Genomic DNA, 144179 nt, shown 5'->3' with positions numbered 1-144179 from the left:
TTGGCTGATGGAATGGAAGGTAACAACCACAGCACTGTGTTCTGCATCCTGGGCGCCGATTGGCTCAGTGACGTTTGCGCTCCCACACTGTGCCCATACGTTCAGCATCTCTCTTTGTTCACTTCACATTGATGTCTGATCTCAGTGTGTAGTGTAACTCTGTGGTTTTGTGTTTTTGTGAAATTTTTGTGTTTAGGGGCATACAGTATGAAGTGTTTATAAGAGTGTGGGAAATGTTAATAAGAGAGCGGGAAAGGTTTTTAAAGCCTTAAAAAATATATAAATAATAAAATAAATATAATACTGCTACTTAGTGGATTTTCACCTATCGTGGGGGTCTTTGGAACGTAATCCCCGTGATAGGTGAGGGATCACTGTAAACCCCAAACTGTCTGATACTTTGAAGAATTTTTTAAGAATTGGATTTTATCTGACTTACACATAAGACGGATTTTTTTACAAGTTGGATGAAATTCCATTTTAACTGTATTTTTAATGATGTGATGTGCATTTACATGGTCTTCACTGTTATGTTGACAGTTGTTATGAAAACACCACAATTGAGCACAGTTTTTGTCATAGAAATATTGAGCATGGGAAACAATAAAATGTTAAATGAGAATAACAAGTTTATCTATGCAAAATCTTTTATCTACTTTTCAGAAGATGTTTTTGTTGTTGTTTTTTAAGGAATACAGGAACATATGAAGGGTTCAGATGCAAAACCCTCTAAACCCTCTAAGCAAAGGAGATTGGAGCCCCGCAGGGCCCAGGGAGTACACTCGGCAGCCAGGAACGATCCTTCTGCAGGTTCATGACGAAAAACTTGTTACAACTTTTCCGTCCTTTAGTTAGCCAAGTTTGATTACCGAACATTTTTTTGACACAGAACAAGGCTAGAGCCACCTTCAGCTGTGTTTACAGTCTGATCACCACCAACAAAAGCCGGCTCCTCAGTGCAGCGCAGTGCTGAAAATCCTTGAAGTCACATGGTTTAATTTTTCATTCTGATTGGTTCTAGGTATATGGAGGGGGCAATGGGAAGTGGCATTTTGAGATTTTTGATAACTCAGACTAGTCCGAGATGGGTATTTAATGGATTATGATGCAACATGATTGATTGGCATATAGTATGTATGGAAAAGATTCTGTGAATGTCATTATCTTATTTTTGATTTTTAGCGGCTTTTGCATCTGAACTCTTCATATTTTTCCTCCTCACTAGGCTAGTCTTGAATTTAGTAATATTCTGGTGGGTCAGATTGAAATCTCTGGTGGGCTGGATGTGGCCTGTGGGTCGCCAGTTAACAGTTAACTACTGATAATAATAATGAGAAGAGAAAGAAAGAGAAAAAATTATAAAGGTACATAAAAAATATATATCATATGTAATATAATCAGGTAAGATAATATGAAAACTGTGGCACTGTGGGAACTGGGAAAACTACAATGCTCGACATGGGATGGCACAGGGTGATCCTCATTAGAAGTAGCATGGTGTTTTAGAGATGGGAGGTGTTGTAATTGGCCAGGTCAGAGGTGTTCTTTATTCAATAAATTATTCTTTTCTCTTTTATGATGTTGTATATGATGTACAAGTTATTCTTATATAGACCATTTAGAGTTGCTTCGGATTACCCCCAGAGCCTAAGGAGGAATCAAATCCAATGTGTGTCTCTCCTAAGTGAAAACAGCCCCCAGACCCTAAGGAGGGAGTCTGTTTATTAGGGGAGGAAGGCAATATTGGTCTAGTGGATTGTTTTTGAGTATCTATAAGTGACCTGGCCAACCTTTGCACAACACCTGCTCCCAAGGCCCCCACAGTTACTTAGGTCTAACCCTCCCAGCAACTAAGAAATCAGAGAGAGACAGAGAAAAAATATGTGTTATTCATTAAAATTAATTAAACAAATAGATAAATAAGACGGTAATCACATTACTAAAAAAGAGGTGAAAAGTGAAGAAAAAATGGAGGGTGGTATTTACACATATATAACAGTAGTATAATAGATATATAATTTAAGTTTATAAATATTATTTATGTAATATGTATTAATGTATTTTATATATTATTCTGTGTATACAGCAAATACAAATTATATTGTATGTTAAAGTATAAATGCTGAAAAAAGATGTAAATACTGATACTACCACTGATTTTTAATATCAGCAGTGACAATAACAACAATAATATAGTTATATTAATAATAATACTGATAGAACAACAGCATTTCTAATACTATTACTACTACTAATAATAATATTTATAGGAGAAAGGACAATCAATGGCAAAAAACAGCATCCAATTATGTATTTTTTATGTGTTTGTGGAGAAGTGAGTGGCGTCTCACCCAGATGAGAGGTGAAACATCTTCAAGAAACTTTAAGAAGCCCACTTTTTTTTTTTCAAAGCTCCAAAGACTACCATGACCTGGATGACAGAACCTACACAGACAAGGACGCTGGCTAAACTGCAAGTAGGAAGTATGAATAGGAAGCCAGAAAAAAGACTAAGTATGAGGATAGTCTTTGTATTTGAACTTTTGAGATGCTTCATATGTTCAGTAAGAACATTTCAGGATCTTTTATAATATGTGTTTATTAAAACATTCCCTATCCAAAATTCTCTAAAACATCCTCTTAATTTATGTGATGTCATTCTCAACTTTAAATTGTTCGGATGGTATTAACATTTTGGGGAAGATGGGAGACAAACTGGTTTCTGGTTTCCAGTTAGGTTTAGAACTTTGACCTGGTTTATAATAAACGTATATATTCGGCAAGTAAAAAGAAACATAAATATGGATAAATATGCAATGTACAGTTAGAAATCACAGAAAAAGAAAGGTATAAAGCTTGCTTGAGAATCATCACATTTTAAATTTTACTTTTCTGTATATGATCATGTTTTTTTGGCTGCCCCCTTTAAGGCTTGCCATAGGGGATTACCTGCGTCCACCCTGTCCATGTCATTGTCCTCTGTCATGCCAACTCTCTGCATGTCCTCCTTCATGACATCAATTAATCTTCTCTGTGGTCTCCCTCTTTTCATCCTGTCTGCCAGACACATATTGAACATCCTTTGTCCAACATATCCACTATCCCTATCACTATATTCAAACCATCTAAGCCTTGCCTCTCTAATTTTGTCTCCAAACCGCTCCACCTGAGCAGTCCCTCTGATGTACTAATTTCTAATCTTGTCTATCTATGTCCCTCCCAATGAGGCTACATCCACACATACATGGGTATTTTTTTAAATGGGTTTTTTCTGAGTTTGTTTTGAAAAATAAAAATCTTTTGAAAAATCTCCATCCACATTGAAATGCAAAAAAACAAAAAAGGAAAACAAAATAAAACCACTGATCTAAAGCACTGTCAAAAACATTCCAAAGCAACAAATGGCGATATACCCCGATATAACATCTCCACCTCTCTTTGGGGTGGCTGTAGCTCATGAGGTAGAGCAGGTTGTCTAGTAATCGGAAAGTTGGTGGTTTGATCCTTGGCTGCTCCAGTCTTACCAATTGATTCAACAGAGTGTGGAGGGGCAGTCATCTGCCGCGACCGGTTGGGGCTGAGGGGAGAGAGAGACGGGACAAAGGACACACTGTGGAAGAGAACCAGACATTACTAAGAACTAGTGATTAAGTGCAGAGTGGGGCAGGGGCGGTTCTAGGGGCGGGGCCAAAGGGGCATTGGCCCCATCTGAAATCTGATTGGCCCCCTGAAGTGCCCCTGTCCTGTCACTCATCTGTCCTTTGTCCGAGAACGAGGATCAAATTATAGGTGGATGCAATTCCATCCCGAAACACCAGTAGCGCTAATGAGCCAAATAGGAATGTGAATAAAGCTTAGAGAAGAAGAAGAAGATTTGAATGATTTCGCGGAGAAAGTTTTTTTAACTGACAACCAATGCCAGTCTACATTTTGAGGAGTTTGTTGGTAATGATAAGTTATAAATCCCTTTTTACTCACAGCTGTCGCATAGCGTAAGTCTGATAAACATTAAATTAAGAAGCAAAGTTAGTTAAGAGTAATGTTAACTGACGCCCTACTTGTGTTTGGACATGGATGTTAGCATTTCACTAATTCATGTAACCCGAATTCATGTACTTCTTTGTAATTTGCATTTGTGTGTTAACATTAACTATAATGTTTGGCAGTGACAGAGAAGAATATGAAAAGAAAGGATCAGTCTCAGGCGTTTTTGAGCAAAAGAGTGAGTCTGCCAGCTGAAAATGAGCAGGGTGAGAGGAGGGAGAGAGCAGCAGAACACAGCAGACCAGAGGCTGGTCAAGAGCAGGGCACCTCCAGTCCCTTTTCATCAGGTCAGAAATCATTTAGGGAGAGCAACAACAGTTAATGCTGTAATGTATGAAATGTCTGATATTGTTACTTAGTGAAATGGCACATAAGTTCACTGAAATCTTACACCTCATGGTGATATGATTTACCATAACTTTAATGTAATTGCTTTAACTTTTATTGGTCCGTACATCACCACATCTATCACAAATACTTGGCCCCTCTATGAATACTGTGGACCCTTGATGGCCCCTTACTCAGAAAAATCCTAGATCCACCACTGGAGTGGGGCATAAACAGAGTAAAAGTGTGAATGTTAGATAGAAAAGCACTTAGGCAAAGAAAAAATGTGCATGTATGGATGGGTGAATGAGGCATGTTGTATAAGGTTTTTTGAGCACTTGAGCAAAAAACTGCTATATAAGAACCAGTCCATTTATGGTACATTTATTTGGGTGGTGACCCCAGGTATTTAAACACATCTACCTACATTACCTCAGCTCCTTGCAGCTTTACTGTTACACTTGTCTCCCTCTCATTCACACATGTATTCTGTCTTGCTTCTGACATTTATTTTTCTTCTCTCCCATGCATACCTCCATCTCTCTTCTTTCTACTCCCTACTCTCACTACAGATCACAATGTTGTTTCCAAAAGTCAGAGTCCAGGGAGACTCCTGTTTGGTCTCATCTGTCAATCTGTCCATCACCACTGCAAACAAGAAAAGGGCTCAGAGCAATTCAATTCAATTTTATTTATATAGCACCAAATCACAACAAAAAGTCACCTCGAGGTGCTTTGTATTGTAAGGCAGAGACCCTAAAATAATTACAGAGAAAACCCAACAGTCAAAGCGACCCCCTATGAGCAGCACTTGGCAACAGTGGGAAGGAAAAACTCCCTTTTAACAGGAAGAAACCTCCAGCAGAACCAGGCTCAGGGAGGGGCAGTCATCTGCCATGACAGGTTGGGGCTGACGGGAGAGCGACAGGACAAAAGACATGCTGTGGAAGAGAGCCAGAGAATAATAATAACTAATGATTAAATGCAGAGTGGGGTATAAACAGAGGTGAATGAAAAGAAACATTCAGTACATCACGGAACCCCCCCCTGCAGCCTAGGCCTATTGCAGCATAACTAAAGGATGGTTAAGTGTCACTTGATCCAGCCCTAACTATAAGATTTATCAAGAAGGAAAGTTTTAAGCCTAATCTTAAAAATAGAGAAGTTGTCTGTCTCCCAAATCAAAATTGGGAGCTGGTTCCACAGAAGAGGGTTTGAACGCTGAAGGCTCTGCCTCCCATTCTACTCTTAAGTATCCTAGGAACCACAATTAAGCCAGCAGTCTGAGAGTGGGTAATATGGTATTATGAGGTCTTTAAGTTAATTATTCAAGAACTTGTATGTGAGAATAAGAATTTTAAATTCAATTCTGGATTTAACAGAAAGCCAACAAGAAACAAGATGTTTCTAATTTTCATTTCATTTTCATTTTTATTTCATTCAATCAACATATAAATAATTTTTGTAACCAAAGAGAAAAAAATCATGAATGAAAAGGAGCAGAAAGAAGTATAAACTTATATCTGCCCCTCATTCACACAAACACACAGACACCAAAAAAAAAAACAAAAAAAAAAAACAAATAAAAATAAGTTTTAGCTATTCAGCTTGGAAGACAAATATACAGTTACAGTATACACAACAAAAAATACAAAACATCAACTTATTCAGTACCATATCGCTTCATCATAATAATTTTCAATTTTCTTTTAAATATAGAAAGAGACTGAGATTGCTTTATCTCACTGTCAAGATTGTTCCATAAATTGACACCTTTAACTGAAATACATCTTTCCATAGTCATTGTTCGAAATCTTGGTTTTTTTTAAATTTCGGTTCCTTTTAGATTATATTTACTTTCTCTTTTAACAAATCTATGTTGAATATTGATTGGTAATATTTGTTTATGAACTTTGTACATTATTTGTAAAATATTGTATTCTATCAAATTATTAAATTTCAATAAATTTAGTTGTATAAATATTGGATTTGTATGGTCTCTATATCCACTTCCATTTATAATTCTAACAGCTCTCTTCTGTAGAAGAAGAATCGAATCTGTATGAGTTTTACAGGTGCTACCCCACACTTCCACACAATATGTCAGATATGGAACAATCAGTGAGTTATACAAAACATACAAAGCTTTTTTATTTAATAATTCCTTTACCTTATTTAAGACAGCAATAGTTTTGGATATTTTAACTTTAATATAGTTTATATAAGCTTTCCATGACAAATGTTCATCTATAAAAAGACCCAAAAATTTAATTTCTTTTGTTTTTTGTATTTCTACTCCTTCAACATATAAATCGAACATCAGTACTTTTTTTACTACTACAAAATATCATAAACTTTGTTTTATCAATATTTAAAGATAATTTATTACTATCAAACCAGCTTTTAATTTTTATAAATTCCTTTCCAACCACATCCAACACTTGTTTAATATTTTCTCCTAAATAAAATAAAGTCGTATCGTCCGCAAATAAAATACACTTCAGTGATTTTGAAACCGTAGTAATATCATTAATATACATAAGGAAAAGTATGGGTCCCAGGACCGATCCCTGTGGTACTCCACAACTTATATTGCAAATAGCAGATTTTCTATTATTAACTTCTACAAACTGTTTTCTGTCCTTCAAGTAACTTCTAACCCATTCATGTGCCACTCCTCTGATTCCATATATGTACAATTTATCTAATAATATTGTATGATCGAGTGTGTCAAAGGCTTTTTGAAGATCTACAAATATACTTGCTAAATATTGCTTTTTATCTATTGCAGTTGAAATTTCTTCTACTAATTCAGTTATGGCTGTTGCAGTTGAATGATTGGGTCGAAATCCATATTGACAGTTGCTTAAAATACTATATCTTTGGACAAATTGATTTAATCTAGTAGCGAACAATTTCTCTAAAATCTTTGAAAACTGTGGAAGCAGTGATATTGGTCTATAGTTGCAATATTCATGCTTATTTCCACCTTTATAAAGTGGTATTACCTTGGCGATTTTCATATGGTCTGGAAAAACCCCTTTTCTAAATGATAAATTGCATATATATGTGAATGGTTCGATAACTAAATCTATAATACTTTTAATAAATACCATATTCATATCAACATAATCATTAGAGGTCTTATTTGGACACTGTTGTACAATTTGCATTATTTCACTCATCTCCACTTTCTCAAGGAAAATACTATCAACATTATCAACAATTACTTTTCTGATATTATAACCATTTTTGACTTTAGGTATTTGTTGAGCCAATTTAGGACCAATATTTACAAAAAATGCATTCAAATCATTTGCTATATCACTTTGATCATAGACATCTCTATTATCTAGAACAAAATGATTTGGAATTTTAAGTTGCATTTTCTCCTTTTTTACAACTCTATTGATTATTCCCCATATTTCTTTTGTACTATCTTTATTCTTGTCCACTAATGTACTATAGTATTCCTTTTTCTGTCTTCTTATGATCCACGTCAATTTATTTTTGTATGTTTTATACCTCTCTTCTGATTCCTTTGTTCTTAACTTTAAAAACTTTCTATATAGGTAATTCTTTTTTTTACAAGCATTTTTAACCCATTTGTCAACCAAGGTTTATTAATATTATTTTTCTTCTTATTACCTACTATTCTGATTAACTTACAATTCTTATTATATAAACCAGTTAACAAATTCAAAAATGAATCATAAGCAATATTCACATCATCTTTATAGACTTCATCCCATCTCTGTTTCTTGAGTTCTTCTCTCAAGGCATTTTAGAAATATTGCACAAATGCAAAAAAGCGGTCCTACATATTTGTTTAATATGTGCATTGAAGGACATATCCTGGTCAAAAAGGACTTCAAGATTTCTCACAGTGTTACTGGAGGCAAAGGTAATGCCATTCAGAGTATGGTTAGACACCATATTTCTAGGATTTGTGAGACCAAGTACAATAATTTCAGTTTTATCTGAATTTAGAAGCAGGAAATAAAACATCCCTGCAGTTTAACTAACTGATGTGTCATTTGGCTTTGTGGATAGATAAAGCTGAGTATCATCTGCATAACAATGGAAATTTATGCTTTCTAATAAAACTGCCTAAGAGAAGCATGTATAGTGTAAATAAAATTGGTCCTAGCACAGAACCCTGTGGAACTCCATAATTAACCTTAGTGTGTGAAGAAGACCATTTACATGAACAAACTGGAGTCTATTAGATAAATATGATTCAAACCACTGCAGTGCAGTACCTTTAATACCTATAGTATGCTCTAATCTCTGTAATAAAATGATATGGTATTAAATGTTATGGTCAACAGTATCAAAGCTGCACTGAGGTCCAACAGGACAAGAACAGAGATGAGTCCACTGTCAGAGGCTGTAAGAAGATCATTTGTAACCTTCACTAATGCTGTTTCTGTACTGTGATGAATTCTGAAACCTGACTCTTCAAATAAACCGTTCCTCTGCAGATGATCAGTTAGCTGTTTTACAACTACTCTTTCAAGAATCTTTGAGAGAAAAGGAAGGTTGGAGATTGGCCTAAGACAGCTGGGTCAAGTGATGGCTTTTTAAGTCATGGTTTAATTACCGCCACCTTAAAAGCCTGTGGTACATAACCAACTAATAAAGACAGATTTATCTAAGATTGAAGCATCAATTAATGGAAGGACTTCTTTGAGCAGTCTAGTAGGAATGGGATCTAATAAACATGTTGATCGTTTGGAGTACCACAGTTCCTCCTTGGCACCCTATCATATAGTTTCTCTAGCTCTACAAAGCCATAGTGTAACTCCTTCTGACCTTCTCTATACTGTTAACTATCTTTCACTTAACACTGGGAAAACTGAAGTTCTTGTTTGCGCCCCTGATAGCTTTGTTCCCATTGTAATTGATAATCTTGGGTTTTTAATCATCAATGCAAAACTTAGGTGTTACATTTCACCGAGCTCTTAGCTTTGAAAAACATGTTAATAGCCTTGTGCAATCCTGCTTTTTTCATTTACAAAATATTGCCCACCTCAGTCAAATGGCTTCTTAATAGATCCCCTAATTGCTCTCATGTGACACCTATTTTGTCATCTCTACACTGGCTCCCCATGAAGTTCAGATTCCAGTTTAAGACCTTGGTGATCACTTTCAGAGCTCTGCGTGGTCAAATGCCTGTGTAGATTAGCAAGCTCTTACAGCCATATATAACGCACAGACCACTGAGGTCTTCTGACCAAAATTTGTTGGTGGTTCCTCGCTCTAGAAAAAAAAATACTAAAGGAGACTGTGCATTTGAGGTTGCAGCTCCTAAATTTCGGTATGCACTACCATCTCATCTGAGTTCTGTAGACTCAACTGAATCTTTTTAAGAACAGCTCAAGACTCGTTTGTACAGGCTTGCTTTTAACTAGTGATTTGTGTGTTTACTGTGTATAACTGTTTTCCTTTGATTTTTTGTGAAGCATTTCATATATGAATACATTTAACTTACTTACTTCTCCATCAACAGTCTCAAGTTCTTTGTATATCTGATTATTTACAAGGAGGAGCTGTTCAAAGCTAATTCTGTATACTTTTAATGTCAGTTTACTCATATACACTCCAAAATGGATTAAAGTCATTCACTAGGGCAGATCTTACTAAAATGACAACACCTTTTCTAAAAACATAGATCCAAATTTAAATAGGAGCTGTTTTGGTTTAAGTATAATTCCTTGCATGAAATTTGAGACACTCAAGAATTATGAGCTCTGTTTGTTTATTGATCACATCAGCCATACACTCTTCTCCTCCAGCAATGTTTGCTAAGGGAACAATGTAGTGTACAGGGATACCTTTCTCCCGACATTTTACTGTTGTATGTTTCTCACATGCCACCACCACCACCATGTCCCACCGGCACTAATTTTCATTCATAATGATCTTCATGGGCGGCATTAAAGGATGAGGGTTTTAGCAGCTTTTGTCTTGGCGCTGTCCCAGCACTTTGAGGCCTGATGTGCAGTCATAATTATGCTGTCCATGCTAAATGACTATTGTGTAAAAATGCAGTGCAGCTGCCAACAAAAGCAGAAAATTGAGGGATTTTTCCATCACCAAGCAGTAAATAATTGCATACACTATGGGTTGTGCTAAAAATATGTCCCAATAGAAGGAATAATACTGGGAGAGATGTATGGAACAAGACAATAACACAGGAAGTCATGTACTGGCAACTGTAAACAGTCATGCATAGATTAGGAAGGGGTATTAAGAGGATTGGGGTTTCTTGGAGAATAGCTGCTACTTCGGTTCAGGGACTTATTCCATATGGCTGAAAATTTAGAATATAAGATTGCGCTAAACCAGTGATTAAATCATTACCATGGAACAGTCCATGTATTCATGTATTAATTTCATCAAGGTATCAACAAGAGGGGAGAAATAATGAACTGAAATACACAAGAAGTGATTCTACCTGTACAACACAAAATAAAGTCTTAGGAAAGCAGTTCAGCACTTACTGTTACATGCATGACAGAGCACTGTATGATCAGAGTAACATCTAGGCCCATTGCAGGAAGCATGTTCAACAGACTGAGTTTAAAAATAAACTCTGAGATCAACAACTCTGAGTTTCCCGTTTCAGAACAGCTGATCAGAATCAGTTCAATCAACTCTGAGCATGTTCACCCTGAGTTAAGCGCGTACGTGAATAAGGAAAGAAAGCCATCATCACGATAACAGAATTCGCCATGGCAATGGGTAAATAAAGAGCAGTGCCTCCATTTTAATCCAAAGGAATGAGGAATATGAACATGTGTCAGTGCTGACAATGATATTTATCTTAAAAAACAGGCGGGAAGAAAAGAGTCATTTTAATCAGCTTGGTCTACTCTGTAATCATCATAGACAGAATAAAAGTTTGATATAAAATACATAATTTCTTTTATGTCTGCTGTCATTGTTTACCCAACCTGAATTTTCATTAGATGAAGCTGAATACTAATTTTGCATTTGATTTTTTTCAAATCAGTTATTTAGCTGCAACTTGACAGGACAAATGTAGGAGACAGAAACTGACGATAAAAATGTGGAGAAACAGGTCAGATACAGTTTGGTGATGGACCTATAATATTAGTGGCCCAGACAGCAACACACCCCGGGGCAGAACTACCCTCAGGTCAGTTTTTTTTATTAAGGCATCATTCTCAATTATCAGCATTTTCAAAAGTGTACAAAGCGTACTCTTTTTCAGACCCCCCTCCTCCTTCCCACAAGTGTACAAAGAAAATGTTGATCTTTTTTCATGACATTAATTTCACCTGGTTCTTTGATATTTTAATGTAATAGGAAGTATGAAACACACATCCTGGTGTTGAAAAAATCTGTAAATCTTGGCATCAAATATACTCTTTTCTATCTATTAAAACATTGTATTGATGCACTAATATAAATCCATCTATCCAGTCTCTTCCGCTTTCCCGTTCAGGGTCGCGGGAGTGCTGGATCCTATCTCAGCTGTCGTAGGGAGACAGGGTACACCCTGTAATGAACAGATATTCCTATATATTAAAATTTATAGGGTGCAATAAACAGATTGAAATGTTAATGTGAATGTGTACTGCACTGCATGTACACAAAATATACATGCCACCACACTGTACACAGTGGCAGTGGATCAATATGTCATCTGAATAGCCGGTCTTGTGCCAAAAGTGATTTCTGGCCCCCAGTGTTGCCAAGTTATTGACTTTGTCACTAGGACTTTTCAGACCCCCCTAGCGACTTTTTTTTTTTTTTAGCAACAAATTTATCAACTTTTTCCGATGACATCAACAACTTTTGGAGAATTTTGAAGATATTCAGTGTTGTGCCAAAAGTGATTTCTGGTATTGGGAGAGTTTCAGTCAGGTTTCAGAACTCATCACAGTACAGAAACAGCATTAGTGAAGGTTACAAATGATCTTCTTACAGCCTCTGACACTGGACTCATCTCTGTGCTTGTCCTGTTAGACCTCAGTGCAGCTTTTGATACTGTTGACCATAACATTTAAAACAGATATTAGACCATGCCATAGATACTGCGCTGCAGTGGTTTGAATCATATTTATCTAATCCACTCCAGTTTGTTCATGTAAATGGGGAATCTGTGTACTGAACCTGATTCTGTTGGGGCCTCTTGGCCAGGTCATGCTTGTAAATGAGAACTGGTTCTCAAGAATTTTACCAGGTAAAAGAAAAGTTTAAAATAAATAAATAGATAAATTAAAAAGTCCTCTTCACACACTAAGGTTTGGCTGCGAAAGCTGCAGAAATTGCAACAAATATAACACTAAAGTTAAAGAAAGAGTAGCCAAAAAGGACTGGATTGAATATAATGTAGATACAATAATGCAGATTCACAAATATATTTGGAGCAAGTCATTTCTTCTTTTTATATATAAGATCTTCATAAATCCTGTGCACCACAGTCTATTTACTGATATAAGCAAAGATAATACATTTTTAAAAAATTGGAAATCACTTTTTTAAACAACACCAGAAACCTGAAAAGTCCCCTTTTTCGCTGTGTTACAGTGCTCATACTGCATCCCTTCGTATGCTATGGCATTGCCCAGACCTCGCTTTGGCACCCCCGCCGGGACCTTGATTGGTTCTTTAGCAACTTCTAGTGACTTTTGAGACAGCGAGTTTTCTTACACAAAAGTTGGCAACAGTGCTGGCCACCAATCACCAGATTACCCACAAATATACAGGCCAGCACAGATGAAAACATGGCAGAAACATGTAGAATTAATGTACATGCCTTCTGAATAAAATCCATCATTGTTTTCTTTGGTTTACTGCGTATGGTTTCCATTTTTGATTCGGGATTTTGGAACAATGCTTCCACTTCCTTGATGCATTTATATCTGGCAGCTTTGGCTAATATCCACACCTGCTGTGCCGCATTCACAGCTTGTTCCTGCCTAATATCGTCAGTAGAGTCTTTTTGTGAATCAGTGATAGCCTATGAACTGATCTGCCAGACTGGAGGCCATATCACTGCAGACTACAGAATGATACAGTACTGTACAACAGTGGTGGTGGCCAGGTGGCAGTGCTTAATTTACATAGTTCCAACCAACATTTTCTAAATATTGGAAAAGCGTACGTTGGCTGCTAATCCCCTCCCCCCATCATACAGTTTGTAATTGTGAATGATTCCTAAATAAAAATTGTTTTCCCTACAGTTTATGACCATATCATTATTTGAATAATTATTTAGTAAAAATTTAATTGATGTAGTAAACTCCCTTAATAATTTAATTATTTCTGACTGAGTTACTGTAAAGGTCAGAGTTCAGGAATGGTTTCACATTTAACTGAAAAAATGTAGATCAGGTTTCCAAGTCTGTAATGAATGCAAATTTTTATCAATAAAGGCAAACATGTTTCATGAAATGTCTCAGCTTTTATAGATTTTAAATATTTCAGTACAGTTTTGGGAGGATTAGCCATTTTAAATAAAGAACGCAGATTGTGTCTGGAAAAATGAGGCCATTAAGAACAGATCCGGATGGGATGAGCTGAGGAATTGTCATGGCCGGGGAGGAAACGGGCGAGGAAGGGCAAACACGAAGGACTCCCGAGAACAGCATAACTTGAACGGGTATTTATTTGGGTAGGGGAAGAAAACAAATACAAAACCCTTGGAAGGCAGATGAGGGGAGACGAAGGGGAGACACAGGGAGCACAGGAACATTCAGGCACACAACGTCAACGACGCGACAAAGAACACATGGAAACTGAGGGCTAAAATACACAATGGGTAATCGGGGGAAGAGGAAAAAGCAGGGCACAGCAGGTGAGGCAAATAATACTAATAACACAGAGGAAGCAAAACTAAACACAAAGCACAGGGGAACCAGACTGTCAAAATAAACAGGAAGTGACTAACCAAGGAACATGCAGACTTAACACGGGGAACAGACACACAGACTTGAGACAGAGATGCAGACTAGTCACAACACTAGGAGACACGAGGAACCAGAAATAGCTGAGGGCAAAAATACAAAAGACAACAAAACATGACTTGAGACACAGAAACAATACCAAGAAAACATAAAACACTGGGCCACCGGCCCAGGATATGACAGGAATGACTGGAGCCAACTGGATCTGGGCCTTATCTGGTCTGAATCCATGAACCTGATCTGTTTGGATCCCTGCTGTGCAAATGGATTAAGAGACAGTTTGCTGATCAGTTATGGATCCTATCATCCCTTCAGGTGGCTCCGGTTCTGGGTTGGCCCACTGTAACTGATTTACATGATTTTCAGTGGGAAAATATGTCAAGATTCATACTGTCAAGAGTCATGCTGTCAAGATTCATACTCTGAATGTCACACAGCATAACTTTCAAAAAACTGACAGCATGAAGTGACTGAATCTCAATTTGTAAACAAATTTCAGCAAAATGTTCAGAACACAGCTAACTGCAGCTGCAACTGAAAGTCATGTTAAATACCTTTAGTTTGGTTTTAGAGCTGTAAAATCATTTCAGCCTCATCTTCACTCAAATATTCACATCATTTCCAAGATCCAGACATTTTTCCAACAGTGTGACCCTCTTCTGTGGAACTAGCTCCCAATTTGGATTCAGGAGACAGACACCCTCTGTTTTTATTAAGATTAGGCTTAAAACTTCCCATGAGTGTTTCTTTTCATTCACCTCTTTTTACTCTGTTTATACCCCATGCTGCACTTAATCACTAGTTATTATTAATGTCTGGTTCTCTTCCACAGTGTGCCTTTTGTCCTGTCTCTCTCCCCTTAGCCCCAACCAGTCGCGGCCGATGACTGCCCCTCCACACTCTGATGAACAAATTGGAAATGACTGGAGCAGCCAAGGATCAAACCACCAACCTTTCAATTAGTAGATGACCTGCTCTACCTCATGAGCTGCAGCCACCCCAAAGAGAGGTGGAGATGGTGGAGATAAGGGTAATTTGTGACAGAAGGATAGCAGCAAAAATAAAGGGGAAGCTTTACAAGATGTTAGTGAGACTTGCTATGATGCATGATTTGGAGACATGGGACTGGATGTTAAGATTTTTAGGCTACATCCACATGTAGCAGAGATTTTGCCTCACAACATAAAAGCTGTGCGCTTTAATCTCCTTATCTTCTTTTTAAACCGTGTTATTGTGGGCTTCTGACTGGCCAACATTTCTTTACAGTGAGGGTTATATCGCCATATGTTGCTTTGGAATGCTTTTGACAGTGCTTGAGATCAGTTGTTTTATTTTATTTTGGGTTTTTTGGGGGTTTTTTTTGCATTTCCATGTGGATGGAGATTTTTCAAAAGATTTTTATTTTTCAAAACAAACTCAGAAAAAAAAACATTTAAAAAAAATACCTGTGTGTGTGGAAGTAGCCTCATTGTTATGTTTTTTGATAATGTGAAACGTCCTGCAAAACAAACTGAGGTACAGTAAACATTGCCTAAGTCGAAGTTGCACAAATCGGATTTTCACTCTAGTCAGATGGCTTCTGCAGGTTCCCACTGTTCTTAACATTAATTTCAGTAAAAATCATCAAGTTGGATCATCCAAGTTGGATTTTCGCCTACCTCGGATGAAAACTCTGTATCTTTGTAATACATTTCCAATTAAATGTGATCGCAAAAGTCAGATGAGTTTAGCACTAAAGCCCTCCTCATCTCTTGTCATGGCCACTTCCAATATGTATTATCTACTCAAACTCCATGCATCAGCTCGTTCATGTACAACTACACACAGTAACAATGCCTGGAGAGTGCTTAAATCTGTCTAAACAATCACGTGTCATCTGGATTGGCTGCACTGGGTGAATCAGTTCATTTCACAAGAGGCAATCATGGCAAGTGCAGTAGTCAAGCATAAGCTAAAAACTCGCACTTACGAGCAGAAATACGAGATCATAAAATTTGCAGAAGCAAATCCAGGGATGAAGCAGAAAGCCATTTGAAGAATCAGATTTTATCTGACTTACACATAAGACATTTTTTTACAAGTCAGATGAAATTCCATGTGCCATTTCAGTCCGGCTTAGGCAATGTTTACTGTATATTAACTTTGTGCTATTCAAAGATTGCATCAAAATACTGCAGTCTAGTGCAGGATAAATGACTGCTTGTCATACAGCAGTGAATTTATACAGCAGCTGTGAATAGAATAGAAGAAGAATAGAATGCCTTTATTGTCATTATACAGGATGTACAATGAGATTGGAGGGCCACTCCTGTTCAGTGCCATGTAACAGAAAATCAAACTCTCTAAAATGAAAATAGAAATATTATAAAAATATTATAATCTAGTATAATCAATGTGATCAAGAGATATACAGAAAATAAACAATGTGTAAAATATACAAAAAATAGGATGTATAAAATATATACATACATACCTACATTGGTGCATCTGTACATTGTAGGAAAGTAAATGCGTGTATACATATAATAATGAAGATGATGAATATTGCACTTGGTGAATGAATATTGCACTAGTGAATGAATACTGGATATTACACAATATAGGAGTGATAGATATTGTTCAGTATGAATAATATAATATTGCACAGAGATGTGGGTGTTGCAGTTACAGTGGGTGAGTGTGTGAGTTCAGGGTGGTGATTGCTCTGGCGAAGAAACTGTTCTTGAGTCTGTTTGTTCTGGCTTTGATGCACCTGTAGCACCTGCCAGAGGGCAGCAGGTCAAACAGGTCAAAGCCAGGGTGTGAGCTGTACTTGATGATGTTCCTGGCTCTGCTGATGCAGCGGGAGGTGTAGATGTCCATCAGGGAGGGGAGAGGGCAGCCAACGATTCTTTGTGCTGTCTTGACTACCCTCTGAAGCCTGACCCTGTCTGCCTCAGTGCAGCTGCCGTACCATACTGTGATACAGTACGTCAGCAGGCTCTCAATGGATGAGCGGTAGAAGGTCAGCAGCAGGTTTGAGTCCAAGTTGTTCTTCCTGAGGACCCTCAGGATTTGAAGTCGCTGCTGAGCCTTCTTGATAACAGCTGTGATGTTATCTGACCAAGAGAGATCAGCAGAGATGAGGACACCGAGAAACCTGAAGATGTGGACCCTCTCCACACGCTCGCCGTTGATGTAGAGGGGAGCTGGGTCAGTCCTGTGCTTCCTGAAGTCGATGATGATCTCTTTGGTTTTCATGGTGTTCAGTACCAGGTTGTTCTCTGAACACCAGGCTGTCAACTTCAGGACCTCCTCTCTGTAAGCTGCCTCATCTCCCTTTGAGATGAGTCCGACCACTGTGGTGTCGTCAGCAAATTTGACGATGAGGTTGTTATTGTGGGCCGGACTGCAGTCATGGGTGTAGAGGCAGTACAGGAGGGGGCTCAGCACACAGCCCTGTGGGGAGCCAGTGCTCAGTGTGCGGGTGGAGGAGAGATGGGGGCCAAGTCTCACAGTCTGGGGACGGTTGGTTAAGAAGTCCTTGATCCAGGAACATGTGAGAGGGGGGAGGCCCAGGGTGTGCAGTTTGGTGGTGAGAATGTCCGGGATGATTGTGTTGAACGCTGAGCTGTAATCCACAAAGAGCATGCGAGCGTAGCTCTGCTGCTGCTCCAAGTGGCTCAACACAGAGTGGAGAGCTACAGCGATGGCGTCCTCTGTGGATCTGTTTGCACGATATGCAAACTGATGGGTGTCGAAAGTGGGGGGCAGATGGTCTTTGATGTGCTGGAGAACCAGCCTCTCAAAGCACTTCATGATTACCGGTGTGAGGGCCACAGGGCGGTAATCATTTAGGCTGGTGACAGATGACCTTTTGGGCAAGGGGATGATTGTGGCTGTTTTTAGGCAGGGGGGGATGACTGCTTGGGCCAGGGAGAGGTTGAAAATCCTGGTGAGAATCAGGGTGAGCTGGTGGGCACACGCTCTGATCACCTTGCCAGGTACTCCGTCTGGTCCGGCAGCCTTCCTGGGGTTCACTGCCAGGAGCACGCGCCGTACCTCATGCTCCTGGACGGTGAGTGGGGTGCAGCCTGGTGGGGGGGGCAGGACTGGAGCAGATGGGTGGTCCTGAGGCATCTCAAAGCGAGCAAAGAAACAGTTAAGTTCCTCTGCTAGTGACACACTCAGGTCTCCTGCAGTCACATCACAGCCTCTGAAGTTTGTGATGTTTTGAATGCCATGCCACACCTCCCGTGTGTTATTGCTGGACAGATGGGACTCTATTCTCCTCCTGTAGTCCGTTTTGGCTTTTTTAATTCCTCTTTTCAGGTCAGCTCGAGCAGCACTGTACAGAGCTCTGTCGCCTGACCTGAAGGCAGCATCACGGGTTTTGAGGAGTGAACGGACCTGGCTGTTCATCCAGGGTTTCTGGTTAGGGAAAACCCGGATGTTTTTGCTAACAGTCACATTTCCAATACAGAACTTAATGTAGTCCAGTACCGTCCCTGTGAATGTTTCTAGGTCCTCGTGTTCGAATAAGTCCCAGTCTGTGTATGCAAAGCAGTCCTGTAGGTCAGAGAGTGCGTTTTCAGGCCAGGTTGTAATGGTTTTTGCAGTAGGCCTGGCTCTCCGTCTGAGGGGGGTGTATGCTGGGGTGAGCAGCAGGGAAAGATGGTCGGACTGGCCGAGGTGGGGGAGGGGTTTGGCTCTGTAAGCGTGCTTAATGTTGGAGTAAACATGGTCAAGAGTGTTCTCCCCTCTTGTGGAACATTTGACATGTTGGTGGAATTTCGGGAGTACAGTCTTTAAGTTGGCCTTGTTAAAGTCTCCCGCGATAATAAGAACACCGTCGGGGTGGACCCGCTGCTGTTCGTTAATGGCGTTCAGCAGGAGAGAGAGCGCCATGCTAACGTTAGCATCGGGAGCTATATACAGCTGTGACGATCACTACTGTTAGCTCTCTGGGTAGAAAAAAGGGCCGACATCTTACAGACATGTACTCGAGGTCTGGGGAACAAAGTTTGTCTATGATTGTTCCATTGTTACACCAGTCCTCATGCACGTAAATACAGAGACCCCCTCCCCTGCTCTTACCGGAGTCCTTGGTCCGATCTCCGCGTAGCAGAGTGCGGCCTGCTAGCTGCACGCTAGCATCGGGAATGTGGGGGTTTAGCCAGGTCTCGGTGATAATCATTACACAACAGTCACGAACATAGCGATTTACAGCCAGCTCTAACTCTAGGTTGTCCGTTTTATTTACCATGGACCTGGCGTTGGAGAGATACAGGCTCGGCATTGGAGGCCTGTGTGGTTGGCATTTCAGCTTCAGCATAGAGCCGGACCTGCAGCCCCGCTTCTGCTTCCTCTCCCTCCGCCAACGGCGGCACCTTCCAGACCCGATAACAATCCACGGAGCCCCCGGCGGTCTCGCTATTTCGTCTGGGATGTTATGAGTGTAGTGAAAATCACTCGATACTTATATCTCTTGCCGGTAGCCAATGTCCACAAGATCCTGGCGTGTGTAGCAGTTGTTTGCAGAGACAAATGCACCAAAACTAACAAATATGAAATACAAAAAGTACAAAAAGGAGCACCGAAAGGAAGAGCCGTGAGCCGCTGCGTCTGTGCGCGCCGCCATCTTGGTGGTGTTCATGGTCACCATAGATCATGGTTCATGTGGTGTTAGGTTACATTAAGTGTAGCAAAGATGACTTTGACTTTAAGCTGATGATACTAGATTTATTCACTAAAATCCACCTTTATGCAAACTGTATGTGGCAGGACTGTCTCTTAATGAGCCTGCCATTCTTAACCACTCAGTGGTGGGAGTGACTGTATATAAACAGCGCCTCTACCTGTCTCCTCCTTACTGTCAGCTGATTGTCATTTCTGGTCCCAGTCTCCAGCAGACTAGTAGAGCTCCATGCTCCTGACACCCGTATAGGCTGCATTAAGCAGATATCCTGCTATGGTGAGTGTTTTCTCTCTCTCTGCATAGCAAACGTGTTTCTGAGGCTAACGCTGTTGTGGTCATAGGTGAACGTCAGCTGGCTGTTTGTATTGCGTTTCCTTCAGTGGATGCGTGAATCTGTTTGGAAGTAGGTAGGTGGGTGTTAAATCGTCATCTTAAGCATATTATAGTTGGCTGCCATTTAATTGAATTTCTATTAAATGCAGTGTCCTCTGGCTGCCTTACCTGGGGCTACAACTTTCTCAGCTCCCAGCTGACAGGAGCCGCTGCTGTCCTGTGCTGTCCTGTTTTGCCTTGTCCTGTACGGCCCGGTGTCATTCTGTGCTGCCCTGTTTTTGCTGTTCCGTCAATAAGAGTTGGGCTGTTGCCGCTGTCTTCATCACCGCGTTCTGATCCTGGGTCCCACTGCCGCTTGGGTTGTGGCCACAGTGTGTCCGCTGGCAGACGGTAGCGGTATCAGCTGCGGTGCTCGGCCTTGTGCCTATAGCTTAAGCCATCTCTGAGGCTTAGTTTTAACGTGGTTTCATACCCAGTGTTTTAACAACTGTGAGGGATTCACTGTTTCATAATTTTGCTCATTTGTTTATTTTTTTGTTTAATTGTTTATCCTGTATTGATTGTTTTTATTTTATATCAGTTGCTGGAGGCCGTGGGTGGTGGCAGTACTGGTGGCTTGGGTGGTGGTTTCCCCTTACCCCTTGTCTTCGTGTTTGCTGTGGTTTCCTGGGATTGGAGTCTTCACTCACGGGTGTGGTTGTCACGTGTCTGGGTGATTTTTTTTTTTTTTTTTTTTTTTTTTTTTTTAGTTTGCTTTAAGGTTTTTTTTTATTGTTTTGGGATTCCATCCCCCCTTGCACTGGTCTGTCCCCTATAGGCCCCCAGCTATTGGTAAATTTTGTAGTTTTGTTTCATGGTTTTTGCATTTTAATAATTTCTCTTAAAATAAAATTGTATTTTGAATATTGAACCTCATCTCTTGCCTCCTTAGTGGACGGACTTGTGTGCTTTCAGTTAAATCCTCAAATTCCCTGGGTGAAATTCCCAGGGTGGCGTTGTCTGGCAATTCATTTATTAAATTCTGGTTCTGTTATTATTTATCTCCATACTACATTAACAATTACACCATACTCTCGCACCCTCCGCCGCCACTTGTATACTGTCAATATAAAAAATCAAAAGGGATATGCACATGCATGCCAATAGTCTAAAAACACCTGTGATTGACTAAATTCTTCCATTACAGGCTAGATCTAAAACCTGACAACAGAGTGAAAAGTAGCTGCAGGATTCTGGTTTCTTCTCAGAGCACTTGGATTACAATAAACTAATCTTTAATTGCTAAATAAAGTTGGGAATTTTTTTTCACACTGAAGCCAAAAAATTACAGTCTTTAACCTAGAAATATTTAAAGAATGAAAAGGTCAACACACAACATCAGGAATTTTTAAATGCAATTCAGTCTTCATTGGGTTGAATTTGTTAAAATGCTAAATCAACAGATTTTCAGCTGGCAGGCACATCTGTGATACCTTAGCAAATTGCACTAATGAAGACTGCATAATGTAACTGAAAAGTCAGGGAATACTTTGAGTGGGCCTTAGGTTGAATTTGTCGGAATTTTTTGTTGAATTTTAATGGAGTCACTCTTGCCTGCTGATAGGCACTTTGCTGTCTAAAGTCAAGTGTTCTACCATATTTATGAGGCATTAAATGACATAAATTGAAAAGAAATATGATCTATGATGTAAATGATAAATAACAGATGCAAAGACATATTTCAAGTAGGGTAAAAAAGTAATCAAGTGGTGCTGGGCACAACAAACCTTGCCCCCAGCAGATACTTTAGCTGAACATTGTCCATCTCACAAACATGTCACTCGCCAAACACTGAATCACCGAGCTAACACATAGGTCCTATTGTCCATGCCCATGATTTTCCAAGGTTTTAAAAAAGTTGAAATAAAATAACTTTCATTTTATAGTATTTTCATTTTTTATTAAAGCTTCATCTAATGGACTAATGGTGTATTAATGAGAAAATAGACCATTAGTCACGTGGGTGATGATATAGATATAGAGTGGTCAGATTGATAGAGTCAAAGGTTGTCATATTTGCATATCCAGATCATGTCCCAATCAAATGTTACATGTCAACGGACACTACTGAGATAAGGCTAAAAATATATATATATATATTTTTCCCCTTTTTTTTCCTTTCCTTTTTTTAAGCCTATCATGTCTGGCAGTTTTCGCAATTGGAATGATGATCCGAATGCACTGGTGTACCAAACACATTTGCTTTTCCAAGAACAGCTCTATAAGTTTTCTATAGGCTACTCTTGATAATGTTTGTGTTTAATTTTATTTATTTATGCCAGGCCTGACAGGTAGGAAGGAAGGGGTAAGGTCATATACTCAGATTTTACACACACATATGCCCGTCACACACTCATATACACACACACACAACTCACATGGACACCAAATGTGGGTGAGCGGGTACCAGCACAGAGCCAGCGGCCACCCAAGGAAGCAGCCACCCTGGCCCCGAACAACTAGCCAGTCCCTACCCCAGGCAGGGTGCATGAAACTGGGGTGTGGGAAGACCTGCCCACCCCCTCCTTCCACTCAATGTGTTTAGGGTGATGTGTTGGGTGTATGTGAGTGTATGTAGTGGGAAGAATGTGTATGACTGTGTGAAAGCTACAGTGCTATTAAAATTGGAGGGACAGATGTAATATGAGCACTAAGCAACAGCACCCATCCACACCACCCCCCAAGGCCCTCAATGTCTAAGATGTAAATAAAATTGAGGAGCAGGCAGCAGTGAACAGACAAGTGGGGCCACCTCAGCAGCTCCACCCACTAACCACTGTGTGACACACCTGCCCCCCAAGGCCCTATGTGTACTATGACATGTTGTGAGCTGTATGATTAAAAAGGAGGAGTGGGACATCACGCAACATAGCGAGCAGAGCCAAAGAAGTGGCCCTACTCACTGCAGCATGAGCCCCCCTCCCCCAAGACCCTACATGTGTGTGATGTAATGTTTGACTGAATGTAAGGAGGGGAAGGGTCAGGACATATATGACAAAGAGGTAGAGGACTACCCCCGGAGGGAGAGAGCCAGCTAACTACTGGCTCACTAAACACCCCAGTTCCCCATGCCCACCCCACAGGATGTGTGGGCACCCCACAATCCCAGAATGCCGGCCAGACATCTCAACGCGGGCCAAGCCACCCCACGACGTTGTGCCCAAGGGGGTGAAGATCCCTCCAGTGCAGGGAGGGGCCCAACCGGGAAACGGGTGACCCTGGGCACCAGGGCCCCAGACCCCACACCCCAAGAGCATAAGAGCATCCGTCCAAGCCCCCAACAACAACAACCACGGCCCGCACACAGAAACCACAAAACGGCAGTTACCATCTCCAGTCCAAGAGACATCAGACACCCGAATCCTCCAGCCCATCCCCAGCCATCTGTTGGGCACACCGTGATGTGCATTTTATATGGCAGGCTAGACTCTCCCATTTTGATTGACACCTATTCGGCCAGTCATGTTAAGAAATGGGTTACACGGAGCCAATAATAAGAAGAGGACATCACATAGTTTTGTCAGGTGATTTGGTGTGGCCAGTTACTGTACATGAGGTGTCAATCAAAATGGGAGGGTCTAGCCTGCCATATAAAATGAACTACAAAGTCCTGCGGACCGGACGTGGCTAGGTAACAGGTTAAAGAGTTAAATATTTTTGGACATTTGGAGATTTTTGAACCCGAATAACATTGCTTATTCATGTCACTCCCAAACATTCCAGACATACTCACATATTGACTGCTTCCTAATTTTGACATCACTTACCTCAGAAATTAAAGATTGCTATTATGACAGTATACTAATATCTGGCCATGGACCATGCTGTCTTTTATACACAGATCAAAATTTGGTCAGAGAAATACCTTGATGGACTTTAAATCAAAAATGGCAACTGGATACAGAATTTATCATATTTGTGGGGAAAGATATAGAACACAACACAAACTTTTGCAGCTATACAGTAAGGTGGGAAGCTTTTAAAGCATGTTTAACAGGATATATCATTAGTTATACCTCAACCAGGTCTAAAGAAACAAGACTGAAAAGGCAAAAATTAGAATCTTAAATACAAACTTTACAAAAACAGTTCTTTAATAATAAAATCCCCAGAATAGGAAAGGAGCTATTACTTTTAAGAGCTGAATGCAATAAGTTGATGGCAGACAGAGCAGCCTATAGTATGCTTAGACTCAAACAAACATTTTATGAACAAGGAGGGAAACTGGGCAGGCTTTTGGCCTGGCAGATTAAACAGTTGGAAACAAGACAGAGCATAACTTACATTGTTAATGATAACGCAGAAACATAACAGACCCCAGGAAAATAAATAAAGTGTTTGAAGTATATTATATAAACCTGTATAAATCTCAAATTAAATTTGATTTGTAAGCTCTGAGAACATTCTTAGGAGAGTTAACTATTCCAACCATTCCCAAGGAATTTAGCGAACAGTTAGAGGCAGATCTGACAGAAGGAGATCTAAATGCACCAGCTGACAGCATGAAGGCAGGAATAGCACCAGGGCCAGATGGCCTCCCAATTAACTTAAATAAAATATTTAAAGATAAGCTACTCAAACCATTATTGGAGGTCTTTGTGGAAGCATTACAAATGGGAAGGTTACCCAAATCTATGACAGGTGCACTGATAACATTGCTCCCAAAACCGGGAACATCCAGAGACAGATGTAGAAACATGAGACCAATAAGTTTCTTAAACACGAGGTTAAAATCCTGTGTAATGTTTTTGCCAAAAGGTTACACAAATTGATGCCCAGCATAATACATAGAGACCAAAATGGTTTTATTTTAGGTTGGCAGGGAATCCACAATGTCCGGGGGACTCTTAACATCATTCCAATAGAGTCTAATAGAACCCCCAGATGGAGCTTTCTTATCTTTGGATGCTGAGAAAGCTTTTGATAAAGTGGAATGGCCATATCTCTTTAATGTCTCTGAACAATTTCACTTTAAAAAAGGATTTATACATTGGATTCAGCTATTATATCACAACCCCAGTGCTGAAATCATAACAAACCAAAATATATCAGGCCCAATTATGATAAAAAGGGGTTGCCATCAGGGATGCCCACTGTCGCTGTTATTATTTACTTTGGCAATGGAAACGCTTGCTATAGCCGTGAGAACACACAAAGGAATTATGGGAATTAAAACTGGACAAATGGATCCAAAAAAAAATAAAAAAAATACTTTGTATGCAGATGATGTGATTTTGTACATTTCAAACCTTAAAAAATCCACCCCGGCCCTGCTAGATCTAATTAATCAGTTTAGTAAGGTCTCAGGATACACAATAAATAACTAAAAATCTTTAATTTTATTACTTAATACAGAAAACGGAGAATGCTTGTTACCATAAGAACTGCCATTTAAAGTAGTAGATCAGTTGACTTATTTGGGAATACAAATTGGGCCTAAACTCGATTCAGTAGTAGCAATCAATTACTTACCCTTAATGAAAGAAATAACATGGCTCATCAACAGATGGATGCCTCTGCCGTTATCCCTTATTCATAGAATAAATTTAATTAAAATGAGTATCCTGCCTAAAATACTGTACTTATTCCAAAATATCCTCTTATGTCCACCTGAAGATTTCTTTCATAAAATAGATAAACTGATTTATAGTTTCATTTGGGAAAATAAAAAAGGCAGAGTTAAACAATCAGTATTATATCTACCCTACAACAAGGGAGGTTTAAAGTGCTCAAATATGATTTGGTATTACTGGGCTGTGCAATTAAGAACAATAAAATTCCACTTTGAGACAGAGTTTTGTCCACATTGGCGGGAAATGGAATCTGAAGGCTTAAATTTACCTTTTCCTTTGTATTTGAACTCTGATAACCAGTCCAGATTGGTTACACAAACAAACTGTCTAACAAAGAATATGATTAAAGTATGGTTTGAGGTGAAAAAGAACATTATAGAGTCGAATAAATTAGATAACACTTCATTTGAAGGGGTGTACATAAGACTGACATGACACTGTGATAAACATGACATAAGACCTGTCACGAACATGGAGGAGTCTTCATGACTGTTGCCTTAAGTGTCATTTGGTAAATTATGACACTTTTGTCAATTTTAATGCAAATTTGACATTGTTTAAAATTCAACTTTGCATTAAAAGTGTCATAATTTACCGAATGACACTTAATGACAACAGTCATAAACAGTCATGAAGACTCCTTCATGTTCATGACAGGTGTAAGCACAACGTGTGACTGTACAGTTATTTTTTTTTACATTTTGACTTAATGTATTAACACTTTGGACCTAAAATATCAAACAACATTAAATCTGAGTAAAAATAAAGATTTTAGATTTTGTGAAAATCACAAACATGATAAGCAATTTTTGTGAATCCATCCATCCATCCATCCATCCATTCGCTTCCGCACATCCTGTTAAGGGTCGCGGGGGGGCTGGAGCCTATCCCAGCTGTCATAGGGGGCAGGTGTGCCACACAGTGGTTAGTGGGTGGAGCTGCTGAGGTTGCCCCACTCATTTCTTCACTGCTGCCTGCTCCTCAATTTTGTTTACACCTTAGACATTGAGGGCCTTTTGGGGGTGGGGGTGGATGAGCAGTGTTGATCAGTGCTCATGTGTCTGTCCCTTTAATTTTAATTTTCACACAGTCACACAGTTCTTTCCAATACATATACTCACATACACCAGCACATACACCCAGCACATCACCCAAATCACTTTCAGTGGGAGGAGAGGGTGGGTGGGTCTTCCCACATCCCTGTTTCCTGCACCCCGCCCGGGGTGGGGGCTGGCTAGTGGTTCAGGGTTGGGGCTGCTTCCTTAGCTCTGTGCTGGTACCTGCTCGACCATACTTCATGGGGGGGGGGGGGGGGGGGGGGGTGTTGATGAGGAAGAGCGTGTCTATGTATGGTCTGTGTATATGTGACTGTGTGACTGACCTATGTGTGTATCTGTGTGCATGAGTATTTGGGTATTTATGAGTATTTATGCGTGTGTGTATGTGTACAGCTGGGCCTGGGTCTGTAGCTTACTGAGCCATGGCCTGCTCATTGCCTCTGGCTACCTCGGGCTCATGCCCTTTGGCCATTGGAGCTCCATCTGGGGCATCCCTCTTTCCTCCTCTGGGGCGTGCATGCGGTTGCCATCAAAATTTGTGACCTAAGGTCTTCTGAGCTCCTGGTGAGCTGTAGAGGGCCCCAGTCCCCTTGTCCCCTGGTCCCCTGGGCCTTTCTCTATCTGCTTCTAGATCCCGGGAGGCATTGTTGCAGTTTCTCGCCCTCATTCAATATGTTTTATGACAGATACACGTGCATGCACACATACACTACAATATAGCACAGCAGGATTGTTTGTGTGTGTGTGTGTGTGTGTGTGTGTGTGTGTGTGTGTGTGCGTTATATATACAAGTACAAATAGTTCATTGCTGTACTTAAGTAGATTTTTCAGGTATCAGTATTTATTTTTCTGACTGTTTTTTACTTTTACTCCCTACATTTTTACACAAATATCTTTACTTTCTACTCCTTACATTTTCAAAATAAACTCATTACTTTAGGTTTAATGCGTCTGAGAGAAGTTTGCCTTTCCAGTCACTGCGCCATCAAACAATCCGATTTGAGCCTAAATGGAGGAACAATAACACATAAGAGACAAATTCTACTGGCGTATCCTCCATCATCAGGGTTTATCGCATACAAACAGATTAAAGAGGGGCAGTCATCTGCCACACCAGTAAGGGGAAAGAGAATAGAAGAAAGATGACAAAAAAAAATAGTGCAGGGAGACAGGACAAAGCACAGACTAAAGACTAAAGAGAAGACAAAAATATAATGACATGCTGCAGTGGTATATAAAAACATGGGGAGTGAAAAGAGGTGAGTGAAGGAGTGCTCAGGGCATTACATGAAGTCCCTCAGCAATCTGAGTCTATAACAACATAAGGTGTGGTTCTGGGATACCTGATCTAGTCCTTCTACAAGACTTATCAAAAAGAAAAGTGTTAATCCTAATTTTAAAGGTAGAAAGGGTGTCTGTCTCCTGAATCCAAACTGGGAGCTGATTCCACAACAGTGGGGTCTGATAGCTCACGGCTTTGCCTCCCATTCTACTTTTTAGAAACTCTACAAACCACAAGTAAGCCTGCAGTCTGACTGTAAAGTGCTCTGTAATGTAACAACATGGCACTGTTGTTACATTTTAAATTTAATTCTGGATTTAACAGGGAGCCAGTGAAGCGGAGCTAATATTGGATAAATAGGATCACTCTTTCTCTTCTATTTCACTTCAAGGAAAAACTAAACAAATCCAGACCACTTGGATTAATTTTAACATAATTTAAAAGTGTATTTATTTTCAAGTTCTGACTAAAAATTAAACTTTCAAAATTTTAGATTCTCAAAGGAAAAATACTTTTTATATACCTTAGTCAATGATATGTGTGTTTTTTCTGACACTCCTGGTTCTCACTTATGCAACGTTCATCCTGCTGCAAGCTGCACACTTGAGATGATAGATTCTGCAAATATCAGAATATTTTTACTTCTAATAATCATCCACTCCAATCTGCTCATTGTTAATTGGCTTGAGGAAACAAATGGCTTGTTTCAGTGTAAAACAAAGGTGGACTTACTTGCATTCAACTTTATGATAAAATGTGATTTTGGTTAAAGTTCTTCACCATAAACAGAGTAGAATAAATTCTGCTGCTCTCCTGCACATGACACTGCACATAAATATTCAATAAATTAGCTGCAGTTGTTTTATAGATTGATCAGTCATTTCTGGCACACTGACAGGCAGAGCTAGGGCTGAAATATTAATGCTGACAAATTAGATATTTCTGAGTAAATTATGTCACATTCCACAGCTTCACTCAAATTGACTCCCTGGCAAGAGGGCACAATTGCCAGCTCAGTATTACTATCACTTGCCTCCTCAGCATCTCCACTTTCCCCTTCTCCTCCCGCTCTAACTTTCATCTCCTGTCTTCCTCTCACTCCTGCCTCAGAATGACATTATTTTATCATTAAGCAAGAGACCTGTTTTTCCTGGATCCTAGGAAGAGATAAAGAATAAGAGAAAAAAAACAAATTGGCCCAAAGACCAAACCATGGCTCAGCCAGATTTTGTGGTGACAATTGGAGCTCAATGTGACCTGGGGCCCCTGTATTGAAAATGGCAGTGTTGCACAGTGAAGGCTGGAATGTGACAGACTCTGGGGAAATACAGCTATATGTATAAGGAACAGCCTGCTGGGTCTGTCAGTCTGTGCAAGGATTTTGACCAGCTTCAGTCAAATACAGATGGAATCATGCTTCAGCATTCATAGATTTGCTGGGATTAGTTGCAGCAATTATGAATAGATTAGACAGACTGCATTCATGCTCAGGTAAATGTGAAAATGTATTATTTCAGCTCTGGGAATTATTTTGACAACTGAATTAGTCCAATAAATGGTCAGAAATCAAGAGCTTTAACATTCATAGTATTTGTTAAGAATGCAGTCAAAATAGTTCAAAAATCATTCACTGATCAAGGTTATCTGTGAATTAAAAAAGGGGGAAAACTTAGCCCTTTTTTGTTAATAGACTACCTGAATGAGAATAATGGGACTGCTATGGCACAATGTGAGATCACTGACAAAAGGCTTCAATGTATTTACTTGTAAAATCATAGTCATAGATTTTTTATTTCATGAATGCTCATGAAATAAAAGAGATAACTTGAAAAATATATATTCAACATTTGGTTTAAAAAATGCTATGACAATTTCAGCAGAAAAACATGTAATATTTAATAGCATTCTTATCAATGACATGTATTCTACAGAATATCCATGCAGTTCCTACTAGTTTTAACAAATAGATTTCCCGGAATGGGGCAGCATGGTTGTGTGGTGGTTAGCACTATTGCCTCACAGTTAGAATGTCTGGGTTCAAATCTACCTTGACCTTGTGTGGACTTTGCATGATTGTGTGGGTTTTCTCTGGGTACTCCAGTTTCCTCCCATAGTCCAAAGACATGCACTTAGTGGGATTAGGTTAATTGGTGATTCTAAATCACCCATAGGTGTGAATGTCAGTGTGATTGGTTGTCTGTCTCTCTGTGTTAGCCCTGCAATAGGGTGTACTCTGCCTCTTGCCCCATGACAGCTGGAATTGGCTCCAACCCCCTGCAACTCTGAGCCTGTGGCCACTGCAAATAGTGCAAGTTTAAGATACTTCTGCTTAGGATTCCCTTTTCACCACAATATATACAATTCATGGTTGCACTTCAATGGATTGACTGATAATGTGGAAGGTGGCAGTAGCAGTTTACCCTCTTTCAGAAAATTATGTTCAGATGGTCAACACTACCATAATCCCAAGTGAATGCTCATGTTGCTCTGCATCTGATAGATATGTAAATAGTTAGCCATTTGCAAATTAAGTTTATGTTTGCTAACAAGATTATAAATAATTTTTTAGCATGTTTTTTGAGTTGTACCCCAATTGACAAAAACACCAGTACTATGAATGCAGTTGTAATCATCAATCTATATCAGTGTTTACATTAAGAAGGATTAAAAAATAATAAAAAATAAAAAATTATGCTTGATGGTATCGTTGTTGACCTTAGTGAAGAAGCGGTAGCTCAGAAAATATACCTAGTTGTCCAATGACATGCACATTGAAGGAGACTGGAATCAAATTTGGTGAGATACTAAACCCCAAGTTGCCCCAATGCATCCCTCATTGTGTGTGTGTGATAAAAAGTGCATTTAATAAAGCACCTTGAGTGTTCAGTAAGGTGACATTTATATAGCGTGTCATATAAATGGCAGTCAAATTACCATTACTTATGTTTTTTTTTAAGTGAGATTTCTTTATGTCACATACTTAATGTTTGAAGAAACAAACCTCTTCTTCCCCATTAATTGTTTGTAAAGTCCAAGAATATTAAACATTGAATCCAAAAATTTAAAAAAACTGGGTGAAAGGGTTTAGATATTAAGATAGATACTTTAGTGAATGCTGAGTGTGAAGTTGAGTGTGTACTGTTCTGATGTATTGGTATTTATTATTAAAGAATACCACAGTTGATAAATTTCATTATAAAAATTACACTTTATGTGTAGTAGTGGAATGTAACTACAAGACATTTACATAACCAGTGGTTTTATGTATTCTAGACTTTTCATCACAATATCCCATAAGGATACATCATACTTTTTGGCACCATCTTTATTTACCCTACTTTTGTTTTTTTGGGGGGGGGGGTTTGTAGTTACTGTTGCAGATTAATATTACATAAAGTAATCAAATAGATTACACTATAATATTAATATTCTATAATGAGATGCATTATTTCAGATTATTATTACAGCTATATCTACTGAGTAGGATTCTAAAAGGAGCTATTCTGGTTCATGAGATTTTGGTTTTGGGTTTGATACAAAAACTATATTTTCATCTGAGAAATTTTTATACCGTACTATTAAATCTTTTACATAACTGGAAGATTTGAGTTTAAAATGCTCTTCATTTTACTTGAATCAAGTTACTGAGTATATTTCTTGATTTCATGTTTCAAGTCCAGTACCGAATATTTATGATCACCTTTTTTTTTAAATACAGTCTGACCTCATTCACTGCCTGAATGTTGTATGTTATGTAACGCTGCTGAGTGAGACATACAGCCTACCTTCGCATTTTCTTATTCACATCTCTAATAATTTACCCTTGTGGCTTTCCAGATGACACAGAATAGCTCTGCTCAGCAATAACGCTCAGCTCATCTGCTGCAAGTCATCCTGTAATGAATGACACCTGTGTCTCCGATCAATACTATCTGTGAGGACTTGCCAGCAGGCTGGGGCAGCCACACATGAACTGTTCACCATTTTCTCTGTTTGTGCATGGATATTCATTTATGGTACAGCTCATGTATGGAATTTGTCACCACTTGGATGCAGTTTCCCAAATATTTTAGTGTGTATTTGACAGAGAGATGATTATCAGCATGTATGGCAGTATTATTATTTTAATTTTTATAGCCTAATTTTCTCCATAAACAACTAACAAAATGTTAAACATATTTCACATATATGATGACATCACTGAATATCTCATATTGCTGGAGCAATATTCTAGAACCAAAAATACTGTAATATAAAAGTTGTACAAGACAAGAAAAAGCAGTCAAGTTTGAGAAGATTAAAACAAACAACTGGACCAACTGATGGCATTTATCAATTGTGGTATTTCTTTAGAATAGTTGGCAATTACTTATTGTTTTTATGACCTAATCATTTAAGCCACATTCACTGATGAGTCTGTCTAAAAATACCAACACTAAAATGAAGCAAAACTAATTAATAACTAGAATTAATTGACTGATTATTTCTAGGTTACTAATGCAGAATTTATAGCCCTAAGTTGGTGTTTGTAGGTCTTTATCTATGCAGAGATGGATTGTGGAAATTCTACTTAGACAGTACAAAATTTCAACAGCACATAGCCCACCATTCTACCTGCACATGATTGATTGAAAAGTAGTCTTGAACAGGAATGTGAGTACCAGCAGAGTTCACCATGAACAGCAAAAATTTTTTTTTTTTAATTGCAGACAGGAAGCACAAACAGGGGCAGCACGGTGGCGCAGTAGTTAGCATTGTAGTAGTTAGCACCGCATAGCTAGAATGACATCTGTAATGTCTGGGTTCGATTCCACCTTGGCCTGGGCTTACTTTGTGTGGAGTTTGCATGTTCTCCCCATGTCTGCATGGGTTTCCTCCCATACTCTAAAGACATGCAGTTACTGGGGTTAGATTAATTGATCACTGAGTGTGAATCACTGTCTGTCTCTCTGTGTTAGCCCTGTGACAGGCTGCTGACCTGTACAGGGTGTACCCTGCCTCTTGCCCCTTGCCAGGTGGGATGGGCCCCAGCCCCCTGAACAAGATAAGAGAATGGATGGAAGCACAAACAACAGTGGCAGTGAAAACTTTCCACTGTTTACTCAGGGTTTTTAACACACAGTCCACTACAGTACCAACAGGTTATTTGTATATCATTAGCTGATTTATCAGTTGGCAAGGGTAAAGGACAAACTACACCACAGCTACAACATTTAGAACCTATGTAAACTATGCATAGCTAAGACTCCAACATTGTTAAAAGTGTGGGCTTAATTCCCACTTGTGCTACAGTTCCAGAGAATCTAAACCCTTACAATACTGTATGAATTAGAATGAAACAAGTAAATATTTTCTGTGGTATTTGTTTGTGGTGTGTTCACTGACTTGCCATTGGATTCTATAGATAACTTCTGTTTCAAAGATGTCAGGGGAAGGTAAAAAAATACATGGTAAATGGAAACTGTCTGCAGTCCATTTATCAGCCATGGCGATGAAAGGAAATGGAATACCCTCCCCTCATGCCTCAGTCCCTCCTCTCTGTTCTTAATATAATCACTGGGCCTCACAACTGTTTTTTTTTTTTTATTCTAGCCCATTTTTGTAAGCAAATTACTCTATCAGAACCCAACGTTGCCTGTCCATCACAGTGAGGGAAGAGGTGGAATGTCGGTTAGACAGCTGACTGACAAGGAGGCATGTGCAGGGAAACACGAGATGAGGTGGAAAATGGATGGAGCAAGAGAAGGAGATAGAAGTGAGGAAGGAAGAGTCGAGGATTAAAAAAAAATGGAAGGACACAAGATGCAGAGGGCAAAAGCAGGAGATATAGAAAACAGGCTAAAATGAAAGGAGGACAGAAAAAAGTGGGCCTCCTTTTTTGTGGCATGTCCCCTGGGTGTGGCAGTATCAAGTCAATCTGGGGTGCTAATTTGTGTCAGAATTTGAATGCTATCTCCTTTAGAGGTGAGCAGAAGGTTGATAAAAACTGAAGTGGAATTGAAGTCGGATGCACAAGAGGATAGGGGGCACAACAATGGTTTGGGGGAGGGGAGGATGAGCAGTTAGCTCCCCCCTCTGATACTCTCCTTATCCACTCCAAATACCTCTGACCTTGGCCAAATGTCCCTGCCATTCATACTGTAACTTCCTCATTGTTCTTTAAGAACAATTTTATTTTGGGTCCTATTCAGAGAGCTGGCCGTTTATTGTAGACAGTGCTTTTCAGATTAATCATGATAGAATTGAAGACACACAGGGCAGGAAAGAACAGCAAACATAGGGTTTCACATCCAAAAAAAAAATGTTACACCTTCAGAAGAACAATTTCATATTTTGAAGAGCAAAAAATAATATTCTGACCAATTTCATGGTTTTTTCTCTTCTGGAACCACATGGGTAATACTTTGATCAACTTTAAATTTGGAAGTTTGAAATTCTAACTTCTGAGCCAGAATATTCAACTGGAATTTGAATTTCCAACTGGGAAGGTTGGAGACGTCCCACCAAACCTGACTTCACAATCCAAAATGGTCTCAATGCACGTAAACATTAGTACAACTGTAAAACTTCTAAACTGTACTGCCTCTGTTGCATATTTGTGACTCATTAAATAAGCCATACACAGAGCAGCGACCAGTCTGTGTCCATGACTGTGCTACAGGGGTTAAAACAGGCACTGTGTTGTATTTCTAGTGCTGGATGAATGGCTGTATTTTGTTAAGGAGCAAAACAAATCCTGCTTTTCAGACCACCACTGGAACATGGTCAACAGGAGTGACATCACTTCCAATTCTGATATGCAACTTCCAAGGTATATGATATACAGCATAATCATAAGGGACTTTTGAAGATAAAACAGCCTTATCATTTATTGGCAGAACCCTCTCTTAGCTGGCTAAAATGTTATACACACTCCAGATTTAACAACAATACGGAACCAAGAGCAAGAATCTTCAACCTATGGAATGCTGAGATACCACTCATAACATTTCATTGTATTTTGTCGAGACCACTTCAAATCAGACACCCTTACAAAAGCCTCACTTGCAAAAGGCCTATTTGTAAGGTTAAAAAGGCAAAAACCTGCAAGTTACCAGCCATGATTGAAGATGCCAAGCTTTGTGTCAGCACTGATGTTGAGCAGGATCGACCCACACAAAGCTGCATCCCCCGGACGTGTGCTCAGAGCATGTGCAGGGGAGCTGGCAGGCATCCTGACGCACTTATTCAACCTGTCCTTAGCCCATGCTGTTGTGCCGACCTGCTTCATATCTACCTTCATTGTGCCAGTACCAAAACACTCCTCCCCAATGTGCCTCACTGATTACTCCCATTATCACACAGTGCTTTTAGCAGCTGGTCCTGGCACACCTCAAATCCTGTCTTTCCCCTACCCTGGACCCACACCAATTTGCCTACCACAAGAACAGGAGCACTGAGGATGACATCTCAATTGCACTGCACTCTGCCCTCTCACACCTGGAAAATAAGTATATGTATGCCTGAATGCTATTTTTAGACTTTAACTCAGCATTCAACACTGTCATCCCCTTAAAGTTAATCATCAGACTAAAGAATCTGGACATCGAAGCTTCTGTCTGCAACTGGCTACTGGACTTTCTGACCAACAGGCCCCAACATGTTAGGATAGTCCAACACTGCTCAACCACTCTTAAATTAAACACTGGTATACCACAAGGCTGTGTGATGAGTCCAATTCTCTACTCCCTCTTCACCCAGACCTGAACATGGTTCCAACAGCATTAAGTTTGCGGACGACATCATGGTGATTGGCCTCATCAGGAACAATGATGAGTCGTTCTAAAGGGAGGAAGTGGGTCACATGGTGTGACACCAACAATCTGCTCCTTACCACTCAAAAAACCAAACAGCTCATCAGACTTCAGGAGGAATGTGGACACTCACCCACCCATCCACATCAATGGCACAGCAGTGGACCATGTGTCCAGCTTCAAATTCCTGGGGATTCACATCTCACAGGACCTCACCTGGACAACCAAGTGCTCCAGCCTGGTCAAGAAGGCTCACCAGCGCCTGTTCTTCCTGAGGACTCTGAAGAAAAACCACTTCTCTTCAGACATCATGGTGAACTTCTACTGCTGCACCATCGAGAGCATCCCAACCAGCTGTGTTACAGTCTGGTATGGGAACTGCTCTGTCTCAGATCAGAAAGCATTGCAGAAAGTGGTGAAAACAATTGAGGGCATTGCTGGAGCCTCGCTTCCCATCATCCGTGACATCTACAGGAAGCATTATTTCAGGAAAGCAACTAACATCACAAAAGATTCCTCTCATCCAGCAAAAGGACTGTTAACTTCCCTGCCGTCCGGAATGCGCTACAGGAGCTTACAGACAAAAACCAACAGGTTCAGGAACAGCTTTTTCCACACCTCCACCCTTCACACACATACACAAGCACACAAGGCCCACCTACCACCCTCCATCACTTCACTCATACGTGCACTAACTAAACTCCCCAGTTTGAGTATTATTACACTACTGCAGCACTTTTACAGTACTACCCCCCCCCCCCCCCCCCCCCCCCCCCTTCCCGACTGAGTATTTATTGTATTTAATGCACTACTTATTGCACGTTCCTGCAGTTAGCTACCTTTAACTGCAGGGATGTCTTAAAGACATAAAGCTGAAGTTCTTGTACTCATACAAATCTTAGAAACATGGTGTCTAACCAGTAACTTAATCTGGATGGCATTACCTTGGCGTCCAATAACACTGTGGGAAAACTTGGAGTCATTTTTGAGCAAGATATGTTCTTCAATGCAAATATTAAACAAATATGTAGGACCGCTTTTTTGCATTTGTGCAATATTTCTAAAATTAGAAACATCCTTTCTCAGAGCGATTCTGAAAAGCTAATTCATGCATTTATTACTTCTAGGCTGGACTATTGTAATTCATTATTATCAGGCTGTCCTAAATGCTCCCTGAAATGCCTTCAGCTGATCCAAAATGCTGCAGCTAGAGTAGTGACAGGGACTAGAAAGAGAGAGCAGATTTCTCCCATACACTGTTAATTTCGTTGACAAACTATTTTCATCATAGTTTTCGTCAACGATGCTTTTTTTCATGACGAAAATGAGACGCTAACTAAATAAAATGGATAAAAATTATGACAAAATTAATTAGCCACATTGTAGGACACAAAATGTCTTGAAAACAAGACAAAAATGCCAATCAGAACTTATTTAATTTTGTGAAAGGCAGGAACAATTTAGGAAAACATCCAATCAAATGCACAGTTGCACAAATTTGATCTAAACCTGGAAAGGCCACACTAGCCTGTGAATTTTTCAGGCAGAGCAGGCCTACTCATCAATATTTTATTGTTACGCTCAATAAGCAGAGTCAGGTAAATAAAGTTGTTGTTTGATTAATATGTTTGTGTGTATTGGCCTTTCAAGCAGTAATAATATTCCATAACGTTTAATGAATGTTTAATTTTGTGTAAGTGTGTATAATGACTAATTCAAGGGACCTGAAGAAAAAGCATTTACATTTTTTTCCTTTTATATTTTAGACAACTGAATCAACTGTAGATTTAGATGACTATATTCTTACGCCAATTACTCGGCTAAAACTAGACAAAAACTAAAACTATTTAGATGACTAAATAATGACTAAAACTAAATGAAATTTTTTGTCAAAAGACTATGACTAAAACTAAATCAAAAATTTCTGTCAAAATTAACACTGCTCCCATATTGGCTTCTCTTCATTGGCTCCCTGTTAAATCCAGAATAGAATTTGAAATCCTTCCCCTTACATACAAGGTCTTGAATAATCAGGCCCCATCTTATCTCAAAGACCTCGTAGTACCGTATAACCCCAGTAGAGCACTTTGCTCTCAGACTGCTGGCTTACTGGTGGTTCCTAAGATACTTAAGAGTAGAATGGGAGGCAGAGCCTTCAGCTTTCAGGCCCCTCTTCTGTGGAACCAGCTCCCAATTTTTAAGATTAGGCTTAAAACTTTACTTTTTGATAAAGCTATAGCTTAAAGGGCTGGATTAGGTTACCCTGAACTATCCTTTAGTTATGCTGCAACAGGCCTAGGCTGCTTGGGGGTTCATAAGATGCACTGAGTGTTTCTTTGCATTCATTTCTTTTTACTCTGCTTATACGCCATTCTGCATTTAATCATTTGTTATTATTAATTTCTGGCTCCCTTTCACGGTCTGTCTTTTGTCCTGTCTCTCTCCCCTCAGCCCCAACCAGTCACGGCAGATGACCGTCCCTCCCTGAGCCTGGTTCTGTCGGAGGTTTCTTCCTGATGAAAGGGAGTTTTTTTCTTTCCCACTGTCACCAACTGCTTGCTCACAGGGGGTCCTTTTGACTGTTGGGTTTTCTTTGCAATTATTGTAGGGTCTTTATCTTACAATAGCGCCTTGAGGTGACTGTTGTGATTTAGCACTATATAATTAAAATTAAATTGAATAAAAATTGAATTGAACTACTGCACCACTTTTACTGCACTCCTGAATCCCCCGGATTAAGTATTTTATTGCACTTCTGTATATATATTATTGTACTTCTCTACTGCTCAAGTTATTATATGCTCTTTTTTTTTATCACCGCTCAAGCACTTCCAGTTAGATGCAGATATTTTAAGTGATGAGAAAGCAGTATATATATTAACAGTGATGGCGGTAACGCGTTACTTAGTAACGCGTTACTCTAATCTGACTACTTTTTCCCGGTAACGAGTAATCTAACGCGTTACTATTTTCAGTCCAGTAATCAGATTAAAGTTACTTATTCAAGTAACTGTGCGTTACTTTTTTTGTCATTTTCCTTCTTGTCTCGGTGAGTGACGTCTGGCTTATGCGACAGTTAAATCACAAACAATGGCGGAAGGAGAGAAATGCGCATTTTTTAGTTGGAGATACAGGCATTATTTTGTGTTTGTGTCAGTCAAAGACAACAATATCAAGGTTCGTTGTACACTCTGTGCTGGTGTCAAACTGCTATCCTGCTTTAAAAACACGACGTCTAATTTGAAGAAGCACTTGGAGTCACAACACGGCACAGTCAAATTTCTGGAGCAAGTACCAGCTAGTGCGATGCAGACAGCTGTGCCTACAGGAGGCCCCCCAGCTGCCAAACAACAAAGGCTGGACTTTGGTCCAAAACCAGTAAGTGGGGAAGAGCTGAAGAAATTGGTCGGCCAGTATGTAGTGGAAGAAATGCTACTCTTAAACACAGTTGACTCGCCCTCGTTTCGTGCCATAATAAACAAGATCCCTACTACCATTAGTGCCGAGCTGCCTCACAGAGCAGCTTTTTCTTCTTACCTGGAGAAGGAGTATGCAGAGATGGAGAGAAAGCTGAAGGCTGCGCTGAACGAGGTCGACTTTGTGTCAACTACCGTGGATATCTGGACTGCTAACAACAGAAGCTATATGGGAGTAACGGTCCACTGGATCAGTAGATCCACATTAGAGCGCAACAAGGCTGCATTAGCATGTAGGAGAATTCGCGGTCGACACACGTATGATGTTATTGGTGCAGAAATCGAAAACATTCACTCTTCATATGGATTACTCAACAAAGTAGTTGCAACAGTGACTGATAATGGATCCAACTTCGTGAAGGCATTTAAAGTTTATCAGCCTGCCACAGAGTACGAAGATGAGATGGAGGAGGAAGCGTCCATCCCCACAGATGATGATGTCACATTTTTAGATCTGTCAGAAATCCTCTCAGCTGAGAATGAAAGTGATGATGGTCAGCTGATTCTTCCCCAGCACCACAGGTGTGCTTCACACACCATCAACATCATTTCCACAAGTGATGTGGAGAAATATTTAACTTCCCATCCAGAGAGCAAGGCTGTGTATAGGAGCAGCATAGCAAAATGCACTGCTCTTTGGACCAAATCAAGTAGATCTGCCCTTGCATCAGAAGCAGTGGAGGAAGTCAACAAAAGAAAACTCCTGGTACCAACATCCACAAGGTGGAATTCCTTTTTTGAGGCTGTATATAGAATTGCAGAAATCCCCATGAGTGAGCTGAATACTCTGTGCACCAAGCTGGGGGTTAACTGCTTCAAAGACAGAGAGTACCAGTTCCTGCATGAGTACTGCACCATCATGAAGCCTCTGACTGTAGCACTAGACATTTTACAAGGTGAATGCCCTTATGGGACTTTACTACCCACACTTGAAGTTCTGATGCAGAAGACCCTGGCTGTGAAAGATACCCTCTCCAGGATGACTGCAGGCCTTCCACATGCCATAGTGCAGGTATGTTCCTTCTTTAAGCTAGTTAAAATTTCATGCATCACACTATTCATAAACATGGAGCAGAACATTCATTATCATTGCAAAGCAGATTAAAACAAATACAAATGTCAGTGAGTAACCTAAAACAAAATTAAATCCATAATATTGATCCCACATTAGGCATTTTTTTTGTCCAAGTAATTCAGTGACATAAATACTAGGCGTTTTAGGAATAAACATCAATTATATTTTTCAGGCCATCCAAACTCGTTTTGCCAGTGTGCTGGACCACAAAGATGCCCTTCTCGCAGCTGTCAGTTGTCCAAAATTCAAACTCCGATGGCTGAGAGACGCAGGTAGGAGGGAGCAAGTAAAAGAGCTGCTGACAGCAGAGTGCTGCACAACTGCTCCTGCAGCACAGAGCCCTGCCAGTGTGCCCACCACATCTACCACCCAAGGTGAGATGGATTTCTTCACTTTTGAGGCAGAGCCAGAGGAGACTTACTCTGCAGAAAAGGAAGTCATGGACTACCTAATGTCAGCCTATGACCTTCAGGTTTTGCATCAGTTTTCAAACATAAAAAACATTTTCTTGAAGTATAACACTCAAACCCCATCAAGTGCTCCTGTGGAGCGGCTTTTCAGTCTGGGGGGTTTGGTGCTCACGCCTAGAAGAAATAGACTTTCTGACAAGAGATTTGAGAAACTTCTCTTAATGAGATACAACAACTGGTTTAGTCACCCCACTCCACTGTTTTACTCATAATCTGCAAATACAACATAAGATTAGACCAAAGTGTCAAAAGTAGACATGATGTCAGCCTGGCATTATACACCATACACAATGTTTTGTTTTGTAAAAAACACTCCTTGTTGCTCTAATGCTGTGAACAACAGATTCAAAGTTAAGTTTTGCCATTACAGTGTTAACAGTTAAATATGTCAGGTCAAGAGAAACTGTCTTTATTTTATTTATTATTAAAATATGTATTTTTTTTTTCAGAAAATAGTTTTTAAGTTCAAGTTTAAATGTCTTGAAATACATTGTTGAAGTTACTGTTAAAAATGCACTTCCAATAAAGTGAGTACTGGAAAAACTGGTTGTCATTTTAATGCTGAGGCGGCGTGAAATGTTGTTGGCAGCTGCGGAATGTAACTAAAAAAGTAACTTGTAATCTAACTTAGTTACTTTTAAAATTAAGTAATCAGTAAAGTAACTAAGTTACTTTTTAAAGGAGTAGTCAGTAATCGGATTACTTTTTCAAGGTAACTATACCATCACTGTATATTAATATATATTATATATATTAATATATAAGGCCTTCCTAAATCATGTTGACTGCACTAATAAATAAACTAATAAACTAATAAAGTAACTTGTAATCTAACTTAGTTACTTCTAAAATTAAGTAATCAGTAAAGTAACTAACTAACTTTTTAAAGGAGTAATCAGTAATCGGATTACTTTTTCAAGGTAACTATGCTATCACTGTTAATAACTAAGAATTCAAAGTCCAAAACCACAAAACTCAGGGTTCAAAATTCAGTACCACAACACTACCTTGTGTTGTATACTTATCATGCTTTCCCCTTAAACCACTACTCTCAAAGTTGAATTGAAGTCTTGTTTGTTGTGACATTGCAGTGCATCTTAATCAGTGAGACCGTACCCGCCTTCTACTCCCAAGAATGCTATGTAATTCAGAATGCATTCTTCTATGTTAAACTTGTTAACCTGTTAAAAAACTACAACTCGAAACTGAGTAGTTAAATCAGTTGTACAGCATTAGTTCTACCTAAATTATGTATTTTACAATTTCATTACATTCTGTGATTTAAAATGCACATATTGTCATCATCAGTCAACTGAAAATCTAAGCAGGTTCCATGTACAATATGTAGCAACTGGGTCTCACAGAAATGATGAAATAACCATGATCTTTTAATGCTGCATCACAGTGTGTTAAAAAGTACTATTTAAAATTAAGAACCCTCACTTGCTGTGAAGTTGTAGCATAGAAGGCCATGAAGGTCCATTTTAAGAAGAAGAGGGCATTGTTGTGGACTGTGGTTTATTTCCCATTTTAAATCACTGTGAATAGACTTACTATTATTAATTTAGTATTTGGCTTCGTTTTTGTAATTATTATTCTTCACAGGTTTAGCACAAAGTAATTCTCATGGCTGCCCAGTCTTACCAGAAAATCAACATCGCAATACAATAGTTTATGGTGTTTACACACTTCCTGCCAAGGTAAGCACAAGTACATAAAAGAAAGATGTTATTACTCTTGAGGGGTGACTTAGTGCACTCTTTCATGTATGTTATCACAGTGATGTCTTTTCTGTATTAGCTGTCTGTCTTCCCTTCGTTCTCATATATTTTTCTCAAATTTTGATAAAAATTTCTGTAAGAGCAGGATGGAAACCTAGCCACCAAGACCTTAGAAATTAGAAGCTAAAACACAATTTCTTATTCAGCAATTGCTTTATTTTCTCTGTTTCATGATGCTTTCTTTTTTTTACTTTAGGAATGTTGTTAAAGCTACATTTTTTCTGATTATTTATTAGAGGGTGTTTTGTAGGTCTTAAAGGTGAAGCATGGTCTAAAGAAAGATTTTTTTCTGATAATATAACTTTAAAAATCCATTCTTATGGCATAATGAGAAAGTTAACTTTAAAGTAATTGACCTTTACAATCCAACTTTATTCAGCCAGGTATGGGGGTGTTGGGCTTGAACTTCTCCTGCATGCTCACTTTTTCACATTTTCACACCGCTAAACACGGTGCAGGATCAAGAATACCTTCAATGAAGGACTGCAGTAAAGTGTCTATCCCTATCATGATTCTTTGCATCAGAAATTCAAAGACAAAGAGTTCTTAAAGCGAGATCAAAGCAACACTTTTGCTTTTAGATGTACAGAATATTTTGCGTGACCTAGTTAGTTTTAAATATAAACTAAATAAAATATGGTATAAACCAATGCGAAACATTTTCTTTTCTCTGAGCTCAATGGTGCACACAGCTTATACAGTTGATTGAATTTGCCATGCCTTATTAGTTGCCAACAGTTACATGCTTCCTGAAGACCTTTAGGTGTTGACCTCCTTCCAGATCCTTTTCCACAAGTCACTTATGAGCCTCATTTATACCTGATTCTGACTCCAAAGAAATCAAGACAGGAAGGTCAGAGGAGCATTGTCCAAATAGAGTGCTGCTTTTGCCACAATTCCATATATAAATTGTGATTAAGACTGTCTTAATCCTGTGTCCAATATAAAACCCAAAATATTAAAATCCATACACATGCTATCTAACCCGAAGACCAAAGCTCAGACCAGTGCAGGTCTGGGTGTCAGTGGAGCAGTATCTCTACTGTCACAGTCCTTTTCTGGAAATTATGTAATCTTAATACCTCTGTATTATTATGCTATTTTCTGTTCCATTTACTTTGGTGCAGATGGGAATATGAAAATATCAGTCTCGTGTTTTTCTTAACAATTAGAGCAGATTAAGAGATTTGCCATCTGATGCCCAAGCCCACAACTGTCAAAACAGCAGGCAGGGGAAAACCCCCTCCCCATAAAGGGTTCCTTTTTTTCTGGAATAACCCCCACAAAGAACACACAAATACAGATCTGTGTGAGTGGGAATATTTATGAGTGATAAATGCATTTTGTTTATTGTGTGTGTGTGTGTCTTTGTATGCATTTTATTTAAATGAATTCATTGAAGTCATTGTTGCAAGACTCATGGTGATTGATGTATTTCTTTCTAGTTTGGATCCTGATTTTGTTGATTTTCAGATAGCACAGTCTGTGTCATGACATAAAGTGACCTGCAGCTTTATATTGGGGTAAACAGTTGACAACCCTTGGTTGATTTGTTAAGATTCATAAAGCTCTTGTCTTGCTATAACCTTTGAACATCTTTCTGGTACAAATACCTTCAGCTGCCAATGTCACAGCCAAGGATGGGAGTGCCAGCTTTGTCCCGGACATCATCCTCCCTCCTGCCCAGTGGCAGCACAACCATCACCCTGACCCTCTGTTTCACACCACCACCCCAACAAAGCCAGACAAATGATTTCGATTTGTCCTCTGCAGTCCAGGGAAGAAGTTATCGATACAATCAGCCAAATGATGTCAAGGATTTGTCAGCAAAGCTTATGAATGACAAAAACAGCCCACCTCTCTTCAGTCCCTTTCCTCCCCTCTCCCAGCCTAAAAACACCTCTATTGCAGGCCAAGAAGATTGAGAGCCAGGACACTTTATTGATTTCTTCCCCCTGCATCTTCACCCTCACCTTCTTAAATAGAAGCTCAGGCTACAAAGGCCAGAGCAGCTTTTGTGTCCTAAAATGTGGCTAAAAGCTTTCTGGAAGGTCGAAGGAAGGGATTGAATTGGATATTGCAACTAATGCTGCCTCCAGCAGATGGGCTTTACAGACAACTGAAGGAGAGAAGCTGTGTTTGGTAGACAAGCTAACTGCTTGCTTGTTTCAGTGGCTAGCTGACATCTCTGCGAATTTCTGCTTCTTTTAGCTTGGGTTGTTTGAGAAAAAGATCAGTTGGATGGTGGGTAAACAGACTCAACTTTCTGCTGCTGACAAAAGAGGGTGTTTGAAGGGTTGTGGGCTGAGGTGATGCTAAGAATCGGGCCCGACAGAAGGATTTGATGCAAAAGATGGTATGTCTGGCTGTAAGTTCTCTGGCTGTAAGAGGATATGCTAAATGAGGGCTGATGATAATCTGACTGGCAGACAGTGAAGAAATTCAGAACAAATAGGTAGAGGGAGGGGGAAGTGTGAAATGCAAAATATGAATGCCAAAAGTAGTGAATGACATATTTAAAGCATGATGAGCTCTTGAATGTCACAGCATGCTACACAAAAGTGGATCAAATAACAAAAAAATGAATTGATTAAATAAATTAAATTCACATTACAAAGTTATTGTCAGATAGGTTGGTAAAAGCTGCACTTCAAACCTTTGGCAGCGTTACAGAGTTGTGCTGGGACTGGGCAGGCATGCAAAGGTGTACAAAGAGGTAGTGTTTGAACTATCAAACACCAGTTCACTTACCATTTGTATCATCAAATGCCAACATCATACTTTCCAAGAGGAGACATTTCCTGGTAATATGTGCACTGCTATTGTAGTAACAAAAATAAAAATTTTCCTTAATATAAATTAGGAAGGCATTGTTTTACCTCCTCTTTTTTCCTCCTGCCATTAAGTGTTTTTTTGTCACCCCAATTTGAGGTGTGACTGTTAAATTTTTTCTTTTGTCATGGTCATATGGCATGTTGTTGGAAGTAGTCCTTCAGCTTCCTGCCATTAAAGGAGTGGCAAGAGTGCGTTGTGTTATTATTATGATTCTTTCCTTCATGATTGCCTCCAGTGTTCCCAAGCCAGCTTAGAGACATCCAGGCTGTCCTGGATCCCTGAACTACCTTAACTTGCATCTCAGCATGAAAGTATCAGAATGAGCCTCTTCTAATCATCTCTTCTCACCTTATCTTAACAGATGAACAAAGATAAACTTATAAAGTTTGTTCATACTCACCACTTGCAGAAAAGGAAAATGACCCAACAGTGCTTGGAATTCAAAAAACTTTGTCATTTTTCTCATGTAAAACATGACAGGAACGAAAATCAGATTCAGTGGTCCCTCCAGTGAAAGTTGCCAAAGAAACTATGTACAGTGTACATTTACAAATAAATAGCATAATTAATAAACAAAGATTCAGAAGACCCTTATGGAAATGTCAATAAGGGATCTGTTTACCCTGCCTGGGAAAGGGTTACCGGGGCCCACCCTGGAGCCAGGCCTGGGGAGGGCACGTGAGGTAGAGCGTCTGGTGACCGGGCATCAACCACCTGCATGAGGTGTCGTAAGGGTTGGGTGCAGTGCGTGTTGGGCAGTGGCCATGGGCAGAGGCCCTGGCGGACCAATCCCCGGCTAACTAGACTGACTGTTGGAACGTCACTCCTCTGGTGGGGAAGGAGCCTGAGTGCGTGAGGTTGAGATACTGACTAGATATAGTCGGGCTCATCTCAACGCATGGCCTGGGCTCTGGAACCAGTCTCCTGGAGAGGGGCTGGACTCTGTTCCAGTCTGGAGTTGCCCTTGGTGAGCAGGGTGGGTATTCTTGTAACCCCCGGCTTGCTGCCTGTATATTGGAGTTTTTACCAGTAGATGAGAAGGTTGTTTCCCTGTGACTTCGGGCCGGGGAACAGGTCCTGACTGTTGTTTGCACTTATGTGCTGAATAACAGTACCCACCCTTTTTGGAGTCGTTGGGCAGGGAGCTTGAGGGTGCTCCATCCAGTGACTCCATCATCCTACTGGGAGACTTCAACACTCATGTGGACAATGACAGGGAGACCTGGAGGGGCTTGATTGGGAGGAACGGCCTGCCTGATCTGAACCCGAATGGTGTCTTGTTATTAGACTTCTGTGCAAACCACAGTTTGTCCATAACGAACACCATGTTTGAACATAAGGATGTCCATAAGTGCACGTGGTACCAGGACACCCTCGATTGCAGGTTGATGATCGATTTTGTAATCGCACCATCAGATCTGTTGCCATATGTTGGGTGAAGAGAGGAGCTGATCAGTCACCTGATCACCACCTGGTGATGAGTTGGATCAGGTGGTGGGGGAGGATAATCGACAGACCCGGCGCACCTAAATGTATTGTGAGGGTGTGCTGAGAATGTCTGGCAGAAGTCCCAGTCCGCGTGATCTTCAACTCCCACCTCCACCAGAACTTCGACAGCATTCTGAGGGAGGCTGAGGACACTGAGTCTGGATGGACCATGTTCCGTGCATCCATTGATGAGGCTGCCAGTCACAGCTGTGGCTGCAAGGTGGTTGGTGCCTGTCATGGTGGCAATCCCTGAACTACATGGCGGTCACTGGAGGTGAAGAGAGCCATCAAGCTGAAGAAGGAGTCTTATTGGGCTTAGTTAGCCTGTGGGACACCAGAGGCAGCTGACGGGTACCAGCAGGCCAATCAGAATGCTGCTCGGGTGGTGGCCGAAGCAAAAACTCGGATGTGGGAGGAGGTCAGTGAGGCCATGGAAAAAGACTTTCGGATGGCCTTGAAGCGGTTCTGGCAAACCATCAGACGACTCAGGCTGGGAAAGCGGTGCTGTACTCACACAGTCTATAGTGCGGGTGGAGTGCTGCTGATTTCAACTGAGGCTATAGTCAGGCGGTGGAAGGAATACTTCAAGGACCTCCTTAATCCCACTGACACACCTTCTGTAGTGTAAACAGAGTCTAGGGATGAGGGGGATGACTCGCCCATCACTGGTGGTGAGGTCACTGAGGTGGTTAAACAACTCCTTGGTGGCAGGGCCCCTGGGGTGGACAAGATTCACCCTGAGTTCTTGAAGGGTCTGGATGGTGTAGGGCTGTCTTGGTTGACAACCTTCTGCAACATCGCATGGAGATCAGGGGCAGTGCCACTATTGGCAGATCGGGGTAATGGTTCCCATCTTTAAGAAGGGAGACCGGAGGGTGTTCTACAATTTTTGGGGGATCACACTTCTCAGCCTACCCGGTAAGGTCTATGTCAGGGTGCTGGAAAGGAGAACCTGTCCGTTAGTCAAACCTCAGTTTCAAAAGGAAGAATGCGATTTTCATTCTGGTCACGGAACACTGGACCAGCTCTTTATCCTCTTGAGGATATTTGAGTGTGCGTGGGATTTTGCCCATCCAGTCTACATGTGATTTGTGGACTTGAAGAAGGCATTCGATTGTGTGCTTCAGGGTGTCCTGTGGGAGGTCCTGTGGGAGCATGAGGTGTCTGGCCCATTGTTGCGGGCTATTCAGTACAACCGCAGCGAGAGCTTGGTCCATATAGCCAGCAATAAGTTGGACTCATTTCCTGTGGGTGTTGGACTTCACCAGGGCTGCCCTTTGACACCGATTCTGTTCATAATTTTTATGGACAGAATTTCTAGGCGTAGCAATGTGGCAGAAGCCTTCTGCCTTGGTGACCTCAGAATCTCATCTCTGCTTTTTGCGGATGACGTGGTCCTGTTGGCTTCATCAGGTGGTGGCCTCCAGCTGCAGTGGAAAGGTTCACAGTCACGTGTGAAGCGGCTGGAATGAGAATCAGCACCTCTAACTCTGAGGTCACGGCTCGCAGCCAGAAAAGTCCGGCTCAGTGTCGAGTTGCTGCCCCAGGTGGAGGAGTTCAAGTATCTCAAGGTCTTGTTCACGAGTGACAGGAGAAGGGAACGGGCGATTGACAGACCAGTCAGGGCTGCATCTGCAGTGATGTGAATGCTGCACCGGTCTGTCATGGTGAAGAGGGAGCTGAGCATAAAAGCAAACCTGTCAGTTTACTGGTCGATCTATGTCCCTACCCTCACTTATGGTCATAAGCTTTGTATAGTGAATGAAAGAATAAGATCACAAATACAAGTGGCAGAAATGTGCTTCCTCCAAAGGGTGGCTGGCCTCTCTTTGATATAGGATGAGGAGTGCAGCCATTCGTGAGGGGCTCAAAGTAGAGTCGCTGCTCCTCCACATAGAAAAGAGCCAGTTGAGGTGGCTCGGGCATCTGACTAGGATGCCTCCTGGGCGCCTTTTGGGTGAGGTGCTCCAGGCATGCCCTACTGGGAGGAGGACCCGGGGCAGACCCTGACACACTGGAGAGAATATATCTCTAAGCTGGCCTGGGAATGCCTTGGGGTCCCTCCGGATGAGCTGGTGGAGGTGGCTGGGGAGAGAAATGTCTGGGGTTCTCTGCTTAGGCTGCTGCAGCCGTGACCTGGCCCTGGATAAGCAAAAGAAAATGGATAATTTAAGAAAACGGAATATAATAAATAACTAGCTATAAAGAAAAAAGTGGTCTGGTACCTGAGCAGTTTGCACTGATATCGCACATCATATTGTCATGTATTGCACAAACAGTGGTTTATTGCACATGAATATTATCAGTGGACTGGCCTTAAAGAAGCAGAGTTTCTACTGCACAAGAATATTGTCAGTAATCTTATATTAGTGAGCTGCAGAGTTTGTTAGTCTGACAACTTTAGGATAGAAGCTGTTTGGCAGCCTGGTTGACCTCACTCTAATCTACGACCTGAGGGGAGTGAGGAGAAAAGACTGTGGGCAGGGTGGGAGGGGTTCATGATTATGCTGGAGGCCCTGCTCCTGCATTTGCTGACACAGATGTCCTCTACAGTTGCGAAGGTGCTGCCAGTGAGCTTCTGTGCAGACTTGACCACACTCTGCAGAGCCTTCCTGCTAGAAGCAGAAGAGTTCCCATACCATATGGTCATGAATTTTATTATGATGCTCAACCACACACCTGTAGAAGCAAGTGAGGATTTTGGTCAAATTCTTCAGGAAGTAGAGTCTTTGGTGGGCTTTCTTGATAAGACAGACAGAGTTTGTGTTCCAGGTGAGGACATTAGTGATGTGAGTCCCCAGATATTTAAATCTAGAGACAACCTCGACTGCTGATCCTCCGATGCACAGTGGGGCAGGACAGCAGATGATGTTCCTCCTGAAATTCATGATCATCTCCTTGGTCTTGGCCAGGTTGATGCAAAGGTTGTACTTGCACCAGGTGTTCCACCTACAATGTGTGCTCCGTCTTGTTGTTATTTGAGATGAGTCCAACCACTGCTGTGTCGTCCGCAAACTTAATGATATGGGTGCTCAGGAATGTGGATGAGCAGTCATAAGTAAGCAGCGTGTACAGCAGAGGGCTGAGGACACATCACTGAGGGGGAGCCAGTGTTGAGAGTGATGGGGAAAGAGGTGATCTTGTGGATTCAGACTGTCTGCTTCCTGTTTGTTAAAAAGTCCAGGACCCAGTTGCAGAGTGGGGAGCATGTCCAGTTTGTCAACAAGTGTCTGTGGGATGATTGTGTTAAAGGTGTAGATAAAGCCCTGGAACAGCAGCCTGACATTGGAGTCCTTGGTCTTGCGTGTGACTGCGTGAGACATTGTCCAGTCCTGTAGCCTTGTGGATATTGACCCTCTGGAATGACCTCCTGAACTTTTTATTCATGAGTCTGGGATTCACACTGGGAGCTTTGGCTCTCTTAATAACAGCATCTAGAGTTCTCCTTGCAGTTCTTAATTGCATCACCTGACCTGAATGCAGAATCCCACGCTCTCAGACGGAGTATAGCCTCTGCATTCATCCAGAGTTTCTGGTTGTGCTGAATATTCTGGTGGAGGTGATATCATCAGTGGGTGGCTGTAGCTCAGGAGGTAGAGCAGGGCACCTACTGATCGGAAGGTCAGCGGTTCGATTCCTGGCTATTCCAGGCTGCTTGCCAATGTATCCTTGGGCAAGATACTTAACCCCAAGTTGCTCTCTGACGCAACCGTTGGAGTGTGAATGTGTGTGAATGTTAGATAATAAAAAGCATTTAGCTTAGTTAATCATGGAAGTGCTTGTGTGAATGGTGTTGTACTATATAAGCGCTTTGAGTGTTCAGACAGAGTAGAAAAGTGCTATATAAGAACTAGTCCATTTACCATCAACACACTTAATGTAGCTGGTGACGGTTGATGCATTCTGTGTATGCATACTCCTCCAGGTCCACTTCACTCTTTTTTTGTTGCAGCTTCTCTGAACATGGATCACTCAGTGGATGCAAAACAGTCCTGGAGCACAGAGAGCATCAGTGGGCCACACAGTGACTGTCCTTTGTGTTGGTTTGATTGTCCTCCAGACAGGGTTGTAGGTAAAGACGAGCAGAATAGAAATATGATCTGAAAGTCCAAGGTGAGGGTGAGGAACAGCTCTGCATGCTCCATGCCGGTTTATGTAAACACAATCCAAAGTGTTGTCCCCTCTGGACACGATGGTTACGTGCTGGTGGAACCCTGGCATTGTGTCCGACAGCTCGACATGATTAAAGTCACACCCAATCACGTACAGAACCTCAGGGTGTTTGTTTTGGAGTGAGGAAATACAATCATTTGCTCCCCATTTGCCTCTTTAGCATTAGCAGGATGTAGACAGCTACGATAAACACTGCTGTGAATTCATGGGCTACCGTATTTTGCGGACCATGAGGCGCACTATCAATGAACGGGTCTATTTTCATACATAAGGCGCACCGGGTTATAAGGCGCATGATAAAACATATGTAGAACGAAACAAAAGCATCAGGTAAGTTGAACTTTATTCAGCTCATTCACAATAACTCAGAATATTGTTCAGTTGTAACAAATACAGAAAAATACACTCACATTTTAAATCATTCGTCTTCCAAAAATCCATCAAATTCTTCATCTTGTGTCTGAGTTAAACAGTTGGGCAATTTCGGCATCAAGCATGCCGGGTTCCATCTCGTCATTATCTGAGTCAGTCTCGTTGTTGTTACTGTTTTGTTTTGATTGCAGCACACAGCAACCATTTAATTGTTGCTGGCAATCTCTCACCATCTTCTTCAATGTCTTAACAGACGCTACAATATATTCTTTATTAATGAGGGTAAGAACACGTAATTTCTTCATTTATATATAAGCCCTTCACAAATCCTGTGCACCTGTTTATTTACTGATATAAGCGAAGAAAAAAAAATTTAAAAAAAAAGGAAATCCCTTTTTGACTCAACACTGGAAACCTGAAATCTCCGCTGTCACCGTGTTTTGTGTACATACAGCGCTCGTACTGCATCCCTTCATACGCTCGTACTGCATCCCTTCATACGCTGTGGCATCGCCCGGACTTCTCTTTGGCACAGAGTGGGACAGCACACACACCCCCGGACCTCGATTTGCCCTTTAGCTACTTCTAACGATTTTTGAGACAGCCAACAGAGTTTTGTTTCACAAAAGTTGGCATCAGTGCCGGCCGCGGATCGCCAAATTACACACAAATATATGGGCCAGTGTAGCAGAATGGATTCTAATTGGTTGGCTGCTATGACTGGGCGGTCATGGTATAAAAGGGTGGCGTGTAACACCATATTGTGATCTTGCCCTCGGTGACGCACACACACTTCCGGGTTCTCATTCCTGTTTCTCCTAGCTGTAGCAGAGTACGCTGGTGGTAACCTTGTTCGGAGCCCTCCCTCCATAAACTTCGGGTATGGTATGACTCCTTTCATTGCAATGTGATTTTTATCCTGTAGCTTATTTGTCTTTTAACTTGTAGTTAGTAGCTGGGGAAGCACCGTACCAGCCAATTTGGTCCCTGCAGGCATTGATTGACTGATATGTTTTATTACTTTAATACCTGTTGTTTTTATTTCGTTGATGAGTGTCTTTTATTAAAGTTGATTAAATTGCAATTTGTTTTATTTCTTTTATTTAGGAGCTGAAGGCTGCCGTGATCATATATGGGTGCCCCCTGGTGGCGGGATCTATTTTTGTGTGCCGTGACTGACTGTCTAAGACTTCGTGTGGCACAGGTTTGTGTGTGCGTGTGCTGGTGACAGGTATTAGGTATTCACGTGTGCGGTGGTGATTTTCAGCCCTTCCTCAAGCACCTCATTCGTCACGGGTAAGCCGCAGCTCCCAGTTCATTTTTATATTTTTTATGCGATCGTTGTTTTATTGTTTCTTATGAACAAAATAAATTATTTTGTTTTATATCTTACAACGTCTCTGTCGTAAGTGAAACAAACCTGAGTGTCCCTCTTGTGCTGGTGAATCGGTATCTGCTGAAGGTATATTTCCCTGGGTGGAATTCCCAGGGTGGCGTTGTCGGTTTCTTTTTGTTTTACGCAAATGACTCCAATTTTAAATGGGCAGATTTTCTGTTAGTGTCATTTGAATATTTTGTGCTATATTTGACGTGAAATACAGATAGATCCACCCTACCATCGCCACACCAGCATTGATGAAAATAGGCCAAATCCATCATAGTTTTCTGCGGTTTACTGCGTACAGTTTCCATTTTTGGAACAATGCTTCCACTTCTTGGTGAATTTATCTCTGGCTGCATTGGCTGCTTTCCACACCTGCTGTCACCTGAGTCATTTTGTGAATCGATGATGGACTATCTTAGAGAATTCAATGAGGCATTTGAACTGATTCGCCAGACCTGAGGCCATATCACTGCAGACCACGCAATGGCGCAGTGGTGTGGATGCCTTGGCCATCGGCGGTCAGACGGCAGCGCTCAAATTACACAGACCGACTGACATTTTCTAATTATTTGAAAAGCGTATGCTGTCGTATGCTTTGTATGCTCTGGAAAATGTCGATATTTGTGAAGGTCCTTTACCAAAGTCGCACTAAAACTTTTTGGAAGATTTTTGAGCGCAGTGTACCACATAAGATTTGTTCAAGGTCAGTAAGTGCAACAAGAATTCATACACGAGGCGCACCAGATTATAAGGTGCACTGCCAATTTTTGAGAAAATTTAAGGATTTTAAGTGTGCCTTATAGTCCGAAAAATACGGTAAGTAATTGATTAAGAGTTCAGCTTTCTCAGAACAGTGGCTGCTAGTGATGGAGCAGTTTGTACACCAAACTTTGTTGATGTAACCCCCCCCCCCCCCCCCCCCCCCCCCCCACCGTGAGTCTTCCCCCCACCGTGAGTCTTCCCCAACAGCTCATTCTAATCAGCTCCAAATAGCATTCTGTTAATCTGGAAAGCTGAGTCCATCATTTTGGTTTTCAGCCACATTTCAGTCAGCACGACTGCACAGCAGTTCCTCATCTCGGGGTACTCACACATCAACAGCCATAACAGATTCGTTTTATTGTCCAGGGCATGGACATTGGTGAGGAAGAGTGACAGGATGATCAGTCTAGCATTAGCCTTTAGCTTTAGCCTTTAGTTAGCAGGCCTCCACGCTTGCTTAGCTTCTGTTTAAGGCAGCACCACTTCCACTTGCTCCCCGGTCACTGTAAGGTGTAGTGCCATGCCGCTGTCCTCAATAGGCCTAGTCTACCCAGCTCTGCTTTCATGTTCAGAGGTAAGTCCACCCCTTTTTGGCTGTTAATCTCCCAGATCATGGATGCACTGTAACGTAAGAGTGATGACTGACTTGAGTTATTTACAACAGTAAACACCAACTATTATTAAAGACAAAGAAACCACTCACACTGTCGTGAGCTTGAGAAGCCGCTGCCAGTCTGAGCGCCACCATCTTGTTGATAAATCTTCTCAATTTGAGGCAAGGACTCATCTCCATCTCAGAGAAGAATGGGAAAGAAATCACAAATATGTAACAGAAATTCATATCATGGACAAACCAGGATACATACTTTAATTTTAGTTCGTAAATGTTATCCGATAGCAATACTTAAATGCTTGATCAAACAGCTCAGTTTTTAAACTATGCTTTTTTATTAAATAATCAGACTATAAATGTTATAACATCATTATAACATGCAAAATCATTGCCTGTTTTTTGCAGTTACATGTAAACCAAATCCTCAAATGGAAAGCAAAAAAGTGCTGTTCATTCATCATCTTGTTGTCCTAAAAAACACATTTTCACTTATGAGTAAACAGAGTTTAAAAGGCAGAATTAAAATTTTAACAAATAAATAATAAAATAGTAATTTTTGAGTCATTGTGCTTGACAAAAAACATTTCACCTTAAACTGAATGAAATTTAAAAAAAAAATAAAAAATTAAGTAACAGTGATATTATGTTGTAATATCATGCAAGCATGCCCCCACCCCATCTTCCCTTACTCACCCCACCCCCAGCCTTGTCCTTTCTGCTTTGCAGGAAAGCACACAAGGACTCCCATCTCCTGAGGTAAGCTCTTTTGCAAACATATTGCTGATTAAAACAAACAGGCCAGTGAGCCCCACTGCTGCTGGGGAAGACAGGGTAAACAGGACTGGAACATGAGGAGGCCTAGAGATGGTGTGAACCAGACTCCTGCGCAAAGAGTAGGGCAAAGACAAAGCTGCGTGTCAGAAATGTCTGCACTAAGACAGCTGTGTGGACTTACACAATGGCATGTCCACTTTCAAACAGATTTATAAATTTGTTATTTTCACAGGTCTCATCTTTATTCAGCTTTATGCTTTCATCTTTGTCTCAGTACAATGAATGTAAATGGAAAGTTTGTGGTGACTGGAGTTTTAAAAAATCCATAGCAATGTCCATCTGCTTTCAACAACAACATTCTTTGAGTAATTGTCCCTGTAAACATGGCAAGCTGTTAAATCAAACTGAGATACTTCTTTTGTTTACAGGTTGTGAGCAAAGCAAACAAAATTAGATTTAATTGCACTGCATTAAGTTGAAGTCACTTAAAACACCCAAAACACAGCTATTTCTAAATTAGTTTAATGTCAAGAAAAACTAAATATGTGCAAACAAAAATAAAATAGTGGGAGCACATTTTAAATGACAAGTGAAGTCTGGTAGTGCAGAAGTATAACAGTAGAGGTCTGTCTTCTAAAAATGATGCTCCAGTCTAACAAAGCAATATATCAGTTACATTTTAAGGGAAATATATTCTCGCCACGGTTATGTTTGTTTATTACATTTCAAAAAGGAATTTCTTCATTTTTTAAATTTTGATTTATTCCTTGTTTTTGTTCCATACCATTATATGGTAAATGGTAAATGGACTTATTCTTATACTTTTCTACTCAAGCACACAGTTTGGGGTGGCTGAGCTACAGCCACCTTAATGTGTGGTAGTGCAGAAGCATAACAGTAGAGGCCTCTAAGAGGACTCTAGGCAAAGGTCTCTGAGCTCCTAAACCATCTAAAAGGGTTGTGAGAGGGTCTATTTTAACCAAACCCATTTTTTTCCTAACTTAACCTAAATACATTTGGTGCCTAAACCTAATGGAATAGCAAGAAAAAAAACAAAAAAAAAACATTACTAAACAGCAAGTGAAAATGAAAGACAAAAAGAGTCTCATGTGGGAGACAAATCCTAGTCTCCTGGATCAAAGTCTTGTGGATTATACCTTCAAAATCCCAACTGCCTCTTCATGTAGACTTTCCTGGTCATCCAAATTGCAGGGTAATTTGCACAGTAATTGTAGAATAAAAAAAAGTATTGCAAAGGATTTGTTTATTTGTTGTGTTTGTTTGTTTGTTTGTTTGTTTTACCATGGACACAACTGAGAGATATCCATTTTGCAAAAGAGACTTAAGTCACTTAATACCACTTAATAGGTTCGACAATAAAGCTTCATCTTTTTTAATACATTTATAATTCTAAAGTATGCTTTTTTCAGGCAAACCACGAAATAAAGCTAAAACAACAGTGAAAGGTAAGTATGAAATGTTCCTAATTGTTAATGCTTCACTTACTAGCCCATAAAGCATTTTGAATATAATTCTAACAATGACTGAACTGACTGACAGCTGACTAAAATTCATGTACTGATGAAGATGATCTTGTTGGAAATGCTAAGAAGTTACTTTGAGTTTGTCTCATGACACTAAATAATATGAATAAAAATCACTTGGGTAATATGTCCAGGGCAGGAAGGGGTAAAAAAAAAAAATTAAAATACTTTGCAATATTTACTATTCATAAATCAAATATCTCAAAAAGATGGAGTCACCAATGAAATGTTAAAATAATTCAATTGATAACCACTTTCCTTCAAACAGCTAGATATATCTGTGTGCCAGAGGGATGAACCTGTGTTCCCTTAGTGAGAAAAAGAGATCCTCTCTTGATGGCTGTCATTTCTTAGTGTACACAATGGTTTTAATGTCAGCTTAAAACAGCCTAGAATCCTGCCAAGACTAAGTAATGGATCTCCAAGCATTTATGAAGTATTTGAAATCTCCCCCCATGTTCTCATTCTGCCCTAATTCAATTAGGCTCCTCTCCAAATGAGGTTGGGGCTGCAGATTCTTCTTTCTTTTTCTCTCGCTCACTCACTCACTCTGTCTCGCTCTCTCTCTCTCTCTTACTTTCTGTCTCTCTCTCTTTCTCTCTCCTGATGGGCAGGATCAGACAGCTGCTGGGGTTTCAGGACTAAACTTTTACCTCTTTGCTCTGGCCTCTCTATATACTCTCTGCACACTAAAACCCGATGAGCATCAGATGCTGCAATGGTCGGCCAGAATCCCATGAAATCAGCTACACAAAAAAGTCAACTGAGTAGCTCTGGAGGAAAACTACTGTTTGTCTCTTATCAGTGGTTATGATGTTATGCAGAGGGAAATTGCTGATCTATTGAGCATGGAGATCTGCAATCTAAAAACTAATACAACAAAATAAACAAATCAATTATATCTGTAGGACACAAGTAATGTGTAACTATGGTTTTCAACAACATTTATTTTTGGATTTTCTGTTTTTCTTTTAGTTTAGGTAAAGAGTATGGTCCAGTCCTTGAGTTTTCCAATCGGTAGGTTGTCCTTGGGCAAGATAATGAACCCCAAGTAGTCCCACATACCATTTAAGAAAAAAATATCACTTAATACTGAAAAACCTACAATGAAGCTTCAAGTTTTTAAAATTTAATAGCTAATATCTAATGTGTGGTCAGTAAAGTTACAATGGTACATAATGCAAAAAGTAAGGAAATTTGTGTTTGGTTGATTATTTCTTTGTTGTAAGAATGGTTCTTGGCAATAAATCTCTCTCTCATCCCCCTATAACCACTGGAAACCCAGTTTATTTGCCCATAAATGGTGCCATACGTGCAAGGAAAATGCATTTGTAGATTGAGCAGCAGAGGATGCGGGTTGTGCCACTGAAACTTTGCCACAGCTTCTCTGGCAATGCCAAACAGCTTTTTCTGCTACTGACTCTTGTTTTGAGCTTCTCATACCCCAGGTGCTGACAATCAGGCTTGTCATCAGTAGAGGCAATCTCAGTGCAGAGAGATATTGAGATGAGATTCTGCAACCAGTGGCAATCCCATATCTCTAGTCTGGGACTGAACTCTGTCAACACTCGGCCCCGCGAGTGTGGGGTTTATCAGAGATTACCTCCTGAATTTGGGAGCGGAGAGAACGGAATGGCTTGCCTGCAGTCCTGACCTCAACCCAGTTGAACAGCTTGGGTATGCTGTTCATGCCAGAGTGACCAACACAACCACAATGGCTGGCTTGTGACAAATGCTGGTTGAAGAATAGGATGCTATCCCACAGCATAGTTGAACAAGCTGGTGACCAGCATGATGAGGAGGTGCCAGGCTGTTGTGGCTGTATCCTTCCTGAGGCCCCTGTTTATTAAATTAATTAATTGGAGATATGTCTTATTTCCAATCCAATGAACAACATCAAAACAAGAGTCAACAGCAGAGTAAGCAGTTTGTCATTGGCAGAGAAAATTTTGGAAAGTTTTCCATGTGCGCAAACCACATACTCAACTCTGCTGCTCAACCCACAAATGCATTTTCCTTACAAATGTGGCACCATTTAAGGGTAAATAAACAGGGTTTTCAACAGTATAAGATTTATTTCCAAGAAACATTGTTACAATAAAGAAATAATCTCCCAAACAAAAATTTCCTTATTTTTTGTGCTTTATTATAAGTGTTATAAGTATAACCCTGTTGGTGGGAACGAGGCTACAGACTGCACATGAAACAACTGCTGTTGTAGTGTTATCAGTGTTTTTGTTGAAAAACTGGGGGTTGCATATGCTTAATGTTGTAATGCTTTGTACTCACAAGCATCTTCGTAAATATGTTTCTATTGCAGGTCTATTTTTAGGCGCTAATCAGGGATTAAAGCATAAAACTAATGGCAGCACTCGCTAGCAAACTGTGGTCATAGCGATTTGTTCTTGTATCTAACACTGAGATTCTCAGCACAACACGCACATGCATACCCGGGAGTAGTTTTCCAAATGACTTTACTATAACTTTAATGCTGCTAATGTGGAAGAAATGCTGCACTTACATGCAGACACCTGAGCACTGCAGATTTTAAACGAGTGTAAACAAATTTGTGTCGAGGAGTTTTTCTAATCAAATCATTCGAATTACTCGCGGAATCGTTGGAGCCCTAATATAGTCTTCAGGAATAGTTCTCCAGGCTCCTTGAAGCTCTGCTTTGGATGTTTGCTGTTGAATGTTGAAGTCCCAGCTTTGGGGAAGCCAATCTCTGACTTATATTGTTTCATTTTGTGTTTTTGCAGTTATGCTTTTACCAGATTGATTTCTTGCAGGTAGTTGTTTTAAGCCAGCCTCTTCTTCTTTTGTCCTCCACTTCTCCAGTTTGCTTAAAATGGTTAAGACACACAGCACACCATACCTAGTTTTCAGGTAATAACTCTTTGGGAAATCACCATGTTGGGGCAAAACACAATTTTATGCCAGCCAAACTTATCTTTGGCATCTTTCATAGATTCAGCAAAACTGGTGTTCTGTGTTTTTTTTTTTTTTTATGCTACCTTGTCTGTTATGTGTAGAAACAACACTCGTCACTTGTGTTAAGTGCCTTTTTCTAATGCTTGAATGATTCAGCATTAAGTGTCGTCACAAAAAGAAGAAGAAGAAAAAAGCAACATCAAGAAAAAAAAATTCCTGGTCAGGTACAAGGCCTGGGGTGAAAATGAGTGAAAAAACCTTAAAGGAAGTGGAGGTGGCTTGAGACATTTGCAAACACACAAAAACAGATGTCCCACATCCTCTTCATGAAATAGTTTTATATGCACAGTAGAATTCCAGCAGTTCCTTATTCTCATCTCTTGTCTATTTGTGCCTTGTCCAGTAGCCCACATCTCATCAGTATGGCAGATCCTCAATGCCTGATGCAGACCTTGTTAAACCAGTTGACATCTGGCTTCAGTTATATGTCCCTCACTCATATTCCAAGGTAGGCTTTAGGGAGCATGGGGAGCCTAGCTTGGGGAACCTTACTGGATGCATGCCTCGGTCGGGATTCGAACCTCCAACCTATTTTTCCAAAGACAGTAATGAGACTGTATGCAACACCGAAGGGAGGGGGCCCAGGACTTGCAAGTGTCACAATCACTAGAAAGATAGCCATAACTGATCATGTCCTTCAGTGAATACCTAGGGTAGCAGAAACCCAAGAAAGAACAGGAGCAAGTATAGGAACCAACATGGAAAGATAGGCCCCTGCATGACATGCCCCTGAGACAATCTGGCACATAACAGCGGGGTACAAGATGCTAGCAGGTAGGGCATACATGTAACATCATAACCAAGTGGCTGGCATAGTAAATGGACTACCTCTTATATAGCGCTTTTCTACTCTGACTGAACACTCAAAGCGTTTTGTCTGTGTAGATTCTCAGTCATCCAGGTCATAGTAGTCTCTGGAGCTTGAAAAAGGCGACTGGACTTCTTTTTGTTTCTTGAAGACGTTTCACCTCTCACTTGCCTTTCGGATGAGAGGTGAAACGTCTTCAAGAAACAAAAAGAAGTCCAGTCGCCTTTTTCAAGCTCCAGAGACTCAAAGCGTTTATACAACATGTTTACATTTACCCATTTATACAAACACTTCCATATGAAACTAAGCTAAGCTAAGTGCTTTCTATCTAATATTCACACACGTTCATAGGGCAACTTGGGGTTTAGTATCTTGCCCAGGTATAGTTCGCACACAGCCCGGAGCAGCCATGAATCAAACTGCCACCCTTCCGATTAGTAGGTGACCTGGTCTACCTCTGGAGCCACAGCCACCCATAGTATACAGGAACATCTGTGCCGAGGCCTCAATTGAGTGCCTGACTCAAAGTCTGCAGCTACAAAAGGTTCTGTTACCACTAGTGGGCAGTTATCTCAAACCCAGGGAAGATTGTCTATAGGTCAGGATACTCACTAGGGTGGCCATGGGGGACATAACAGGTTCTGTAGAAATTCGACTCAAAACCTATAACTCACGCAGGTAGCATCACACCCTCCACTGTTTCCCCTGGCAATGTGTCCAACCCATCCCCAGTCAGTCAATCAGCCCCAGAAATAACCAACTATTTAATTATAGCCACCATAGAAGAGAATTTAACAAAACAAGAGATCTACAATAATTAAATTGAACAAAAGATCTTTTAAAAGGTATGTTTCCATAGTCACGGTTGTGTCTTGTAATTTTGTTGGGTGCAGATTTTATGTGTAAAATAGTTGATTGTCCCAAAAGCCAGCCTCAATAGCCGGGGATCGGTCCACCAGGGCATCCACCGTTGGCCACCGCCCAACCCCTACGACGCTTCCTGCGGGTGGTGGGCCTACAGGAGGCCGGGCCCATGTAACCTCTTCACTCTGCACCCGGCCGGGCACCACGGGCTAATGCCCAGCCACCAGATGCTCTCCCTCGAGCTCCCTCCCCATTCCTGGCTCTAGGGTGGGGCCCCGGTAACCCTATCCCGGGCAGGGTAACCTGTTCCCTCGTTGTTGCAGACATAGGGGTCTTCTGAACCGCTCTTTGTCTCGGCCCTCACCTAGGACCAGTTTGCCATGGAAGACCCTACCAGGGGGGACAAGCCCCCGGGCAACATAGCTCCTGGGATCACTGGGACACACAAATCCCTCCACCACGACAAGGTGGCGATTCACAGAGGAGCACCTCTAAGTCTGAGGCCATGGTCCTCAGCCGGAAAAGGGTGGAGTACCCTCTTTGACTCAGTGACGAGTTCTTGCCCCAAGTGCAGGAGTTCAAGTATCTCGGGGTCTTGTTCACGAGTGACGGGAGAAGGGAGCGGGAGATCGCAGACGGATCGGGGCTGCTTCTGCAGTGATGTGGAAGCTGCACCGGTCTGTCGCGGTAAAGAAAGAGCTTAGTGTAAAAGTGAAGCTCTCGATTTACCGGCCGATCTATGTTCCTACCCTCACCTATGGTCATGAGCTTTGGGTAGTGACCGAAAGAATAAGATTGCGAATACAAGCGGCAGAAATGAGTTTCCTTCAAAGGCTGGCTGGCCTCTCCCTTACAGATAAGGTGAGGAATGCCCATCCGGGAGGGGCTTAGAGTAGAACCGCTGCTCCTCCACATCGAAAGGAGCCAAATGAGGTGGCTCGGGCATCTGATTAGGATGCCTCCTGGCCGCCTCTTGGGTGAGGTGTTCTGGGCATGCTCCATCGGGAGGAGGCCCCGTGGTAGACCCAGGACACGCTGGGGAGATTATATCTCTCGGCTGGCCTAGGAACTCCTTGGGGTCCCTCCGCATGAGCTGGAGGAGGTGGCTGGGGAGAGGGAAGCCTGGGCTTCTCTGCTTAGGCTCCTGCCCCCGCGACCCGGCCCCGGATAAGTGGAAGAGAATGGATGGATGGATGGATGGATGGATGGATGGATGGATATACTAGTTGATTGTCATTGTGTCAGGGAAAGTTGGTTTGATTTGAATACAAGTACATATACATATACATATACATATTAGAATACAAGACTGCTGGCTTACTTGTGGTTCCTAGAATGCTTAAGAGTAGAATTGAAGGCAGAGCCTTCAGCTTTCAGCCCCCTCTTCTGGAACCAACTCCCAATTTGGATTCAGGAGACATACACCCTCTTTATTTTAAGAATAAGCTTAAAATGGGTGTCCCCATTTCATTCACATCTTTTTATTCTGTTTATACACCACTCTACATTTAATCATTAGTCATTTAATATCTCTGGCTCTCTTCCACAGTAGCCTCTTTCCCACCAACAGGATTCCAGTGCCGGTTCTTTAATTTGAACTGTTAGGTGGGTTTTCCACCGCGGAAGCACTCGGTGCTCGGCTGAAAAACGGGTTCAACTCTGGCCCCGCAAACTAGCTGGTCTCGAACCAAGAACTCGTGACCAAAGCGGCAGAAGGGCATGACTCTGTCATCTCAACATCAAGTTTTCTACCATATTACATGTGTATTACATGAGAAAAGCGAAGCGATTTTCACGGCTGTGAATTAGGTTGGGCTCTAAGGCTTAACTTGCTGCTTTATATCAGTTCATATCACAGATAAAAGGACACAAAGTACGTACTTGTCATCTTGCTCTAATCGCTGTCTGTGTTTACCTCTGTGCTGCACACAGATGCTGCAGTAGTTTGTTTGGACCGTAAAACGTATTTGCAGCACAAAAAAGGGGAGCGTGTTCTCCCACATTTGTGCGCTTCGGCTTCCGTGTCCAGACGAGGATCCGCCCACACTCAGATGTAAAGGGGAACAGCACGAGCACTGGCACATGAACCGGCTCCTCGCAGGTGGGAAAGTAGCAAGCGTGTCTTTTCTCCTGTCTCCCCACCCCCAACTGGTCACAGCAGATGACTGCCCCTCTCTGAGCCTGGTTCTGCCAGACGTTTCTTCCTGTTAAAAGGGAGTTTTTCCTTCCCACTGTCACTAAGTGCTTGCTCATAGGGGGTCATTTTGACTGTTAGGTTTTCTCTGTAATTATTGTAGGGTCTTTACCTTAGAATTTAATGCACCTTGGGACAACTGTTTCTTGTGATTTGGGACTATATAAATAAAATACAACTGAGTTGAATAAAACTGAAAGTAAACAAAAAGACAAAGTAATGAAATGGCTCCAATCATAACTCCCAACCTGTTGCTAATATAACCATTAATGTTTCATCCAAATCTCCCTGGAAAAACACAGTGAGTTAGAAATGGACATTAGAGGAAGAAACGGATAAAGTGTTGTATTCAGCAGAAAGAATGAATAAATTAAGTGTGTTATATGTTCAAAATTTAGACCAAATTGGGCCACATTTCCATTAAAATTTAAGTACTGACCCTAAAGGCCTGCAGTGCAGTGCATGATTTAACTTTTTAGCTAGGGAAGAATCAGAACTTCATTGGACTATCTTTTCCCACTGATACCTGTCACCACCCCTTCACTAGAACTACAAGTACAGCTGCCTGGCCACAAGCAATATGCCTGCTAAAATGTGTAAGGCATTTGTCTCAGGAGAGTGGAAGCACTCCATATGTGACAATTGGTAACACAATGGTGGGCAGTAAGCTGTGCTCTGTTGACCCTGTGTGATTGCTGCTGCATTCCCTGCATCAAAAGATTGGACACTGCAGTACCTGTGGACTGACCCTTGTGGACCGACTGTTGGTGAAAGTGACAGTGAGGATGGTGGAAAAGCATGTCCACAAAGAGTCATGCCTGGAACCTGCAGCTATTAACCAAGGATTATGGTTTTTATAAAAAGGAGGGAAATGTTAGGAAAATGTAATGTATGAGTTATAATAATCATAATTATCTGAATTACTTGTATGAATTGCATTAGTTAGAATAGAGTGATGCCTACATGAGGAGGAATAAACTTTATATGACTTTTTAAGAGTTGTTTTGTATGATACAATATACCTTGCTGACCTTAGCCCTTTCATGCATAGTGGTCAGTACAGTGGACGGCTGTTCAAAGCTGTTCTCTTGTATATGCCTGTGTTTTGTTGTTATAGTTGCATATCAGTCAACACAGTGGATGCTTGTGCATCATGCCATACACTGCTACCGATTGGCCAGTCATGGGGAGTTGCTTTATTATTTTTATTTGTTATTTGAATGTAATTAACAGAATCAGGATTAGTGAATATTAGCAGTAGTGACAGTCAATCTGAGGATGCAATATCATTTTCTGTTATTGGTGTGTTAAATACACATTTCTCTGGCCTGTAAAATGTTTCTGGCTATAAACAGATAAAATTCCTGGGATTTTTCCCAACAGATAGCAACATCAGGAAGGAACACAAGAAGCTTGAGAAATACCACGGGCTGAGAGATGAGCTAGAGATGTGGAAGGTGAAGGAAACAGTGGTCCCTGTGGTAATCTGAACACTCTGGGCAGTGACCCCCAAACTGGGAGAGTGGCTCCAGGAGATTCCAGGAACAACATACGAGATCTCTGTCCATACCTGTCAAGTCTCCCATTTTGGCTGGTTAAACTCCCGTATTTTACCGCTCTGTTCCCGTATTTTAATATAACGATGTTTAAAAAGCATTCCTGTGCTGCTCCAAACTGAATTCTTTCACTAGCCTTGCGAGAACTGTCACCTGCAGTAGCCTGGGTGGCAGTTCTCGCGAAGTTACTGCCTAGAGCCGAAACAAACCTGGAAAAAAAACTGGACCTCAGTTGGGCTCAGTATTGCCAGCTTAGTGTTTTTTTTCCAAAAAAGGAACTAGCAACAGTGAAATCCTCTGCTGTTGCTGTGTTTTTTTTTTGTACATAAAGCCTTCTTACTGTGTCCCTTGGTACGTTTTGGCATCACCCAGACCTCACTTCGACTCCACCCTCCAACCCCCGAACCTCACTTAAACACCGAGCCTGCCTACCCGCCCCCATCCCCGGACCTCACTTCAGCCTTTATTAACCTTTGAGACAGCCGACAGCGAGTTTTCATACACAAGTTGGCAACAGCGGCTCACATAAAGGAGGAGGGTTGAACATAGCTAGCAGTCACACCCCACAGTGTTTTTGTTAAATTTGATATGGGACAAAATTGATCTGTAATGTGGGTCTAGGCAAAGCATTAAAGTTATTAAGTTATTTCATAAAGTTCATTTGTAGTTCTAAACATATCTAGGGTGTTTTTTTCTTCACTTTATCTCTCCAAAAATGTTTTTCCTCTCTCCCACAGCCTCAATTGCAACTACATGCAAATTAACAATTATGCAAATTAGGCAACGACATCATTTAGCGACTTCTATTTTCAGCAGTGGAAAATTTCCCGTATTTTTAAATACAAAACCTGACAGGTATGTCTCTGTCAAGAAGAGTACAGTCAGGGGAACAACTAACCCAGATAGCAAAAAAGTCTGGGGCAGTCCCGCTTTAACATCAGCAGATCCGTCCCACCCTGTTACTCATTTCTGGTCAGGATCCAGCCCACCTACAGACAGAGGATCATCAAACAGTGGAGCTGCTGAGCAAACACACCTATGCCAATCGTGTGCCCAACCCAAGAGGAGGAGGAGGAAGACCCCAGCAGGGTGCCCCACGGCAGCAATGACCAGGAATGCTGTCTCTTGTTCAAGAGTGGCTTAACACAAGGACTGCGACAGCTGAAACCCATGTCTGCATACGTCTGTGCGTGGTGGTTCTGGAAGCACTGACTCCAGCTGCAGTCCACTCTTTGTGAATCTCCCCCACATTTTTGAATGGCTTTTGTTTCACAATCCTCTCCAGTGTGCAGTTATCCCTATTGCTTGTTCACTTTTTTCTACCACATCTTTTCCTTCCCTTAGCCTCTCTATTAATGTGCTTGTTGGACACAGAGCTCTGTGAACAGCCAGCCTCTTTAGCAATGACCTTTTGTGTCTTGCCCTCCTTGTGCGAGGTGTCAAAGGTCGTCTTCTGGACAACTGTCAGGTCAGCAGTCTTCCCCATAATTGTGTAGCCTACAGAACTAGACTGAGAGACCATTTAAAGGCCTTTGCAGGTGTTTTGAGTTAATTAGCTGATTGACGTGTGGCACCAGGTGTCATCAATATTGGACCATTTCAAAATATTCTAATTTTCTGAGATACTGAATTTGGGGTGGTCATTAGTTGTCAGTTATAATCATTAAAAGTAAAAGAAACAAACATTTTAAATATATAAGTCTGTGTGTAATAAACGAATATAATAGACAAGTTTCACTTTTTGAATGGAATTACTGAAATAAATCAACTTTTTCATGATATTCTAATTTTATGACCAGCACCTATATATGCTCCCTTTGGGCTCAATTTTTATAAAAACATGGCATCCCATTTCATTGCTATGCAGATGACTTGCAGATCTACCTGCAACTGAAACATAATTCTATGAGTTCTCTGAAGGTCTTATTCGACTGTTTAGAAAATATTAATGAATGGATGGCTCTAGGTTTTCTTAACTTGAATGAGCAGAAAACAGAGGTCATTGTGTTTGGTACTCCTGACTTCTATGATCTTGGCCCTTTAAAGATTTATAATGGACCCTTTGCGAGGAACCTGGGAGTGATCTTTGACAGTAATCTGACCTTTGACAAACACATTATTGCAGTCATTAAATCTAATTTCTTCCATATTCAGCTTCACTTGCAGGTGAAGCTGTTCCTCTGTTTCAGAGACTTTGAGAGTGCTGTCCGTGCCTTCATTTCATCTCGACTTGACTATTGCAATAGTCTTTATTCAGGTGTCAGTCTGTCGCTACACCGCCGACTTCAGCTGATCCAAAATGCTGCAGCACGGTTACTCGTAAGCCAGACTGCATATCCCCATATTAGCATCCCTACCCTGGTTGCCAGTTAGTTTTAGAATTGACTTTAAGGTTTTACTATTTGTTTTTAAGGCATTGCATGGGATAGCACCTTCTTACCTCTCTGATCTTTTAAGTTTGCACATTCCCACTAGATCACTGAGGTCTGCTGAGCAACCTCCTAACTCCTAATTGTCCTGAGGTCCAGATTAAAGCACAGAGGAGATCGGGCCTTTGGAACTGTTGCTCCAAAACTGGGGAACAAACTGCCCCTTCATATCATGACCTCTACAACAGTTAACACTTTTAAAACCCATTTGAAAAAATATTTTTATTCTCTGGCTTTTAAATCAGACTGAGTCCTGGTTACATTATTGGTCTTTTTTTTACTTAGGTTTTTTATTTGATGTTTCCTGTCTCATTTTATCTTGTGTTTTATGTAATTTTATTTATTTTAAATGTGCAGCACTTTGGCCAACTGCTGTTTTTTTAAATGTGCTATAAAAAATAAACATGCTATAGAAATAAACTTGACTTGACTAAAACAGTATTATAGTATATTAAAGAATTATAAAGGGATATCAGTGGTTACTGGCATCTTGTACGACCTCAAACACACAGATTTCTTTGTAGCAAATTATTAAGTATTTTTATATTTATGCATAGGTGGAAGGTTTCAGGCATTTTTCTACCTATTCTTATATATCAGACATCCTTTATGCTTAAAAGCTGCTGCTGGCACTAACACTATAAAATGATCTGTTCAGTGGAGAATAGTTGAAGTGTTGCTGCTTGTGTGATTACAGATGCAGAGTCATGTTTCCCAGACTGCCACTGATCACATCCTAAAGCCTTCAACCTGCACCAGATAGAGGATGCTCAAAAAGGTGTGCTGCTGTCCCTGTCCAAGAAGAGGATCCTACTCCTGCTTTACAGAAACAAATAAATTTAGATGGAGGATTTAATAGTGCCAGAGCTTTTGTTTAGACATGTGAAAACTCTGACATTTCCTAAAAAGCAGTGATTTATGTCTAGAGATGGCAAACACAAGCTGAAGCAGTTTCTTGCTCGGTGAGTCAAACACAGTTCTCAGTGGTTCCCACACATTTACACTCTTTCTGTGGGGTGGGTGGGATGTATGTGGATGCTATATAACTCCAAAACATGAATTTAAGACATTCTGACTGGTTTCCTAAGTTTGGTTCATGTGAGTTGCAAATAATAATTTTGATGTCTGAATGTCTTGAACTATGTTGTTGAAATTAAAATATTTAAGATGAATAAAAAGAGTTTTTGCCACAGTTTATGACTATTTAATTTTTTAAGTCATTGTTCAGTAAACATCACATTGATGGGCTGCAACAACCTCACTTTTTTATTGATTATTTCATTATTTCTGCTTTATTGGATAAAAAATGCTTTGTGAGGTTTCCAGGCAAAAACAAAAACTTTGCTTTAATGCTCCCAGTGTAACCATTTATAATCTGATCTAATATCAGCCTTCACTGATAGATGATGGCTCTCTGATGGCCATAGCAGAGTTACTATTAATAAAAACTCATTTTTATTCTTTAACATTTAACTAAAAACAGCCAACCGCTGCTTCTGTTGCTGTTTGTGTGTAAAAACATTTTTGCACACACTATATTTTAACATATTTAAATATCAACATTTAGCAATACATCTGAAAAAAAAGTGCTTCTGCTTAGTGAGTGCATTTGTCAGGCCACTGTGATTTAAAAAAAAAAAAAAAAGACAGCAAAGAACAAAAAATCAAAATCAAAAACATTTTTCCTGTTGAGATCTGTTGTGTTTTCAGTGTTCCTTTAAATTTTTTAGCAGTGTAGCCAGATAGATAGTAATGCATATTTTTAATACATATGAAACTGCTTTGTGTGATAATATAAAGAAAATGATGTTAATGTAAAGAAAATAAATTTCTTGCGTTGCGTTACATAATATTTGAAGTGTACATTTAAATTTATGAAGTTAACTTGGTCATTGGTTTAATATAATTAGTTTTACCTCAAAAATGTGTACAATGATCGCATAATTTATGATCTTCAACTGCTGCATTTAATGATCAGTGGATGTAGAACAGATACTGTACTCGTTGTATTAACACTGTGCTAGTTCAGCTCTTATTTGCACATACTGTTTTAAACATTTCAAAGTTCCTTTTAATTAAGTGTAGAGATGTCTGAGAGATATTTTGAAAAAAAAAATTATTAGGAAAGATCATTGAAATATGTAAAATGCCAATGCTGTGCTCCTTATTGCTGTAATACATAAGGTAAAATGAAATGAACATAAATCTACATCAACTTGAAACAAAATTCTACAAAAAACAAAAAAAAAAAGATTTTAAGAAAATATCTGCAATCTTGCTAAAAGTGAGTTTAAATTATGGTCGGAGTCTGATGCTCACCGTCTGAGAGATTTGATGATACGAAGGCTATTAGGCTGAAACTGTCTTTGTCAAATCAAAGACTGTGGTCCTTTTGATAGTCGGTCTCACTAAGGAAGACAAACAGAGGAATAGCTATAAAAAACTAGAAGTCTCACTGACTTTGCTGACACCTTCTATTGACCTTAGTTTGACTTTAGAGTGAAGTCCCCAAGCTTTCCAACTGAAGCCCAGCTCCATAACACACATTCTTATTATCCATTCCTGTCTTACATCTCACTCTTCTTTCCCCCATTAAATAGCCTTCCCCGTCATATTTACAGAGGCTTACAGAACGGGCCAAGGCATATGGCTGCTGCTCCTTGGATACCCAGTCTGTCTGCCACTTTTCTAAGGGATTACTGAGGTGAGGGCCAGCTACCGCAGATTAGAGACAAAGGCCAAATTAAAACACGGTCTATCAACAAACACCAGGACAAGATGACAGGGAGGTGATCCAATTATACTGATAACCCACCGATCCCTTGAGGTGCTGGTTCAAAAAGAGGTAAACAGATATAGTCATACACAGTGGCACATGTCGATACAAACCAATGCAGCCTCCCTGAACGTGCTCCAGTACCAGTGGCAGACATTCAGGAGAGAGTCTCACACGTGAGGAATTGGACAGCACAAGGCCCTAACACGATACACACCTACTGGCTAAAGAAGCTAACTGCACTCCATGAGCATCTGGCAGCACAAATAAACCAGCTTCTAAAGGCTAAGTCACACTCAAAATGGCAGACTGAAGGTCAGTCCTGATCCCCAAGGATCCTCAGAAGGGACCAGTTCCATCCAACTACCGGCCCATAACCTGCCTCAGCACAACATGGAAACTCCTGTCAGGCATCATGGTAGCCAAGATTTGATTTGATTTGACTCATTTTGATTCAATTCAAACTATACAGTATTTACAGAGAAAACCTAACAGTCAAAACAATACCCCATGAGCAAGCACTTGGCATCAGTGGGAAGGAAAAACTCCCTTTAAACAGGAAGAAACCTCCAGCAGAACCAGGCTCAGGGAGGGGCAGTCATCTGCCGTGATCGGTTGGGGGTGAGGGGAGGGAGACAGAACAAAGATGAGCAAGCACATGGCTAAATACATGAGCGGGGTCCAGAAAGGAATTGTCAGAGATACCACAGGAGCAAAACACCAGCTACTGGGAGATAGAGCAATCACTTGAGACTATAAGACCGGCCTGACCAACCTGCACACCACCTGGATTGAGTACAGTGGTCCAAAAAAAAAAAAAAAAAAAAAAAAAAACTTCTTGTCAGCTACCTGAGGAAAAACAACTGATTTTTACTAATTTGGGTATACTGATTCTAAAGCACGTCAGGATCTTGAGTTATGTAACTATTCAAATAAATGCCAACTCCCAAACTCAATGTCAATGATTTTATTAGAAAAGTACACCATGAACATACAACTGAATAAAAAAAGACACAGATGGGGTGCCAGGATAGCTCAGGGCGTGAGCAGGCGACCATGTATGCCACTTGGCTGTGCGGCTGGCACAGATTCAAGTCCTGGCCTGTCGACATTTGCCCCTTGCCACATGCCTTCCCTTGCTTCTCTTCCTCACCTTCCTGTCTGTCTCCACTGGAAAACTATCAAATAAAGTCAAAAATGCCCCAAAAAAAAAAAAAAAGACAGATACCAAAATCAGTCATATGAGGAATCTCAAACTAGTACAGATTAGACTGCCTAAACAGTTCAAAAGTGTGACAAACACTTGCTTTTGCATTTGTGCTTCACAGAAGTTTGACGCTGTAGAAACCAGCAGTAGTTGCCCATCATGTTTGCGTCATAGCGCCCCGGTACCTGGTCTCCATTTCAGAGATATCTTGATGGAACCTTTCACCATGCTCATCGCTCACATCACCCAAATTGGGTGGAAAGATGTCAAGATAAGAGTGAAGGCAGTGAATCTTAAATGACATTCTGCAACCCATGTGTTTGAATGATATGAGCATGATGTCAACAAGTTCTTTATAGTTTGTGGCTTTCTGTACCACCTGAACAAGTGATTCCCGTGCTCTTAGTTCAAGGGGTCTGAGCTTAGATGGAAACTCTTTGTCTCTAATAAGCTCACAGACTTGGAGTCCATCAAAGATCCCAGCTTCAAGCTTGGCATCACTTTGGACGGCCCCAGAAACACTATTCATCACTTGATGTAGCACTAAAACTTTGATTTTATCTATTGACAGATCAAAGCAGTCACTATAAGAAATTGCAAATTTCTGACATTGTTGATCCTCAATATTGGCAGTTAAACTTTGAATTGAATTTTAATGACCATATTTGGATTCAGCCCCCCAGAATCACCTAAATTATTGCTAAATTCTTTTCATTTTCAAAATTAGAAAATCTTAGCACACTCTGCGTTTTCCTGAGAAATGCCAGTACATCAATACATTAGCTAAATATTGACATGTGCATAACTCAAGAACCTGACGTGCTAGAGAAATTCTGATTATAGATTTGGAATCAGAAAACCTGAAATACCATATATCAGGTATTTTTCTCCGGGTAATCATTGTTGACCAGTGTTACAAGATAGCCTACTCGATGTCTCGAACATGGATCCTGGAATGCCTACAACAGTACAAGATTAGCAGAACCATAAGAGCCTTCATGAGGAACTCAGTGGGGATGTGGAGAACAACACTAGAAGCCAACATGAAGCCAACTGCACAAGTCACCATCAAGTGCAGGATTTACCAAGGAGATGCTCTGCATAGGACTGAACCCCGTATATATATATATATATATATATATATATATATATATATATATATATATATATATATATATATATAAAATTCCCCAAATGTTTACAGAAACATCCTCTTACGTGTAGAGTGAACACTTGAATATCACACAGACACACACAAAGGCTTTTGTTTTTGCTCTGCTTTGCACTGCTTTTTTATAGCTACCAACAACAAAACAACAACAACACTTCAAGGATCTTTTATTTGTCTGTAGAATTTATTGGCTTAGGAATGTTGTTGGTTGTGATACAGCTCTTACTTGAAGACTTTTTTCCCATAATGAGTGGGAGCCCTGAGCCCCTGAAATAACCACTGAAATAACATCCTCAGGAAATCAAACAGAGGTTCTGCTTTGATGGAATTTCACCATTTCAGCACACAATTGCATGACTCTAGAAGATTCACTTTCAGTTACTGAAGGTATGTTAACAACATTTTGAAAAAGTGACACAAAAAGCTATGTCAGGACAAAGAAAGGGTTCAAGGAAGCTAAAAAACAAATGAGATAACGACAAGATCATTAATGATGACAAATTGGAAACTAAAAATAGTGTAAGGTGAGATAATAGGTTAGCAGTGTCACATAAGCAAATTACAGTAATTTATAACAAGGAACTTCTTAAAAATGAAAAATAAATTTGCTTTTTTTAGTGCACTGTAATGACAGTGTTATATATTTGACACCAGGTCTAATGGAAAAGCTATGATCCAGGAGCTTGCAAGTGAGTGACAAGAAAGTATGAGCTCACTGTGGCCCTAACACTGCCCTCAGCGCCTGCAGCAGACAGCCGCTAACCTTCGTCTCTCCTTTCGTCCAATCACACACAAGCTCATTACTGCTGCAGCCCCATTGTGTTAATTGAAGCCACGCTAACTACAGCATTCCTCCCGCTCTATAAAAGCAGAAGACTCGTCACCCTCTTTGGCCGCTTCTCCCTCCAGCTACACAGGTAATTGAATTTCAGCAGGTCTCTCAGTAAGCTGGCTTGTTTTAATAACTTCACTAGATTATGTTTAATAAGTGTGCCTTAAACGCTCTTTTTGTCAGGCCAGGGAGGATGAGGAGGGTCAAATGTGATAATAGAAATGAGGAAAAGGACCATTTTACTGGCCCTGCTCTAGGGATAGATGTAATCACTGTCTATCGCCTTGTCTGAGCAGTGTTAAGTTCAATTGTGGGCCATGGTGCTGAAATTAAGGGAGATATGCTCCAATTCACAGATGATGTTATAGAAAGAAAGAAAATCATACTAACTCCTTGTCTGCACATACCTTTGTCATGTCTGCAGTCTGCATGATAAATAACCTGCTCTGAGTATGTATATATATATATATATATATATATATATATATATGCTAGGGGACATAAGCTAGGGAACAGTATAGGGAGGCTCTAAAATTTGAAGTAGATAATGGCGTGTGTACAACTTTCCAACTGAGTTTCATGACATTTGTTCTTATAATCTTCTTGACAGACAGACAAATGGTACCTATTTAATACCTCCTTTTCAGCATCCACCTTTATAGAGGAATTGGATTTTTAAAATATCACTTTTTTTCTTTCAAGTGCCTAATTTACTATTAAATTCAGAGAAAAATTAATGTAATTTCAAAATCTACAGTACATTTTAGGAACACTTATCTGCAGATCTTTTCAGGTTTCATTTAGACCCAGTGATTATGGTAGAAATTAGGAGAAGAAGAACAACAACAACAAAATCAATACTTTTATTCTGATGGAGACACCAATCTATCCATTTATTTATGGTATATTTAAATCTGAACCAAAGTGTTCATAATGGTAGTTTTAAAGCTATTTAAGCTCAGACCAAAGTAATGAACTGACTTGAGTGTGCTACATTTTTTCTCTCCCTGTTCTGTGAGTGCACCTCGTCACCCACATGTTGGATACATGTGGAGTGGAGACAGGTGTAGTAAAATAATATTAATCAAGTTATGTGTTGCTGTAACTGTAAAAAAAGAAAAGAAGAAATTCTCCTCAAAATTCTCACTCATTTTATCCTTAATCTACTAGGGGCTACCCTGGCTATGACTGTTTTGAGTAGCTTTGTGCATTTTAAGATCATCTGAGAGTTCGGGGGATTAAAGGTCAGACTGGGGTCAAGTCTTATCATTCTTGGTAGATGGTTTGGTTTCACTGCCAGCCATGTGTCAGATTCAGTAACTTGATGAAACTAAGCTGCAGTGAAAGGCATGGCAAAGAGAGACAGCACAAATGGGTCAAAGGTCACACTGCTGAACAAACAGAAGATAAGGGAGCAAAAACATAAAGGTGTCCTGTGGCAAGCTGGTTTGAACTACGGTGTCAAAAATGAGAGACAGATCAAAAATTGAATTTTTTTTTTTTTTTTTTTTTTTTTAAAGAGACAGCAGTAGAGAGTAACAGATGGGCACAAATAAAGAGACCATTCAGAATGCGGGAGACAAATTTATATTTGGTGGAGCTAGGTGCTGATGAAGAGGGTGAGACAGGCTCGAGACAGAAATCCAGACATAGGAGAGATGCTATGCATCCAGACTGGAAAGGGAGCTGATCAGCAGTTAGAAAGGCCATTCAAGCCACACCAGCAGCAACACCACGGTCACACACAAGTATATTTGCATAATATTGTCTGATGTCAGTGGAATGATGGCTAGTACAGGTAGCCGTCTGTAGAGCAGGATGTACATGTTATCCTGATTGAATGTGTGTGTGTGTGTGTGTGTGTGTGTGTGTGTGTGTGTGTGTGTGTGTGTGTATGTGTGTGTGTGTGTGTGTGTGTGTGTGTGTGTGTGTGTGTGTGTATCTATTCTGGCCATCTCCCGTCACCTTACTGGACAGGTGACATCCCCTAGCCCTGTGATTAACATGTCAATGTCTTCACATGTTGATGGGAATGCTGCTGCGGGCATCTACATTCATATATAAATGTAAATTCAAAACCCTCCCCCCTGCTGCCACCTTCAGACACCTGCACTGTTTTGACTCTGACAGTTCAGGATTAATTTGGCTGCCTCCCATCTGTGAAGATGGTGGGAGAACAGGCACCGGGATTGCCTTGGACACCGCCAAACAATCACGACATGCTTCAAATCATCTACTGGGATGGTGGAGCCAGGGGAGGAAATGACAGCCACAGAACATCCCAATCATGAAAACTTTGTATGAAAGCCATCTAGGAAACTTTTGACCCCCTTATTTCTTCTTTCATATTCTAATGATGTGTTTCTGCAGATGAGTCCTCATCAGAGCGCAGACAAAATGACAGGCTTCATCAGTTTCTAGGAGTGTCCATGCTGTCAATCCACAGACGGTGATTTAGAATTGGGTTTGTAAACACATTTGATACTGAAAAAAAAGTCACTTTTTTGTCCTGCTGAGACTTATGCCCCTCAACTGAGGTCTACAGCTTTAAATTAGTTTTGCCTCTTCAAACCCTTCAAATCAATCTAGGAGACACCATATGGAAACAAGAGGAATAACATGATAGAGAATACATACATATATATATATATATATATATATATATATATATCCATCCATCCATCCATTCGCTTCCGCTTATCCTGTTAAGGGTCGCGGGGGGGCTGGAGCCTATCCCAGCTGTCATAGGGTGAGAGGCAGGGTACACCCTGAACAGGTCGCCAGCCTGTCACAGGGCCAACACAGAAAGACGAACAACCTTTCACACTCACATTCATGCTCTCATTCACACCTATGGGCAATTTAGAGTAGCCGATTAACCTAACCCCAGTAAGTGCATGTCTTTGGAATGTGGGAGGAAACCGGAGTACCCGGAGGAAACCCACGCAAGCACAGGGAGAACATGCAAACTCCACACAGAGAGAGGGAGAGGCCTGGGCCAAGGTGGAATCGAACCCAGGCCTTCCAGATGGTATTCTACCTGTGAGGCAGCAGTGCTAACCACTGCGCCACCGTGCTGCCCTATATATATATATATATGTATATATATATGCACTTTGATTATGGTTGGAATACCTTTTGTTGCATATTTTACTTAAGAAATTTTGTTCATTTATTAAATCAACTGTCCACAGTGCTCAGAATACACACCCTCTGTCATCTAGCAATTTTGCACAAAGTGAAACATTGAAAAGGTAAAAAGTGAAAAGGTATCAGTTATATAAGATGAGATGAGATGAGATGAGATGAGATGAGATGAGATGAGATGAGATAAGATGAGATAAAACTTTAATGATCCCACGACGGGGAAATTTGTGCATTACAGCAGCTCAGTACAGAAAAAAATGAAAGAATGAGTAAAAACAAATGAACTAAAATAGAATAGAATAAAAAAACTATACACATATACATAAGCACTATATACATAAAATACAGTGACGTGCAGTCAGGGGACGCAGGTGAAGCACAGCCTCACCTGTCATCAGGGAAATATAAAATTAAAAAATAAATTAAATGGTTATATTTATTCAGTGATTTGTATTTTAAAGTTATTTTCCATTTAACTACACCATTTTTAGATTAGTTTTTTTCAAAATCGCTGAATTTTCACATTTACCGTTCAAATACTAAGAAGAGATGAGCGGTGAGGCACCAGCCCGGGGTGCGGCTCGGCATAGTCGTTGCCAGTGACTATGCTAACTGTGTTGGCATGCTATGCAGTGAGACCGTATTACTGTCCCTTTGCATGTGGCTATTAAAATGTTCTAACACTTTTACTATATGAACTAAATTTCTATATTTTAGCTGGTGTATATAATGCACAGTTTTGTTTTGTTTTTTCATTAACAGCTGTATGTGTGTAACGTATTCTTGTGCTGAGCGATCATAGAACTGCTGCGAAGAGACAGTAGGTGAGGCATGCAGTTCTTGTGCCTCATGGCAGAGGGGGCGCTGGTGATCCCAGGGATTCTACAACTCCTCTGTGGCAAACTACCGTAAACAGTTAGCAAGGCCAGTTAGTTTTTCCTGTTGCTTGGCCTTATGTTCAACATGGAAGATCACATATCTCAACTGAAAGAATTTTCCAAACTGGACTTTCAATCGAAGCAGAAGATAATAATTAAAGGAAGACCAACACCGGAGCTAAAAGGTTTGCTTCAGACTATGGGACAGATGACCTGCTCTTTTCAGACAGACTGGTACACACGAAAAGGCTGGCTGTGTGGATATGCAGCAAGAAACCGCCTTTTTCTGCTTTTCCTGCCTTCTTTTCTCAACTTGTCACAATGTGTGGACTCAGATGGGATATTGTGACCTGAAGAATTTACAAAGAAGCCTCATCAAACATGAGCGGTCCACCACGCACATTCAGAGTCAAATCACACTAAAAACGTCCGGGATGTCCAGGATAGACTTGGCTTTGGACAAACAGCGAAGACTTAACATCAGCATCCACAATGCAAAGGTAAAGGAGAATCAAGAGATTTTAAAAGATTTCATCAATGCCACCTGCTTCCTTGGCAAACAACAGCTGGCATTTCGAGGAAATGATTAAAGTACAGGCCCTGCTAATCGTGGCAACTATGTTGAACTATTACATGCTTTTGCTGAGAAAGATGACAGGTTAGCTAGACATTTGGAGACATCCACTGTATTTTCTGGCTTGTCAAATAGAATACAAAATGATTTAATCGAAGCAGTCAGTGATGTCATTAGAAATGACATTAAAAAGGAGATCGGTACAGCCCCATTCATTGCTGTAAAAGTAGATGAGACCACAGCTATTACAAACCAAGCTCAGATTTCAAGGAAGCGTTTTTGGGCTTTGATGATGTGAGTGAGGACATACGCGGTCCTGCCATTGCCGAGTACTTCTTGGGAGTGTTGGAGAAGTACGACTGTGCTGACAAGCTTCTAGCTCAGACCTATGATGCGGCCGCTGTAATGGCTTCAGAGCTCAATGGCGTGCAAGCTAAAATTAAAGAAAAAGTGCCTGAAGCCATGTTCACACACTGTTACGCACACAAGCTGAACTTGGTGCTCTTGCATTCAGCAAAGTGCATGCCGGAATGTCGCACGTTTTTTAAAACAGCTGAGGGACTAGCGTCATTTTTCAGCAAGTCCACCAAGCGCACTCACTTGCTGGATGACGTTGTCAAGCGCCAGAGCAGCACCTACAAGATGGAACTCTAACTCTAGGCTGCTGCAGACAGTAAGCATGCACCTAAATTATGGGGCTATTATTGTAGCAAAAGTTCTGTGTGTCCGTAAATGAATCCACGTGTGTGTATCGCGATCTGTCCGTAACTGGATCCACGTGTATAGAGATTTGTGTGTGCGTAAGTGGATCTGTGACCTCTGTCAGTATGTGAGTGGCCTCTAAACTCCTCAAACTCAAACTCAAACTCAGCTGCCATCAGTGCAGTTCAGTGTTCGACATCCTTGGTAAAGACTGTGGACAGTAATGCTATTTTTACAAGGTGAGTCATTATTATTAGCTTTTAGAAATTCTTTATTAATCCATTGTTAAAGAAAGTTGGTCAGTTTAGAAAAGTCACTCTTACATTATTATAAAATCACCCCAGCAGGGAAATAAAAAAAATTCTTATAATGTTGGAAAACCTGGAATGATTAAAATACTCTAAGTTTTGTAGCAGATATTTTTTGATTTAACAAAGTGGGAAAATTACTTTGTTTACTTAGTCATTATTTTACAATAAAGGCACTGCTGCTGTTTCTGCTGTGGTGATGTGATGCAGACATTATTGAACAGCAGTGAACACATGGAGTCAAAATGACATAAAATACAACTGTTGTTAACTTAAAAAACTATATGATGATTTGGTGACATCATAGATCAACTTTGCATAAACTGTAAACAGACTGCAGTGTAAGAGTAAACTTAATAAATAAATAAAAACTGGGATATATATTTTATTTTTCTTAAAACATCTCAGGCTGTAAATCTTTTTGTAAATGGGTCGCTCATTAAATAAGGACATCAATGTTTTCTGTTATAGATCATGTCCATTATTATGCAGTGGTTTTTACTGAGTTGGTCCATTTTAAACTGGACAGCATCCAGCCCATTAACTAAATGACTTTGACACCTCTGTGTACATCAGAACTTAGAGATAATGTGCAAAATATAGTGCAGGTTTCCATGAGACTGTATGTGAGTGGATCATGCTGACCAGTGCACCTCCTTTTGGAGGCACAGCAGCACGAGCAGGGAGGAGATCAAACTGCAGCTGGAGGATCTGCTGACAGAGATGGTGGGTCTTCAAACCTTCTTTTCACCAAGAAAGACCTTGAAGAGATTTGGAACAGATAATTACAGGTTAGGTCAACAAATGCAAAAATAAGGCTCATATTTTTACTTCATATTCAATCATTGTTGTAACTTTAAAGGATGCTCCAATCCAATTCTACATTGTGTGTTTTAAAGGAATTTACAATAATAAAATGCTTTTTTTTCTGATGACACTGATGTTTGCATAGTGGGAGCTGCTTGGTTTGAAGATGGCATTTGCTCTGTAAATGCTTAAAGTACTAATAAAGTTTAAATTTGTGTAACTTTGCTGATAATGCTGCATTCTTTAGTAGTTTCTGAAAGCCACACTCTTACTTGTAATGGAGTATTATCTAAGTGTATAATTAATAATTTTCCATAAATGAATGGAGCAGTCAGTACTGACAGAGGTCACAGACTCCTGCAGAGAAGCATCCCTCTTCTGTATTTACTGTGACTGGGCTTTGGACACAGAGGCATTCATACACAGTTATTCTGCGTGTGCTCGTTTCATAATTCCTTCAGTGTGATAAAGCTTTGAGTACTTTGACCATTCTTACATCAGTCATATCCTAGTCTGCCTCTACCAGAGGTGGGAAGTAACGAAGTACAAGTACTTCGTTACTTCCCACCTCTGGAGCAGAGCCACTACAGCTGAAGTAACGAAGTACAAGTACTTCGTTACTGTACTTAAGTAGATTTTTCGGGTATCTGTACTTTACTTGAGTATTTATTTTTCTGAGTACTTTTTACTTTTACTCCCTACATTTTTACACAAGTATCTGTACTTTCTACTTCTTACATTTTCAAAACAGACTCGTTACTTTTTAACACGTTAGAGAGAAGTTTGCGTTTCCGGTCAGTGCGCCGTCAAATATCAAACGATCTGAGCCTAAACAACGGAGGAATAATAACAGATAAGAGACAATCATACTGGCGTATCCTCCATCACCGGGGCTTATCGGGTACAAAGGGATTAAATATGCAAACCCATATAATTAATGTATCATCTATAGCGCTATAATCAGGGGTCACAGCGGGCCGGACCGAGTCCGTAAGCTGAGCTCGCAGCACATAAACAGCTTAGCTAGCGCTACTGAAGAGGAGCGAGCATGAAGGGAGTAACGTGTGTCAGGTAAATGCAACATTTCTAAATGCTCAACAAATAATAGCAAACACACAAAGTGTGTGCAGTTTGTCACACAGTGTGTCTGCTAGCTAAAAGAAGAGCTGCTGTATTTCAGGGAGAGCAAAGAAAGAGAGAGAAGTTCACTCAGAGATGGAGACAGAGGACAGGAGAGGAAGAAGAAAGGTTAGATTTAAAGGTAAGGACTGCAAAACAATCTGAAGTATGCTGACTTTGTGTAATTCAAAGACTGGATGAAAATACTGCAGTTTAGTACGTAATAAACAGGTCAGCTTGTACTGTATTTACAGTAAAGCTCTGTGTTGGACTGGAGCACAGTGTTTGTGTTCATGGTCAGAGTTACAGGTTACATCAGTGCAGCAGAGATGAGTTTGAATCAAAGCTGCTGATGCTGCAATTCATTCACTGAATCCAGCATGTATTCAGCCTGTATGCCAGGGATACTCAACTTGATCTAGCCGAGGGCCACATTTGGAAAATGAGAAGTGGCCGAGGGCCAGCCATTAAACTACATTCATATAAAATGAGCAAAGTTTAAAAAAGACTGATAGCTTGTGCTCATATTTTGATGCATTTTATTAGCTCCACTGCAATTCAGCAAGATATATTTTGAACCATCTTGAACAGCATAGCTGGAACGTTTCCTATTATGCAGGCAAATATTGGACAAATTCAAAAATGAAAATGATTATTAACAGTTCTTAGGCATAGAATGAACATATTTCAGCTCTTTTGGTGTGAAAGCTGTTTATAAAATATATTAAACAAATAACTGCACAGTGCAAGCCACCAAATGTTGGAATAGTTCAGAAATACAATTTAAAAAAAAAAAAAACTGCTTTACTATATTTCAGTTATTTTAAAGTTTGGAACAGACAGCACAGGTATGTAATCAGATGTTTATGTTTTAACCTCTTCATGCATCACATACTATTAGTTACTGACTACATGCTTAATGTGAGGTAACACATCTCATTTCCTTTGAGAGCTTACTGAAGTTTGGTTTCTGAGAGGTCAAGGCAATATGCAAGCACTGGTTGAGATGTGAGTCGGTGAGTCTATTGCGCTTTTTGTCCTTAATTAGATTCATCACTGAAAACCCCGACTCGCATATATATGTAAGTGGATCCGAACATTGTCAAAATGTATATAGCGAGTCTTTTAGAGTTCGGATACTGATGAACAGAGTGTGCCCAAAATTCACACAGTCTCTCCTCTCTGAACTTGGCTTTTAGGACATCATTAGCCTGCATCTGGACCAGTTCCAGCTGGCACACACAAGATGGCGGCGCGCATAGTCGCAGCGGCTCAGTGCTCTCCTTTTCGGTGCTCTGTGAAATTGTGTATGCTGTTATGTGTGCTTCAACTGTGGCTCAACACATCACCATTATGTCGGGTGGACATTATAACATACAGACGGCACGAACTCCTACATATAGGAGCACAAAGTGAGCAGGCGGTTATGGCTGACTTCCTCCACTCTCACAACATCCCGGTGGACATCGCCAGACCACCTGGCTCTTTGTGGTTCATCATCCCTGTGAGGGGGGGTTGCAGACGGAGACGGCGCAGAGAAAGGAGGCAGAAAAGAGGCGGCAGAGCTGGCGTTTTGGAGAGGCTACGTAAACGGCCTCATAGACCTCCGTTACCCAGTGTTTTCCTCGCCAATGTAAGATCACTCCTGAATAAAATGGATGAGTTGAGACTGCTGGTGGCTACAAACAGGACCGTGAAGGACTGCTGCGTTTTGCTCTTCACTGAGACCTGGCTTCATTCATCCATTCCTGATGCAGCCATCGAGCTAGCCGGCAGGACAATGCACCGGCATGACAGAATGCGGACCTCCGGTAAGAGCAGAGGAGGGGGTGTGTGCTTGTATGTAAACAACAGCTGGTGTACAGACAGTATGACTGTGAACAGCCACTGCTCTCCGGACCTGGAGTACATGACTGTTAAATGCAGGCCCATCTATCTACCCCGTGAGTTTACAGTTGTTTTGATCACTGTTGTTTATCTTCCCCCTGATGCTAATGCTAACTCGGCTGTTAGTCTCTTACATGACACGGTTTGCAGTCAACAGAGCAGATATCCTGAGGCTGTACACATCATTGCAGGAGACTTTAACCATGTCGATTTAAAGACTGTTCTACCCAAGTTCCATCAGCATGTTAAATGCCCTACAAGAGGGAACAGCACACTGGATAAAGTCTACTCTAACATCAAGCTGGGTTTCAGGGCTGTGCCACTGCCACATCTGGGCCAGTCAGACCATCTGTCCCTGCTTATGATTCCAGCATACACCCCCCTCAGCAAAACTGCTCTTTCTACATCTAAGACTGTTCAGACCTGGCCTGAAGGTGCCTCTCAACAGCTGCAGGACTGCTTTGAAACAACTGACTGGGACATATTCAAGCACCAGGACCTGGAGCAGTACACCTCGGCTGTTCTGGACTACATCAAGTTCTGCACCGACACTGTAACTGTGGACAAGAATATCCGGGTTTTTCCAAATAGAAAGCCATGGATGAATGGAAAGGTGCAGAGCTTACTCAGAGAGAGGAACATCGCCTTCAGAGCTGGTGATGGGGCGCTTTACAGCGCTGCCAGAGCCAACCTGAAGAGGGGCATCAGGGAGGCCAAGGCTGTGTATAAGAGGAGGATTGAGGACTGTTTCCAGAGCCACGACTTCAGGCAGGTGTGGCAAGGGGTTCGGCATATTTTGAACTACAAACCCAGCCTGTTAGTTGATCAGCGTAACATCAATCTGGCAGAGGAGCTGAACAGCTTCTTTGCACGCTTTGAGGTACAGCAACCAGAGACAGCCATCCAACATCCATCAGCAGGCAGCAGCAGCATCCTCAGGCTGCAAGAGCAAGAGGTGAGGCGTATGCTGGAAACTGTGAACCCCAGGAAAGCTGTGGGGCCCGATGGTGTCTCTGGACGGATACTGAAGGTCTGTGCGGCTCAGCTGGCTGGTATTTTTACCAGCATTTTTAACCAGTCCCTGAGCCAGGCTGCTGTCCCTTCCTGCCTGAAGTCCTCCATTATCGTCCCCATCCCCAAGAAGAACACTATCAGAGGTTTGAATGACTACAGGCCAGTAGCACTCACACCAATTGTTATGAAGTGCTTTGAAAAGCTTGTCCGGGCTCACGTCATCTCCAGTCTCTCCCCCAGACTAGACCCCCACCAGTTTGCCTACAGAGCCAACCGGTCCACAGAGGACGCCATTGCCACGGCCCTCCACTCTGCCTTCTCTCACCTGGAGCAGGGGGGGAACTACGCTCGGCTGCTCTTTGTGGACTTCAGCTCGGCGTTTAACACCATCCTTCCTGGCAGACTGGTGACTAAACTGTCAGATCTGGGGATACCACGCTCCACCTGTCTTTGGATCAAGGACTTCCTGACAGACCGTTCCCAGAGGGTAAGAGTAGGTCCCCACCTCTCTTCAGCCATCAGCCTCAGCACCGGCTCTCCACAGGGCTGTGTGCTGAGTCCCCTACTCTTCACCCTCTACACACATGACTGCACTTCCATACATGCCAGTAACTGCATCATTAAGTTTGCGGATGACACCACTGTGGTGGGGCTCATATCAGGCGGGGATGAGTCAGCATACCGGGACGAGGTGCAGCGGCTGTCAAGGTGGTGCAGTGAGAATAACTTGATCCTGAACACCACTAAGACAAAGGAGATGGTAGTAGACTTTAGGAGGACAACACATGTCATTCAACCTCTGTTCATCGAGGGGGATGAAGTGGAGCTGGTTTCAGATTTTAGGTTCCTGGGAGTACATCTGCAGGATGATTTGACCTGGAGTATCAATACGACCAGCATTGTCAGGAAGGCCCAACAGAGACTGCATTTCCTGAGGGTTCTTAGGAGCAACCATCTGACCCAGAATCTGCTGGTGTCCTTCTACCGTTGCTCTGTAGAGAGCATCCTGACCTACTGTCTGTGCGTGTGGTTCAACAGCTGCACAGCAGCAGACAGGAAAACACTCCAGCGAATCATCAACACGGCTCAAAAGATCATAGGCTGTCCCCTGCCCTCCCTCCAGGAACTGTTCAATGCCCGCTGCCAGAGGAGGGCACAGAACATCCTCCAGGACCCCTCACACCCTGGACACTCCTTGTTTCAGCTACTGCCATCAGGCAGACGTTTCAGGACAATGAAGGCCAGAACAAACAGACTGAGGAACAGCTTTTATGCCAGGGCTATCATTGAACTGAACTCTGTGTGGTTTGGACAGTGATGTGGGGTGGTAGTGCTGACTGTGTGCGTGCGTTGGTGTGTATTGGGGCTAGATTCGTCTGTTAATTTACTATTGTGCACTGTATTTTAGTAATCATTTTTATCACTCATATTTTTATTATTTTATTATTTATTGTCTGAGGCACCTAGAAAGGAATGCATTTTAAATTTCGTTGTGCAACTTCTGTGTACAATGACAATAAAGATTCTGATTCTGATTCTGAAAGCGCCCTCACTGATAGCAGGCACAGCGTTTTTTGCCTCTGCTGGGCAGCTCCCGGTGACAGCAACGGCGAACGGGTTGCGCACAAACAGTAGCAGTTGCTGTGGGATTTTGAAGTTGTGAAACCGCGATCTGAAGTTCTCTGACAGATTTTTTAACAGTGCTACCATTCGTGACAGCACAATCCCATTTGTAGGAACATCACGCAGGGTAGGGAAGTGAAGTTTTTTCCCCTCTATGTCCGTCACGAATACGCCCAAGGTTGTCTGAAAAGCGCTCACTTTTTCAAAGAGCTCTCCCACATTCGAATCCCCACCTTGGAGCTGCAGGTTAAGATGGTTCAAGTGATTAGTGATATCACACAGAAATGCAACCAGAGCCACAGATTCCTGATCTTGCATAAACTGAGAGAACTCATCTGCTTTCTTTGTTTTTTGACCGGAAAGAAATTCTGTGATTTCTTTGCGCAGTGCAAAGAAGCGCTGTAGGACTCGCCCCCTGCTCAGCCATCTGACATCATTGTGCTGTAGTAGGTCTGAATATTGAGCTTCTTGCTCCTGTAGTAGCATTTTGAAAAGCCGGTGCTGTAAACTTGAAGTTGAGCGAATGTGATTTACAATTTTGATCACTGTGTCCATCACTCCTTTCATTTCACCAGACAGTTTGGCACACAACACCGTCTGGTGAATGATGCAGTGTAGTGAACTAACTGTGGGGTGGTCCGCTATGAGACGTGATGCTAAGCCCCTCTCTCGTCCTATCATAGATGGCCCACCGTCAGTTACAAGGAGGTTGATTTTATCCAGCTCCAGAGAATTCTTATCAAAGAAACTTTTCATAGAATTGTACATGGCCTCACCTGTTGCATTGCTCTTGATGGGCAAAAGGCACAGCAGCTCCTCTTTGAAAAGCTCCCCGTTAAAATATCTCACAAACATGGACAGCTGTGCAGTGTCTGTTGCATCTGTAGACTCGTCCATAGCTATTGACATGTAATCCACACACTTCAGTTCAGCAAGTAAAGTAGAAAAACTGTCCTCATACAAAGTTTCTAGTCTCCGTGCCGCCGTTGAATCCGAAAGCTGAACCTGCTTCACGCGGTTAACGATGTCATCTTTGTGTTTGTCACCGGCAAACAACTCCTCCACGATTCCCAAAGTGCACACTTTCACAAGCTCAGCGTCCACAAATGGCTTGCCCTTTTTAGCCAGCTCCCAGGTTACACGCAGTGAAGCAGCGGTGGCTTTTTCAGCAGCAGTAGTGGAAGTCGTCAAGATTGTTGATGTGGTAGCATAAGACAACTTTAAGGCCTCAGTCTTGTCTTTTCGTGCAATGCTACCAACCGGGAAAGCTGCACTGAAGCTAGCATGTTTTGACTCGTAATGCCGCTTAATGTTAGCAACTTTGCATACAGCAACTGTCTTTTGGCAAATTAAACACAACGGTTTTGCGTTGGCATGAGGTGGCAAAATGAATGCAAAATCATCTGTCCATTTGTTATTAAACTGTCTGTTTTCGACGTCAACTTTTCTCCGCTTACTAACCTCACTCATTTTTTGCCAAGATATTCATTTAAGGACACGTCTTTTCCTCGCAGATCAGCAGTGATTCTTGACCTGCGCAAACTGTTCACTACCTTAAAGGCCCAAATCATTAGGACCTAAAGGGCCGTGTACAAACTAATGATTCTGTCTTACAGACAGTTCACTTTGTGAACACAAGGGGGAATTATTCAGCATTTGTTACACAATAAAAGGGAAAATTATTGTAATTTTGAGCAGATTTTAAAAAATGGCCGCGGGCCGGTCACCAGCCAATCACGGGCCGGATTTGGCCCGCGGGCCGTGAGATGAGTATGACTGCTGTATGCTGTCAGTGTAGGGGATGGAGATCAGCTCAGATAGCTGTGAAATACTGTGTTACATCTTTGTGAATTCAGTTCATCCACACAGAGCAGTAAACCTCAGAGCAGCAGCAGCAGGTCTGCTGGTCACAGCCTGCACACCAACATCATTTACTGGAGCTCACAGTAGAAAGTTGTGATTCTTCTCCCCATGCAGAGCCACTACACCTGATCTTAGGGTTCCTCCACCTTCTGAATCCCACTGTAACCCCTGAGTATCCTCATGTTGGTGTTTAGGTGGCAGATCAGTCACCCTCTACTATGGAGGACACACAGAACAGAGCTGTGTTTAAATTCCCTTTCCCAGTTTGTGTCCTACATAACATTCAAGCTGAGTGCATTCATTAGGATTAAAATTTAGATTGGAATAACGTTTGTGTTCTCATGAATTATTTTATATGATTACAATAATATATAATGAGGTTCGGTTAGCTTTACAGAAAAATAGCTCCAAACGTCCTCCAAAGAACTACTTTTACTTTCTTACTTTGAGTAAATTTCAGAGCCTGTACTTTTTTACTTTTACTTAAGTAAAGAGGTTGAACCAGTACTTTGACTTTTACCAAAGTATTTTTTAACACAAGTACTTGTACTTCTACTGAAGTACAGAATGTCAGTACTTTTGCCAGCTCTAGCCTCTACTGATCAGATCCTCCAATGACTCCTACACAGTCAGTTTTAGCTAACTGCTTCAGCTAGCTGACATCAGTTGGCTGGTGAACCATCAGCTGAGTAATCAGCTGTTCCAGTTACAGTCTCCATTCCAGTTGCATTTGATTTTTCACACGGCTCCAATACGAGCTGCTGATGAAGCTACTGAACAAACAGAAAGAGGTACTTACAGTTAGCATGTGCTGAATCCAGTGAAGTGTCCATCTGAGCCAGCCTTGCATCGGCACAGCCACCGCTACCAGCAGGCTAATGTGACGCTGTTAGACCGAGTAATAAGTCTCAGCAGACCTGAACGCAACCCGCCTGTGAGCCTGACTGAGGGTGAAAGAGCCCTCGATTACGGACAAATCTGTCACAGATTCTGTGGCGGCAGAAGTGTAGCAAAAGTCACGTGTGTAAAAAGAGCCAATTGTAAAGCTTGGCGGCCTGAGGTACGTGTTTTCAGTGACTTGAGAAAAACTTTAAGACTTTGCAACCATTAATATCTGCGCTGCAGATTTCTTTGCACATTTACAAATCTGATTACAGACATACAGATCAAAATACAGCTCACGATACACACACGTGGATCCAGATACAGACAGATCCACTTACGCACACACAAATCTTTACACACGTGGATCCAGTTACGGACAGATCGCGATACACACGTGGATTCATTTACGGACACAATGAACTTTTGCTACAATAATAGCCACATACAAAATGATTTGCACGTTATTTCGTGGTATTATGGAAAATCCCAACATCTGGGGTAATGACATACTGATGATGGCAGCAGGATACGATCGGTGGCTTTCAAAAGCATCAACATACTTTCTCCGTATGGCGTATGAGGACATTTTCAATTAAACTGATGCACTTTTTAGAGTGCTGCAAAACAAAGTGATGGACATTGAATATTGTCTTGCACGCATCCGTGACACTGTTGCAGCTCTCGAGCGCATGAGACTGAAGTTCGACAGTTTCTGGGACCGATTTGAGCAGAAATGCAGTCCACTGAATCTGACAGAGAGTGGAGACAGACAGTCAACTAGATGTGAACGAAAACGAGTGTTCTGTAACATTCTGGAAAACATAAGCTGTCAAATGAAGGCCAGGTTCGATCATTTTGGTGAGCTGGCTATCCTTGGTTTGGTGGACTGCACAAAATTCAGTGAAATGTCACAACATTTTGATGACGCAAAACTGCAGAGCCTGTCAAAATATGCCACATTTTTTGACTTTGTGGAACTAAAAGCAGATCTCGTTGGACTGTATAGCTCAACGGTGAGGGATGAATCTCCTGGACAGCTTCTTAGCTTTTTGGCCCAGAATGATCTCATTGAAACTGTTCCTGAGGCCACAAAGTTGCTCCAGCTCCTGCTCACTGTTCCAGCTACTACAGCCTCGGTGGAGCACTCATTCTCTGCACTAAAAAGACTGAAAACATACAGTCGGAACAGGACTTATCAAGGACGACTTTCTTCACTGGCAGTGATCTCCATTGAGAGAGAGAGACTTTTAAAACTGAGGAAAGATAAGGAAGACTTCTACGAACAAGTCATCGATGCTCTCCTTCAAAAGGAGCGCGCATGGACTTAATTTATAAGTAAAGGTATGACGATAACTTTTTTTAAGTTTTTTTTTCTGTGTTAATTTGTTTATGTAAAGAATGCTGATATGAAATTTTAAACAAAACGCGTTAACTGTTGCCAATCAAATGGTGAATAAGCTACTCTGTAGGGTTCATATGTTTGTAAATCTGATGTGATGACGTCAGTGCCTCACCAGCCATGACCCTCACCGCACATCACTGATAAAATATCAGGGTTTCCGCGGAGTAGTAAAAGGTAGTAAATTATATGAGGTAGAATTAAGGCTAGTAAAATGTAGTAAACAGAATTTGTCTTGGTAGTAAATTTTTCATCACCCCTTCAATATATTTTGACTTTTCCATTGATACAGATTTTTTGTTTTAAGTTCATTTAACTGCAAGATCTGTATAGAAATATAACTACTCAGCAGGACCTGAACTGACGTTGATAGAATCGAAAGTGCGGACTTCAAACTATGTACCAGTTTTTAAATTATGTAAATAGGCCAAGTAAAACCAGAGTTATGCCCAATAATTTATGCCATACGTTTTCCTGTATATTGTCCTCACCTTCGATGTGTTTTGTGCAGAAATAACCGGTGAAAACGTGAGTTTCGCTAACAGGAAGTGCTTGCTAATAAAAACAAAACAAAACAAAATAAATCCCAACACACCCCCTTCCTATTGGTGGAAAAATGCCCCCTATCAACCAATCAGAAAATTATGTGATAAAACGATGCATTTGGGTGCATTTGGCTGCTGAGGAGGAGGTGAAAAAGTGGTAAAAGAGACATTACTGGCAAGTTTTACCTGTGATGGGCCCCTCAGTCTTGTGGAGGTTAGAAACTGTTTTTTGAGGTGGCATAAATCATTTGTGTAGCATCTTAATGTGAGTCCTGATTGCTCTGCAAATAGTTGTACACAAAAACACCTTTATTTATCATTTATTATTTACTATATTTTCACACAAGTTTTGAAAATTTTACAAAATATGTGCATTTTAAGTGTAAAAATAATTCCTTAAGCATGTGTGTAATTTTATGTTTTATGTGATCATAAGCCCAATGTCTTAATACAGTATGTCAAAATGAAAGAATAACTATACAGTCACACACATGAGGTCGTGCTGAAAAAAAAAAATTATACCAAACAAGGCAAGGTAAACAGTTTCTAAGGTCAACTATGAAGCTAAAAACAAAAGTAGTCAAAAATGGCCAAATATACCCCTGACCCCAGAGGGTTAAGCCAGTCATGGGGAATGATCGAGAGGCGTTTTGTAAAGTGTGCAGAAAAAATATAAATTTGACCTGAAACGGTGTGACGGCGATAAAATCACAGTGAGCATCCACCGTTCACCAGCAGCGGATTCATGCGTGCGGGGAGCAGATCCCCATTTTGTATTTTGGTGCTACACAAAGCACTGCAACTGCAACCTCAAGGTCAGCTATGGGCACAAGTATTGCCGTCACACCTCAGCAGCAATCCAGTATTCCAATATTCTATTGGAAAATAAATAATCAGCTTGTGAAACTTGAATTTCATTGCATTTTGTTTATATTCTTAAAAAAACAAATTTAGATAGATTTAACTCATTGTCATTGTGCGCAGAAGGCACACAATGAAATGATTGTTCTAGATCACTCATCCAGAGACGGGCATCTGTGGTTATGCAGCCAGAGACCAGCGCTACCGTAAGGCAATGTGGTTTAAGTGTCTTGCCTAAGGACACAATGCAGCACAGGGCGCCTGAGCGCCTACCCACTGCGCGACTTTTTGAAATGTGTTTGGAATATTAATGTGTATGAGATCTTAGTCAAGACAAAGTCACAGTTACACCTTCAAGTAAGTGGGATAAAGTTTTGTCTTTGGTGAGAGATGGGCGATCATCTTACATGGCTTAGTGCTGTGAATCCACCGCTACCCCAAAAAAGGCCGCTGCTCGATTTCGTGCTGGTAGTAAAAATATTTTAGAGGCAGTAAAAATAGGTAGTAAAAGGTACTAAATTGAACTCTAGGATTCCTGTATAAAACCTGAATATACACTGCTCAAAAAAATAAAGGGAACACTTAAACAACGCAATATATCTCCAAGTAAATCAAACTTCTGTGAAACCAAACTGTCCACTTAGGAAGCAACACTGATTGACAATCAATTTCACATGCTGTTGTGCAAATGGAATAGACAACAGGTGGAAATTATTGGCAATAATTTCCACACTCAATAAAGGAGTGGTTCTGCAGGTGGGGACCACAGACCACTTCTCAGTACCTATGCTTTCTGGCTGATGTTTTGGTCACTTTTGAATTTTGGTGGTGCTTTCACACTCGTGGTAGCATGAGACGGACTCTACAACCCACACAAGTGGCTCAGGTAGTGCAGCTCATCCAGGATGGCACATCAATGCGAGCTGTGGCAAGAAGGTTTGCTGTGTCTGTCAGCGTACTGTCCAGAGGCTGGAGGCACTACCAGGAGACAGGCCAGTACACCAGGAGACGTGGAGGAGGCCGTAGGAGGGCAACAACCCAGCAGCAGGACCGCTACTTCCGCCTTTGTGCAAGGAGGAACAGGAGGATCACTGCCAGAGCCCTGAACTCCAGCAGGCCACAAATGTGCATGTGTCTGCACAAATGGTTAGAAACCAACTCCATGAGGATGGTATGAGGGCCCAACGTCCACAGATGGGGGTTGTGCTCACAGCCCAACACCGTGCAGGACGCTTGGCATTTGCCAGAGAACACCAGGATTGGCAAATTCACCACTGGTGCCCTGTGCTCTTCACAGATGAAAGCAGGTTCACACTGAGCACATGTGAGAGACGTGACAGAGTCTGGAGACGCCGTGGAGAGCGATCTGCTGCCTGCAACATCCTTCAGCATGACCGGTTTGGCAATGGGTCAGTAATGGTGTGGGGTGGCATTTTTTTGGAGGGCAGCACAGCCCTCCATGTGCTCGCCAGAGGTAGCATGACTGCCATTAGCTACCGAGGTGAGATCCTCAGACCCCTTGTAAATGGTAAATGGTAAATGGACTAGTTCTTATATAGCGCTTTTCTACTCAATCAGAGCACTCAAAGCGCTTATACAACATGTTTTTACATTCACCCATGCACTGCCATTCATACTAGCACTTCCATGTTTTGCTAAGCTAAGTGCTTTTAATTAGCTATCATTCACACACATTCATACTCCGACAGGACGGTCGGAGAGCAACTTGGGGTTAAGTATCTTGCCCAAGGATACATTGGCATGTAGCCTGGAGTAGCCAGGAATCGAACCGCTGACCTTCCGATCAGTGGGTGACCTGCTCTACCTACTGAGCTACAGCCACCATATGCTGGTGCGGTTGGTTCCTGCATTAGGTTCCTCCTAATGCAGGACAATGCTAGACCTCATGTGACTGGAGTGTGTCAGCAGTTCCTGCAAGATGAAGGCATTGAAGCTATGGACTGGCCCGCCCGTTCCCCAGACCTGAATCCGATTGAGCACATCTGGGACATCATGTCTCGCTCCATCCACCAACATCACGTTGCACCACAGACTGTCCAGGAGTTGGTGGATGCTTTAGTCCAGGTCTGGGAGGAGATCCCTCAGGAGACGATCCACCACCTCATCAGGAGCATGCCCAGGCGTTGTAGGGAGGTCATACAGGCACGTGGAGGCCACACACAATACTGAGCCTCATTTTGACTTGTTTTAAGGACATTACATCAAAGTTGGATCAGCTTGTAGTGTGTTTTTCCACTTTAATTTTGTGTGTGACTCCAAATCCAGGCCTCCATTGGTTAATAAATTTGATTTATAGTGATGGTTTTTGTGTGATTTTGTTGTCAACACATTCAGCTTTGTACAGAACAAAGTATTCAATGAGAATATTTCATTCATTCAGATCTAGGATGTGTTATTTGAGTGTTCTCTTTATTTTTTTGAGCAGTGTATATCAATGTCAATACACATATACATATATACACACACATCAAAACACTATATACAGATATCAAAACATTATATACATTTGTAGCCAGTATGTATGTATGTATGTATATGCATGAAGAGGTCAGATGCAAAAGCCTCTTCCTTCTTCCTGCTCTTGTCGGAGACGGTCGCACTATCTCTCTCTCCCTGCCCTCCCCATCTCTCCGCTTGCTGCTTGCTGTGAGAGCGTCTTTTACACACTGTCCGAATAAGAACAAGATTGAAACATGGATCTGGCAAACTGGGCATTCTCCATCATTGATTGAATTTTTTCCACTATGAGATCCGGGACAGGGGAGCCTGCGTGTCCGAGTGGAACAGACCCGGTTGGATACGTCATCGACTCTTGGAGCTCGTGGAGACCGGTGTGCTTCTCAGCCCTTGGAGTGGAAGACGTGGAAGATGCATATATATTCGGCTTTTTGGTAGCGGTATCTTCTCTGTTTGGGCTCGGTGGATACCTGCTTTACTGGCAAATTAAGAAAATCTGGACGGCGGTTCGACATCTGCAGAGGCTGCCGACGCAGGTGGAAGGGCTGAGCAGAGCCGTACAAACTCAGACTCAAAGCCTGGTGGACCTGAGCCGCAAGATTAGCGGGCTCGCAGGCGAGAGGGGTTAGATCAGGAGATATAGTTTGGTTCTGCACAGTGAGGACGGCAATCAACGAATTTGGAATATTGGATTTTTGAATGGTTTCCCAGTAAGACTGAAGGCTGTTGGAAAAACAAGCAGCCTGTTCCAAAACAACATTTGTTATCAGGAATTCGGCTCCCCTGCCGGCCTTGGGTTGGCAACCATATCTCTCTCCAGGGCTCTGTGTGCGGCTGCTCCTCTTCCCCCCACTCCGCGTTGTGATTTGTGAAGCTGGGTCTGGTGTACCACGGCCGCTGATGAAATTCCACCACTATCAGCGAACTGTTTTGGCTGGAACCTGGCATATGGCTTCACAATGCCCCCACCTCTCGTCTCCGTCTGCATTCCCTCCTGACCTGACCTCACCTACCGCCGCTGTCCTAGCTTTACATGTGCAAATGCTTTGCTAAGGTGGTTTTTTTGGACCCTGGTATAGTGCTCTTTTTGAGCACTGTACCAGATGACTTTTTTTTAACCTAACTTCCCCATGATGTGTTGTTTTCTCCTCCTGCCAAAGGTAGCGCTGCAAGTCGGCTGCATGACCCCAGGACACATATCCCCCCATGTGTGTTGTGTTTTGTGTATCCTTGGATGGTGTTCTGTAACTGCAATTTCCAATGTGTGAACTTGGTCACCCACATGGCAATAAACTTCATTCATTCATTCATTCACATCACTGCCTTGAAAAATCTGTGAAAAATGAGTGATAACAATGAAAGCTTTCAGTGTGTAGTATACAATAATCAAATGCTTTTGACTGAAATTCCCACCAATTCCCACACTTAGCCTTTTTCACTTTGGCACTTCCCATTGTTTACAAAAGCCACTATGTTCACAACATATAAGAACATATGATTCAGATCATGACATTCAAAAAGGTCAAGTCCACTTTTTTTATACTGTTAATGTTGTTTGCCAATTTGACCCTAACAGAATCTTCCTAAAGGGATTAATAAAGTTTTATCTAAGTACACTTTCTTTATTGCTATTTAGTTTGGAGTTTTAATTTTTTTTAATGTTTTTGATCAATCATATTTTGATATATTAATTTCCTATTTATCTGGATTTATTTTGAGCAGAGGGTTAAAAAAAAAAAAAAAAAAAACAAGGTAGAGGTGCACGAGATAGAGAATCTGCCACTACAATCTTACTGCCCTTAATATGTCCAAGAGATAAGGCTGTAGGAACAATGCACATCTCATCAACCCATGATTCTGAAGAGAACGCAAGAAAGTCAGTGGGTGAGGAATGATATATATAACAAGAGGAGCACCTGACCCTTCTTTTTCAATTACATAATAATGCAGGTAATAAGGCTTAAACTTTCGTTAGAAATAGCTCAATGGTTTAAGACTCCACCAGCACCAATATTACTTTCATCAACTTGCAACTGGAAAGTGACCCCTACCTGAGAAGCAGCAAGAAAAGGAGATGAACTCAGTTGTTCCTGTCATGGCCGGGGAGGAAACGGGCAAGGAAGGGCAAAAACGCAGGACTCCAGAGGTAACTTAAAAGGGCGTTTATTCCACCGGGGAAACACAAAAATACAAAAACCTTGGAAGGGAGGCACAGGGAGACGAAGGGCAGGCGCAGGGAACACAGGAACACAGGAACACACGGACACACAACGTCAACGACGCGACAAGGAGCATGGGAAACACAAGACTTAAATACACAGAGGGGCTGATGAGGGAAGAGGAAACAGGTGGGCACACAGGTGATTATGATTACCCTAACGGGGGGAAAGCAAAACTGAAGACAAGGAACAGACGACCATCAAAGTAAAACAGGAAGCCAGAAAGGGGGAGACAAAGACGCAGACGCAGACTAGACACCAGGAAAACATGTGGAACAAGATGACAACATAGAAACCGAGAAAATAACAAACACCAAGAAAACATAACACTGGGCCACCGGCCCAGGACATGACAGTACCCCCCCCTCAAAGGCCGGCCCCCGACGGCCACAAACAAAAGAAAAACCAAACCCAGACCAGGGCGGGAGGTGGGGGACCAGGACGGAGGGACCAAACAACACAAAACACAGGAACCCAAAACAGAACCACAGAGCAGAACCAAAAATCAACGGCAAGAGCCGGAACAGACACCCCAAAAAAGACAGAAGGCAACCAAAAAAAAAACCGAAACAATCTTGGGGGTTAACAAGGGTCAGAAAAACAAAAACAAAAACACAGGAACCAGAACAAAAGGCGACGGCACAAGGCCGGAAACAGTGCAAGGAAACGCCCCGACCAAGAGCAAAAACAAACCAAAAACAGCAATCGGCAGGGGGAAAACAGTCGAAACAAAACCCAGGCGAAGAGGCAAAACAGTTCAGGAGGTCTGCTGGGACATCCAAGGCGGAAAACAGACAGTTCAGGGGAGTCCATGTGAAAACCAAAACAAAAATACACACAGTTCAAGGAGGTCGACCGCGCTTCCAGCGGCGGCGACGACGAGACAGGACTGGAGGCCGACCGCGCTCCCAGCGGCGGCGGCGGCGACGAGGAGACAGGACTGGAGGCCGACCGCGGGGCATGCGGCGGCGGAGACGGGCGACCCCGGGCTCTGGTGGGGAACCCTCGGGCGACGTGGAGTGCTCGGACTGAGCAGAGACCCCCACCGGCTCGGACTGAGCGGGGCCCTCTGGCGCGGGGCGCTCGGACTGAGCGGGACCCCCTGGCTCGGACTGAGCGGAGACCCCCATCGGCTCGGACTGAGCGGGACCCTCTGGCACGGAGCGCTCGGACTGAGCGGGACCCTCTGGCGCGGAGCGCTCGGACTGAGCGGGACCCCCTGGCTCGGGGCGCTCGGACTGAGCGGAGACCCCCATCGGCTTGGACTGAGCGGGACCCTCGTGCGCGGAGCGCTCGGACTGAGCGGGACCCTCTGGCGCGGAGCGCTCGGACTGAGCGGGACCCCCTGGCTCGGACTGAGCGGAGACCCCCATCGGCTCGGACTGAGCGGGACCCTCTGGCGCGGAGCGCTCGGACTGAGCGGAGACCCCCACCGGCTCGGACTGTGTGGGGCCCTCTGGCGCGGGGCGCTCGGACTGAGCGGGACCCCCTGGCTCGGACTGAGCGGAGACCCCCATCGGCTCGGACTGAGCGGGACCCTCTGGCGCGGAGCGCTCGGACTGAGCGGGACCCCCTGGCTCGGACTGAGCGGAGCCCATGGGCTGAACGGGGCCTACATAGTGAGGCACCGGATGCGTAGGCTGGGACCGCGGAACAGGACACACTGCTGCTTTATTGAGCAGCAGGGGCTGCTCGGGGAATAGCCGAGGTGCAGGGGACTGCGTGGAAGCAGGCCGGGAGACGACTGGCTGCGTGGAAGCAGGCCGGGAGACGACTGGCTGCGTGGAAGCAGGCCGGGAGACGACTGGCTGCGTGGAAGCAGGCCGGGAGACGACTGGCTGCGTGGAAGCAGGCCGGGAACTAGCTGACACTGGGGACCGAGGAAGAGCTACTGGAACTGACTGAGAGTGGAGTGGACAGGGAGCGACAGGAGCTGGGGCTGACTGAGTGCTAGGGGGAGCGACAGGAGCTGGGGCTGACTGAGTGCTAGGGAGAGCGACAGGGGCTGGAGCAGACTGAGTGCGAGGGAGAGCTACCGGGGCTGGAGCAGACTGAGTGCGAGGGAGAGCTACCGGGGCTGGAGCAGACTGAGTGCGAGGGAGAGCTACCGGGGCTGGAGCAGACTGAGTGCGAGGGAGAGCTACAGGGGCTGGAGCAGACTGAGTGCGAGGGAGAGCTACAGGGGCTGGAGCAGACTGAGTGCGAGGGAGAGCTACAGGGGCTGGAGCAGACTGAGTGCGAGACAGCGCTGCTGGCTGCGTGGGAGCAGACTGAGTGCGAGACAGCGCTGCTGGCTGCGTGGGAGCAGACTGAGTGCGAGACAGCGCTGCTGGCTGCGTGGGAGCAGACTGAGGGCTAGGGAGATCTGGCTGCGTGGAAACAGAGAGGTGAGAGCTAGCTGACACTGGGGCCTGAGAGGGAGCTGACTGAGAGGGCACTAAAACAGCTGACACTGGGGACCGAGGGAGAGCGACTGGAGCTAGAGCTGACTGAAGGCGAGGGAGAGCGACTGGAGCTAGAGCTGACTGAAGGCGAGGGAGAGCGACTGAGGCTGACTGAGACCCTACTGCTGCAGCTAACACAGAAGACCGATGCGAAGGCTTGGACCTGGCTGCCCCCACCCGCGGAACAGGTACGGGTGCAGAGGTCAGCCCGTCCGTGGCTGCCCCCACCCGCAGAACAGGTACGGGTGCAGAGGTCAGCCCGTCCGTGGCTGCCCCCACCCGCGGAACAGGTACGGGTGCAGAGGTCAGCCCGTCCGTGGCTGCCCCCACCCGCGGAACAGGTACGGGTGCAGAGGTCAGCCCGTCCGTGGCTGCCCCCACCCGCGGAACAGGTACGGGTGCAGGGGAAGCTGGAGCTAAGGGAGCTGGAGCAGGGTGAGCAGAGGGAGCTGGAGCTAACTGAGGGGTCTGGGACTGCGACTGAGGGGGAGCTGGAGCTACAGCTGACTGGGAACACTGCGACTGAGGGGGAGCTGGAGCTACAGCTGACTGGGAACACTGCGACTGAGGGGGAGCTGGAGCTACAGCTGACTGGGAATACTGGGAAGAAGCTAAGGGAACTGACAGGAGTGGCTGAGAGGCTGCAGCAGTGGTCTGTGGTGCTGGCTGTAGGTGAAGGGTGGTGATTACAAAGTCTTTCACTAACCCGTGCAAGGAGTCCAACAGCCAAGGGAAACTGGCAATCAGGTCTTGAAGCCTGGTGGTGATGGCTTCCTGTTCCTCCTTACACGGGTCAGATAACAAGTCCAAGCATAATCGGTCCACTCTTCGGATCAGAATTTTCCTGCTCTCCTCTGAGTGGGAGGAAGCAGCAGAGTACATGACGTCATGAACAGGAACAGTCACTTTCGGGAACAGAACAGACTCACTCACTGTGTCGGTGGGCTGAAGTTGCTCTTTCTGCTGCTGAGAGCCAAACTTCCACCCCACGGAAGCAGGCTGAAGACTCGCCCGTGCAGACAGCTGGGATAGCCGTGGCGTGATACCACGCGGCGCCGGAAAAAACTCCTCCCGCAGCTGCCGGGAATCCCTCCTCCTCCCTTGCTGCTCCGTCTGTGAGAGGGAAGAGGGGCGAGCGAACGGAGAGGCAGGTGAGGGAGCGGCCGGCGCCAAAAACAGTCCGCCCACGCGGCAGACCTGCGGTTTAGGCGGGGGCGGTGAGCGGCGTCGCCGGGGACCATTCAAAAAAGCTGGTCCCCCCAGCGCCAGGCGAGTGCCGTTGTAGCGGCCGGAGCTTGCAGGGTCTTTACTATGGTCGCGTCGTTCTGTCATGGCCGGGGAGGAAACGGGCAAGGAAGGGCAAAAACGCAGGACTCCAGAGGTAACTTAAAAGGGCGTTTATTCCACCGGGGAAACACAAAAATACAAAAACCTTGGAAGGGAGGCACAGGGAGACGAAGGGCAGGCGCAGGGAACACAGGAACACAGGAACACACGGACACACAACGTCAACGACGCGACAAGGAGCATGGGAAACACAAGACTTAAATACACAGAGGGGCTGATGAGGGAAGAGGAAACAGGTGGGCACACAGGTGATTATGATTACCCTAACGGGGGAAAGCAAAACTGAAGACAAGGAACAGACGACCATCAAAGTAAAACAGGAAGCCAGAAAGGGGAGACAAAGACGCAGACGCAGACTAGACACCAGGAAAACATGTGGAACAAGATGACAACATAGAAACCGAGAAAATAACAAACACCAAGAAAACATAACACTGGGCCACCGGCCCAGGACATGACAGTTCCTTCATCTTCTCAAAAGCTGCCTGACACTGGGTTGACTTTACCTCAGCCTTGAGCAAGTTTGTTAAAGGTACTAGTACTGAGGAAAAGTTGGGACAGAAGCACATGTAATAACCAGCTAGACCAAGAAACCTCATAAGCTCTCCTTTAGTTGCTGGAGCTGGATAAGCCTGAATGGCAGCAACCTTGGAGTCAACTGGCCACACCTGTCCTTGCCCCACTTTAGTGGCCCAAACCAGTCGGTCTAATAATTGTTTAAGTGGGCCATATGCTCTTCCTATAACCACCTATCTTTTTTTTTTTCTTTTTATAACCACCTATCTGAATATACTGCACAGCCATGTAACCCAGAAACAACTGTATTCATTGATCGCTGAAATGTGGCTGGTGCATTTCAACTGTAGATGAATACAGACCTGAATGATTGGTAAAGCAACAAATCTCTTTGGCCCTCGGAGTTAGAGGAACCTGCCAATACCCTTTCAGTAAGTCAAACTTGCTCACAAACCTTGTGGCACCCACTTGGTCAACACAATCCTGTATTCTGGAAAGAAGATAGGGATCTGGCTTTGTAACTGCATTAATTGTATGAAAGTCGGTGCAAGACTTAAACTTGGAATTTGGTTTCTTATAGCAAACACGGAGATGACTAAGAAGATGAAGAAGGCTCAGCAATGCCATTTTCTAGCATATATTGTACCTCAGCTGCTAATATCTCTTGCTTATTAGGAGACAATTGTAAAAATGCTGTTTAATAGGCTGAGCATTACCAACATCAATGTCATGCTCCACTACATGAGTACATGATGGTGTATCTGAAAATAGGGATAAGCCCCAATGATATTAATCAATTTGTTAGTTTTATCTTCATCCAAATGTCCCAATATGGCAGACAAGTTACTAAAAGCTTCTAAATCTTTAAGCCAAGGATGTAACACTCCATCTTCCAGCATCTCTCCTTCCTCCGCAAAAACTGCCACCACCTGAGATGAACTGAAGGCAGCAGTAGTAGGATTTTCCACATACCTGCCTTACCAGACCAGTCAAAAGTTAGGCTACGAGCATAATATGGCTTGAGCAAATTTACATGGGAGATTTTATTACATACTCGCTACGTGTGATGTTTTTGCGCCTTCTACTGCGCATGCGGGACACTTTTAGGTTGTTTGCAGTTCACACAGGAGATAACATACAAGGCGTATATATTTGGAAATGTGAACGACCATGCAGAAAAAAATTGGATTTCACAAAAACTCAGAATTGAGCATTTAAGGCCTGCAGTGTGAATGTAGCCTTTGTGATGGCTAACCAATCGGACATAGTAGTGGTGAAACCTCCGTCAGGACCAGGCTCAGGGAGGGGCAGTCAACTGCTGCGACTGGTTGGGGCTGAGGGGAGAGAGACAGGACAAAAGACATGCTGTGGAAGAGAACAGTAATAATGAGAAATAACTAATTAGTAATAACTAATGGTTAAATGCAGAGTGGTGTATAAACACATAGAGAGTGACAAGAGGTGCGTGAAGAAACATCATGGGAATGCCCCAGTAGCCTAGGCCTATGGCAACATAACTAAGGGATGGTTCAGGGTCACCTGATCCAGCCCTAACTATAAGCTTTATCAGAAAGGAAAGTTTTAAGCCTAATCTTAAAAGTAAAGAGGGTGTCTGTCTCCCGAATCCAAACAGGGAGCCGATTCCAGAGAAGGGGGGGCCTGAAAGCTGAAGGCTCTGCCTCCCATTTGACTCTTAAGTATCGTAAGAAGCACAAGTAAGCCAGCAAATCTGAGAAAGAAGTGCTCTATTGGGGTGATACGGTACTCTCTATTCTATAGCTGCAGCATTCTGGATCTATCCATATATTATATATATATATATATATATATATATATATATATATATATATATATATATATATATATATATATATATATATGACCAACCTGTGCACCCCCTGGATTGACGACAGGAAAGCCTATGACTCAGTGCTGCACACATGGATCCTGGAATGCCTAGAATTGTGCAAGATCAACAGGACAATAAAAACCTTCATCAAGAACTCAGTGGGAATGTGGAGAACAACACTAGAGGCCAACTTCAAGCCCATCGCACAAGTCACCATCAAGTGCGGGATTTACCAAGGAGATGCTCTGTCCCCACTCCTGTTCTGCATAGGCCTGAATCCCCTCAGCCAGATCATCAGCAAGACTGGCTACAGATAAGACTGCGGAATGGAGTAACATCAGCCACCTCCTGTACATGGATAACATTAAGCTGTATGCTAAGAGTGAACGAGATATCAATTCACTGATCCACACAGCAGGACCTACAGCAATGATATTGGAATGTCATTCGGACTGGAGAAGCATAGTTGGATGGTAACTAAAAGAGGAAAAAGTAGTCAGAACTGAGGGGATTACACTACCAGAAGGCAATATTGCAGACATTGAGGACAGCTACAAGTACCTGGGAATCCCACAGGCAAATGTGAACCATGAAGAGGCCGCTAGGAAAGCTGCAACCTCCAAGTACCTGCAGAGAGTAAGGCAAGTCCTGAAGAGTTAGCTGAATGGGAAGAACAAGATCCAGGCTAACAACACCTATGCCCTGCCAATTGTCAGTTATTATCCCTGCTGGGATAATAAGCTGGCCAAAGGAGGAAATAGAAGCCACTGACCATGTGTGTGTTGGATCAGGGACACATCTAAAATCTGCAGAACACTGGGCCACGAGGCCTGGATTTGAGAACCACTGCCCTATGCCTAGTTCCATAAAATTAACACTGGACTAATTCACTTTAATTTGGTGAATCAGTACTTTGCCAAAAGCTGTAATTTCTTCATTTTTTTTTTTTTACAGTAAATAGGTTCAGCCATTTATTGAAACATACATGAATGCAGTTTACGAGGTTCAAAACGGAGCCTGAAAGTCAGTGTTTAGTATGAGCTCCTTTATTCTTCAGCACAGTCTGATCTTTCTGAGGCAGCTTTCTATAATTTCTGAAGTAGTCTTGAGGAACAGTTCTCCAGGCTTCTTGAAGGCCATTCAAAGCTCTTCTTTGGGTGTTTCTGCCTTTTGTTCCATTTGCTGTCAGGATGATCCCACACTTCTTCAGTAATGTTGAAGTCTGGGCTCTGAGGAGGCCAATCCATGACTGATAGTCTTCCATTGTGTGTTTTTCTATCCAGGCATGCTTTTACTGCATTGCCAGTGTGTTTGAGACTTTTCTGTGCTGATAAATGATTTTTGACAGGATCTCAGTACCAGTAGATGAAATGCAGCTCCAAGCCATGACAGAACCTCCACTTTGTTTTACAGACAGCTGTAGACGCTCACTGTTGCACCTCCCTCCTGATGTCCTCCATACATATCGATTTTAATTTGAAAAAAAATTTCCAATTTGTGCTCATCTCTCTATAAAACCCATTGTTAACCCTTTAACGCCAGGCAATCGCTGCTGAAGTGCCCGTTTCTTGCCCTCAATAGCGCGAACAGCTGATTGAGACATGGCGTATCAGCTCGGAGTCGGCTGATCAAAGGAACGTTGATCAGCTGGCGTATTACCGTAACTCCGCAACCGTTTGTCCTATCGAAAAAATGCAAACGGTTCCTGAAAGCCCAGAAATTGCGCGTCACAGCCATATAGGGGTATTACGGTATTTGTTGCCGGAAGTCCGCGAACGGCGGCACTTTTAAAGTATGTCATGTCACATGGGACACATTCGGTGTTAAAGGGTTAAGTGCCATTTTTAAGTAATTCATAGTTTATTTTTAAGTGGCTTTAAAAAAAATTCCAAAAAGCAGGATTCATGTGTATGAATCAGTTTATCTTCAGTACACATTTCTGAGAAAGCACATCTGTCTGATGGTTGAAGAACAGTTGGGACAATACTGTCATGCAAATCAGGTTTGACACCAGGAAGCAGAAGTGGGAGGAGGAGGTGGGTGTTCATATTAATGCAGATGACATATTATAAGCTACCTTTAGTAGGTAGCTTTTAAAATATTTTTATAATTGATAAAAGTGCAGCTCGAAGCTGCATTCATGGAGCTTCAAACAGGAGACTGAAAAGAGAGAAAGCTTATATTGCTCAGCGCAGCGCTACTTAAAATATCTATTTATTTACTTATTTATTACTTATTAATTATTTATTACTTATTCACAAAAATAAATTGATCAAAAGAATGTTTGGTCATTTGCAGTGGAAAATGTGTCAAAGGTCATATTGACTAAAAATTTGTCAATCTATTTCAGATTTTCCAAACTTGTTCCACCACTGGTTGCAGCTTTGTTTTAGACATTGAAAATACTTCAGCATGAAATGTTAACAAAACATTTGTGAAACACAGAAGTCAAAGTTTTTGTGAAGAAAGCGCCATCTCTTGGTGCGATTGAGGGAAAGGGGTGTGGTCATGCTGGCAAGTAGATACGCCCAGAAGAAGGAGGGGGACTTCCAGCCAGCTGGGAGACGGCTGGGAGCCGCAATTTTATGTGGCTTAAACTGTGTGTGTGTGTGTGTGTGTATTTTTATGCACATTCATATGAACAGGTGAGTGTATATATATTTATATATATTTCACACTCATATAATATGATGTAGATGGTAAAGGAAAGGAATTATAGTGTTTCAATTTTACTACATTTGATAAGCCATTTTAAATACTGGTTTTGCTTTGTTGACCTTGAATCAACTGAGTTGATTTATTTGCTATATATTAGGTTATTATTTAATATTGGTGTTTAAAACAATATCTGATAATTCCACTTCTTATAATGTGATTTAACAGTTTAAATAGCTGTCAATTGATAGTAAAATGTAAAAAAAATTACAATGTGAATGTACATTTGTGTGTGTGTGTGTGTGTGTGTGTGTGTGTGTGTGTGTGTGTGTGTGTGTGTGTGTGTGTGTGTGTGTGTGCCATTCCAATTAAAAAACATGGGCAGGGAAGAGAAATGTGTAGTTTCATTCCTCAGAGACCAAAGTCAATCCAAACACTAAATGACAGCGATGCAAGCAAGAAGCTCCCTGCACGAATGCACATGCAGCTGCACACACATGAATGAACATACACGCACGTGCGCACACACACATATACACGCGAGAACACAAACCAGCCAGCAAAACAAGTTAAAACCACCCACAGATAGAATCTCTCAGACAAGATAGCAAAAATCTTGTGGAGCGTTTGTCTTTTTTTATTCAGCTTTTCTTCTGCATCTTGTGGCTGGTCTAATTGAGTTGTAAATCATCAAAATTATAAGTTGATTCCATACTGTGATGTCAGAATGTTTCTTCACAAAGCTGCAGAAAGGCATAATTACAGAGGAAATTAGAAAATGTGCCCAAATGTGCTGTTCCAAACAGGAACAACAAACATATAACATTCCCCCGAAGGCTATCCCAACACCAACTGTACAGTACAGTGCATTCAATAATAATGTATTTAATTACCTATTCCATTCTTCATTGGTTTCTTTAAATGGGTTATGAAATGGGTTAATTAGAAAATATAAAAATGTATTTGATTTTTTTCTTTAAAGTGTACTGTTCAGAGTCAGTATTGATGGGAGCAGATGGTATTAGCAAGCTGCATGCTGTGTGCATGTGCATGTGGCAGGGGTAGTTTCAATTCATGCTCACTCCACACCTTTGATAGTCAAGTGGATTACACCTTGTGTTCAAACAGAAAAGGGAGGAAAGAAAGCGACAGAACACAAAATGGAATTAGAAGGCTGCTTATAGGCCCTGATTCATTTATTGTCAACTCCTTCCACTTCATTAAGCCTAATCCCTGTTAGGATGGTGAGGTGGTGAGTAGCAGAGGACTTGAATGGGTCCGAGCTGGCTGAGGAGGCCAGGGACAGTTGGGGGGGGGGTTATGTGTGCTTATTGTGGACGTCTCAGTCCTAATCCCTGTTGTGTGTTTGTGTGTTGTGTGTGTATGAGATGGGGGAGAAGAGGCAGTCAGCTGGACAAGGGACTGAACCTTTTTCTCCTGCTGGGTGCCAGTGCTCTCTCTTGAGTAGGTGTTGAGTCTCAACCACCCACCCACCCACCCTGAGGGATTTGTTTTAGCCCCCCACTGCCGAATCCCTGGGACAAGTATAAAGTAGTCCTTCCCTTTTGTGAATCAATCTGGCAGGGTTCTTCGCGCCTCGCCTGGCCACACACACAGACACACACACATGCATGCACACACACAGGAAGGGTCACCGATGGCCATGTTAATACAGATGTACATGCCAATAAGGTCCCTTAATCAGTACACAAGAGGGAGAGATTGACTTTTAAAGAAGACATACGGCCACTTTCTTTCAACCCCAGTGGAGGTGTCCACTCTGTGCTGCCCTGAGTCCTTTAATTTTTCATTTATGGGTGACCAAGGCCACCTGAACAGAAACAGAGAAAAAATTAGAGAACATGGAACCTGTAAACACATTTATAAGACATCTGTATTCTACGTGGTGGTAGTGTATAAAGGAATTACACAGCTATAAATGAAATGACAAAAATTAACAAGAAGTTTGAATAAAAAACACTAAACAAAAAATGCTTTTATATGTTACAAAGAAACAACATCAACAAAAAATATGGAAATAAAAAGAAAATCAGAACAAAAGTATCTACATCCTGGTAGGTTGTGTCATATAACCCTGTGGTTGTCTTTCATTCTAGTCATGGTGTCATAAATTCTGCTGTTAAACTGAGATTTTGTTTCAGCATGGAGAAACTTTATTAACCTTCATCAGATTAATGTAAAACCAGCTTTCAAAATTCAGGCTTTGCATTAATTTGTTGTTGGTCTTTTCCTTACAATTTAAAGTGCATTGAGGTGTCTGATGTAATTTGGCGCTATATAAATAAAACTGAATGGAACTGAATTGAATGATGATTCTGAAGCTCAAAGCTCCAGGAGAAGTAACAACACACAATTTTGACTGAACGGTTCCTCTGAAGCCCCATTTAAACTGTTTGTGCTACTGAAAACATAATAACTGCTATTACAGTTATTATCAAATAATGTTTGGAAAAATTACATGAATTACCAGGACAAATATGCTATATTTTACCTGTGCCATATTATCCCAAAGCATGTAAATGAGTTTTATAACAGTTTCCCTGGTTATTTAAAAAAAGTTAAAGGAATCCAGTATGAAAATATATTAAATAAAATTAAAAAAAAATATTATGTGCTTTATATAAAGACTTAACTGCGGGCTGTACTTTGGAAGAAAATGTGGGCTTACAGTTGTTTTTGATATAATTAATGTGGACAAGTAGAAACAAGTAAAACACAATAGCCATTTATTTTTTAATCTTATGCCACCTGGAGCTATGCAAGCTCCAGGTGGCAGCTGACCATTGGCTGGAGCCCGAGGAGTGCCGGCTATAAATTGAGACCCGTCAAGACTGGCCGTCCCCTCTCTTTCTGCTGTCTTCCTGCTCCCAACAAAGCTGTGTTATTGTCAGAGGCGTGTAGTGCAGGGTATTTTGGTGTCTGGATGTGGGAGATTAGATCTGTTTGTATTTGCCTTAGATCAGATTAGATTAGATTAGATTAGATAAAACTTTATTTTATTAACTAAGTTTAACATACCTGGTAGCTGTATGGGCTGGGAAGCCTTTTTGCTTAAACCGATTTTCTCCTGTTTTGGCTAGGGAGACAGGTAAGAGGCCTGTATTTTATTTTGGATTTCCCTTGGCGTAGGTAAGTTAGTTGTTTTCCTTTCAGAATGTTTTGTTTGTTATGTTGGCTGTGCCCACCCTGAAGTGATCTACCCTCAGAAACCAGTAAAACTACCCTGTTTGAGACGATGACCTCAATGTGTGGCACTGGCTGTTCTTGGAGCAGGGAGCTGGGGAGTGGTGTTTGTGATGCACTCCGATTTCCCCTAGGGAAACAAAAACAGAAGGCATTTTATCTATCATTTCAGTTTGTTTTGGTTAGTTTTATAAACCTACAATATATTTTCAGTTAGTTATTGTTTTTTCTTTAAATTACCATTTTTATTTATTTCAGTTAACAAACATGCTTTTTCAATTTCAATTTTCATTATTTTGTTCATTTTTGTTAACAATAATAACTTTGGTATAGGTTTGGGAGGATGAGCCATTTTAAATAAAGAACACAGATCATGTCAGGAAACATTAAACCATTATAAACGGATCCAGATTGGATGAGCTGGGAAATGACTGGAGCCTGAACTGAATCTGGGCCTTATCAGGCCTGAATCCATGATCCTAATTCATTATGAATCCCTCCTGCTGTGCACATGGACTCAGACACAGTTCACTGATCCTTTATCGGTGATGGCATAGTTCCTTGAAAGCATAATGTGATTTCTGATTACACCTTTAAAAAAGTAACTTAGTATCTTTACTGGTTACTTAATTTTGGAAGTAACCAAGTTAGATTACAAGTTACTTTATTAGTTACATTACACAGCTGCCGGTGTTGTGCCAAAAAAGTGATTGTCTGCAAAAAGGATTATTTGCCAAAAAATGATTGCCTGTATTTAAACAGCTGTAAATGACTCGTTGACCTGTAATCTGTGAAACATGTCAAATATATCTCTCATGAATGATATCAGGTCATTTTGAGTGAGAAACAGCATTTCTATCAGAAAGTAGAAGCTGCAATCAATTTTCGGCAAAGTGACTTTATTAATTGTGAAATGGAACAAAAATTATACATGCGTCAAAACATTTTTTTACAAATAAAACACTGAACACTAAAATAACCCCCCCCGCCCCCCAAGTCAATACTTTGTGGAACCACCTTTTGCTGCAATTACAGCTGCAAGTCTTTTAGGGTGTGTCTCCACCAGCTTTGCACATCTAGTGACTGAAATGTTTGCCCATTCTTCTTTGCAAAAAACAAAAGCTGGACTTTGCACCGAAGTCCAGCTTTTGTTGTTTGGGTGCTGGGGGGCCTCCTGTATTAGCCGCAGCTCTGCTTCACACGGCTTGCTCTGCAAGTTTGACTGTGCTGCTGCGACTCCAAATGTTTCTTCAAATCTGACATAGTGTTTTTGAAGCTAGATAGCACTTTGTCACCAGCACAGAGTGCACAACTAACCTTCATATTGTCATCTTTAGCTGACACAAAGTCAAAATAGTGCCTGTATTTCCAGCTAGAAAACGCACATCTCTGTCCTCCCTCCATTGTTAACATTTGTGTCGCTGTGTGCTATTATTGTCCTCATGCGGAAAACGGGACTTGTCACATCGGCCAGACGTCACTCCCTGAGACACAAGAAGAAAGCAAAAATATATCTTTTTACTGAGGAAAATGACAAAAATAGTAACACAGCGACTTGGATAAATTACTTTAATCTGATTACTGGACTGCAAATAGTAAAGCATTAGATTACTTGTTACTGAAAAAAGTAGTCAGATCAGAGTAACGTGTTACTAAGTAATGCATGACTGATATCACTGTCTGTTATAACGTCCTATAATCACAGACTTAGTTCATTTTTATTGGGAAATATGTTGAGATTCATACTCTAAATTTCAGACATAATTAAAATCACTTTAAATGTATTTAGTTCAGTTTTGAAGTCTTAAAATCATTTTAGACTCATCTTCACTCAAACAATGACTTCATCTCAAAGATCCAAACATTTTTCCATCACTGACCTTTTACAACATGACAAATGATTCATTATTGATCAGTGTGTTCTGCATCTAAAGCTTTATACAGATCAGTGTGATTTAAATAGTGACACTACAGTAATGTACAGTAAATGTTTCTGAGGAACTGACTGACAGTCTGACAGCTGCAGCTGGGCTGTTTATAAATCCATGATATAATTGCTGTCTCCATCCTTACAGCCTATTGATGAGTGACCGACTGTAAGAGCGCTTCTTACGTGCAAAAAATAAACTAACGTCTAACTGGGATTTCAATGCTTGTATTAACATAAATGTCTGCAAATGAATGAGGAAATGAATTGGAGTGTCAGACAGATGGTTCAGGTGCAGCAGGAGGAGTCAGAAAGGAACTCAGAGTTTGTTGGATAAAACCTGCCAGCGACCAGAATCAGAATCAGAATCAGAATCTTTATTGTCATTGTACACAGAAGTTGCACAACGAAATTTAAAATGCATTCCTTTTAGGTGCCTCAGACAATAAATAATAAAATAATAAAAAATATGAGTGATAAAAATGATTACTAAAATACAGTGCACAATAGTAAATTAAGATGAATCTAGCCCCAATACACACACCAACGCACGCACACAGTCAGCACTACCACCCCACATCACTGTCCAAACCACACAGAGTTCAGTTCAATGATAGCCCTGGCATAAAAGCTGTTCCTCAGTCTGTTTGTTCTGGCCTTCATTGTCCTGAAACAATTGGTCTATAAACGTCAGCTACACAGGTATTTCCATTTATTTTGTCTCATACGTTTTTCTAGGGACTGTATGAACATTTAAAAACTGCGCTTGGTAAAGATTATAGAAGCTCAGGGATCTTATAATTCATGTTGAAACTCTACCCTCAGCTATCCAGTTTGTTTAATATATTTTAATGTCCACAAGCTTCTGGAGCTTTTGTGCCATTTGGAACTGGCTTTAATGTTTGTACCTCTGAGTCTCTGGCGTACACTTTCTATAGTCACAGCTCCACAGAAAAAGGATATCAGCTCCATCTCATTAAAGGAAGGTACTTCATCATTGCTGAATTTTTAATAATTATGGTATCTACTAGATAATACTATCAGAGCCCTGGGAGACAAGAATGTAAAAAGAAGAAAAAAAGAAAAAAATGGCGATTCATTTTAGCCTTCTTAATTTTTTTCTGTCTTTGTAACACATTAAAAAAGTTGGTGCAAAGATCGTTTACATAATTCTACATTTTTTTTCTGTGATAAGTGATAATTTATAGCAGAGATTAAAAAATTCAGCTAGTAACAGCTGGAGAGTGTAGTGGTAACAATACTGTCTGTGGTGCAATAGGTGAGAGGTTCAAATCCTGGCCAGGGCATGCATCCAGTAAAGGTCACCAAGCTGCCCAAGCCTACCTTAGAATATGAGAAAGAAAATGGGAACACATGAACAAGAATATGGCATAAGTAGACATAAGATGAGAATTGGAAACTGTTGATGCATTACATACCCATCCCTAAGTCACTGAAATAGATATCTAGATAGACAGAGGCAGGTTAAGAACAAGGCAGCATGAAGGATCAGCGCTGTAGAAAGGTGATGATGAAATGGGTGCCTAAGAAGTACAACAAGCTTTCCATACTTGAGGCCAAGACTCACAGCCTGGGCTAACCATTTGAAGAGATATATCAGAGACATAGAAAATAGGAGAATAAACCAGATGTTGCACTGAGTGTTCCATAGTGTGCTCTCAGTTGCAGGGGAACAATATGAGAACAGGGTGCCACCAAGGCTGGAGGTGGAGTAATACTGGAAAAGCACAGGAGAGAATGATGCAATACATAACACCAATGCTCAGTGGCTCCTCCCTAATCCAGTAATATCATGATGTAGGAAAGAGTTGGACAGCACCAGGCCCTGACATGATTTCACAGCTACTGACTAAAGAAGTTGATTGCACTCCATGAGTGACGGGCAGCATAAATGAACCAAATGCTAATGGATAAGACTGAAGGGAATGTGGAAAAAAAATGCTTGAGGCCAACTGTTCAAGTCACCATCAAGTGTGGAATTTACCAAGGAGATGCTCTGTCCCCATGCTGTTTTGTATAGGCCTGAACCCCCTCAGCAAGATCATTAACAATCCTGGCTACAGATACTGACTACTATAGAAAGCAAATATCAGCCACCTCCTCTACATGGATGACATCAAGCTGTATGCCAGGAGTGAATGACACATCAATTCACTGATCTACACCACTACAGCAGTGACATTGGCATGTCATTTGGACTAGAAAAACATAGTCAGATAGTAACAAAGAGAGGGAAGGTAGTCAGAATTGAGGGGATTGCACAACCAGAAGGCACATTGCAGACATTAAGGACAGCTAGAAGTACCTTAGAATCCTGGAGGCAAGTGGGAACTATGGAGTGGTTGCCAAATACCTGCAGAAAGTAAGGCAAGTTCTGAGGAGTCCGCTGAATGGGAAAAACAAGAGGAACAAGATCCAGGCAATCAAAACCTACACCCTGCCTATCATCAGATACCCTGCTGGGATAATAAGCTGGGCAAAGGAGGATATAGAAGCCATCGACATCAAGACAAGAATGCTCTTGTATGGAGGGTTTAACCCCAAATCCAGCAACCCGAGACTGTATGCTAAGCAGAAGGAAGGAAGGAGGCCGAGGACTAGTGAGTGCCAGAGCCACTATCCTGAATGAAACAACAAGATCCATGAGTATGTCGGGAAGATGGACACAAATTATTGTGTGCTTAGTGGATACCTCAGGCAACAGAAACCCAAGAAAGAAGAGGAGCAAGAACAGGAATCATCATGGAAGGTCAAGCCCCTGGGTGGAAGGTCCTGGTAGGCAGGGCATCCATGGAACACCATAACAAATAAATGCATAATGATGCTAGTAAAAAAATGTTTTTTAAAAACTAAAAATTTTCCTTCATGTGTAACAGAAGTTAACGGGACTGCAATAAGATTAAAATTTAGTGATGGTGAACAGTTAGATCAATAATTCTTTTTGCATGTTAACCAGAAGTGATACACTTTCATACGACACATTCACCATGTCCCAGAGTGTCATTTCCTTCCACTAATGTGTTTGGAGAAATTACGTGAACAAAAACATTATAATCCAAGTGTTTTATTGATTCGAACAACTGCTAACACTATTATGTTTTTAATGCAAGCAATTAACTAGAAAAACAGCAAGTGACATAATTTTGCTGAGAACTGTATTTTTTTTCCTCCAAGGCCACTCACGGCTACTGGGATTTTATGGCCATTTCTCAATATGCATACTTGCACATACTTGTCAAATGTCATCAGTCCAAGTACTGTTCCAATTCAAAGTACACCCCAAGGCAAGTACGCTCAAAATGCCCGGATGTATTCTTGCTCCACCCCTTCTATCGAGGATGCATCGGGTGGTGACTTGAATGTCCTTGGTGCAATCAAGTTTCCCAGAATGCATTTCAAACGAAACTCAAAAGTGGCCGTGGCGGAGGAGAGCAGACAAAACTATGAGTAAAGTTTGAAATATTACTGTTTCTGTGACACAAAATAAACTTTTACAGTGTTTTCAGGTGAGAATGTAGATGTATAAACCTCAGCTATCTCCTCAGTTTATCTAGATATCTTAATTGGAAAAGTGCACCGACGTTTTTGGAGATGTCCGTTTTGAGTGGTCTAACAGGCAGCTGTCTGCTGGCTAAAGGCTCACTATACCCAGTGAGAATGCCTGACTCCCAGCATATCATTTTCAAGCTTCCACTGGCTTTTGTCACTGAGTGGAAGTAAACACAGATATAATGCACTCAGATGATGTCTAACGGGTGATGATTTTGCTTAAAAAAAACTTTTTTTTAAATAAATTTTTTAAAGACCTCTAGTTTTTAGGCATATCGCGGGCAAATTCCATTGTAAATATTAATCACAGTAAATTTGAGCTGAAAGGTAGTAAAAAAACTTGAGGTGAGCTGTTATGTCATCAAGTATGCTGGCGTTCCAATTGAAAAATGATTGCGCTGCGTCCTCCCATACTTGGGAAGTATGTACTGTCAAATATGCAAGTACGAATTGTCAAGTTCGTACTAGCAAGTACGCAAGTACGGACTTGAGTACTGAGACAAGTATATGTTTAATAGTCTGAAATTGTTCTTTGAGCTTCCTTTTAACTCTTCTTCCTCCTCACTTTCACACTGGTCACCATTTTGCTTTCTGTAGCCCCACAAAGTCAAGCATGAACAGGACCTTTGTGAGATTGCGCATACACATTGTGAAGGAAACTGTCCGTGCCCGGTGGTAGATTGCAAATTGCGGTGAAAGCAGTGCATTGGTCTAGCGAGAGAACTGGCAACGGGGCAGAGTGTGCGGGGTGCGCACCCGCTTGCTAATTGCAGTGACAGAGTTCTGATAGCAAACCAGTGAAATTATCAGCTCGGCAGAAGACGAGCATGGCACAGTGCCGGGTGATCAACCGCTGGCTAGAACGCTGATTATATGATTATCCTGGCAAAACTTCCACCCAGGAATCATACTAGAATTTTTGTATCTGTTCTGTATGCTGTATGCTGTTCTTGCTGTGTAGAACAGCATGAAAAGAGAACTTTTTTTTTTTTTTTTTTTTTTAAATTGCATAATGGTAGGCTATTAAAAAATTGTGATACTTGTGATCACACTTGTGAGTTCATTCTTCAGATGCTTCAGTGATGTTTATTTTTTTCCAGTTTTATCTTTGCAACGACATCCAATACAATTCAGTGTCTCAAAGCATCTTCTTGTTCCATTATCCAGCTTGCACAATGAAAAGTAAATAAGTGCACACAGAGAGAGTCAACCTTCAAAGTAAAAGTGCATTTTGAAATGTGTTGGCTGAACAAAATTAGTCACCTGTGGGAGCAACTGATGGAATCTCAGATGATGGAGATAATTGTGATTCACGTTTACATACTTATAATAACATCTTTTCTTTAATTCCCTTGTCCTATTTTCTCACTTAGGATGATATTATTAAAACAAAAATATGAAAGATTTTTCTTTTTTAAAATAACTTTTCTTCTTTTTCTTCTTTAAAATAAACAACAAAAAAGCAAAAAAGTGCCAAACAGACTTTTTACCCATGTCTGATGTGTGATGCTTTAGTCATCACAAAAATTTCAAAGATTTGTGTGATTTAACATCACAGCACAGGAGATTTATATTGTCTGAACAGAATTTATTAAGGTGCTCATGTGAACATGACTATTTATTTCAGTTACTTAAATCATCAAACTTTATTTCACTTATTTTGCTATGTAACTGAATTAACAGATGACTTCATAAGAGCAAAATCATCTCAGCTGGCTCTCGGACATCATTATTTGTCTCCAAATGCAAGCACTCAGTCAAAAGGCTCAGCAACTTAACCCCAAAACTACTGTAGCACTTTATATTTAATGGTCTGTTTAGAAATTATTTACATCTGAGTTGTCTTTTCTTTTGAAATTTAGTTTTAGTTTTCTATTTTTAGGATTGTTGTTTATAAGTCTTCTTTATTTTCTGATACTTTGTATATTTTTTTTCATGGTTTATGTTCTACAAGCTTGTTGTTTAAGTTCATATCCATTTGCCTTTATTTATAAGTCTTGTCATTTTATATTCTGATGAGTTTGAGGTTTGCTTTCAGTTAGTTCCCTTTGTATTCCCATTCTGTTTCTCTGTCTTCCCCTGCATCAAGCTAATCCCTGTGCCTTAACTCCTGTCCTTTGTGTCTTGTGTCTAGTTTAACTTCCCCTGTCTCGTTATGTTAATTGTCTTCACCTGTTATCCAGCTGTGTCCATTCCCATCAATATCTCTCAGTATGTTCCTCCATATGTAGCGTTGTCTTTCAGCTGATCCTGTATCATGTCATACTGTATCTGTTGCCTGATAATCTAAAGTTGTTGTTTGAACACTGTTTCACACTAAAGCCCTCCAGGTGCTAGTGCCTAAATCAGTATCTGGTAGTTCCATGCAGTCACATAATGTCATTATGTGAATAAAATGATGTAATATGAAGTAAGGGTTAGTAAGTAATTAGAATGATTCACAGACATAACCTGAATATTTACAGTCTATATGAAAAAGATCTAAGACTTTGTTGCCATGCTAACAATGGAAAATGAAACTGCTGGCTATGTCATTAAGCTGCTGTAGAACTGAAACATGAAAGAAAAGCTTTGTTTTTTTTTGTTTTTTTTTCCCTTGAGTTGAGTTGTGCACTGTTGGTAGACCACCTAAATAATTTTCCACTCCCATGTATGCATTTTTGCAAATCCATCATCAGCTATTTTTCTCTGCAGCTTTTATTAGCAAAACTGACACTGCACATCTTTGGTAAACCCCAACTGTAGCTTTTTGACAGCAGAAGAGGATTTCACTGGCACAGACTGTTAGTAAATCTGTTTGTTCTAAACAGTTACTCTACCTCCTCAGCTGAATACTACTGTTACGGTTTTACAACTACATGTTAAATGAAGTCATTTTGGTAATGAACAACACCCACCTTGGCGATTTTTTACTGCAGCTCAAGCTCAAGTTAATTATTCAGTTAACAGTGGTCTAGTGGTTCTGCAGCAACTGGGGAGGACAGTTTTCAATTCAATTCAATTCAATTCATATAGCACCAATTCACAACAAACAGTCACCTCAAGGCACATTGTATTGTAAAGACCCTACAATAATTACAGAGAAAATGGCCCATATGAGCAAGGACTTGGTAACAGTGGGAAGGAAAAAAACTCCCTTTTAACAGGAAGAACCAGGCTCAGGGAAGGGCAGTCATCTGCTGCAACTGAGGGAAGAGAGACAGGACAAAAGATCTGCTGTGGAAGAGAGCCAAAGATTAAGAATTAATGGTGATTAAATGTGGAGTGGTGTATAAACAAGGTGAATGAAAAAAAATACTCTGCATTATGGGCACCCCCTAGCAGTCTAGGTCACCTGATCCAGCCATAATTATAAGCTTTATCAGAAAGGAAAGTTGTAAGACATGTGTGTTGATGATTTTTGTATTAAAGTTGTTAAAATCTTTAATAGTTCTTTGTGATATTTTTATTTGGAAAGGTAAATTCTACCAAAGTGTTCACACTTGAATCACAATGCTCATGATATTCCTTCAGATGCACTCATAGATGATAAGTTGTGTACAAGTAACAGACACATATCAAATCTGCTCAATATTTACCGTCTTTTTCCCCCGTTTGCATCACACTTACGGTTAGGGGTTGTACAAGAGGGGTACTTCTGCTTCTTTTTTTTGTCCAGTTTCTTCAAATTTGTCTAGGACACACGGCACAGCATGCCGAGGTATGCCAAGTTTTTGGCTAATAGCACTTCGGAAATTAGCTTTTAGCACAAAAATCCAATTTTATGTCTGTCAAACTGTGTTATCATTGATATTTTATAGATTCAACTAAAGAAATGGGACCAAATCGTGTGCTTCTGCAACAGGTTGCCAGAATGAAAAAGCAGTCATTGTCCATAGGAATACTTTGAAAGACCTTCAAAAACTCTAGAAAACTTCTGCTCGAGACTAAATTAAAAATTACATGAACTTTTTGGTCCTTGGAAGCAAAATATAAAGAAATAATGGGTGGCTCAAGACTAAAGAGTGTACATAGTACTTTTAGCTTATCAGCTTTTGACAGGTAAACACAATATGGTTCAGAATGCTAGCGCAGGGTATAAAGGATTCTTTATACCCTATAGCTGAGGAAAAGAGAACACAAGTTCTGTAATCAAAAGTCTTAATGTATTACTTTGCTGGGGAGAATGCAATTGGAATGGACACTGTGAGGAAAAAAGTGTCCTGAGGCAAACCAATCAAGACCAGAACTATGGTACCACATTGATATAAATGCCTCTGACTCACAATGAATCACATTGGACAATAGGGCCACAATGGCCCCTAGATTAGCGTCTATTACTCAGATACATTAGTGCCTTGCGACTGTATTAAGAGTCCTCGTTTAACAGCGTTCAAGGGGCGGACCAGAAATCCCCAAGTTTCTAAATTGGAATTTCATTCCCTCAGGTACTTTGGCTCATATGAGAAAAGTTGGAATGCATTTGATCTGTCCTAATTTCAATTAATTAGCGACAATGGTTGCTCAGGGAGTCCCACAGGGCAGAGGGAAAAATGGGCTGAAGAGAAGCAAGCATCAGAAAAGCGAAGAGAGAAGTGGCATCAATAAACTGTTAGAGACTCATTAGCAGGCTAAATGGCTCTCCCAAAGTCATGACACTTTAACACGGGACCTGGCACTAATTACTGACCACAGTATCCATTACAGGCCCCTCCACTGTTCCCCTCCCTACATTCCTTTCTTTTTATTCCACCCATCTCAACCAAAGTGGAATTGGCTTGTAAATGATTGCTCTACAGAGCAAGATTATAGAGCTATTGTAGCAGGGTAGTGGGTGAGTGAGAATTTGGGCAGCCAACATGAGGAAGTGAATGTGTAAGTTGTTGTCTGCGTTGATTAAAGCTTTCTGAGATGTAAAGAACCATAATTGCCTCCTTGAGTTGACCTCTTCACTTCTGTCATGGATACTATATTATAATCAGTGCTCAAATTCACAAACGGTAATTCCAGAGAATATCCTAAATAATGTAGATGTGTAAAGAAAATGTTTGCATAAAATGTTTTGATTTGATTCAGTGGTGGAGCAAAAAATGTTATATATTCAATTCAGCACAATCAGCATAAAATTTCAATAAAATGTTGCACATGCAACAAAACGCTGCCAGTTTGAATTAATATTAACATCGTAGTCAATACCCTAACTAATAACTAACTAACTAACTAACACACAAACACGCACACTGGATAATCCTCACCATCCTCTGCACCACTTACTGGACTTGGAGCATTTCCTTTACAAGACTGATCAGCTCTGCTGCCACAAGGACAAGATATTTGCTATCAACCTCAATAATACAATATATCTACCAGAAATAATATTAATAATAACATTATTATTATTATTGTTACTACTACACCATCATTTCAACTGCTGTTGAAATGGGAAAGAAAGGCGATTTAAATGACTTTGAATGTGGCAAGGTTACTAGGGCCAGGCCAGCTGGTCTGAATAGTTCAGAAACTGATGTTTTCCTGCACAACCATCTCTGGGGTTTACAGAGTAGGAGCATTTTTCCAGTAAGCAGCAATTCTCTGAGAGAAAATGTCTTTTTTTTTTTTAAGCCTGTCTTCTCTAACAGCTTTTGCAATCAGAATTATGATCTGAATGTACTGTTGTGACAGACATATTTGCTTTTCCAAGATGAGCACTATAAATTCTCCATTGGCTCTTGTTATTGTTTTCCTTTATATTTTATTTATTTATTCATTTGTATATTGTTCACGTAAGTGTACATGTATTATGGCAATGCTAGAGATGACAGACAGGAAAAAAAGCAAGAAAGAAAAAGTGGGAGAAAACTGAAAAAAAAGATGAGATGAGAACAAGTAAAAAAAATACAATGGTTCCCCCATCGTGGCACCTGTAAAAAAGAAGAAACAAAAACATACAGAAAATGAACAGCACCTGAAAAAACAAATATACACATACAGTAACATTCAAAGGTTTGGACTGGTACTGTGTATATTAAAAAACATGGCTACACAAACACACAAACTTGTGTGTGTGTGCGTATGTGACAGAGAGTGTGGATGTCTGTGTCTTTTTTTTTTACAAAATGTAATGATTGGGACAGGAAACCACAGTAAAGGCGCCTAGAAGCCAGAGGCAGACAGAGAGGAGACCCGGCCCTCCGCAGCCCCCCACGAGCAATAAACACCCAATGCCACATATCCTAATGAGAATCATATGCCCAACCAAGCAGAAGAAAGAGGGAGGCCCCAGACAAGCAGAGGCAACAGTCAGCCCCCCATCCGAAGGGGTCCAAGCCACTCCAAACTTCAACCTCCAGGGAGTGGACCAGAATGCCAGAATCCGGAACACCAAAGCGCACACACCCTTCGTGGGGCAGCAGGGACCAGTTGGGTGCAGATGGGGGGTAACCCCATCCTCCTCAATCCTGGCCCACATGGGCCAAAGGCACAATAATCCCCAGACCCATACCCAAGCTATAAACACACACACACACACACACACGCACACACACACACACACACACACACACACACACACACACACACACACACACACACATACAAGCTACTTGAATATACACAGAAACAAACACACACACAAGCAAGGATAAAGGCATGAAGACATCCACCCTCATCCACGAAGCAGGGATGAATGGACCCCAGGATACAGCCAGCCCGGGCCCCTGAACCACCATTCAACTCCTTCCCTGGGCAGGGTGTAGGAAATAAGGGTGTAGGAAGACTGCACCAATAAATTGAGGGGCATACAATAGTGAAAAGATGAGTGGGGCCACCTCAGCAGCTGTGCCCCATCAACCTGTGGCTAACATGCATGCCCCCCAAGGTCCTGTGAGTAATAATGACTACATTGTAATTAAAAAGGAGGGGCAAGTGGCTGCACAAGCAAAGCCACAAGAATGGCCACCCTGTGGCCTATGCAGCACAAGTGGCCTCTATGAGACACTACGTGTGTGAGTGATGTGTTGGGATACATAAGACAGAGAAGTAGTTCCAGCCAGCTAACCAACTGGCTGAGTAGGCACCCCAATACCCAACACCCCAGCACAGGGCAGGGAGAAGTGGACCTGGGGCCCATGGCAACAACTGTATCCAAAGTCATCACCCACCATCCCCACCACAGAGAGTAGCCTGTGCCAAGCCCCAGCACCACATACTCACTCACAGACCCCAGACCCCAACCCCCCCAGAGAAGGCCAGCCACCGAACCAACTGCCAGCAACTGTTATCATGAGCACCCTGGGCCTCACATCCCAAGACCACACAGCAGCACCCACCCAACCCCCCTACCACAAGCAATCAAGGGCAAGCACACAGACACCACAAGATGGTAGCCACAGCTCTCCGGTCCCAGGAAGCAACCGGACACCCACTGTCCCCTCGCCTCCTAAAAGACGCACTGGGAGACCACAGTCAACCATCCTCACTAAGTAATGGAGCTCATCAGTGAGAACCAGAGAGAATCAAATTCATCCAGTTGTATTTTTCAGAAGTGGTAAACGTTCTCTCCAGACTAATGTGATCTAGTAGTAAATTTCTATATTGAGTAATACACAATTACTCAGCTGTCACTTGGTGTTTGGTCTCAATACGGTATCGTATCATTTCCTGTTCCTCTTCCAGAGCAGTGGTTTTTTGATGTATCTAGTAGCTGTTTAATCTGTGTAGCTCAATTTATCTAGATAACGAGTGCAGCTATTAGTTTAACCCTTAGCCAACTCACTAGCAGCATGGCTTCTTCTCCTGTCCCTCACGCACCCCAGAAAATCCAGTAGCTAGCTAGGCCTCTATCCGGTTGTTAAGTGATGATGTAGAATTCCATTTCCAGTTCCAAACTGTCATGTTATCAATATGCCGCAATGCTGTGTCCCTGGTTGTTTTAACCAGTCTGACTCGAAAAAAAACACACTCAGCTGTCATTTTACCGATGAGAAAGACAAGCGGAAATGGCTGCAGTACGTTAAAATCATCTTTAATAGAAGGTTACAAATGATCTTCTCATGGCCTCGAACAGTGAAATCATCTCTGTGCTTGTCCTGTTAGACCTCAGTGCAGCTTTTGATGCTGTTGACCATAACATTTTATTACAGAGATTAGAGCATGCCGTAGGTGAGTCATATTTATCTTATAGACTCCAATTTTTTTATGTAAATGGTGAATCTTCTTCACACACTAAGCTTAATTATGGAGTCCCATTTTATTTTCACTATACATGCTTCTCTTAGGCAGTATTATTAAAAAGTATTGCGTAAATTTTTATTGTTATGCAGATGATACCGAGTTTTACCTATCCATGAAGCCAGATGACACACATAAATTAGTTAAACTGCAGGAATGTCTTAAAGACATAAAGGCCTGGATGACCTTTAATTTCCTGCTTCTAAATTCAGATAAAACTGAAGTTACTCAGTGTACTCAGTCCCACAAATCTTAAAAATATGTTGTCAAACCAGGTACTTCCTTTGGATGGCATTACCTTGGCCTCCAGCAAGGTAATGAGAGATCTTGGAGTATTTTTTGACCAGAATATGTCCTTCAATGCACATATTAAACAAATATGTAGGATATTTTTTTTGTATTTCTGCAATATTTCTAAAATTAGAAACATCTTGTAGCCACTGAGTACAGGATGGTTTGACAGGAAGAATAGAACCAACAAATGAGCTCTTCTGTATCAGAGGAGAGCAAGTCAGATGCACCACAGAGCTGATGATAAGCAGAGGAAATCTGAGCTGCAGAGGAAGAGTTAATAACCGGACAGCACTGAACAGCAGAGTGAGTTTTAACTGCAGTACACGTCAAACCAACACTGAATAAAACAGGCAGATGATCCTAGCATGCAGAGTCACAGATTTATCGGTTAGTTACAGGCAGTCCAAAGGAATTAACCTGGTCCAGTGTGTGTCCGTGGTAATGCATAGGGCCAGGTATGGACTGTACCAGATTAAAAGAGTCAACAAGACTTAAAAAGCCCTTTACCAGTGGTTTATCAGAACAACACACATGTATATTAAAAACTCCAACAATAAGAACATGTTCATAATTAGACATAATACCAGCTAAAAAATCTGAAAAGTTCTTGTTTTTTATATATATATATATATATATATATATATATTAACTTGTCCCTGAAGCCCGTGACGAGTTAAAATAATAACAATTCGCTGGTAAAAGCTCAGATAGAGCAATGGACGCACCAACACTCAGTCTCATCTCAGTCACACACAGAAAATCCAGGTCATGGGAACTAAAAAAATCCCAAAGAATAAAAGTTTTATTTGCCAGGGACCTGGCGAAGATCAATTTGTGCTCTTGGCTCCAGTTCTCCAGGTTCTTGACCTCTGTTCTGTCGGCAGCCTCATCACTGGATGTAATCCTGCCTACCACAGTGGTGTCATCTGTAAACTTTATGATGGTGTTTGTGTCATGGGTGGGTTTGGAGTCTTGTGTGTAGAGGGAGAAGAGGAAGGGGCTCAACACACAGCCCTGTGGTATGCTGGTGTTCAGGGTGATGCCGCTCCCCCATGCACACAGTCTGTGGTCTACTGGTGAGGAAGTCCAGGACCCAGCTGCTCAGGTGTGTGTGTTGAGGCCTAGGAGGTCCAGCTTGCTGGTGAGTTTGTGGGGGAGAGGATGTTGAAGGTGGAGCTATAATATATGGATATCATTTGCACATAGCTATCTCGCTGGTCTGGGTGGGTCAGGGCAGAGTGGAGGGCCAGTGACACAGCATCCTCGGTTGACCTGTTTGCCCTGTAGGCTGGTCAAAGGAGGGGGTATGCTGTTCTTCATACTGTGTCCCAGGATGAGTCACTTGAAGCACTTCATCACCACCGGTGTTAGGACCACTGGCCAAAAATCATTTAGGGACTGGATGGCCAGTTTATTGACCAATGAGTTCACATTACTCAAATGTCACCAGATCACAATCTAATAGAGCACCTTCTGGATGTGGTGGACCAGAAGATTGGCATCATGAATGTGCAGCCAGCAAATCTGCAGCAACTGTGTGATGTTCGGTTGAGCTCAATATGGAAGAAAATCTTGGAGGAATGTTTGCAGGACCTTCTTGTTTATATAACATGAAGAATTAAGAGAGTTCTGAAAGGAGAAGGGGGTCCAACCTGGTATATCTACAACGTGGCAAGGTGTACCTAGCAAAGTGGCCATAAGTAGATATAAATATTATTTATTGTGATGTAACTATATATGCAACCAATTGACATTACATTAGCATATGTATATTGCGCTTCCAATGGTTGTCCTGAAAAAAAAATCTTCTCAACAATTTAAAGTTAATTATTATATTATTTTAGTGCAGGTACAGCATGAATCACTTGAACATCACTTGAACACTTGAACACCTTTCTCTAATAAAATGACCATTGTTTTACTTATAGCACATAAGTTAACTACCAAGAATACCATCATAATCTCTGAGTGTTACATGCAACTGAAACAACTATGGCACGTAGTTGTTAAACATGAATAGCAGGAAATAACATACCATCTAGCAAATCTGATAACTGGTGAGGGATGACTGCCCTTTTGGTCTCCTGTAAGGTATTCTGGAATAAACATATAGAATCAGTATAAGATTCCAAATTACAAGAAGACCAGGCTTTATTACTTTGAGTGCTCGAGTAGTGTAGAAAAGTAGAAAAGAACCACACATTTACCAGGCAGGGTTGATATGTTTCAGAGGATGCAGTGACCAAATCATCACTCTCCATAATATTATACAAAACAGTACGTTCTAGTATTTTTCTACTTTAACTGAGCACCTAAAGTGCTTTTTAGATTTCAAGCCACATTCCCTATTCACACACTTATTCACTGAATCCTGTATTCTATTTTTGTAAATACTGTGACGTGTGAAGCTCTCATCAGCACCCAGAAGGCTGACCCTGATTTACAAAAATGTTTTGCAGCTGTAATCGACCCAAACATCATGAAGCCCTGCTCGCCCTCTTACCTAATAGAGAACGGAGTTTTGATGAGAAAGTGGACCTCTCCCAGGGGAGGGGTGCCAGACACGGATGCGATGGAGGATGGGGATGTGGCTTGGGATGTAGTATATCAGGTGGTTGTGCCATCTGCATTTCGTCAGCATGTGTTGACGGTGGCACATGATCACCCATGGTCAGGGCATTTGGGGATCACCAAAACATTTTTTCTGGCCAGGTTTAAAAACTGATGTCGTGCACTTCTGTCGAACCTGTAATGTCTGCCAGGTTAGTGGCAAACCAAACCAGGTGGTTCCTCGAGCCCCACTCCACCCCATCCCTGTTCTCAGGGAACCATTTGAACATGTGATGGAGGACTGTGTTGGCCCCTTACCAAAGACCAAAAACGGAAACCAGTTTTTGTTAACCATGATGTGTACTGCTACTCATTTTCCTGAGGTTATTCCTCTTAGGCGGGTCACTGCCCCTCTGGTAGTTAAAGTCTTGATCAAATTTTTTACCACCTTTGGTCTCCCTAAAAGGGTCCAGACTGACCAGGGGTCCAACTGAAATCGTTGGGTATCCAACATGTAGTTTCTAGTGCATATCACCCTGAAACCCAAGGCGCCCTGGAACGATGGCACCAGACCCTCAAATCCATGTTAAAAAAGCACTGCCTAGACACCGGTAATGAATGGGACGAGGGGGTACCCTTGATGGCGTTTGCTATACACGAGGCTAGGCAAGAATCTTTGGGTTTTAATCCAGCCGAGCTCGTATTTGGTCACACGATCTGGGGCCCATTAAAACTACTTAAGGAACAGTTTTTGTCATCTGAGCATCAGCCCCACACTAACACAAATGTGTTAGATTATGTATCCAAGTTCCGCGAGCATTTGCTCAGCGCTCGGGCGGCCGCAGGAAACGCTCTTACATCATCACAAACGAAAATGAAGGAAAGATATGACAAGAGAGCTGTGTCCTGCGGTTTTTCACCCGGCGACAGCATTTTGGTTTTGCTACCAATACCTGGATTGGCTCTTTCAGCTCGTTTCTCAGGACCCTATGTATGGAAAAGAAGGTGAGTGAGACCAATTACATCGTCAGGAGGCCTGATAGAAGACGGAAATTCCGATTGTGTCACATTAACATGCTTAAACGGTATCACGCTCGAGACCCCCCCTCCCCACCACCTTCGGAAAAGCGGCCCACGCCCTCTATGTTCATTATTAGTGAGATGAATGGACTGTCCTCTGGTTCAGGAAAGGACGAGGATGGCCTTGTGTTGCAGGATCTGAGCGCGGGGAGCGCTCGATTATTGAACTCTGAGGTATTGTCTGATTTGGGCTCCTACTTATCTCATGTGACTTCCGAACAAGGTACTGATATCATCAATCTTATTTGTGCCTATTGTGTCCTCTTTAACAATGTACCGACCCTCACTACTGTGTTAGAACACGATATTGACGTAGGTGAGGCATCCCCCATTAAACAAAATGCGTATCGCGTAAACCCTGCCAAACGTGAACTGATGAAGCAGGAAGTGAGCTATCTCCTGGAAAACAGCTTAGCCATATACAGCCAAAGCCCATGGAGTTCCCCATGCCTCATCATCCCAAAACCGGATTCCTTCCCACTGCCATGGGTAGAGGATTGCATTGATCACGTGGGTTCTGCTACATTCGTAAGTAAGCTTGATTTGCTTAAAGGCTATTGGCAAGTGCCATTGACAAAGAGAGCGTCTGATGTATCTGCCTTGGTAACCCCCGATGCCTTTTTGCAGTACACAGTTATGGCATTTGGCTGGAAAAATGCCCCCGCCACCTTTCAGCGGCTCATGAACATAGTGTTGCATGAGATCCCAAACTGTAATGTGAACTTAGATGATGTGGTTGTCTACTCTTCCAGTTGGGACAAACACATTGCAATCCTTGTAAGAGTATTCCAGCGCTTAGCGGATGCTTCTCTAACGCTCAACCTCGCAAAGTATGAGTTTGGCAAAGCCACCGTGACCTACCTGGGTAAGGTGGTTGGGCGGGGACAAGTGCGCCCCCTGGACGGTAAAGTGACCACCATTCTCACATTCCCAGTGCCGAACACTACACGCGAGTTGCACAATTTTTTAGGCATGGTTAGTTACTACAGAGGCTTCTGTAGAAACTTCTCACAGGTGGTGCAGCCCGAAGCGGTTATTTCCTGTGGGATGACAGCTGCCAACATGCCTTTGAGTGCGTTAAAGCTCTTTTATCGAACTCACCTGTCTTAGCCGCCCCTGATTTCGCCAAGCCCTTTGAGCTCGAGGTCGATGCTAGCAACGTGGGGGTCGGTGCTGTGCTGCTGCAGGATGATGAACACGGGATCAGTCATCCTGTTTGCTACTTTTCGCGGAAGTTTAATAACCACCAAGCCAGGTATTCCACCATCGAAAAAGAAACTCTTGCACTGCTGTTAGCGTTACAACAATTTGAGGTGTATGTTGGTTCCGCCCCACAACCTGTCGTGGTGTATACCAACCACAACCTGTTGGTTTTTCTATCCCGCATGTACAATCACACCCAACGGTTGATGAGGTGGGCCCTCACGGCCCAGAACTATAACGTCCTTGTAAAACACAAGAAAGGGTGTGACAATGCAGTGGCCGATGCCCTCTCCAGAGCTTGGTGACGGTGTTTACCTGCCTATGTGGTGTTTATTTTTATGGGTGGGGGTGTTACGGCTGCGTGCCATTTTGTTTCTCTCTCTCTCTCTCTCTCTCTCTCTCTCTCTCTCTCTCTCTCTCTCTCTCCTGCAGGGGTGTCTCCTCCTAATCAGGGCTGCAGGATAAAAGGAGGCGATATAGGAGGCGGCGCCGGAGAGAGGAGATAGTGGTGGCGAAGCAGTCTGTGGTGTTGGTGGTTTGAGCAGCTTTACTGTGGAGAGTCATGTGTCTGTGGGTTGCCCACCAATGTTCTTGAGGTTTAGGGGTGGTTGCTTTGGCTGTCAGTGCCAGTGTGCTCAACGTGTTTCTTTTTCTTTGGTCCCCTAACAAGATAAGTGGCATCTCCGGTTTGGGGATTGTTTTGTGTTGTGGCCATTTTTGTTTTTTCCTCTTAAATAAACATTATTTATTTTATGAACGAATCTGGTTTTCCTTGGTTCTTTTCTTGATCATATGTTGCTCCCTTGTCCCCTAGGCCCGCGGGACGTAACATACGGTTTGATGGTGACAGCGTGTACGACAAAGTCTCACTCTCAGAGAGCTTGGGCTGTAAACCACTAGTGCTCTCACCATCCCTGTCATTCGGGTCCGTCTCTCTAGCGAACTCCCCCACCAGCCAGGTGTCTGCTAGGTCAGCTTCCTCCACTTGTTTGCATGACTGAGCTCGAGTGAGGACATTAGTGGGAAACACAGACGGCAGCCATCCAGCTCATCTAGCCCTAACCGGGGTGGATCTATAACTTCAGGGACCGGGTATACCCTACCTCCCGCTATGTCATTACCCATTATAAAGTCCACACCCTTAACCGGAAAAGACCACCGGACAGCAACCTCAAACCACGCACTGACCAAATCAGAATTCACATGCACCCGGTGCAGGGGCGCCTGCACATATCCCATCTCTACTCCATGTAACAGGATGTTAGCGTGACAGGGGGATGCCTCGTTCATAGGCAGGACATCAGCCAAGATGAGGGATCGAGAGCCCCCGGTGTCTCTCAAAATAGTGACAGGCCGGTCATCCGACGGTTTCCCTGTGAGCGACACTGTCCCCTTAAAGAGGAAGTGCTCAAAACATGTCTCGGGGACCTTCTCCAGGCTAGCCGCGGGTCTCGGCGAGGAAACGGTTTTAATCAACCCCACCCCCTGTAGTTTTGGGACTTTCCTCTGTCTTTGTTTAATCACTAGACAGTCAGCCACTATATGACCTGGCTTATGACAATAAAAACACAGCTTGTCGGTCTTGGCACCAGGGGCAGGGGGTGGTGATTTACTGCCCCCCCCGGGGATGCTTGCTGGAAGGCCCATTTTCTTTAACGAAAATGGCCTTATGGATCAGTGCGTACTCGTCGGCCAGAAAGGCGGACTGTTTCAATGTAGACACCTTCTGCTCATTTAAATAAACAGATATGTGGTCCGGCACACAGTTCTTAAATTCCTTCAACAATAACAGCTCCCGCAAAGAGGTCATGTTCTCTACTCTGCATGCAGCACACCATCGGTCAAACAAGAGCTCTTTCTCTCGTGCAAAATCAGCGAACGTCTGTCCTGTTAGCTTTCGCAGCCCCCGGAAGCGCTGTCGATAGGCTTCGGGTACTAACTCATATATATTCAACACTGCATTTTTAACTTTGTCATAACACAGGCTATCCTCAATGTAAAGAGAAGCAAACGCGTCCTGCGCCTTGCCCGACAATCTACACTGTAAAAGAATAGCCCACACATCCCGCGGGCAGTGCAAAGCATTTGCTATGCGCTCAAATGCCCCAAAATATGACTCCACTTCACTTTCCCAAAAAGGAGGTACCAAGAAAATATGTTTACTCACATTGAACGCGGTGGTGTTGGAGGCAGAGTGAGAGCGGTCGCCGAAACTGTCGCCCAGAGAGACGCACTGCTGTTCCAGTTCCCGCATCCGGAGCACGGTGTCAGCTTACAGCCTTTTTAATTTTTTGCCCAAAGTCACTTTGACATGTGGACTGTAGGGGATCCAAGGATTGAACCCCACAACCTTCTGACTGGTAGACAACCCAGTCTACCTCCTGATGGTAGAAGTTGAAGTAAAACCAAAATGTCTCAGGATCCCTAACACACATATGTTAAATTCAAGGCCCGCGGCCTGGACCTGGTGATATAATTATATACAGCTGGCGAGATAATTTCATATGGCTATTATTAATGGCCCGCCAATCCCACAACTTATACTACAAGTCTCACTATGCACTGCAACATCTGCTGTGCAGGCCAAAGCCTGTGCACTAACTGATTTTCCTGCATTGCCAATGACACATTGATCAGTGGTCAGCAGATAAATACACTGGTCAGCACTTTTTACAGTGACTTTTTACACTGCCTGACCCCTAAAAATGGCCAAACAAAAAGTGGAAAACAGGTATTTTCTAAAAAGGTGGGAGACAAAGGACCCGTTCGCTGACAGTGGTGGCAAACCCATGTGTCTCTTTTCCCCACCTGCGATGTGCAGGGAAAAGAGCAGATTGGTGGGATGGATGCGGGAGGGAGAAGATTCAGAGGGGGACCTGCACAGGTGAGCTGGCACTGCATCATACACCAGGAACCACGCAGTAAAGTCCTGAAGACAGAACGCATCATAAACATCGTAACAGACAGTTCTCTTTATAAGAGGCAAAGGTTTAAATCACCGACAGTTTCAGTCTTTTTTGGAGGGAATACCTTCTGAATTTGATGGCGTGCCTTATCACACAAGTGTGATGAGTTGACGGGGGAAATTTGTGAAGTTCTTAATGCATTAGACCTGCGGCTGCAGGGATGGGACTGTGTGATTACAGACATGTATGACACAGTGAAACCTTTTGAAGTCAAGTTGCACCTGCAGAAGCCTCAGATACAAAAAGGGAACTTATGCCACTTTCCATGTTGCCAGAAAATCAAAGACCAGGTCTCCACTGCCATTTCCAGCTGCGCTTCTTGCAGAGAAACTGGACATACTGCACACTGAGTTTACGCAGCGCTTTGCCAAAATTTAGCAGAAATTTAACTTTGAGCTGTTCAGAAGTCCATTTACAGTTAACATGGAGTATGCTCTGGCGAACATCCAGGTTGAACTGAACATGACTGTGGGGCCCACACAGTTCACCCAATTCGTCCCTGAAATGGTCCCCAACTCCGTCTACATGCATCAAAGCCAGAACAAACAGACTCAAGAACAGTTTCTTCGCCAGAGCAATCACCACCCTGAACTCACACACTCACCCACCGTAACTGTGCAACACCCACATCTCTGTGCAATATTATATTATTCATACTGAACAATATCTAACATTCCTATATTGTGTAATATCCAGTATTCATTCACTAGTGCAATATTCATTCACCAAGTGCAATATTCATCATCTTCATTATTATATGTATACACATATTTACTTTTCTTACAATGTACAGATGCACCAATGTATGTATATATTTTTATACATTCTATTTTTTGTATATTTTACACATTGTTTATTTCTGTATATCTCTTGATTATATTGAGTATACTAGATTATAATATTTTTATTTTAGAGAGTTTGATTTTCTGTTACATGGCACTGAACAGGAGTGGCCCTCCAATCTCATTGTACATCCTGTATAATGACAATAAAGGCATTCTATTCTACATGCTGCTTGATTATGCTACATGTTTAGTAGCACATACCTGTGTGCGTACCTTTTCTCTGTGATGAAGATAAACAAAACCATACAAAGAAGTCATCTCACTGATGCACATCTCCACTACATCCTGAGAGTTTCCACAGCTCATATCCGAATGCCAAACAGAAATGAACCTACTACCAAAAAAAATGCCACGCATCTGGCTTGGAGAAATGGAATAAGAGAGAAAACTAAATAGCTTTTTGCTGATATTACATCACAGTTTTTATCTGAAAAATTAGCAAATTTTCATCAGCTTGAAATGTTATCATTTTGCCTGTTAATTTTGAAGAAAAATATAATGTATGTTTTATTTAATGTCTTGAGGAAAAGGTTGCTGTATTCTGGCATTCAAACTTATATTGCTGATTAAAATAGTTTCAGTTTTAGACTGTTCAATAAATGTTAATCCTGTTTGACCCACAACATAGACTTTGCTTTCAATTTTGGCCCATTCTATGATTGAATTTGACACCCTTCCCCTAATGGGTTAACCCACCTGAGTACCCTTCTGTTAAGTTATGAATCAAATGAAAACTAAGTTCCTGTTTTGTGGTATAAAAATTGTCAGAATGTGTTTAATATTAGTACAGACAAATTCAGTACACAACTGTCAATTCTAAAATTTCCAGTTCAGTATAAGGTGTCAAAAACAATTTTTGACTGTCATAACGCCAAGAATTTCTCGACTCAAAAGCAGGACTCAGAGACTACAACAATCAGTTTACTGTTTTAATTGTAAAAGTTAGGTTTCCGAATAAGAACTCCAGGTGAAGTGCGTATGCAACTGTTAAGGTTCTCTGGAGCAGGACAAGTACTTCTTGAATAACTGCTGGAGTGGTGAAGACAGGTGAGTGTCACTGGGAGACAAGGCAGGCCAAGAGGACAAGAGGATCCGGGAAGTAGGAATGCTGAAAAATGATGAAGATCACATAGGCAATTAATTATTTCCTTTCCTTTGTAGGTTGATGACCTGTTTGAGAGCAACAGGTGAATGTTTGTCCAAAGGTGGTAGTGTTCCCTTGTTTTAATGACTTGCAGGATTTGTGGGGTAGGTGTAGACGATTCACTAGTAGATAGACGTGAAAAACAATATCAAGGGACTGACAGATACTGGAGCACAAAGCAAACATTCAGATTACCAACACAAGAGTGACAACAAGCTGGCAGACAATTGAGGAACAAGCCAGTCCTTATATACAGTGAAGGGATGAGTAGATAGGATGCAGGTGTGCTGGCTGAACCTAGGAATCCAAGCAAGGAACCTGCCCCTCTCTCCATCTAAGAGAAAACAGAAAGCAGGAGGAAGAGAAGGAGGGAGAGAAAAGGGGGAAAAAACAGGTCCACTGGGATCAAGACACAAATTCTACTGAAAATAAAGCTTACGCAAGAAAGTGCTGATGACAGTTGATGAAAAGGAAAGATAAGTCAGGGAAGAAAAGGTTTTAAAATCAAACTATATCTACAGTAAGAGGGATTGCACAGAAGAGGTGGGTGTAGGAGGGGGGAACTGATCTCATCTTGTGTCCTCTCTCATGCTCTCTGAATGGGGTCCTAATTGGAAGGGCTGTGTGAATAGGCAGCTGGCCGAGGAGTGCCTGTACAAAAGAACACACAGTGAGATGGTGCTGGAGATGAGGCCTTCTCTATTCACCACCTGAACCCCTAAACTTAAAAAAAAAAGAAAAAAGAAGCTAAAGAGGGAATGAGAAAAAGAGGGAAATGGAAAGGGGTGTGTGCATATCATGTGTGGGAGGGTGGTGATGGGGTTTGTTGGTCCTGTTACAACCGAGTGGAGTGGGCATCGACAAAATGTAAAGAGAGCAGAAAAGATAGAGGGAGCAGATGAGAAAGAGAAGGTAATCACAGAAGATTATCTTCTTGTGATGGAGGCAGAGCTGCAAGGATAAGTAGGCTATCCTGAGGAGGACGATCCCAAAACCAGTCAATAAAGACCCATGTCTGGAGCCCTGTTATGGGTGGATGACTGGGGTGAGGTGGGGCTTGAGTGGCAGTTAGGGCAGTAAAGGATCAAAAGTAGTCGTCATGATGTAGGTTGCAGTAGCTCTTAGAGGTGCCCTGTATGCTCTGATTGTGCTGCATGTGTTCAAGTTCCCACACAACCACAAAAGAGAAAGGTGCTAGACAGCAAACATGCTGCAGTTGTTCGTTTTATGTGTGAATCTGCAAGCAGAAGACAGCCATCATAACAAAATGACTGCATTGGTTGTGTGCACAGACATGTAAACCTTGTCTCTTTCCTGAAAAGTGACCTCTTGTGGTTGCATATACACTGCTCAAAAAAATAAAGGGAACACGCAAATAACACATCCTAGATCTGAATGAATGAAATATTCTCATTGAATACTTTCTTCTGTACAAAGTTGAATGTGCTGACAACAAAAATCACACAAAAATCATCAATGGAAATCACATTTATTAACCAATGGAGGCCTGGATTTGGAGTCACAGTGTTGTTTAAGTGTTCCCTTTATTTTTTTGAGCAGTGTATATTGCCTCCTGTCACCCAAATGGACCAAAAATTTTTATCCTTTTAAGGCAAAATCTCAAGTGTACATTGTCCAGTCTGGACCAAATTTTACACGCTTAATGTGAGTCCAAGTCTGGACACATCTATGTGTCATAATTAGGTCAAATTCATAGGGCTACAGAGTGGCAACAGGAAATCAGCAATAAGTCATAATCATCATCCGATGTACATGAAATTTTCAGTAAAGCCATCTTTCCTTCATCACTGTGTGTGCTACATAATTAGGCAAATAAGGGAATGTCATTTTGCTCAAAGTAACAGTGTGAATGGTTCTTAACTTCCCCAGGTGAACAAACTCTCATCAAATTATTGACAAATTATTGAACTCACAAGAGTGTGGCAAATCCTCATTCTTTACGTACCTGTCACCTGACCCTGTTTGGCTCTCTGCACGAGAGTGACCACACATGCTCTGAACGTGTCAGGAAACACTGCTCCATTTTCATCTGGTACAATGGAACAATGAGGCACTGGCGGAATCCGAGCAGGTGGGGGAGTGTCAGCCCACACTCGGCTGCTATCTGTGTTATTCCCCAAAATAAAATAACCCTCAAACACTGATGATAGGCTTCAGCCATAAGCTTGCACACCTTTAGAATAGCAAATTTCACAACAGAATAATCTAATCTGTACTGCTCAAAGTGGAATAGATTTCCTGTACTTTGCCAGACCACAAAAAAAAAAAAAAAACCACACTGCAACTTTTCTTTTTTTAAAGCTTGCTTCATTTTCTCCAGTGCCAGCTTCTTCTCAATACGTTGTCCCATCCTCTCCACAGCCACTTCCTTCTCCTGCTACTACTTGAAGCTCAGCAACAACAGCTCTTTTTGATGCTCAAAAGACAAAACCCAACATTAATGGTGGCAGAAAGCTCTCAACCCTAAGTGGAGAAAAACGCATAGTTTACAGCCTCACAAAACATAGTCAATAAATTACTTTTCAAACTCACCTTTACAGATTGTTCTGACCTCTAATATCTATTTTAAAATGCTCCATAATCTTTAAAAACTGATGTCTCATGGACTTATCCAAAAATGTTTCATCATGTGCCTTCGCAAAACTTCTCAGTTTGGTGCATGGCTATGCTGCAGTCAGAAAAAAAAAAGAAAAAAAAAACTCTCGAAATGACAGAAAAATAAAAGTGGGCACAACTAACATCATCTCTTTCCTTCATCACTATGAGCTGCTGAGTCATGCAGCAGTCATTTTGGGATCTCTAAAATACAGGACATTGCAGGAGTTGTTAGCAGAAAGTACTGTATATGACTGAGATTTTTTGTGTGTGCAATATGTGAATTTATTCACTCAGAATTCACACAAATAAAATATTTGACAGTAAATGTAGAACAAACCAGTATATATTTGCACACAAGCTAGTTCTTATACAGGTTACAAAGCATGAGAGTTAACTGGTTACCTTTCGAAATTCTGGTAGCTGTTTCCTTCTACTTTCAGTATTTATGCTAAGCTAAGCTAATTAGATGCTTACATTGGCTTGATATTAATTGTCCAGAAGGATTCCTTTCATTATATTTACAATGGAGATGCCAATATTCAAGAAAAGTTGTTATTTTTGCACATGTACCTGATCATAGCTTTGGTTTCAGTGATCATAGGCAGCAGCTGTCTCACTGTCAATGGTTAAAGTCTAAATGATAATGCTTTTATTCATCATATTTTTTTCTGCAGAGTAAAATACTCATGCCAAATAGTTAGCATATGTGTGTGTTATCCTTTTTTATCTGTTTATACGATATGTTAGTTTCTTTGTTGCCATTTAAACTATGCAGAGGCAGTAATGTTGTATTTCAACTGGCTTTTTTCCACCACTGAAACATCATGCATGTTTCATTTGTGGGAAAATGATGCATTTTGGATGAGGCAGGTTAGGGAAAAATGACACCCAATATGACCTCCATTTTATAGAACAGGAATCACAGTGATAATGAAAACTCCAGGAGGTAAGGAGGGAGACAGCTACAACCTTTGCAGTCAAATGCATGTACACACGCAGGTATTTGAGACGCACATATCCTTTGACACGCACATGTACATTTGAAGACATAGCCATAGCAGACAACAGAAGAGGACAGAATGCAACAGAAATACTGACATCTCACTGTATTGTTGCTCTCTTCACAATAAACGTCTGACACTTTCACCAGCCAATATCATTTTAAAACCAATAGCTTGTTTGTTGGTGTTTCCAGTCACCACTACCTGTCTCCACATAGCAGAACTACTGTAGGCCCTTGCACTGGAGCTTTACATTATAGTCAATGTTAAATAGACTAGTTCTTATATAGCACTTTTCTGCTCTAGCTGAGCACTCAAAGCACTCATACAACACGTTTGCATTTAACCATTCTCACACACATTCATACAAGCACTGTTTTCTCTTTCTAAGTGCTCTCTATCTAACATTCATGCACATTCATATTCTGACAAGTATTTATAAGCTGTGAAAGTTGTAAAATGCTTAAATGTGTTTTTTCTATTACTGTGATTCTCTCTCTCTTCTGATGGTCATGAAGATGTGATAAATGCCAGCAAATAAACCATCTGCTTCCCCCACAAGCTGTCAACTGAAAGAATCCCACCTTATTCATCACAGTGGTGCTATACTCTCACTGGGAACCATTGAGCAGCTGTAGGCCTCATCTGTGCACTTGCTGCTGGTATAGGCAGCATGGTGGGATACCTGCGCGTACAACCCACCAGATGTTTATGACTCTGTGCTGTGTATGCTTGTGTGTATGTGTGTTTTCTGCTTTTGAATTGATGTGTCATTGTGTGTGAGTGTCTTTGAATGTGTAAATATGTGTGTAGATGGTGTGTGTTTCTGGACAATGCCAGCCGCCCCTCCACATCTCTTGCCATCTGGATAATTGATCATTTGCTATCATAAAAAAATAAAAGGAAAGAGAATGTGCCATAATGAGCCTCTTCTTAAATGCCTCTTTTTTTTTCTCTTTCTTTTTTTTCTGTTTTCCACGTCTGTTTTATTTGTTGGGACCTGGCAGTTGATGTGATGATTATGAAGAGGGTATTATGAGTACGGATTATGCATCGTTTTGCAATGCTTGAAGGTGATCAATGAACTGCGGCTTTTAGTTGTTTAGTTTAATGTAGCTAATTTAAAGTAGCTCTATTTGAGCGTGGTACATCTGAGTTTGATGAGTCATATATTAAGTGTTATACTGACAAAACACCTGACAGTTTTCCCACAGGCAGAGCTGTCCTAAATTTTCAGTCAAAAAAAAAAAAAAAAGAAGCCAAGGATGTTTTGTTTTTTTTTAAATGCAGAACTTCTGAATTGCTGTAATTGATAATTACAGATTGTCACATTATTTAATAATAATGAATAATAATATTCTGTAATATTATGTTTGTACACACACGCACACACACACACAAGTTACTTAATAGTTATTTTACTATAAACTGCAATTAAAAGTAAATTAAGTGATGTTCAACATTTTTGCATTACTTTATTTGGTCATTATTTACATTTATATAAATAGTATGTAAATACTGTTCAGCATTAGTCAACAAATGTCTAGATTAACATGCAAAAACATTGTTTTGTTTTTTTTTCTCTATTAATCTTCAACCTGAAATTTTCAGACTGTAACATATTGTAATTCATGGTTAATTCAAGCACTTACTCATTTTTTGGTAAGTATGTGTGACGTCATCTAAAGTGAGAATCATCTCGCCTTTACAATGCATTTATAAATAAAACTGGAAGGTCAGCTGGACTTCAAGACTCAAAAACAAAAAGTCTCAGCTATTGTCACATCAGAAAAAGGAAACAAAACACAAAATGATACAGAACGTATATTTATTCCAAGATGCCAACATAGCCCATTTAAGGATTACAGAATGCTGAAGTCTGAGTTTGTAGGAGGCTCTGTAGGAGACAGAAAGAGAAAAACTGAGCAGGGTAGTTATATATTGAAGCCTCTTCATTTACAATAAAACATGAATAAGGTTATCAGAAAAATAATAGTGAATATTTCTGTTAAGCTCCGCTAAAGTAGGACACAGATGCAAGACACAAAGGTAAGGTTAAATGATGCTTTATTGGCAATTAACAGTCTTCATGGCAGGGTTTGCTCACAACTGCAATAATCGCAAGTCTCGAGCGAGGGTGGCGAGAGAGAGAAGGAAGCGAGAGCGAGAGAGAAAAAGAGAGAGAGAGAGAAGAGAGAGAGCGAGGAAAAGAGAGCAGAGAGAGGAGAGGGAGTAGAGAGGGAGAGAGAAGAGAGAGAGAGGAGAGAGCGAGAAGAGAGACGAGAGCGAGAGAGAGAAAGAGAGAGAGATAGAGAAACGAAGACCCTCTCTCGACGAAGTAGAGCGAGAGAGAGCGATTCGAGATCTCTCTACCTCTCTCTCTCTCTCTCCTCTCCATCTCTCTCTCTCTCTCTATCTCTCTCCTCTCCTCTCTCTCTCTCTCTCTCTCTCTCTCTCTCTCTCTCTCTCTCTCATCTCTTGCTCCCTTTCCTCGCTTTCCTGCCAGTAGATGTTCAGCCTCTCACTCTGGGTTTGCTGCCTGCATGAGGAGAAAACAAATGAGCTGTCAAACACAGTAATCCAAACAGGGTTTTTAGATGAGCTGAGCTAACATTTACCACTGGTGGTGCAACTAGCTGGTGGCGTCCTGGAAAAAGCTTCAGCCTCTTATAGCCAGGGCATCGGTGAGCAAAACAGCAAACAGGTGAGTAGTCAGGTCTGCACCTGACGGTCCGCGCTGGTTGTCTGATTAGTGACATGGAGACTTTTCCCAATCCTCTGAAAGACAAAGCAGAAAGCTCTAACTCACACAGGTAGAAGGAGAAGACATGAGAGCATCAAGCTGGAGAGAGAGAGAGAAAAAAGAGCAGGCTGGCCAGGAGGGTAGAGGGTCCTCACAATTTCACAGAGCTTCACAAACAAGTGTAAACACCATAAACTGATTGTCCATCATATTAAACTTTTAATGCAGGAAATATCACTGGGATGTTTAAGAGTTTGCAGTTTCTTTAGCTTGTTTCAACTTTCCTCTGGTTTGTTGTCAGTTAGTGAGCTTTAATCAAATATGTCTGCACAAAGTCAGGTTTATGCTCAACAGCTGGCAGTAGCTAGATAGTGAGAAAATCCCAAATTTCTTGGTAAAGAGCCAATGTATTTATAATAACATCAGTACTAGGCTGCAACCTTATTGATTACACTGTTATCCCAACTTCAGATTGGCTCAGCATTGTCTAACATGTTGGCTAGGGATGACTACATAACTACTACAGACTATGACTCATCATTGATGAGTCATAGTAATATCAAATATCAAATATCAAAGCAATATCAAAGCCATACCTACTGCTTAGCAATACTGCTTAAATGTAAACAACATGGTTGCATTATGTTTTATACATATTTTCCTTATGATTACAGTGATATTATACATAATGCATTGATATTAGCAGATTATGTAGTATGGGTGCATTATGTAGTAATATTTCCTGCATACAAATGAGTATAATATGATGTGAATACCTTTTAAGTATGCATTATATCTGGTTTATTGTTATAGATTATATAAATAGAAAGACATTATGTAGTAAATGGACTAGTTCTTATATAGCACTTTTCTACTCAGTATGAGCACTCAAAGTGCTTATACAACCTGTTTGCATTCACCCATGCACTCCCATTCATACAAGCACTTCCATTTTTACAAATCTAAGTGCTTTTTAATTAACTAACATTCACACGCATTCATACTCTGACAGAACGGTCGGAGAGCAACTTGGGGTTAAGTATCTTGCCGAAGGATACATTGGCATGTAGCCTGGAGTAGCCGGGATGCGAACCGCTGACCTTCCGATCAGTAGGTGACCTGCTCTACCTACTGAGCTACAGCCACCCTTGTAGTGTACACCCTTGTACAAGAGTGCAGGATGTACTTTCTTTAATTTGTTTAACATGGGAATTTTTTGTTTTTTCTAGCATTGAGTTACCAGAAAGTATTTGTAGATAATCACAGAATATCAATCTCTCACAGTATGCTTAGAATTGTTTTGATAATGATAATGAGTATTGTTAATATTAAAAACATATTTTTGCTGGAAGATGTATTATATCTTTACTAACCCAGGGGTGATTAAAAGAATTATAAAAGGTTTAGAGCAAGGCCTCCAAATTAGGGAAAAACAGTTTTGCAAAAGGTAGTAAGATCTCTGCTGAAATGGGGCTGTAATGTTATCTTGACTTCTACATTTATTTTTTATTTTCATTAATTGTGGGAGTGCAGTGGGCTAAACTTCTCATACACTCAAAGTGATCTTACATGAACACTCCAACCCTTGATTGCTGGGACATACTAGTAACTCTGAATTTGAACCAATTCAGTAGTGTGGTCCATGCGTACTGGCAGTAGATCCCTTCATAATATCATTCCAAGTGCAGTTGAAGCTATATGGCACTTCAACAGATTTAGGAAAAAACCTGTAAATACCTTTTTACCTGGAAAACTAGTCATATCGGTTAAGTTTAAAGTTGAATTTGTTTGTCCCACATGTTGTTTGTGCTCCTTATTGCAACCTCCATCCATCCATCCATTTTCTTCCACTTATCCAGAGCAGGTTGCAGGGGTAGCAGCCTAAACAGAGAAACCCAAACCTCTCACTCGCCCAAGCCACCTCCTCTCCAGCTTTTCCAGGGGAACAGTGATGCATTCCCTGCTTGTATCCACAATCTCATTTTTTTGGTCACTACCCAAAGCTTGTGATCATAGGTGAAGGTAGGAATGTAGATGGACCAGTATATCAACATTTTTGTTTGTCACACTCAGTTCTCTCTGCAACACAACAGACCAGTACAGTGTCTGCATCATTGCAGCTGTGGAATCAATCCGTTTGTCAATCTCCCACTCCCTTCTTCTTTTACTCGTGAACACGACAGATACTTACACTACTCCACTTTGGGGCAGTAACGTCCCTGACCAGGAGTGGGCAATCCACCCTTTTCTGGCTGAAGACCATGGCCTCAGATTCAGAAGGGCTAATACTCATTCCTGGCACTTCACACTCAGCTGTGAACTGCTCCAATGCAAGCTGGACGCCACCACCTGATGAATCCAACATGACCACATCATCTGTAAAAAACAGAGATGAGATTCTGAGGCCACCAAAGTGGAGACCCTTGACCACCTGGCTACACCTAAAAATTCTGTTCATGAAATTATAAACAGAATTGGTGACAAAGGGCAGCCCCTGGTGGAGTCCTACACCCACTGGAAATCAGTCTGACTTATTGCTGGCAATGCTGGCCAAGCTCTTGCTGCAGTTGTACAGGGACTGGATGGCTGGTAACAACAGGCCAGGCACCCCATACTCATGCAGCACTGTCCACAGGATACCCCAAGAGACGTGGTCAAAATCCTTCTCCAACTCCACAAAACACATATAGACTGGATAGGTAAACTCCCATGAACACTCCAATAACCTTGAGAGGATCCCCCTAGAGTTGAATTTCCACACAACATTATGGAGATGTGTCAACCAAGACAGCCCCACAACATCCAGAGTCTTAACCATTTAGCACTGGGCCATCACCGTCGATACACCTGTTACTTGCCTTTAACATCAACCTTATCACCCAAAAAGTACTTTACATTACAATTATGCGATCGTTTGTCCTGTCACAAAACTTTAAATTGTTTCGGAAAGCTGGGAAATTGTGCTTCACAACCAACGTAGGGTTCTTATGGTAATTGTTGCTGGAAGTCTGCAAAGTCCATGGGATATTTTAAATACGTTGTGTTGCCGATGACACATTCTGTGTTAAAGGCTTAAGGAACTCAGGACAAATCTCATCCACCCTAGGCTCCCTGCCACCAAGGAGTTGTTTTACCTCAGTGACCTCACCCCCAGTGATGGGCGAGTCATCCCCCTCATCCCCAAACTCTGCTTCCTCAGCAGAAGATCCATCAGGCCTTGAAGGTGTCAGCTGGTGGAATTATTACCAGAGAGCTGTCAAAGCTGCAAAAAGCCAATTTTTATCAAATCTTGTATTAAATAATAGCCATAAACCCCAGCTTCTTTTTAGTGTTTTTAACTCTCTTATTAATCTGTGTGATATTTGCATTTTATCCTCATCTGCTCGTTGTGAAGAATTTCTTATATTTTTTAAAGAGAAGATGTCTTTTACAAAGTCATCTTCCTCTACTGTCTTAGTTCATCCTGTTTGTCCTGTATGCCCTGTTGTATGCCCAGCTGTCTTTGAGAACTTTGAACAATTTTCTCTTTCCAGTTTAACTGATATAGTTTCTCATATGCAACCTTCCTACTGTCCATTAGACATCATTCCACCTCATCTCTTTAAGGAGGTTTTTAATACTCTTGGGCCATGCATTGTGAATTTAATCAATTACTCTTTGTGGCCAGGCTGTGTCCCAATTGCTTTTAAACATGCTGCTATACAGCACCTTCTTAAAAAGAGCAACTTGGACCCCGCCAAGCTGTCTAATTTCAGGCCTATTCTAAACTTCCTTTTTTGTCTAAGGTTTTAGAGAAGGCTGTGTATATTCAGTTACAGTTGTATCTTGATTTAAATGGTATCTCTGAGAAGTTTCAGTCTGGTTTTAAGCTACGGCATAGCACAGAAACAGCCCTTTTAAGAAACACACACACTCACTTACAAGTTGGGCGGGGAGAGGGGGGGTGGGCCATCTCACACGCCGATTTCTTACACCTCGCCCGGGGTGGGGGTCGGGTGGTTCCTTGGGGACCGGGCTGGCGGCGTCTTGGGGTCACTGTTGGCCCTGGGGTAGTTTCCACTCGCCCCATCTTCAGAGGGTGGGTAGCTATGAATGAATGTGTGTCTTTGTATTTGTCATAGTCTTCATGAGTATGGGTGGGTGAGTGGATATATATGTATGGTGTATCTATGTTTATATACGTATGAGTGAGTGTGTATGTGCATGTATATGTATTTGTGCATAAATGTGTACATGGGTGTGCTTGCGGGTGTGCGTGGGGTTGTATGTTTGGCTGGACCTGGGTCTGGGCCTGTGCCTTGCCTCCTGGCCGCTCCTTGCTGGTTGCCTCTTCCCCCCTGCCCCCGTGGGGTGTGGGTACCTCTGGGTTCCTGGGTGGGGCTGGATGTTCGGACGTGGGTGGTGACCTGCTCCCCTGGGGGCTGTGGCACGGGGCTGGGGTTCCCCAGGGTTCTTTATTGAGCCCCCTTCTCTTTTCCGTGTATGTGCTTCTCTTTTGAGAGAGTAATTCATGCTTTCATTACTTCTCGTCTTGACTACAGTACAGGTGCTGGTCTTAAAATTAGAATATCGTGAAAAAGTTGATCTATTTCAGTAATTCAATTCAAAAAGTGAAACTTGTATATTATATTCATTCATTACACACAAACTGATATACACTCCTGATCAAAATCTTAGGACCAGTTAAAAAATTGCAAGAATTTGCATTTTGCACTATTGGATCTTAAGAAGTTTCTAAGTAGAGCTTCACAATGCTAAAAGAAGAAATCGGCGCAAGAGACAAAAACTTTTGAGCAGGGAATTTCTTGAAAACTGCATTTACACTCAACCATGATTTTTTCAGCTGATCAAAAGTTTAAGACCATAGCTTTTAAAAGCCAAAAGCTGTGCAAAAATTTGGATTCCATGTCATTTTCTGTCAAGTCTTTACACTATCAAGACCTTCTGACGGCAAAAGCAAAAAAGCTCACTGACTGAATGTGGTAGGATTGTTGTACTGCATAAGTAAGGCTTCTCACAATGTGCCATTGTTGCTGAGGTTGGATGCAGTAAGACAGTCATTTTGCATTTTTTAAATGATCCTGAGGGTTATGAATCAAAAAAGTCAAGTGGTAGACCCAAAAACATTTCACCAGCGCTGAGCCGCAGCATCTGATTGGCTGTCCGTCAAGACATGGGACGATCCTCTACCCAAATAAAGGCAATAAATGGTGCTGACTGCAGCCCAATGACCATCAGATGGCATCAGTGAGGGAAGGGCTTCAGAAACAAAAAACATCTTCAAAGGCCACGTCTTCTTCAACACCACAAAATTGCCCATTTGGACTTTGCAAGGGTGCACCAAACATGGGACACTGAAAGGTGGAAGAAAGTTGTCTTCTCTGATCAGAAAAAATTTAACCTTGATGTCCTGATGGCTTCAATGGAACAATGGAGCTTCAGGTTGTGCAGGGGCATCAAACAGCAGCTGGCTATGTGGAGATGTTGCAGCGGGCAGCCCTCATGACTGAGGGCCCTCGTCTGTGTGGTAATGACTGGATTTTTCAACAGGACAGTGCTGCAGTTCACAATGCCCGCCTGACAAAGGACTTCTTCCAGGAGAGTAACATCACTCTTTTGGACCATCCTGCATGTTCCCCTGATCTAAATCCAATTGAGAACATTTGGGGATGGGTGGCAAGGGAAGTTTACAAAAATGGACGAGTTCCAGACAGTGGATGCCCTTCATGAAGCCATCTTCAACACTTGGAGCAACGTTCTCACTAGCCTCCTGGAAACACTGGCATCAAGCATGCCTAAACAATTGTTTGACGTGATCAACAAGAATGGTGGAGCTACTCATTACCGAGTCCTTTTTTTGACACTTTTATTTCTGTTTTGAGGGGGTTTTCTTTTTTTTTTGAGCTATGGTCTTAAACTTTTGATCAGCTGAAAAAAAATCATGTTTGAGTATAAATGCAGTTTTTAAAAAAATCCCTGCTCAAAAGTTTTTGTCTTTTGCCAGTTCTTCTTTTAGCATTGTGAAGCTCTACTTAGAACCTTCTTCAGATCCAATAGTGCAAA

Source organism: Archocentrus centrarchus, chromosome 13, assembly GCF_007364275.1.
Source record: "Archocentrus centrarchus isolate MPI-CPG fArcCen1 chromosome 13, fArcCen1, whole genome shotgun sequence".
In the NCBI taxonomy this organism is placed as follows: domain Eukaryota; kingdom Metazoa; phylum Chordata; class Actinopteri; order Cichliformes; family Cichlidae; genus Archocentrus; species Archocentrus centrarchus.
This window is presented reverse-complemented; position numbering follows the sequence as displayed.